This window comes from Ammospiza caudacuta, chromosome 1 (assembly GCF_027887145.1).
Source record: "Ammospiza caudacuta isolate bAmmCau1 chromosome 1, bAmmCau1.pri, whole genome shotgun sequence".
Taxonomy (NCBI): domain Eukaryota; kingdom Metazoa; phylum Chordata; class Aves; order Passeriformes; family Passerellidae; genus Ammospiza; species Ammospiza caudacuta.
The window spans coordinates 24,796,575-24,940,753 of NC_080593.1; the positions used below are offsets into that span (position 1 = coordinate 24,796,575).

At 39.8% G+C, this 144,179-nt stretch overlaps 4 protein-coding genes across 7 annotated transcripts; 2 read left to right on the top strand and 2 right to left on the bottom strand.

Annotated features, from left to right (window-relative positions):
• Window positions 1–18,271: 18,271 nt before the first annotated feature.
• Window positions 18,272–24,324, bottom strand: TFPI2 (tissue factor pathway inhibitor 2). 2 transcript variants are annotated; one of them, XM_058821007.1, is made up of 5 exons: window positions 24,093–24,324; window positions 23,832–24,011; window positions 23,195–23,374; window positions 21,814–21,987; window positions 18,272–19,415 (listed from the first exon to the last, which is right to left on the bottom strand). In XM_058821007.1, the coding sequence occupies exons 1-5, from the start codon at window positions 24,169–24,171 to the stop codon at window positions 19,315–19,317; spliced, it is 714 nt and encodes a 237-aa protein (XP_058676990.1). In that variant the 5' UTR covers window positions 24,172–24,324; the 3' UTR covers window positions 18,272–19,314. The 2 variants fall into 2 exon arrangements, with proteins under 2 accessions (XP_058676990.1, XP_058676980.1); XM_058820997.1 differs by having other exon boundaries at window positions 18,274–19,418.
• Window positions 24,325–27,516: 3,192 nt separating this feature from the next.
• LOC131568882 (guanine nucleotide-binding protein G(I)/G(S)/G(O) subunit gamma-11) lies at window positions 27,517–31,116 on the top strand. 2 transcript variants are annotated; one of them, XM_058821041.1, is made up of 3 exons: window positions 27,517–27,625; window positions 27,752–27,855; window positions 30,678–31,116. In XM_058821041.1, exons 2-3 carry the CDS (start codon window positions 27,760–27,762, stop codon window positions 30,801–30,803), a joined length of 222 nt encoding a protein of 73 aa, XP_058677024.1. In that variant the 5' UTR covers window positions 27,517–27,625; window positions 27,752–27,759; the 3' UTR covers window positions 30,804–31,116. The 2 variants fall into 2 exon arrangements, with proteins under 2 accessions (XP_058677024.1, XP_058677014.1); XM_058821031.1 differs by lacking the exon at window positions 27,517–27,625 and having other exon boundaries at window positions 27,630–27,855.
• Window positions 31,117–31,203: 87 nt separating this feature from the next.
• On the top strand, window positions 31,204–106,520 carry LOC131568849 (probable acyl-CoA dehydrogenase 6). Of its 2 annotated transcripts, XR_009275750.1 has the most exons (10): window positions 31,204–31,401; window positions 43,385–43,505; window positions 76,831–76,960; window positions 80,915–81,021; window positions 86,893–87,060; window positions 92,261–92,434; window positions 98,403–98,564; window positions 98,688–98,838; window positions 105,697–105,852; window positions 106,371–106,520. XR_009275750.1 is itself a non-coding variant. In XM_058820982.1 (9 exons), the coding sequence occupies exons 1-9, from the start codon at window positions 31,255–31,257 to the stop codon at window positions 105,785–105,787; spliced, it is 1,251 nt and encodes a 416-aa protein (XP_058676965.1). In that variant the 5' UTR covers window positions 31,204–31,254; the 3' UTR covers window positions 105,788–106,500. The 2 variants fall into 2 exon arrangements, 1 of the variants encoding a protein (XP_058676965.1); XM_058820982.1 differs by having other exon boundaries at window positions 105,697–106,500.
• Window positions 106,521–106,662: 142 nt separating this feature from the next.
• Window positions 106,663–111,992, bottom strand: BET1 (Bet1 golgi vesicular membrane trafficking protein). The gene is made up of 4 exons (XM_058821018.1): window positions 111,800–111,992; window positions 110,419–110,534; window positions 108,463–108,519; window positions 106,663–107,918 (listed from the first exon to the last, which is right to left on the bottom strand). The coding sequence occupies exons 1-4, from the start codon at window positions 111,816–111,818 to the stop codon at window positions 107,763–107,765; spliced, it is 348 nt and encodes a 115-aa protein (XP_058677001.1). The 5' UTR covers window positions 111,819–111,992; the 3' UTR covers window positions 106,663–107,762.
• Window positions 111,993–144,179: the final 32,187 nt, after the last annotated feature.

The following is a 144,179-nucleotide window of genomic DNA, read 5'->3' on the forward strand; positions in this document are numbered from 1 at the left end:
AGGGGTTCCAGGTGAGGTACAATGCTGGGCATTTAAAGAGGTTGGTCTGGTTTGCAGTGGATTACAGCTTATTCCCTTGAGACCCAGAGCTAGAAGTGGGTGCTTAGACCTATCTTGTCCAGCAAATGGGAAGTTCCTCTTGATTTAGAGGAAGTTTTTGGTAGAAACAGACTCTTTTTAGCCTTTTTTCCTCTTTTTTTTTTTCTGATCCTCTTTGTGTACCTGAGAATGCTGTACTCAAACTGGCTTTTTCCTGTTAAAAAGAAGAGATGAGAAAGGTTTTCTACATGCACAAGTCTATTAGTGGCTGAGTGCAAATTTCCTTGGAGGAGAAAAGTTCACAAAACATTTGGATCCACAGGTTAACTCTCATTGGCTGTTAAAGCCTGACCAGTTGATAGACACAAATCAAGAATTTAAGCCATTTCCTCTTCTATTTTTTTATCCTCAGATGACCCACAGATTACCCAACTGGAGTAAAAACATAATAGCATAAATGTTCCTTGAAAAATGAATAAGCGGTAAAGAATATTATTTCCTTCACACCTCCAGGGCAGTCCATAATGGTACACAGAGCAATGACACTGCACAGTCCTGTTCACAATCTGTTTCAGGCAACTTGTGGGGCTTGAAGCATGGAGCAAAACAGAGACTAGTTTGGAGGTGCAAAAAGGCCTCTAGCAAGATATTTCAGTTTCTGACATTCTTCATCTTCTGAGATAAGCACTGAACCACTTTTTGTCTATCAAATGCTGACCATTTTACACATAGTCACTATCAATCAGTAGGAATCAATCAGTATTTTATTGCAGATCAATCAACACTAGAGATTTTATTAATTAGGTGTTCAGTTAATCATGAAAATTGATTTTGTTTACAAGAGGATACCTGGAGCCTACTTGGTAGGTGAGGTGATCAACTTTTCAAGAAGCAGGGAAAAATGAAGGGAAACCCTAGAATCAGTTTGGGTAGATTATATTAATCCTCTGACTCTAGTAAGAACATCATTTCATCCATGATCTGATTTCTGTATCAATAAATACATTCATTATTTTACTAAATTTTATTTTTAAAAAATCATTTGTGAAAAAATATAGGACATTATTTGTGCTATTTTTTTCAAGTTACTTGGGAATTAACTTATCATGGCAGTATTTAATTTGCCAGAATTCTTTTCTTTGGTATTTTACAATTGATCTGCCTGATTGTTCAGGGAATACAGCTCAGACTTAAGTACAAGTAAGAAATCACTGAGAAAGCAGAATTTTAAATGCAACCAGGTTCTTCTAGCCCACAAAATCAAGAAAATTTTACATAGAATTTTTTTTCATCAGTTAAAATAATTATCTCCACAAAGTGATCTGGACTCGTAACCTAGTCTTCTAAACGGATTCATTTAAACCTCCCCTATTTCTCACAGCTGACAGAGATTCAGCCTAAAGGTGCTGAATGTGGCAGGGTAAGGTAGTTAAAACCACAACACAAAATGACACCTTTCTTTCCATGGAATCGATCTAGCAATTGCTCTGGGTGTATTGCTGTAAAAACTGATTTTTTGGCTGAATGACTTTGGCTACTTCTCTGCATTATGCAACACCCAGTAAGAGCAGATAAACTAAGATTACGTAGCAGTTGAAATTATTTAACCTATGGGATTTATTGCATCTGAAAAATGAAGTCAGTTCTCTGGAGAAAACACGCAGTTACTTAGAAATACATGTGAAATATTTGGCGTGAAGTAATTCATCTGGAATGGTGAACATTTAATTTCTGTAATTTAGCCCTAGATCTGTAACTGTACTTTGTTTCACAGGAAATTTCAGGAATTATTTTATTTGACTAGCAGTATGGAATCAAAACCTGAGAATGCTGAAAAGAGGCTGGTGCTGGAAAGAGTCTGGTGCTAAAGCACAACTGAAGCAGCCGTGACCTACCCCACCAGCAGAGCATGCTGGTGGAACAGCCCTGCTCCAGAGGAGTAACGCTGGAGAACCAGCCCAGGGAATTGTTATGAAGAGCAAAATTAAAGGGCACATACAAAATATTTTGTTCATTTGTGCTCCACAACTTTCTGCATTAAAAATTTTGGTCCTCAGATTTCCAGCTAACCTAGGAGATTCTAAGTACTGTAGATAACTACATTTTTTCCTCTTAAGTCCTAAGCGAATAAAGATCTTTCAAATATGGTCAGAAGCAAACAAACATCTCTCTTATAGCCACTCTGGTGAGATTTACCAAGTTGTCATTCTTTCATGTCTCATAATCATCTAGACATTGGCATTCTTAGAGCACATAAATGAGGAAGGCTTGCACACAAAGGGGCTATGGGAGATGGGTGATGAATCAGATGCTGGAATCTCACTGTAAAGCTGGTTTCTTTTCTTTTGAAAAAGCAGAAATTCAGACGGCAAATACTTAAAATTTTTGCACAAAATGTTCTCTACTTCAAGTTTCTGGAATCCAGCTCTCTCTCTTTATTTTTTTGCATTCCATTGGGATATAATTCTGTTTAATAACATCTTTCTCTTTCAATGAATACTGAATTATTGAATAATTTCAGCAGGAAAGATTGGAAGAGATAGGCTGTATTGTGAGACTAGAGTGTTTAAGAGGAATGTGTGGGTTTATAATATCTTAGCAGAGGGAAGAACTGACGCTGGGTCTTAACATCTATGCAAGGGCTGTAACCATTGAGCTTATGGCTGAAACAGTAGGAACAATATTATTTAGCACAAACTTCCCTGCAAGGAAGAGCCTAGTGGGGGATTCCTTGCAGAATGACAGGCCAGTGCTCTGCTGAGACTGAATTGTGTCCCACTGGCCCACTTGAAGACTGCTTTTTACTGGCTACCTTAAGTGTTAGCTGTGATAGATACTACTTGTTTGTCTCTCCCAAGTACAATTTAGGGCCCTCAAGAATGCCATTGAAGGTTATGGGTTTCTGCATTTCAACTGTGATGAGGCTGAATAAGTATGCTTGAATTTATTTTTTCTTTTGGTGAATCATCTTCAGCTAATAATGAGGACTTTGAACATAGCTGAATCTTTCCTGTACACTTCCAAGCTCCTGCTGGCACCCAGACAAGCACACATCATGGTATTGGCACCCTGCTCCTGGCAGGAGGCTGGGACATGTAGACTCCCACAACAGCAACAACCAAGAGTGCTCCAACACTTGCTTAGCCCATAGCCACAGTGTGTTTTTGCCATCTCTCTAGAAGCCATCGAAATCAGCTTCTAAATGTTCCCAGATTCTTTCCTCTGGGGAGAAGAAATCTGATGGTGACATTGAAAGGCAAGAATCCCACAGGATTCTGTATGTCAGCCTGTCACAAGCCCCTTCAGCCAGAAATATTGCTTTTTTGTCTTAATCTTTTATGTGGCCTTTTTACAGCTTGAAATAATGTTTTCTATCAGTTACAGAAAATATTATAGTATCCTTATAAATGTTTATTTATCTGTTCAGTAAGACAATGAGATCTGGGGCTAAATGCTACAGACAAAAAGGAGATTGAAGTAGCATGCACAGAGATGCAGCTAATACCTCTAAGCAAATGTCATGTTCACAGTACTAATGGTGAAATGGCATTAGCCAGAGCAGTCTTTTCTCTCATGTCTTCCCAATAATCACTGTTCCTTTCTAATCTGAAATTCTTCCTATCCTCTCATTCTATTAGTGATTCTGTGGCTAGGCAGACTTTTCATTAAATAGGCACACACTTGGCAGAATATCTTCAGGTGGGATATTTACAGATAAAATTAGTTTAAAAAATTTAGCTTACTCTAATGAAACATTTTGTTCTTTTTCCTTTTACTTCACTCAAGACAAGCATTGAAGAGGTTGAAGTGAAGAAGTCACAAGGAAACACCCTGTTACCTATCCATCTTTGGAGGATTCCTTGAGATACTCGGTGTAGTTACTCAAAAAGTCAATGGGTCATGAAACAAAAATGTAGCTTATGTCTAGGAAAACATTTGGGCGGAAACTCCGCTCATATTGCAGGTATTTATCCAATTTGAAAGAAAATTGTTCCAAACAGTTCCTTGCACTTCAAGCCACTGAGTCACTAATTTCTCCATCAGCAGAAAAGCAGCTCCTATGTAACATACAGTAAGGAAATAAGAAAATTTGCTAAAAAAGGGGTCACTACTACTATTTCACGAAGGATATGGTGCAGGTTTTCAGGTGGCCCATCCATCAGACCAGTGCTGATCTGTAGCTAGTAAGGACCTTTTCACAGCAATATTGTGACAGCAGCAGATGTGAGCTGTCACGGACACTGAGCTGGGATTTTTGAGCAAAAAAGCCTTGTTGGGTGCATGCATTACAGCCTAACAATGCTGTACCTTGCTAAATGATGGGCAAAATTAGTCACTTGCTATATGGCATTAACAGGTCATGCTCAAGGCTCTTGATATATTTTCATGGTCATGAAAGATTTATTTCTCAGATTACCTGCATATAAGACAAATATCCATCACTTGAAAAGAGGAATTTAATTTGTCTGGACAAAAATAACCTCAAAGGCTCTGGGATCTCTGAAGATAAACTCCTTGGTATTTCTAACAGGCTAGAAAAAGAAGAGGAAAAATTTCTGCCTTGGTCTAATTAGAATCTTGCCTTTTTGATCCCCATTTTCAAGCTGCTGTTTTTCAGGACCCAGTGAATTTGGGCTTTGGTCACATGGCATGCATGCCTGTGTGCAGGCAGGGAGCTGTGGATGTTGCAGTGAAGGGATCTTCCTCACCAGGTTTTGGAGAGTGCAAAGCAGAGTCGGGAGCAGGGATGCTGCAGCATACTGATACACCAGTGCTTATCCAAGTGGGAAACAGCACATTTCAGAGCTCCTGCTCTGGAAAGGAAGAATACAGCCCAGCCCAGCACTCTGGAACGTTTCCAAGTCCTTGCAGGCTGATAGGGAGGCACAACACATACAGTATGTGTCTAGCTCAGGAACAGGAGGTTCTTGCTGTGCTGTAATGTGCAGGTTGGGTCTCACAGAAAACTGGCTTTTCTGAAAGATGAGTCAATTTGTACTTGGAAGCAGTTCAGCATTTATGAAGGATCATCTCTGATTGTAATGAGCAATGATATAAAGCTACTTTTTTATTGCTTTTCTGTGGGAACTCAGCACATCACTCTGGATGTCTAGAGTTGCTGAGGTAACCCTTGGGGGGGCTCGGAAATCCTGGAATGTTGCCAGAAGTGCTTAGTGGTTGGATTTTGACCCTGCGCGGGATGTGCCACCTGTTTGAGGACGAGAGGATCACTTGGGGATAAGTGATGTAAGAATTAATTATTCACAGGGTGAAAATACAGGTTTTAGGATTTTGGTACAGGGGGGTTATGGAGACAAGATGGAGGAATCAGGGCGTGTCTTGTCCTTCTTCTTTCTTCTTTCTTGTCATCCATTTTCTGTGGTGATGCTGGCACTTTGGGATTGGTTCATGGTGAATGTGCACTTGTTAATATGGGTGAAAGGTATTGGGAAATAAAGGTAAATATGATGTACGTAGTTTTTAGTATAAAAATAGACGACCGCCCAGCGGGAGGTCAGAGTGCCCTTGGCTGCCTTGCTGGTCAGACCTCTGTCAGGCTGGAAGAAAATTTTGTAGATAAGAAATAATAAACAATACTGAAGACTGAAAATCTGAAGAGTGCAGACTCGTCCTTTGGAGCGCGGGCTGTCCCAAGGCCATCCTACGCGCGACCGGGCAGAGACAGAAGCCGGAAAATATAACTTTTCAAATTGAGTTATATTTTGTATTTTTAAAAACTTCTTAGTTGATCTTATTGAGTATAATTTCCCATTCTGTTTTCCAGTAATTACTGAAAGGAATCGGACTTCATTGTGGGGTATGGCAGCTCTGTGTGGCCTGGAACCAAATTGGAATAAAAAGAGGAATTATACGGGGGACAGGGTAATGTCTGCTCTATAGTGGAAATTCAGATTGTGTAGTTTTCCTGCAATGCCACATGATTTCTCTGTCCAAATCCACCCCAGCATGATCCAAACCTTGTTTATAATAACACATAAGGTGATTACTTGCTCAGCCCGGTCTGCTGCCAAACCCCTGTGAAAGAAATGGTACCACGAGGGCTGAGCTTCACACCACTGTGGCAGCAGGGGCTGGCAAATCTGATGGACATCAATTGTCTAAAGTGAGTTTATCCCCCTTCTGAGCCATGAAGAGGTTTTCTCAAAAACTATTCCAGGCAATAATGATTTTAGAGACAGAAATGTTGTGTTTCTTGAGACTGTACATTGTACCTTTTTGAGGGAAAAAATAAAGAAAATGGACAGTCCTCAAGACAATTCAAAGGACTTTTTGAACTTGGAAAGAAATCCTTGTTATGGTAACAAAAGAGTTACTTTATCATTTTTCCTGGGTGTTATGTTTTAAGACAAATAAACTTCCTGATTTAATTGTCATTGCTAACTGGTTTTCATTTTTTTTACCAAACATGTGGGAAGAATTATAAAGTACTCTCTATCAATAGTAAAAGGCAGTAAAAAAGAGCTGAGTTACAAGGTACAAGAGTGCAAAGCAAAATTTTAGGGAAGCAAACTAGTGGAGCAAAGCTAGTACAATTTTCTGAGAGATGCTGTCATTGCATTTGGTTGCAACAGGGCATCCCTGGAATTAAAACTGATGAAACAAATGAAAATATCAAATTAACTAAGAATGTTTGAAACACAAATTCTATAGCATTCCAAGAACTTCAGTATGAGTATTGCCTCAAAAAAGATTGGAAAGTTAGAATTTTGGCTAATAAGAACATGTGGGATGCTTCTGGGTTAGTTTTACAGAACATCATAAAACAGTGGGCTATAAAACCAGCAGTGCATACATAATAACAGCTAACTGCAAACACTCGGTAATGTTTTAAGTTTAGAGGAAAATTTGATTTCAGAAGTAAAAGAAACATCTGTGTTTCTTCCAAATACCCCTAACTAGACAGTATTTTATGTAGTAAACAAAATGGGAGACAATAGCTTCTTTCTGACTACAGTGTGATAGTAAACCTGAGTTTGAAAAAATAAATGTTTCGTCCTAAAAGATTATGACTTAGCAGGAATAGCCAATTACACACATTTAGCTTTCTAGAACCACTTTATGTGATTAGAGAAATGAATACAAGGGAATTAATGCATATGCTCCTACATTCCTCAGTGTAATTTGTGCTCTATACATCTGTCTTTTAGATGACAAATTTTAGGGACCAGGGCTTTTACAAAACATCAAATAAGCTGTTCATCTAAGTATAAAAGAACAGTACTGTGTGACAAGAAAAACTGCTGATCAGATTTAACTTAGGAAAATGCATGGCTGTTCATGCAGCTTGTAAAAAAGTTGATGAGAATTAATTTTTTGAAAGAGTTTTGAGATACAGGAATGGCTCAATGTGTGAGAAGAATCCCCCTGGTGTCTGCCTATGTCGAATATGGCTGCCATGACTTTGCTTTCCATTTTGCTAGATTTCAAACCTTTGTGTTTAAAGAGAAAGAATCCAAATATTTAATGTGGAACAGAAAAATTGTATGTAAGAAGAAAACAAAATATAAAATAAATTTGCATTGATATATAAAATATTTGGCTAACCAGACTAAAAGTATGCCCATCTTTATTTTTGCAGATTGCCCAGCCTTTGTTTGCTCCTGCTGTGGTCTTGCTGTACATGACTCCATTAGTGCTAAAACCAGCTGCCTATTTGAGAGCTGATTTTATTGACATTAGGTACCAGGATTACACAAACTGAAATTTGCCTGCTATCCCAGTCCTTCTGTTCTGTTTTAGGGAGATCAGTTAGGTCCTTTATGATCCAACTTGCAAGCAATTTCCACTAACTTTGTGAAATGTGATCATGAAAGCTCTGTTGTTCACAGGGCATGGTGAGTAGAGCCGACAACTTCTGACTTTGGAGACCATGCCTTGAGGCTTAGCCACATGCTGGGTGTGAGATGCCTCTGGTTTTCCTGTTCATTTCCTAGCTTATGTGCAGGGTCAAGAAAATGCAGCTTCACGATGTTTTCAAAGTCCGGCAGGCCAGCAGCAGGCTTGGTGCTTTCATGCAAGGCTGGAACAGTATCTCCAGGCTGAAAGCCCTGGGGGTACAACACAGAGATGGATGATGTGGCTCTGCAGGGACCTGGGCAGCTTCAGGAGCTGAAACACTTAATGTGAACACTTTATGTGAACCCTTCTTGTTCACTTATCTACTCAACTTTAGCCCCAGTGCCTCAGGTAAAGGGCACATCTCTGTAGATTAAGCACCTCTGATAAATGTTCATGGTGGACTACAAGCACCCTGAAAGGACTCCCAGGCCTTGCACTTCTTCAAAAGATGTAACACTGGGGTTTGTCTGCATTTCTTTGTGACTTCTCAGTCAAATAACAAATCAACTTTTCATCTACCAGGCTTCCAAAACTTCTCATGGATATGGAAATTATATATGTGCAAGGTATATATGAAATCTCTGACTTGGATTTGTCAAAGCATTACAAAAGAAACAAACTTTGTGTTAAGAAATATCAGTCTGTGTGAGGCTGGCTGTTTAGTGAGAACATACTACTCCACACATTTTTACGGGCAGAAAGAAACAAAGCATTTTGCTTCTTTACGTGAAGGATGTTTGGTTAGACTTGATACTCTTGTTCTTCTTTTACTAAAAATGATACATTTGAGAGGAAATTCAATCTTATAACAACAATATTTTGTTAAAACCCAGTATTTATACTTTTATTTTTCTTCCAGGCCAGTAATAAAAGAAAATATTTGAAACTTGGAGATTACCCAAAGGACAGAAATTTGAGGTTATAAGAAGCAGCACTGCTTTTCCAGGCCTGAATTTCACTCATATTGAGTGCTTTGCTTGCTTCCAAACCGGTTCCTTACTGTGTGGCCTCTGTAGAAAAAAATCCATCAGTTCACCATTTACTCATATGTTGGTCATTCTCAACCATCAATGCATTTGTGAACCTCCCTGCTGTTTTACTGGCATGACTGGATCCACATGAACCCAAATCTCTGGCCTTTCCCACAATCTGCTACCCGGCCATCCCATCAGAGCTTTCTGATTCAGCCGGTGCAGGGAACCAACGCAAGAACCATTTCACAACACAGAAGGTGTATGTGTATTTTCCCACATTACTCCTCACCCATCCCAGCCACTATCCAAACATGAGGTGTGACAGAAGACATATTGTCAAACATAGGTAAATGTAATAGATCATTCATCCTTCTTGTCTTTGCTGTAGGATTAGAGCTGTCCTGTTTCTTCAGCAGTCAATGAGATAAGCCTCAGAAGCTGATTGTATCCCTTACAGATTTCCAAAATAAACAAAAACTTGAGCAACATATCTAGAAACTTGATTCTCTCTTTTGTGTTGAACACCAAAAAAAATATACGTATTTCCAGTTATATGGCAGTCTATGCCAAAAATATTAGGAAAAGGTCAAGAAGTCAGTACAAGAAGTTGTGTTGGATGATGACAGGGACTAATTCAGTGCCACAGTACCTCCATTAGCTGAAAGGACTGACCTTGTAGGTGAAATGGCAGAGACCTTGAGGGTTACCACGTGCTCCTCTCAGTCCCATTTCTGAGATTTAGTGCCATAGTAACAGAGTCAGATATAAGCACAGAGAAAGTAAAGATAACCACTACCTAAGGACAAAAAATAAGAGATTAAAACCAGCCTGTTTATGCTGGTTGACCTTACAGAAATATTTAATGTAATTGTATCATTATGAAGAGAACAGTAATGGTTTTATTCAGCAGGTTTTCTGGATTGCCTTTTAAGTGGATGAGAGGCACATATGAAATTCAGCTTCAGTCCCACCTTCCCACTGAAACCATCACCCTTACTTTATACAGCACAGTAAAGTCTCTTGATGCGGTATTGCTCCCTTAACTGAGCTGACAGACCCATCTGTCCTTGCAATCTTCATAGTCTGCCTTCATCAATTCTCCTTCTCTTTCATGTATATGCATATCCATATCTATGGCATGAGCCATCCAGCTGAGCTTTAGATCTCATGAAGAGGCCCAATAATAGTGCTCAGATCTTTGAACATCTGCATATTTTTTAGCCAATTCTGTTCATTTCAGGTCTGCCATTAAGACGCACTTGAAATTTCAACTTCCTTCAAAAAATCAGTTCTTTGTGTCCTAGCCTCAGACCACAAGCTCATTCCATACTGTGCATCAAATAAACTTGAATATCAAAAATATTCTGGTCTTGGGTCTAACTGGAACTGGAAGTAGCAAGGTAAAGGCTGTGTATTGCAGGAATCCAAACTATTCAGTATGTCAACACTGTTTGAAGAGCCACGTGTGCGTCATATTCTTGTTTGCAAGCTAATTAGATTGCTTGTTTTGAAAGATGGATTAATGAATTAATCACAGGGTGCGGTAGATGTTTTTTCTTGGCATTCTAAGGCTGATTTAATATAAAGTGTTTTATTTTTTTCCATGTATGATTCACTTCAGAACTCAAAAACACATAAAACAGAAATGTAAAAATGACAGCTGTGTTAAAACACGAATATTATAATCACTTTGGCAAAGCCAGTTTTCATTTAGGCTGTCTGAAACTGTAGATAATACTATCAGCCGTAGAAAGAAGGAATGATATGGGAGCTTTCTTGTTAAGAAATCAAAGCTGAATGGAAAAGGGTGTGGTTTTGATTGCACAAAATGTCAGACGGGTTTCTGGTTTGCAAATCTGGAAACAGGAGTGGTTCACATTTTGATGCTTTCTCATACTGCAGCATTTATGGAATTTATATTTTTTATTTTTTCAAATCAATTAAATTTTGGCAACTCCTAATATTACAAAATTCACATTCAAAAGCAGAAGGCAGCAGAGACTGGGATCTGGCTCAGCCTCTGACCATTTCTGGCCACTCTTTTCTGGCCAATTTACCAAGTCAGGCATTTATATGTGCACTTTTCACTTATTTTCCTGTTTTTCAGCTTTCCCATTCTAAACAACTGCCCACTTAATGGGTAAAATTATGCACATCATTTTCACGGTGATCCAACCCACTGAGCCCTGCATGGAGAGATCCTGGCCCTTGGCACACAAGACAAGGAAGAGCAATGCCAAGTTGTGTGATTCTGAGCAGGACACTTAGCATGAACTATGAACCACCTGGTCTTCAACCACTTTGAAAATGAAAGGTCAAGCCAGATTTTCAAAGGTATTTACCTTAATAAATAAAGATAGATATAAATATCCAACGACAGAGATAAGGTGCCCTAGACACTTTTTTAATATTTCTTGGGAAATTCTTGGGAACTCTATCAGTAGGGTTAGAAAGCTATCCACTTATTAAAATGACACAAATCAAACCTTTGCAAATGCAGTCTTTGTTTCTGATCCCTTCAGTTTTTCACCTTCAGCTATACAAACACTGTGCAGATACAGGACTCTGCAGTTCCTTCACCAAAAACCTCCTTCTCCTTCTTCTTCATTACTAAAGCTGAAGAAATGTAAGAAACCAAAGGACAAACTGCAAAATCTAGTGTTACTAGTAAAGGAGATATTGTACACCCCAAACATACCCCATAAAGTTCTGCACTGAGTCAAGGCAGAGTCCCATATCTGTTGATTATGAAAATAAGCATTTTTCTTGAGTATTGACTAACAGTTAAAAGGAAATTTGGCAGAAATAACACACAGTAAGATTGAGTCCTAATTATGACTATAAAAGTGTCTGAAGGAGACATTATCAAACCATAGTGAGTGAATGCTACCAATAATCCATAATTCTGCTAGGTGTGGATTTAGTTATGCATTGCAATTTCTTTTCACATCTGCTTTGTTTGAAAGCAATAAAATAGAGAAAGCTGTCACCATCATCCACCTGTTCCAAAAGTCTCAAATTCATGCTTTAGAATGTTTTATGGAGCTCTCACTGCTGCTGAGATTTATTGCATCAGCTGGGAAAAAAAATTGTCATTATTTTATGTTTTCAGTTGTCTGACTGAAAATTTCTGGTGAAAACCACTAGGTTTTAGGCTGTTGATTATTACAGTGATGCATTTCAAAACTCTGTTAATACTCTATGCTCCCATCTGAGAGTCCAGACAGCAATTTTAAATTTCTTTTCCTTTTTGTACATTAGCTAGTGTGTGATAGTGCTGCAATATGACCACATGACCAACAAGTTTGCAATGTAGCGCTCAAAGAATATAAATCAACACTGTTCCTTTGAATAAAATATGCAGTTTTTATCACAGACCATACTGTACAGAACAGACAGGGGGATGGATTTCCCAGGAGGGGCAGGGAAGAAGGGCTCTGTCACCAGCCTCAGCACTCCAGCAGGCTGGATGATGTGGTGGGAGCCCCCTGCTCACGCCTGCTCTCCCTCTCCCCACAGCCACTTCCCCATCCCCATCCCGAGTGATGCAGCCAGGGCTGTGTCCCTGCTCAGGCCCTGCTCCTCTTGCTCTGTTCCTCGCAGCTCACCTCCCTGGCAGTGAGCTCCCCGGGCTCTGCACAGCACTGGGACACGTGTCCTCCCCAAATCAAAGTCACACTTCTAGCACAGGCTGTGACTTGCACTGGAAATAGGGATTTCCCCAGGTAATGGCAATCCTAAGTGACCTGGGTGTCCAGAAGTGTGGATGGACTCAGTTGGATCCTTTGTTTTTCTGTGATGTCCTCAGAAAACTTATTTGCATTTCCAGCCTTGTGTTACTCCTGGGAGAGTCACTCACACTCACAGGGAAATTTGGAGTGAAAGGAGCTCAGACCACCTGGCTGATAAGCACAGAGAACATGGCCGGGTCCTGTGGTCTCTGGCGTTTTCAAGAACATGGTGCAGGCAGAGGCTGCTCAGAGGGCAGAGCAGAAGGAAGTGCAGGGAGTCAAAAAGGGCTCTCCCCTCCTCCTTTCAGCCCAGGATTCCTTAGCCAAGGAATGATCATTGCTGTACAACTTGTAAAAATGTCTCTTGTGATTAGGAGGGAGCATGCAAGAGCTGGGACTATTTTATTTTCCTCTGATTTACCTTTCTCAAGTGCTTAAGGTATGTCCTACCTCTTTTCTCTCCAGAAAGCCATTTGAACTGTTTGTCAGTGGCTTCTTCACAGAGCTGAGGGTTTCAGCAATAAATACTTTGAGGCAATTTTGAGGCTCTGAGATCTGAAGCCTCACCCTCTGCAGCTGAGACTCAGCATGCTCCTCCCTAACACTTTATGGGATGAAATCAGAAAGCTATTTTGAGAAATAAGATTTCTCAAAAATAAGAAAAAATAAAACCTCAAACTTCAATGCTACTAAGTCCTCACTGTCAAACTTCAATGCTACTAAGTGCTCACTGTCACACATGTTTCTGTGTGTTTGGGATAGAAAAACTGCAGATATCTGTACAAAAATGAGGCAATGGAGAGTTGGATAATTCTCTGTCAGCTCTATTGCAATAGTTTTACAAAGAGCTTTTTTACTGTGTATCTGGAGGTCAAGAGCAGCTTTCCATCTGCATTACTGTACAGTCTGTAATATTTTTTTCAGTCTCATATTAAATAAAAAAATAGAAAATTGGAAAACAAAAAGGAGGTGAGTGTGACTTCAGTGACCCATTTACTTTTTATTGAAGTTATTTTATTAGAACTTGTGTGATTCATACTGTACAGTTTTGTTTGACTATTGCTTAGGTTAATTCACACTAGAAGGATGCAAAACTGCTCTTATGAAAGCAGTCAAGGAACTCATTTTAATTGCCAGTACCAAAGGGGCACTTAAGTGTCTACTAATGTGCAATCTATTGGAAAGAAGAGTATCCAAACTAAATGATGAATTTAAACCATACGAAATTCATCCCTCAATATAAACTGATCTCTGATTATCTGAATATTGTTTTAGATTTTAAAAGAAGTCTTGACAAAGGTGGAAGGAACAAATCCTTAGAAATTTAATCAAGGAAACACCTTAAATATTAAAACAGATATTTCCCAGTGTTTTTGTAAAATGGGCTTCATAGCAGTTTTAATTCTAATCCTATTTAGAGATGTATTGGAGTAAAGCAATGAGTGAGTTGCCCCACCAGATCCAGCAACTCTGTGGGTGCTGAAATGAAGTTTAGAAACTTTTTGCTTAGCCTTTGTTCATTTGCTTGCACCCACTGATGGACACTGGTGAAGTAGATCTCAGGTAAAGCAGATGCATGTGCTGCTGCAGGGGAATGCTGCTCTGTGCAAGATCATGTTTCTGCACTTAAAAGGAGGTTATTGAAGTCTTTGGATTCACTCCAGCTCTTGTTGAAATCGTGGTAGAGTCCCTCTGGCTGGCACAGTGGAAATTGTACAGGCTCCTTATGCTCCAGTGCAGCAGCCTGCATCCATGAGAGAGCAGTAAATACCATTCATCACTTGTTTCTCATTAGACTTCCCTCCCACTTTTACAGAAACAAAAAAAAAAAAAAAAAAAAAAAAAAAAAAAAAAAAAAAAAAAAAAGGGGGGGAAGACTTGCAAGTTGTGGTTTCTGCTGGAGGCAGGCATTTCTACAAAGTGTTCTTTTTCAACATCACTGAAAATCAAGATTCTCCCTGTTGAAAATTACTGCAATGATGGAAAGCTTCCTTCTAATGTGGTTGTGTGGTGTATTTTTCACCCTATACTCTCTTGACTTTTTAAATAGTTTTATTAGTATAATATAACCTCTTTATCTTGCTTCCCACACAGAGAAAAAAAAAAATCTCACAGACAACAGTTTTCATATGCATTTATTAGACACTGAGTTTTATTACTGCATTTCACTCTAAGCCTTAATATAAACAGTCAGTGCCATCTTAGAAAAGCTGCTGCAAACTTCCTGAGTAGTGCTCTACCTCCAAAAAAGCTCACTGAGCAAAACCATTGTAACTCAGCTGGCAGATAAAGTATTTGACCTGCAGTTAATATATTAAGGCTTTTCACGGGGATCTGGCCTAGGAAACAATAAGGCTTAAGATTCCTGTATGCTCACCAGCTTGAAGTTTAGCCCCACCAAGTCAGACAATGTGATGTGTTCTGAGCAGCAATTGCATTTAAAACCTTTCACTCAGCAGCAGATAAGCACCTAATGTGATCTGTCTGGAAGAGTACCAGTTTTGCCCATATTAATCCTAAATTATGGTCAGCTGCCAGTACAAAGGGAACCTTCATTAAAAGTGACTTCTGTTATTCCCACATAATAGATACAATGCTCTACATTTCATAGATTAGTCTTTAACTTGCCTGAACTATCTCTCTTCTATGAATAGTTCACACACGAGCTAGGAACACTCATTTCTCTGGCATTTATTTGGAAATCACAGCTCCAAATCAAACCAGTGGCTAATGCTTTTGCGCTTCTTGCTTTTTAAATATCACTGCTGTTCATTAGGCTGTATATTCTATAATTAACACCCCTTCTCCTCAGCAATTAATTAATTTATCAGATAACAGACATTACAGTACCGGACCACCAGACTCTGAAAAATGAGGCTTACTTCAACAGAAGCATGTATTTCTGTGCAAATTATTGTGATAGTCTTTCCAACTAGAAAGAAAATGAGGCAGATTTTGCTTTCAATAACACTGCTCTAAATGCATAACAATTCTGGCACATCCACAGCATTGGTTCTTCCAGATTCACACAGTCATAGCTGGACTATGTTTCTCTAGTAGAACAAAATTCTCATCCCTCTTTGAGTCAGAACAGCTGCCCTCAGCCATACAGCTGATTGCAAGCTTCAGGATAAAATCTCTCACCTCTGACTGGGAACATAAGCTTAGAAATTTTATTTTTTTTTAACATGGCTCATTGTTTCTAAAAATTGCTTCTTTCTAAATAAAAGTTCCATGGTTTCTACCTCCTCAACTGACGAGAAGTGACAGAGAAACAGGAATGCTTTTGGTAATCAGAAATCTGACTCCAGGCATACAAGCCGAACTCATTGTCAGTTCACTGCTAAAGTATGGAATTGTGAGAAAGCCATTTATTGGGGCAAATCACTGTTAAAATTATATGTGCTTGCCATTATGTAGCTTATCAATAAAAAAATATTAAGTGCTTCCACATGGATTTCTTTTCTCTTTTTGACATTTGAAGTTCCATTGAAATATAATCTCCTACTCTGGAAATAATTTACAAAGCAAATCCTTGAGTATTGTCATATGATGAAGAATCAGTGCAGATTTTCATTTTTGTAATTTTTATACAGTTCTTTGCAAGATATCACTAAGAAATGATGGAATTATGGGTCACAATGAAAGTTAAAGAGCAGGGATGTTGCAATGCAGTTTATTAAAATCTGCTTATTCCAGCAACTACTTTTCAGTGGCAGGTATGACTGTCCTGTGCAAATCACTAGTCAGGAGTTTCAGTGGCAGCTTGCCTATGCAAACCCAACTGGTTATAATCACTGCTTCCCTCCTCTGCTGTAGAAATTTGCACTGTGACACACAACACCAGATGCTGGACACTGGCTACTATAATAAAAGTTAATTTGCAGGATGGTATGGGCTGCATTAATTTTCAACGTGGCCAAACACTAACAGCTGGCCCAACCTTGGGCCAGTGTTGTTTCATCAGCAAACTGAAAAAGGAAGTAAGTAATGAATCATATAAAGGGCTTTAGATGGCAAGTGTTTAGATTAGTCAAAGTCACAGTAGGCTGAAGGGATGTAAGAGTAACCTAAGAGCACAAAGCAGAGCAGCACAGTGACAGCTGAAATTTTTTGTAGCTAAAAAAAAATAAAAATCAAGATGAAGGCATTTACCTGGAAATATGGTAAAATTTATGTAATAGCTTCTGTGAGGAACTGAAAAAATCTTCCATGAGCACTTCCTTTCCCTGCCCCACCTCCTCCAGAATACTCTAGAGCCTGCTCACTATGAAACCCTGTGAAAAACATGGTTTATGTTAAATTTCTATATGATACCAGGTAGATAAGGGATTAAAACCCAAGCCTGTGATATTTCACCATGTACTTTAGCAGCAAGCCCTTAGGCTTTAAATTATATTTTTATGCAAGTAAACAAAGTGCCCATGGAGCAGCTGCATTGCACAGGGTGTTGCAGTGGTCACTGCAGCATCCTGGTCCCTCAAGACAGCTCCTGCTGAGCCCCTGAGTTGGCATGAACAGATGAGTGCCAAACTCCTGGGTCCTTTCCAGGACATGAGCAGGGTATTGCATTACTCAAGGCACCCAATTCTGGATCAAAACCAAGAGTGGAGCTGCTCTCAGATTTGAGGCTCCCTTTAAATTCTAGGTCCAGTTTTGTATCCCATCCAAAGATACTCCTGTGAAATTCAAAGACACAGAGAGATAAGGAGTAATAGTAATTTCTCAAACACAATTCCAAGATGATACATATTATATACCCCATGGTGTTGCTGTTAAAAGACAGCCATGCTTTACAGCTATAAACTGTGTTTAAATTGAACTTCACCTTCCTGAACAGGCTGATGGTTCTAAAAGCCATGGTCTGAACATGAAACAAAAACAGCCCTAAATGTTTGTGTTTGGTACGAAAAGATATTCAGAGGACACTCTGGGCTGCTGCTCTAAACAGCACAGCCAAAGTTCACAGCCAGCAGGAAGGGATATGGGCAATGCCCACAGACACTGCGCCCTGGCTCCCCCAGGGAGTTTATGCCGGCCCCTTTCTGTTTGAAGGCTGGCAACCAAGAGGTTTGGCATGGGACTCAAAACTGTGTCACAAGTTACTTGCCATTGTCTGCCACAGCGTCCTCATTCATCTGCACTAAGCAAGGGATGATTAAAATAAAAAGGGGTTTTGAGACTGAAAACCAGACATGGAGTATAGAAAGACAATGGCAAGCACAGACAACTGTTTTAATCAAAAATCTGGCAGTGAGAGAAACATCAGTAAGAAAATCAGATCTTGACTAGTTCACCCATCATGTTCCCTCTCTGAAATAGGTTTAAAGCACACACCTGAATTATTCTAACTGAAAGCCAATGTAATTTCAAACAAATAGCTTGTTACCCACACAAAAGCTATTCAGATAGTGCAACATCAAACGAGAGCAGCAGCAGACAATAAGCTAAACTAAGCAGCCCTTTGAGAGCACCTCATTGAGAAAGCCAGCTGAGCTACAAAACTGCTGGGGATGATTAACATCAATGCAATTTATTGCCTTTCTTCAAATAAAGACCTCAGTGTAAGGAAATGATTGAAGAGACAACTAAACTGTTAGAGTCATAATTAACAAATTATAGGTTCCATTACACATATTGGTCTATACAACTCATTCAGGATAATGACAGAACAAGCTTATTTTTTTTCCACAAAAAACATTTTATTAACATTACTTATGAATTTTTATTTAGAAAATATTGACAGTGAAATTAACTGAAATTCAGACATTATTAAAATACAAAATATAAAAGAATGTGCAAAAGTATCACCATAGGCATAACCTACCATAAGAAATATAAAAGTGCCTCAAAAGAGGGATTACTCTTTTGTAGATGAAATTTGCAGAAACTTCTGCTGCTCTGCTTCAACAGCTACTGGATTATCACAAATATCAAAATCCTCTGCAGATGTAATCAGCATAGCTCCATTAAATCAGTAAAACTATGCTGATTAATGCCATATGAGGATCTGGGGTAACTTAGCCAAAATTTCAAATGTCATGAAAAAGTAATGGCTACAGTTTAATTTTAATGCTCAACTAGCTTATTCATTGCCTTTGTCAGAGTGTTTATCAGGGCATCTCTATTCCAAATTCTCTCCTGTGGGATAAGCTGCATTTAAATTTATACTTCTTGTACTGTTATGAAGACTTCTGAAAGCCTTTCCTATGAACATTGACTGTAAATGACCATCTATTTAAACGACAGGGCCAAACTATGTAAATGGCAGGGCAATAAACCTCTGAACACACTTGTGAAAAGTTCCTCTTCTTTAGCAAGCAGAGGATGAAAAAAAAAATTAAAAATCCATGGTAGATTTTCAGTGTTGGACTCTCCTTAGTTATAATAACAGACATTTGATTTTTCAAATTTTAACTGATTTGCAACAGCTGAAATATTCTCCCAAGGCAGTAGTAACATTTCCCCCATAAAAACATGGAAATCTAAACAAGTCTTTCCAAAATATTATTGCAAAGACAACACAGCAGAAGAACCAAACTTAGGTTCGTTATTCTATTAAATGCAGTTTCTTATAAAAAAGTAAATTGCATATAAAGCAGCTCTGAAAGACAGAACTATGTCAGTATAAAACTTTGTGAAAAATATCTTACAAAAGAAGAAAGTGGAATCAACAAAAAGTGTATCAAACATCCAAGTGCACATCAGCTTTAAGACTTCAGGTTATACATCTGAGATTTTTTCTTCAGTTTTCTCACTATTTTTCTGCGGGATAAATTTGCTGGCTTGTTGATACCAGGTTTCTGATTTCCTGCTAACAAAACAAAGGAAGCAGTTAGAGAAACTGAAGGACAAAACTGTTACTACTTGTTATTGTCTGAGTTTGGTTCATGTTACACTGTTCACTGTCCAATAATAACAAACAGCAGAAACTGTAACATGTGTTCTGCATTCTCTATTCTCACACTGTAAGGTTGCCAGTGTGTTTACCTTTGGCACTGGAATCCTACTTTGCTGCTCTTTTCCTGAGCAGGCATCAAAGCCTTATCCAAGTGTCCTGCAGTGACAGCAGAATGGAACTAAATACTGCCCTCTATTAAAAAAAAAGAAAAAAAAACCCAAAAAACCCAAAACCCAAACAAAAAACCCCAACCTATTCTTACATTTCTCTAAACAGTGGGACAAAGGTTAAAATACAGCCAGTGCTTGTGGGAGATATAAAGAGAAAATTACTTGAGTTTCTGCACAAAACTCACAGAAGCTGCAGAGTGGCCCAAGACAGTCAGAGCTAACACCAGACATGCTTCCAAAGGCATGAATTGTGTGAGAGCAATTCAGAAAACAAGTATTCAGCAATCTTGACTAAAAATCTTTGTCTTTATGCTACCTGTTTACCAGCACCCAGAGCCACTGTGGCCAATTCCCAATTATTTTGCTGTCAGCCCAATGCATTTGCTTTCTTTTCCAATATAAACTTTTAAAGATTAAATGAATCACAAACCTTTTCACTCAAAACACTATAGATCAATTTAACAAACAAAGTTGTATATTTGCAGAGGGAAGGTCAACTGAATTCAACCTGAGACTCCAAGAGGTAACATGAAAGCTGCTGAGGAGGAAATAATGGAAGCAGGAGAGGAGGAGTGGGAGAGGCTTAAGTTGCCTGAATTATTTGCTTAAAGTTGCTGTGCACTCCCAAGCTCTAGAAATGAATATGCATAGCACAACATTAATCAGCACTAATTATGCCCTTAACTTTGGTCTTCAGCTGCACCAAGCCTTACTGAACTGTGAAATCCCAGAGTTGATGAAAAAGCTTGTAACTGGTACTTTGCATGTGGCTATCTGGTGCTCTAGTTACAAGACGGACAGCATCTCCTTACCTCTTTCTTCCACACACACAAAAGGGGAAAAAAAAAAGAAAAGAAAAGAAGAAGTGAGTTAGAGAGAACCCCCAGGTGAATCTGGCTGGGTGTGGGCAGGGGCAGTGTGCAGGTGAGATGCTGAAGAAGCAGCTTCCTTCCTCCTCTCTCTGAACTCTCCACACTGGAGCCTGGCCCAACCACTTCACAGGTAGCAATGGATGCAAATTAGATAATCACAAGCATCTCAGATAAACTTAACATACTATTAGAGACTCTCTCATAATAAAATGGCAGAGACACACTCAGACTTGTCAGCCACAGAAATATTACTGTCATGACTAACTGGCAGGCAATATTTGTATTTCTGAGGACGGTGCTCAGGGTACAATCCTTGCCCCAGACCTGGATTTCCAGCCCAGAACTGAAGAATCATCTCCCAGCATAAGGCTTCTGACTATACAACTTCAATACTGAGGTACTCAGATCTTGTGCTTATTATGTTTAAAATAGAGTTTTTTAGTTTTAGTGCTTTCCAGTTTTTCCTTTTTCCCAAAGGCAATGTATATGCTTGATACAGCCTTAAATATATCTCCCATTGGTATCCATTTTTAAAATACTGCACTGTGTCTGCTTCCCAAGTTTTCTGGGCAACAACATACAATTTTCTATCTCGTTTATTTTCCTATCAAATTAATTAAATTAGAGTATTAAAACTTGCAATAGCTGTAATATGACTGCAAATCAAAGCACAACTGTTTTGATTTACAAGCACAGCCACAAGCTGGTTTCAATAAAAGCATTAGGAAAATCTATTATCATTCCAAGCTTTCCCCCCACAGCCTGAGAAACAGCTGACACAGCACTACTGATGAGGCAGAATCTTTAGTAATGGGAACAGGAAATGTCAGTAGGCAACAGGGAATTGAGGAAGGATGGTAACTTCTGAAAATGCAAAGGAAAAAAGTAAATTGATTTCACAACAGACTTTAATCCTATTTAAAACTATCCAGAATAAAAGGATATCTTAGTTTGTGGTCGTGGAGATACTGAACAGTTTAAAGACTGATTCCTTGTAGGCTCTAGGAAGTAAGCTTAGTCTTTTTGTGTGCCCTCCCCTACACTTCATTCAAATATGGTGTAACCACTTCACATCACACTGATCTTGCCAGAAGGATTTAGCATTGCCTTTCAATTTTCCCAGCCCTTAAAAACACAAGAGTCCAAAATGCAAAAAGCATACCCCTGTAGCTGGCCAAGGTGAGTAAAAGAACACTATGAATATTTGATACTGTTATATGGATGAAAAACAAATAAAAAAAAAGAAACAAACAAAAAAACTCTCACCATTTCTGCAGACATTGTAGCAATCCTTTTCAGTGACAAAGTTGTTGGCATTTCCACCACAGCCAGTATATCTGAACTCTTTACATGATTTAGTCTTGGTGTCATAGTAATAGCGAGGCACAGAAGAGGAACACAACCCTTCATCCTTTGGGCTATAGCATAGCAAGGGGCCAGCTTGGGAAAAAAGGAGAAAGGAAAAAAAGAAGAGAGAGAGCAAGAAAAATTACATAAATGTGATCACTGTACATGGCTTCTTAAAATTGATCCTGAAATAAGTTTTGTGTCTAAACAGCTCTTTTTCCCCTTGAATTGACACTATTACTGATGACTTCAGAGACTTTCTACATCTAATTCCTGGGAGCTGTGAATTTGAGAAAGCAAGAGACCATCCTAGAAAGCAGGATTAGATCCCATAAGTGAAATTCATCAGCTATCCCCATTTGTGATGCTATACATATGACAGCAAAGATTTTTACATATTATTCTATATATAGGAATATAGCAATAATTTCAGTGGAACAACCTCCACTGAAGGCACAACTTTGCTATGATTTTCCCAGCAAATTCTGCTCGCAGCAAAAAGTACAAATCCAACAAATTTGCTCAAGAGCATGTTTCTTTTTGCCTCAACAAAACTTTATTTTTTCTGCTGTACCCCCTTTATCAACTCATTGTATGTGCAACAGAAACAATTCAGCTTTCACCTAAGAAAATGCTGATGATCTGTCATCAGCTACAAATAAATGTCATCAAGCACTAATAACACTTAGGGAGGGCAGTGACAGCTTTTACACATTCTGGTAGATCTTCAAAGAGCCTATCTTGAACTAGATATTAATCTGGTGTTCATGTCAAAACTTAGTTATAGTTACCTGCTCATAACTGCCACCAATCTTATTTAAAGCTCAAATGGAGACACAGTGAAGAACCACATCAGGCATCTCACTTTTGTGAGAAGCTGAGTTGTTGAGTGCCAAAAACCTGAGCTGCCTACCACCATCTCCTAGGCCTGAATTTTAAAAAGGTGTTTCTGCTTTACATAACACTTCCCTGAATGTGACTGCAACAATCTCTGACACATCATCCTCAACACACATCCTCAAACTTATTATTTCTCTTCAGATACACCTGTACAGCTCTCTAGAAGTCAAGAAATTGATTTGGTACAGCTGTGGGTGTATTTAAGATCTCAGCATTTTTGTTCTTCCAGTAACAGCTAAGACAACATACTAAAATTAAAGTCAACAACATAAACATCTGCTTTACACAAGTCTTCAAAAATACCACTGTATGGGTATTCAGAGGAAAATATCAAATGAAGTATCATCTTCATATTACTTTCAAACCATCTATTTTATTAAAAATTTGGAACAACCATTACTTTTTTCTGGCAGACAGTGGTCCACACAAGACTGCAAATCTCTGAAGTTGTTTCCATTTCCATAACAGCCACCATAGATGAATTCCTCACACCTCATCGAGCTCAAGTTAAAGGCATATCTTCTTAGATAGCTCCTGCAAGGTCCTCCATCAGCCTCCATCCGGCATAATTTGGGCACTTCTGCAGAAACAAACAAAAAAAAAAAAATTCAACCTCTGTAAAACCAGCCCTTCATGCTTTGCATACAGAACAACATGGTAGTGCAGATAAAACTGTATTACTTCAGTTGCAGGCAAGTCCCACTTTGTCCCACTTGCTTTTCTTCTGGAGGAATCCAATGCATTAATTAGCAAGTAAGTGCAATATCAAATCACATTTAAAATCCTAATAGATAAATTCCACACATCATCTCTGGATCAACTGACTCTGCATTTTCTGCCCAAAACTGCCATCAGCAAGAAGCTGCAACAAGCAGGAGGGTCATCAGTTGGACTCGATCATCTTAAAGGTCTTTTCCAACCTAAATAACACTATGATTCTAAGACTTTGTGATATATCGGGGTGGTGCAAAGCGTCCCGCAAAGCCAAGCAGCCTCCCCGGTGTGTCCCCTCCAGCCCCTGCCACCCCGGGACTCACTCTTGATGGTCCAGCAGCTCTTCTCGCAGTCGTCGAAGGTGAGGAAGTTGTTGGCGTTGCCGTAGCATCCCCCGTAGGTGAACTCCTGGCAGCTCTGCGTGTGCCGGTCGTAGTACCAGCGCGGCACCAGGGCGCGGCAGGGCCCCTCGTCGGGGGGCAGCAGGCAGGCGCGCTGCTTCTCTGCGGAGACACCGGGACTGAGCCCACCGCGCCGGGAGGCGGCCCCGGCCCCGCGGGCTCCCCCCGAGGGCCCGTTCCTACCTGTGAGGGGGCGCTGGGCCAGCGCGGCGCAGGCCAGCAGCACTGGCAGCAGCGCGGGCAGGCGGCGGCCGGCGGCCATGGCAGCAGCGGGGTCCGGGCAGCGAGCGGCGCTTCCCCTCCGACGGCAGCGCTTTATATGCACCGAGGCGGCTTCCCCGGGCCGCCTCCTTGCGCAGGTGGTGGGAGGGGAAGCTCTGATTCAGCGGGGCAGGAGGTCGCCGCTGACCCGGCCGCCGGCGGGGCGCGGAGGGCTGCGCGATGCGGGATCCGGGGGCGCGGGCGGCCCCCGCCCCGTTCCGCCCCGCTCCGCCGGGGGAGCAGCGGGGGCCGGGCGGGGCTGCCTCCCCGCAGGGTGCGCCGCCCATAGCCCAGGGGCCCCCGCCCGGGGCTGCGGCGCCCTGGCTGGGGGCCACCCCCCGCCCCGCTCACGTTACGGGATGATGCTCAAAGAGCGTTTCCTGTAAATCACGGCGAAATCCGGGACAGGTCACTCAGCGAAAGCCCCCCTCTCTCATCACTGCGCGTCCCACCCTCGTCATCCTCGCCTTCTTCCCCCCGAGGCCTCTCCCTATTCGGAAGCTCCGGGTAGATGACGGTGGGACACCGAAAATCAAACGCTGGTCCTGCTGCAGGTCCCCATCCAGCCGGATGGAGAAGAGGCTGCTTAGCGAGTGCCGCCGAGACAGACGCGCGGCGTTAGTTTACCTCCCTAGTATAAAACGCTGATGAACTTGAGAAAATGAGGCTTGGACTCTGAGGAAACCCGAGGGGCCGAATGGATAACAACTCTGGCAGCGCAAAGAGGGATGGACTTCAGGAAATACCATAACCTGGTTTATTCTACAGATTGTAGCCCCACCAGGCAATGAGGTGTGATCTGTAGGAGGAGGGGGTGAGCACCAAACAGCATACTTTCCCTCTCTAATCTGTTAGACACATTGCATTAATTAGTGCTTAGCCCAGATGGAATATAGTAAGACAGATAAGAGGGGCTGCAAATTAGGTGTGCTCTCCATAGATAAGGACAAACTAATCTGATCTCCTATTGTTCTTCTCTGCTCCCTTTACAGCGACATTGGGCCATAGTCCTGCAGGCAGGCACTGCCCTGGATAAGTTGCAATACAGGGCCCTGGAAATCTGTGGCCTGCAGGAAAGAAGATACAGTCTGTAAGCAGGAGGCACTTCAGGGCACCCTGACTGCTTGAACTGACTTTCTCTCCATGGCTTCTGTGCTTTACTTATGTCGGACTACAACCTAGCTTCCTGACGTATTTTTCATAAAGGCAAGAAAGGAGCAAGTCTAATTCCTACTCCACCTACGTGACTTCTGAAAGGGAATGAATGGCACCTCTTTCCTTCATTTTTCAGAACTGCTTCCTTTTTCAGAATCTCCAGTAGCTAAAGCATAAGTGGTGCTTTACTGACAAGAAAATAAATCGTGGTGCAGCTTGAGTCATCACGATGGGATATATCTGCCATGCTTTAGATTCTTATAACTACAATGGTTACTAATGGGTGTCCTCATTTTTAGGGATTTTGTTCAGCATATTAGGCAGAGCAGCTATATCAAAGCTTATGTCCCTCCCGAAAAAAAGAACCAACAAACAAAAAAACCCACATTCTTTTTCTATTTCCAAAAGAAAGCAAAAGGTCATTGGGAAACTAAAGTGGTTTTAATATGATATTCTTTAATATGTTGTCCTAGACTGATGCCCTTTAGTTTTCATGACATTTTTTGGAATTGCAAAGAAAGAAATTTAAATACCACTTTAAAAAATAGCAGCAAAGTGAATGCAAACACCATTTTCAATATTTTCAATTTCCTCTGTGCACAGACATATAGAAATCAAAGTCTGATTTAAAGCCACCTATCCATCAGTGCTGCTATTCAGCTTCTCCTTTGCTTTCACTTAGATCAAGTAAATATCTGTAAAAATATATGAACCACAATAAAAGTTAACACAGCGAGTGGTAGAAAGTCCATCACTCACTGCCATCTGCAGAGCCTGTCACATCAGCAGGCAGGTCAGGGAAAGTTTTCCATTACAGAGCTATGGATACCAAATTCTTCCCACCCCAACCGTGTCAGTGGTGTGCCAGAGCCCACCTTCAGCTCACTCCTGCACCCTACCCCTGCCTCCACCGCATCACATGCTCTCTGCCTCTGCACACCACAATGTTTCTGCTCCCACCAACAGCCCAGGCTGTTCTGGGGCACTGGACAGCCAGCTCCTTACACCTGTTTTGGCTGGCCCAGGACCAGCAGCTGGTGGGGTTTGGGAATGCAGCTGTCAGTGTAGGTTATGGGCGTGTAGAAAGCGCATGCCACAGCTGGGGAGGGGAAGATAGTAGCCATAGGGAGAGGAAGAGAAACTGATTTCAGTGAACTGGCTGAAGTAAAACGAATACAAACCCCAAGGGCACTATAGGAGCAGTGCTGGAGATGTAAATCTTACATGCTGCTGACAGCTGCTTACATCTGGTGAGTAGGAAGAGGTTGGAGAAAGGAGTGTGTTTAATGGGAAAAAACAGAGGAGGAAAGAGGGAGGGTTAATTGCCTATAAAGATCTTTGAAGTGGCAGATAACAGAAGGACTGCAAGCCCATTTTAATGGCCTGTAGCTATGTTCAGTCTCACGGGCCCTGAATTGTGCTTCCATTGCTATTGTAGGAAAACAGCTACTAGGATGACAGATGCTAGGTGTTGTGCAAGCATGCATGGAGGGACCACTCCGTTTCTAAAAGCATAGAAACCTATTTGGGATCTAGACCTCAAAACCATATGCAACCACAGGAGAAGAATTTCCTAACTCCTTCTTGCATTTTCTGAATGCATCACTTCCCTTATGTTGAGTACTCCACCCCAACACCTGTCATAACTCCATGTGTTCAGAGACCCTTGTGCAAACCAGGCACAATAGCCTTCTTATGCAGTTGCAAGTCTGCTTTGCAGACATACCTACCAAAAAGTTGCAATGTCTGGCACTGATGGGCTGGCCACCTGTTGAGGCACTTTATGTGGGAGCAGTTTCTTCCCCTCTCTACCTTAGTCAGTTCATCTGTAGTGGTAATGCACAAGTATTGAGGAAGGTACCCGTGCACGCCACCTGCTTCTGCCTTAGCAGAGGGGGAGAAGAACACAGAGCCCAAGGATGCAGGTGACACAGAGTCTGAGTCATTTCTATGGCCGGGAGGTGCATGGGGAGAAGATGGTGGGGAGAAAGATCTCATGCTGGGCCAAAAGCTCCAGCCGACCTCGCTGCTCTTGCCCCGCACTGGAGTTGCGGAGGGTGAAGCCAGGGAGGTCAGCACAGGAGGGTCTTCCAGCTCCCGGCTCCTGCTGGGACGGCCGGACCTCCCTGCGCTGGCAGGGCCGGTGTCAACGCCCCGGCAGCGGGGCCGGGCCGGGCTCTAATCCGGTTAGGGGGGATTAGCGCGCAGGTTTAAAGGCCGGAGCGGCGCGGGGAAGGGGTGCGGGGCGCCGGAGAGGAAGCGGCCGGGGCTGAGCAGCGGGGCAGCCCGGCCGGCAGCGTGTGAGTGAGCCGGGGGCGGGCCGGGGGCGGCCGTCCCGCAGCTCCGCCACCGCCCGGGGGCTCCGGGCCCGGCGCCCTCGCTGCCCAGACGTAACCTTTTGTCCTCACTCCTTGCGCGCCCCGTAGTGTAGACGATGCCAGCCATCAACATCGAGGACCTGAGCGAGAAGGACAAACTGAAAATGGAAGTGGAGCAGCTCCGGAAAGAAGTGAAGCTGGAAAGGCAGCCGGTGAGCGGGCGCGGAGAGGGGGCCGGAGCTGCCCGGGGCCGGCTGTGGAGCGGGGGGCGAGCCCGTTCCTCCGGGGGCGGCGGGGCCGGGCGGGGCTGTGGGAGCCGCTCGTCCGCAGAGCCCCGGCTGTTTTGGGACGGCCGCGCTTTGCACCGACGGTCCTGCCGCCACTTTGGGTGAGGGGCCGGGGACGGCGCTGTTGGCACAGCGCTGCTAACACCGCGTAGGAGCGCCGGTCCTTGCCGGGGGTGGCTGTGGAGCCCGGGGGAAGGAGCGCATCATCGCTTGGATAAAGCGCCCCGAGGGGCTGGCGCGGGCCGGCCCGCCGCGGCAGGATTTGGCACCCCTTAACTTAATCCCGGTGGATTTGGCACCCCTTAACTTCCCCTCCCCTCGAGTCCCTGGCGCCCAAGGCCGGCACAAGACCGCCTTGCCGGGCGAGGGAGGAGCGCGTCGCGCTGTTCCCCCCTTCTGTAGCAGAACGCCCAGGGACGTGCTGGTGCTAGGGGAGGATGGCCCTCCCCGGGCAGCCAGGGCAGCCCCATCGCGGCACTGCGCCCTGCCTGGCCCCTAGCCGGGTCTCGGCTGCCCGCGTCCCCGCCCCGCTTCCCGTGCCGCGCAGCGCCCGGGCAGGAGCCAGAGCACCGCCCGTGCCGAGCCGTGACCCACCCAGCCTTGTTTCATAGACATCTAGACATTCACACTGATTGTTCCTTCCCACAAGTACTTTCCCCTTAAAGGTTTATGGTTTTGTACATTTTCTATAGACGAAAGATGTGCAGAACTGATCATACTCTATGATGAAACTAATTTTTTTTTAAAAATTCTGCATGCCAGCAGAGGCAAATTACACCTAAATAAACCCTTCAAGTTAGGACCAAAAATACATTTGTATGTGGGAATCAGTAGCATTAGTCATGTTGATTACACTGAAGGTCTAGGTTTTACCCCAAGAATAAAAATGCCAATGCTGAAGTTATGTTTTAGCTGTGAGTTGGCTATCAGTGATTGTAGATATTACAGTATAGTCTAAAGCTCTAGCAGTATTGACGGCTCAACATCCAACTAGTGTTGATACCTATGTCATCTCTCAAAGATAATTCCTAGACAACTGAAATACACTCCGCAGGACATAAAGTTTTGGAAATAATAATAATTCTAAATACTTGTCTACATTTTTGGAATAAACCAAAACCCTGATCGCTTTAGGAAAATGGGTATTTTTCAATTTTCCTGTAGTGAAGCATGTTTAATTCTACCAGTGCATTGTAACAGAAGTTTTGCTGTGAGAATGAAATTGTTGTTATTGTCACAGTCCCCTGGTACCTGTGTGGGTGTTACAGGGACTGGGAAATGCAGAAACCACATTACTCTTGGTACCAAAAGCAAAACGTCAGACAAATTTTTTTTTACCCCCACTAACAACTTTACAAAATAAAAAGGAAATGGCCTTTGGAATGAATAAAAATTTCTAAATGTATATTTAAGCAGACTTTTTTACTTGTAAGTTAAAGTGATCCTGGCAGTGCTGACTGAAGTAAAACCCTGGTCCTTCATATACTTTGGCATGCAACTGTGCTATAGTGTTGTTAGGTGCTCCAGTTTAGATGAACAAAGTTGGCAAGGCACAGAAGAACAAGACACGTATAATGGGATTTCTAGGTGCAGCTCCTTCTTTGCTCTAAGGCAGCTAGATCTTATTTTATGCACTGTTTAATTGGGAATTAACTCTCTTCCTTCTGATGACTTAAAGACTAATTTTGCACAGGCCATGCTCTGTTGTTTGTGATGCAGTAAGTAAATTCATTGGTTCTCTTGTTGTAGTTTTACCTTTGAAATAAAATGTAATTAACAGAGGAGGCAAGGGGCCTTAAATTAGAAATACTAATCATCTAGTGGCCTGGCCAGCAGCTGGGCCTGCTGCTGACTCTGCACAGCAGTACCACTGCAGGGCCTGCGGGTACGAAGGGAGGAGGTAGGGACAGAGCAGGAGTGTGTCCTCAGGCATGTCAGGTATTTGAGCATCTAGGGACAGTTTCTGCTGGCACAGAGAGCAAGAGATGTGTGTGCACAAGGAACCTCAGGAGCCCCAGACATTCACTTGTGCACTCTCAGACTCCACAGACACCATTACCACATGTGCTGCATGTGTCAGTGAACAAAACTAAACACCCTTCTTCCTCCTCGCTGGGTTCTGTGCAGGCTTGCCTACATCAGTGCTAGTTTGATATAAATGCTATGGGAACTATTATGGTCTCAGAACACAATAGGCTCTTATATTAACCATTGTTTGAAATAACCCCAGGTAACCAGTAAATAAGTTGTCTTTCCTAGTTAGACCCTCATTCAAGGTGCATCATTGCTATAGTAGAACTGCAAAGTAAGAATTGGTATTACCACTGAAAAATCATTGCTGAATGTTTTGTTTGTGAAAAAACACATAAAGCCATAACTACTTTGAAACTGAATTGAAAGTTACTGACCCTGAAACTATTGACCATAAGTCATGCTGGTGCTGAGGGAGAGTGTGATCCCCAGCTTAATGAAACTAGATCGGCTAATTATGAACACAAGTTTAACTATGCAGCAATGGCTGTTCGGAGTTGCATTTACATTCCCAGAGACACTCACATGCTCTGTCAATATCAGGCTGTGAAAAGAGAGGAAGGAAGCTGAGTATGCACGTGCTTAGTGCTCTGTGGCCAGATATTTTATGCTTGGTGGGAAGGTGAATGAGAGAGAATATAAATTCATGGGTTTCCTCCACTGATGAACATTTCCCACGGCCGTAACGCAGCCACTCTTCTGTCCTTTCCCTCGAGGTGTCCAAGTGCTCCGAAGAGATCAAGAACTACATCGAGGAGCGGTCGGGAGAGGACCCGCTGGTGAAGGGGGTCCCCGAAGACAAAAACCCCTTCAAGGAGAAGGGAGGCTGTGTCATCGCTTAGGAGAAGGAGCCCCCGCCTGCCCCTGCAGCAGACATTCCTCCCGTACCCGTAGGGAGCGACTAGCGCGTCCCCTCCGCCGCCGGTCTGTGTCGAACGAGCACAGGAGCGGATTTATTTTCATTTTCTATTTCTCCTTACAAAAATACAGTAACCCTCGCGAAAGCAGCCGAGCCCCGCGCCGGCCGCTGGCCAGGGCCGGCTGTTCCCCGCTCCCCGCCGTGGCCGGCCTGTGTCGCTGCGCGGGGCCCGCTCGCCACCCGCTTGTCGGTCGCTTCATGGCTGTTCGTTGGCATTAAAGAGAACCTGCCCGTAACCCGAGAGCTGCCGTGACTTGCTGCCGGGGCGAGAGGAGTGGGAGGAGGGGCGGGGCGGGGCGGGGGCTGCCGGCGGCCCGGGCTGGCTTTCGGGACACGGCGGCTGTAGCGGCCTTTGCCCGGCACCGGCGGCGGCCATGGCGCTGCGCGGCGGCGGGCGCTGGGCCCGGCGCCTGGGCTGGGCGCTGCGGGGCCGCACCTCGGGGCCGCGGTACGCCGGGGACGCCCCGCGGTTCGCCGGGGACACCCCGCAGCACCGCGACCTGCGGGAGGCCCTCCGCAAGGTACCGAGGAGCGACCGGGCAGCGGCGGGACCGCGGGACACCCGGCCTGACCGCCCCGTGCGGGGAACGAACCAGGGCAAGGGCAGCGAGCCGAGAGAACGGCTCGGGATGTGCTTAAATGAGTAAACTTCCCTGTGCCAAGGGAAGAAACGGAACCGTGTGTGCCCTGCCTGCGGGTGACCCGCCGGGTGGCTGAGCCTTGCCCGGCGTGTGCTGCCCGGGCCGGAGCGGGGGCTCGGTCCCCGTTCTAGAGGAGCACGACGGACACATAATGGGAGTGTCCTGCAAGACTCAGTCATAAATCAAGAGGAAACGGAGCGCTTCTGGTAACGTAGCATGTAGATTGAGTGCCAAATGGCAACCTGCAGGAACAGTAGTGCTGGCGAGCTCTGTGTATTCCATGTCAGTGAGGTCAGTGTCACCTGTAGATCTCATCTCCGTGGTACTGTTCAGGGCGCCTGCCAAAGCCAGAGAATCAGCAGGTTCGGCTGTAGGGAGCCCTGGTGTGGTGCCCACTGCTGGGCTGAGCATCAATGGGAAAGAGAAATCCACCTTTAACCTAGGAACCGCTGAGAAAAGTGCTGGAGTTCAGTACCTGCTGCAAGGGCCAAACACCATTATTGTGGCCACCACATAAGAACGTACAATGGGTTCAGGTGAAGGGAATGTAAGGACTTATCTCAGATTGCAGGCAGGTTTCCAAATTCTAGCTGGCGTGCAGTGCTCTGCTGTAGTTTTTTAAAAACAGTATGCTCTGGATTGCCAGATACTTTCATGTGAGTATGCTCTGGATTGCCAGATATTTTCATGTGAGAATGTCCTATCTTTCATGGACGCTTTTAAAAATTACTTGCAGAATCTTGTATTTCCCTGAATACGCTTTATTATTTCCAAACTTCACCTCCAGTCCACTGTGGACAAAAGATAGTGGAGTTACTTCTGAAGGTAAGATTTTTTTAAACTTTCACACTTCCAGTGTTAAAATATCCCAAACCCAGTGTTTGGGTCAGATTTCTGTCACTGAGATCTGTTATCATCGAGCTTTGGGAGAACGGGATGTATCTTCTGTGTTATATAAAAGAAATCCAAATAAGGAGGAAAAGAGACCCATGACTTGTCACTTTCTTAGCAAATTACTTTCATTACTCTACATTCCTGGACTCTTTGCAAAGCAGAAATAAGATGATACAGAAAGAACCAGAAGCTGGAAATGAATCCTCACCTGGATTAATAGTGTAGAATTTTGTAGTTAATACCACTGTGTAAAATTTGTGCTGATTCTTTCTGGAGAGAGCCTCCATATATCTGTGTATCTTCAGAGCTATCTGCCAAATGAACTTGTTCCCTGGCATGCTGCCCTTCATTACCTGCCCAGGGACAACAACTGCATTAGTAAAAAATTCATGTCATGAAACTCAGAGGACAAGGACAGAGCTTGTAAAGGAGGTAATCTGGTTCTTTGTCATGGATAGGCTAAGGCACATATTGTTTTGTATCTCAAGTATTTGCAGCTGTGTATTTATTGAGGACAGGGGAAGTAGCTATATTAGTGTCTGCTAGTGCAGTGTTTGCTTCTCTGTTGTGTGACACACTGCTTTTTTAAATAAAACTTTCCCCTCCTTTTCCCCTTGTTTTTATGCCCTCCATGCCTTCTGAAGTGCAGATAACAGAATGCTCTACCTTGCTGAGTTCAGGGCAGATAATTAAATCATGGGCTAAGAGAGAATGTGATGCTACATTTATCACATAAAGCCCTGTGATGAATATATTGTAGAATAAATCACAGTAGACAATATAAACCAGCTTATTGAATCGCCCTGCATTAAAAAAAAATGCTTATATAGCACTTATTTTAGATTTCCTCTGATCATATTGGAAAAAAATAAAAATCACTATTTATGTCAAATCCAGTCGGATGTTCACACAAAGCTTCTAGCAATCAATGTTCGATTTGTCTTAAGTTAAGCCTTTCTCTAGTGATTTTAGGATAAATTGAAAAGTGTCCCCAAAGTCTTTGGGAGAGAATGGCCATTCAGTATCCACAACACATTTTAAGTATACCTGTTATATATTCTGGGGCACCCTTCCAGTAGCTAAATGCAGATGCGAGTACCAGAGAAATCAGAGAAATGAGCAGTGCAATTCCATGAGTGAGAGCTGGGGGTTTTGTTTGTTTGTTTGCATTAATTTTATTTTTTAGTGTATTAACGTACTTTAAATGATCTATAATTTCCCAATTGTTCTGAGCAGGATGAGGAAGAGACTCTTATAATTCCAGGGGGCTGTTTTTAGCAAGGGTATTGAAATAATTCTGTGAGTGGTTTCCTTTACAGCTTTATAGGTCACCACCCTTCCTCTTGGAAATTGAAAACGTAACTTTTCCTTAACTTCTTGAACAATGCTTGCAGTACACTGGTATCCTACAGCTTGCTTCAGTAATTACTACAGCTGGTTTGAAGAAAAAAGTTTAACTTACTCTGTGTATATGTGTCTAACAGTATTCATATACATACAACATGTATGTGGGCTGCTTATTTGTCTTTTTCTCTGGCATTAGTAGTAAGAAACTTTGGAAATGCTGAAATTTGACATACATTTTGCTAGAGCTGCATGTAGTGTAAAAATGACATTTCATTTTGTGCCCAGTGGTGATTGAGTATAGTTACACTGTGTTGTGTGTCTGTAGGATGAGCATTTCCCCCATGACAATGAGACTCCACCAAGGGACACTGCTTCATTGTTTGCCATTCTTGGCTTGTATGTCATGAGTTTCTGTTTATTAATATATATCAATAGATTTTTGCAGCAGTTAACGTCTCTTTGTATTAGAGCATGCAGGATCTGAATTTAATATTCACATTTCCTATAACTTTCTGGTAAAATTTCTGTAATTTTTCCATCAAAATAATATGGCTCTTTCTGACTACCTGCAAAATAATGAAGGGTGACAACTATTATCATTGGGGCACCTTGGATGGAGTTGGTTTATTTATCATTTTAAGAAATCATAAAACCCTGCCACACAATGGTGTTGGTATTAGAAAGAATACTTTAAATGCCAGTTTCTCACTAAGTTGGAAGAGAGAAAACATGCAGCTGAATCTGAACAATTACATGACTGGCACCTGCAATTTTAAAACCTAGCTTATCATACACCCAAGTTAAAGGCTTCTGCAAGAGAGCAGTATGGCAAGGCTCACAGATTCTGCGCTGACTGCCCTTCTGTCTAAGGGAAGCAAAATGTATTCCCAGGTTCTGGGGTATTGCAGTCTTTTTCATCTTGTGTCTGCCAGAAACATCACACGAACATTTAGGGGCTAATTCTCGTGCTGGTACGAAGAATTTTTGGTAGCAATTTATCAGAGAAGAAATCTTCATCATTGAATTTTGTTGTTATTGGAAGAGGCAGCTGGGATACACCACTGTAATGTGAGAGACCACCAAGTACACCTAGTAGTGCCCTACCAAGAAGTGCTTTTAAATCAGTGTAGGAGAACAGGAGTGGAAAAAAAAATGAGGTACAGTTTATTTAAGCAAGCTCTGTAAAAAGCTTTTTCTCATAATAAGAAAAATGTCACTTTCTGTACAAATGCTTCAGTGTGTAGCAAAAGTGCAATTAAGGCAATTTTGTAATCAGTGCTCCTATTTGTTACTTGGTGTCAGAGTAGAGCTGACATTGAGTTGTTATGTCCTAACACTGGATTTTTTTTTCCTACCTCATATCAGTGTTAGAACAAATTTCCACTGTATCTAGTTAGACTTTTCAGTGAACAGTTTTTAGTACAACTATGCCTCGTGGATATTTTTGTGCCTCAGATCTAGCTATTATATTGCTTTATCATTGCCACATTTGATTAGGCAATACAGTTATGCATTTATGAGAACTAAAATTGTGTCTTAATAAGCACTTTATGCCTGAGGAAAAAACTGGGGTTGATACTGGTTTAGCCTGACAGTTCAAATGTGATGGTGTGGGCTGCAGTGAAAGAACTTGTTTTGTTCCTCCAGGGATGTAGATTCAGAAGGAGAACCCAAACCCCAGCATGCCAGCCTCTGGTGGACATTACACTCTATCTAATCAGCACCTGGGTGCTGGAAAGTAAGATTTGCAGGTGCAAGAAAATCTCTGTGGTCATTTTCTCAGTCTTGTATCTCTTTCATAACTCAATACAAGTAGCCTGGACACCATTCCAGTGGCCAGAGCTCCCTGTTGCCGAAAATGCTTGTCCCAGCTCAGTGCCTAGATTAGCACAGCACACATTTTTGGTCTTGTAGGACTACCCTAGTTTAAAAGCCTCTGCTGTCAGATCCCAGGAATAGCTGTGCCCTCAGCACTCGGTTTTTTACAAATGTTGGGATCCTCCCTTTTCTGCCATACTCTTGGATAGGGCAGTTGAAAGGGATGTATTTGTGAGTGTGCAGGGACTGCCAAGACACTCAGGTCTGCACAGGAGGGATTCATCTTTGCAACTGTCTTTGGAAAAATGACATAAGGTCGTGGTGTTGGCTGGGATCGTGTGTGTTCCTTCCCAGCTGGAGCTGCCTTCTAGCCTCTCATTCCTCAGGAAATGGTTGAGCAGGGCTCAGCTCCAGGCTAGGGGGCTGAACCTTTCATTTTCTTAGCATGGTAATAATGTGTGCCCCCTGCTTCAGCAATGGGGCCCCCAGATGTGCCAGCAGCTGCATGGGGGGGAGGGCAGGACATGCTTCTGCACTCCTTGGTGAACTTTTAGCATTTTAGTATTTCAGTAAGTGTTGGCAAAAACTTTTTAGTTGATTCAGGGTTTGGATTTTTTGGTTTCCTGAAGTTAAAACTGTAGTCAGATGTATGGGACCAAAAGATAATCAGTATTCAAATTTCTGAACCAGTACTCAGCCTTGCTTTACCTATTAGGTTTATTGCAAGGAGCTGCGTTGCAGTGAAAAGGAAGAAACACAATGATTTAAACAGAAACATGTCTAGGTACTGACAAATGAATAGACCAGGCACAATTGCAGAATACTTATAAAGTGCGTGCTTTTTTCCCATGGAAAATCAGATTTTGTAAAAATAGATGAGGGCAGGTATGCTTTATTATACAATGAGAAACTGCCAGCTCTTACATTGTAGGGTTTTTCCCTCCACTAATTTTTCCCTCTGAGAAAGGGAAAATTTCCTTTAGTAACTGTTGCCGTATTTGGTGATCACAGCTGTCTTTGGTACCCAGTGCAGTAGCAGATTGCAGAATACTTTGTTGCCTGTGGCACAGCTTAATTGAAGGTACAAAAATGAATCGTTGTGCTCTGATTAATCAGTTTTAACTGCATGTATTTCCAATTTAAGCCTTATATTTTCAAGCTACTAGGAAAATCTTCTGAGTTTTTTCTTTATATAAGCTTACTCAATATTGGTTTAAAACCTGTTGGAATCTTCTCTGGAAGGTCAGTTCTGGCCACAGCTCTGTGCAGCAGCATTGGAGAAACCCACTTTTTTTGTCTTCTCAGTGATATATTCAGTAGGTTCTTTTCTCTCTGTGGGCTACACCTTGTCCTGCAGGCACCAAGTACAACCATTAGCTTCTGCATATAACATGTATGAAAAGAGAGGGAAATAAAATGTTTGAAAAACTTTAGTCAAAATTACTTTGGTTTTGTTCTTTATTTTAATTATGAGGAAATTCTACATCTAGGATGTTTTTTCACTTTTTCACAGAGTCACAAAATGGATGTCTACTTTTAAACTGAACTTTTCAGTTCAACCCCATATCATCATGGAAAATGTTTTCTTGGCTTGTTTCCAGAAACAGTCTGATGACAGCTCAGGGTACAAAAGTTTCCATATCATGATTGAGGCACAGCCTCAAATCCCATATGCAAATAGGGCAAATTTTTCAATGACAATTCTTGTAGCTGATCATTTGCCCAGGTGTGTCACATGATATATTTGGCTGGGTAGCCAGCTGGGAATATTGAGTAAGAGATGCATATTGTATGCAAATGCCAAATCTTCTATATTGTGGGCAAGAGGAGACTTGTCTGTGAGGCAGAGAAGTGTTTCAGCAGCATCTGGGACATTTTCTATCTGGACATGACCCCTTCATAGCAATGAGTTATATTTTACATAGATCTCCTAGGTGAGCTCCTAACTAATAATAACAACTCATGTTTTTATAGGAGGATTGAGGGCTATCCCCCTTGTTTCAGTTAGTATTTAAAAATCCCCAAAAACAACAACAAAAAAACCAACACCCCAAACAATCCCCCAAAATAACCCAACCACAAAGAAAACAATCCCCAGAAAACAGTCCTGCAAAACTTCCTGAAGACCTTTGCCCTGTGCTGGTGGTGCATCCTGAAAGAGGAAGCAGTAGGCTGCAGCTTTGCTCTCTAGATTGCCGCAGACCATAGGCAAGCCTGTAATGAAGGATTTTGCTTGCCAGAAGAAAGTGCACTAAATAACTTTGTGTGAGCAGGCAAGGTTAGCACTGCAGGGAACATTTTCTGGCTGCTGTGTGGTTAAATCATATTTGTTTAATGGGGTTATTTTTAGCCTGTTGTGGTGTTTTAAGTCACATACTGCCTCTGCTTCTGCACCTGATGTCATGGCAGACTGAATGATTGCCTCTTCTGCCGCAGCGCTGAGCCTGTCAGGCCAGGCTCTCCACCACCACGCTGGGTGATCCAGGCACAGGGGCAGCTCCTGGCTTCTGCCAGGGTCTCCTAGCATGTGTCATGGGGGCTGGAAGCACAGCACTGCCATCCATCCCGCCAGCGCTGCAGGGACATCACAAATGCAGGACGTGGATTGGCCTACTGTGTGGCATAGACATTCTCATCGGTGAGCTGCCGTGGCAGAAGCTCAGTCTCTCCACAGCCTCTCTAGTAGGGAGCAGATACAAGGAGCTGACCTGCTTCTCTCACACGCCTATATTCTCCCTGGTTCTGTCCTTAATATGTTTCCACACCTCAGTCTCCTTCCCTGTGGCCTTTCCCTACCTTTCTGAAGAGTATTCCTGGGAAAGGATTGTCCATCAAACTTTATTTAGGACGTTGGAAGAGTCTTGAAAGAGTCCAGGAGGGCTATGACCTCCAAGCCCTTGAGTGAGAAGAAATGAGTAATATATTCTGAGAAACTCATTCAGATGTGCTTGGGATGCATGCCTTGGGGGAACCAAGATGGAGATCAACGTGTGGGAAGTGGGCAGCTGCTCTTTGAACTGGGGACTTTTTTTCCCCACATGTTTTTCACAGGGTCATGAAATGGATGTCTAGTTTTAAATTGAACTTTTTCATTTCAACCCCATATCATCATGGAAAACCTTCCCTTGGTCTTCCTGTGCAGCAGCTGAGAAGACCTGCACAGGCTGCACGTGTGGCCAGTCAGGAGCTCACCAGTGGGGTCCTGGCTGCCTTGCACCCTGGGGCTGGGTTTTGGAGTCCAGCTTTGGTAGCACCAATGTGTGGCCCACGGGTTTGCCCACCTCAGCTTTGGGTTTATTTTTTATTTTTTTTTTTTTTTTTTGCCTTAGCATCTTTCTAAAGTACTACCTTGACCTCAACACAGTGTTGCTACAATGCTGAGTTGTCTCACATTGCAGTCATTACTCCTTGTGGTTTTGATTAAAACTGAAGGGAAAATGTAGTTTTGAAGGCTATTAATTATTTGCTTTATTTATTGGTGATATAGAAAGCAAAGAAATCTCTGGTCTATTACCTCTTGTTTGAGTCATTGTTGCACTAATATCTACGTATAACCACTCAAGAACTGTCATTAGTGGTTTGTTGTTTATTTATTTGCTTTTTATATTAAGATTCTATTAACTGTGTCTTGTTTGGTTATTCTAGCAATAGAGGTAAGTTCAATTACTGTAACTTGATTTAAATGGGAAAAAATTCTGCTCCTAACATAATACGGAACAGTTATGTCATAAAATCATAGAATCATAGAATGGTTTGGATTGGATAGGACCTTAAAAATCATCTACTTGCAGGCCCCCTACTCTGGGCAGGGATGTTGGACACCAGATCAGCTTTCTCAAGGCCCCTTTCTACCTGACCTTGAACTCTTCCAGGGACAAGGCATCCACAACTTCTCTGGGCAATCTGTTCCAGTGTTTTACCACCCTCTGAGTAAAGAATTTCTTTCTAACATCTAATCTAATCCTGGCTCCACAAACTCCATTTAATATTCTTAATCCAAAATACCTTTTTCTTAGACATTTTCTTTTGCTTCTCTAATAAATTAGTCTAATCTCAGCTGAGGTGTAACTCACAGGGAGCTGTAGTAAAAATTTGTGTAATTTTTTAAGAATTCAGTTTCTTGTTTCAAAATTCATCATCTTGCTAATAGTGTGCTGAAACTGTACACTGTGCAGTCTTACAAGGGGCACTTAGAAGAGGTATTTTGTGTAGAACTGGTGTGGTCTTTAATTTCTGAATTGTATGATAGGAGGTAAACATGCTGGTGAATAATGAAAAATAATCTTTAATTGCTGTAAAAGTCATCTGTACATTCTCTCAGTACCCAAATTAATTAAGGTACAGTTTCTACTGTTGTAGAATGCATTTCTTTTAGAATTCAAAATTAAATGGCATTGCTAATGTTTCTGTGTAGTTGCTGATACAACTACAGTATTGGCAAAAATACTGAACATCAGCATCATATATTTTTGTTACTTTTCTCATTTAAATAACATACCAAGTTTCAGTGGAAAAACTGTGGCAGTGATTTGGGGAGATATTTTAATTGCTTTTTTCTGAAGAAAAACTAAAATTACCTGTTTCTAACAAAATCTGAATTTATGTCTCTGTCCCCTCACCAACCCTGCCATGGCATTTCCCCAGACCTGGTCAGGAAGCTACAGGTGCTGTTTTCACAAAACTTTGTCAAGACAGTTTCTAATGAAAACACTTATTTTTCATACCATCATTCAACATGAAGTAAATTTGTTGGCTTGATCCATTTCCACTCTGGCAAGTATCCAGAGTGTTTTTAATAATTCACAGCTGATAAGAGCCCTGAGGGCATTTTTGGAGGCTCCCCAGAGAGCAGCCTGAGCTCATGCTGGGATGCAGGCTAAGCCAAGGCTGCCTCCAGAACCTGGTCCTTTAGGTTTGCATCTTTATTGCTCGGATGAAGTAGCCTGAGAAAAACACCAGTTCCATACAGACTGTTCAAACATACAGTTCAGATAAATAAGATTTACTGTGTTCTTGCTGTCAGGAAAAGAACGCTTTTTGTTGTGGTGTACTGGTACTTCAACAAGTAGGAAGGTTATATGGCTCCTTAATCAACTTTACACCCCAAATGCCATTGAGATTTGGCCAGCTAGATCAGGTGGAAAGATTTCTTTTGTGGCTGGGAATATCTGTCAGATGACATCTGTAGTATGGTGTGCTAAATATTTCTACTGTTAGAAGTTTTAGATCTTGTTATAGTTGGTATCCTGGTGATGGAAGTCTAAATGCTGGCACTCATGATTTCCATGTTTCTCATGATTTCCATGTTTCTCATGATAAAGCACATATAAATAAGCAGACCAGATGCTCACATACTGCTGAAAGCTTGCTTCTGTGCAATTGCCAAACACTGCACGGATACCTTAGGGTTTAAGTTAAGATCCCTACATAATATTTGCCTGAAGTTCATGTGTAAAGTACTTTTCTGAGGGTACAAATGTGAGGAAATAGCTAAAGCCAAGGGAGGGGACAAATCAGATGGTTAAAGTACAAAGCGTTATTTGACCTGTCTGCAGCAAGGTTTTAAACATTTAATTTTGTGATCATTCTGTCACTGCTGGCTTGGCTCTTTAAAAATACCTCTCCTTGTTTCAATTAGCTTTTCTAGGAAGGGATGACAATACCCAGTAATCAGTGCTGAAGCACCAGCCAGTTGAGGAGTACTGTAGTTCTTCAGGAATTTGGCTTATGTTTTTATGAGGTTGTACAAGGAAAGGTGTTCCATAAAACCACAGTGAATGGTCCAGTAGCTAAGAAGAAACTGTGGCTATCAATATCTGGACTTTGATTTAAAAAAAAAATTAAGGCCATACACAATTTATGGTTAATGCAATGAGGTTGTCTTTGGGGGTTTAATTGTATCATGCAAGGAAGATCTTGTTTTACTCAATGTGGCAAACTCACCTGGTAATAAATCAGTTCTGTTAAGCAATTTGAATTTTGCTCAAAGGCACAGGAACAAACCTGTAGAAATCATGGCTTAGTCATTGCGAATGTGCTTAACTTCAAAGGTAGCTTTGTATGTAGGCTACAAAAATACTTGGCCCAGTACCAGCTACAACAAACAAAACTATGGTAGCATATTCGCCACATATTTTTGCCAAGATCCATCAAAATACTTGAATAACTTTTTGTATGCTCTTTCCCTGGGTGTTTCAGTCCAATGAGCATTACCAGACAACAGCCAAAAAGGTGTAACCACCTTCAACACTGAGGGTCAGCATCTTAGGGTCTGAGCATATGGGACATGGTAATACTGAAGAGAAATGCGAGCTCTCCTAAATAGGGTTCTGCCAAGTATTTTTTTTACTACTGATCATTAGGCCTGTGTTAATCAATATAACAGTGAGAGAGAGATGATAATTACTGAATGAGTTGAACATTCAGTATACGAATTTCTCAGAATTTGGTGAGAGAAGTGAAAAAGTGATTTTCCTGTTACCAGCATTCAAGTATGCTTATTTCTGTGGCCAGCTGGAAGACAGAAAACAGCCATATATGGGTTGAAATTCTCCAAAGAATGTGCAATAAATACACAGTTTGGAAGAAGGTTTCGCAGGGTCTCAAGAACACAGCAGTCATGGAGGGAGAGGATTCTATTTCCAGCTCAAGAAATAGTTAGCACCACAGGACTTGTTTATTTAGTGGGGAAAGAAGACTAAGAGGAGTAAATTCTTGAAATAACAAATTCTCTCTTCATGAAACAGCATAGTAGTTAAATCATGGTCCAGGTTAAAGGCATTACCTTTCTCTTGGGACCTGGTGTTTGTTTTGGTAGGGTTTAGTTTGGGGGGAGGATGTTCATATTCGGACCCCCTTGTGAGGCTGACCGAGGTGTGTGATGCCCTTGGCTGCATGGCAGGAGCAGCCTGTGCCAAGGCCTGCTCTGGGCTGCAGAGCTGGGTGGAGGTGGGCACAACCCAGCTGCCTCATGATGGGCAGCAAGAGCACACCTGCAGGCCGCCCACTTTGCTGCTTTCCCATGGCCATGGAAATCTGGGACTTTGTGGAGTGAAACATCCAGCTCTTGTGCCCTGAAACCTGAAGGTGTTGCTGAACTGCAGATGTACTTTGCTTGCAAAGGGAAGGGAAGGGAGCACTGCAGCCTGAACGGTGTAAGGACTGTAGTCAGGCAGCTCAGGACACTGACTTTTGGAAGGTAGCACAGACAAGAGCTGCTCAGGGACTAGATTTGGAATATTATCAATTCTGGAAGAAGGTCATACTTTTCCAGTACTTATTTTGTCAGACTTGTGGGGAAGTCTAAATACAGACATGCTCCAAACAGCACCAACTTCCTGGAGAGTGTTTCAGGCAAAGGGAGAGGAAATTATTCTCTTCTACTTGGCTTTCTTGGAAATGTGTATGGTCATCAAGAACAGATCAACCTTTTTTTCCAAAGTTATTTTGAGGATAATCCAGATTTCCTTTCCACTTTCTAGAAACTATACCCAAACAGGTAACAAATGATGAGGGAAAGAGCCATTTTCATAGACATTGAAGAGGCTTAAATTTGCCCTGATGGCCTGTTCTAGTAGTAATTGTTAAAATAATTATTTACATTTGCCTGATTACATTTGTTGCAGTAGTTGTGGCTGAGTGGAAAATAAGGATATCCATCAGGAAGTAAGAAAATTAGTGGGCTTTTCTCAATATATATTTTCTTTTTCTTTTTGAATTGCAGTTTTTAGGTGAAAGTAGTCAAAAGTTGTTGTGCAGGATGCCTGTGTTTATAACTTGTGCAAATTTTTTTTTCCAAATCTAGATCATTGACAAGGAGATTAATCCCTTTGTGGATAAGTGGGAAGAAGAAGGACAGTTCCCAGCACATAAAGTGTTTAAAATCCTGGGACAGGCTGGATTCCTTGGTGTGGATAAGCCAACAGGTAAGTGAGTATGTAACTCCTGACTATTAATAATGATAGACTCAAAAGATTAATTCACTTTTGCCCCAGGTCAAAACATGGGTTGGAATTCAGTGCAAAGTTTGCTTATGTTCCTCAGTCACATACAGAGTTACTAACTCTGCAAATACACAAAATAACATTGTTGCATACTTAAATTGATATTCTTCTAAATGCAAATGTTAAAACCTATATGACTATTATTTTAAAATTAGGGAAATGAGCATCACTTCAATTTTCAACATAAAATCTGTATAAGAACTTTTCTTCTGCATCCAGATAGGTATGAAATAATCCAGATCTTCATTAAAGAAACCACAATTTGTAGGCATTGGAAGCATTTTAAGATCTGGCTTATTGTACTGCCTTAACATGCAACCTCTCCATCACTTCAAAGGATGAGGATAGCGTGGCCTTTTGGCCATTATCCCCTAGAATGTCTTTAAAATGCATTATTCCATCCCACAGAAGCCTGAACAGAAAAGGAGGCTGAAGATACAGAGAGCAGGTTTTTGTGTGTGTGTTTATATATGTCGGTGACCCAAAAAGTCCAGAGGAATAGGAGGTATTTCTGCTCTTCAGCTAAAATAGATATTCTGCTATCTATTTCTTTAATATGTGATATAATATATACTTGTTTTCTTTTCAAATGCTTCTGTTACATGTTCAAGTCACAATTCTTGGTGATTTTCTTTACCCCATTTTCCTACATTCGGAGCAGCCCAAAGTGTTTAACAGTTAACTGCAGATAATTTTCTCTATGGGGTAGCTCACATCATCTCGGCTATGCTACACCACATCATGATATTGCTAAGGCACAGGGTTCTGTGCAACAAATTATGTCTTTTTATCACTTAATTTCAGAGGAAATATTCCCTCTTGAAATGAACTCAAATTCTTATGTTATAATGTGGAAGCTTTTCCCAAAGCTGTTCAGCTGTTAGATCTCAGAGAGCTGTTGGACTGTGATTGTCTGACAAATCCAATTAGGTCTGAGCTGGTATTTCTTTACAGAAATGCTGACAGTTCAAGATTATGCTTAAGATCGATTTAAAGGACAAATAGGATTACTGGGGGAGAGAGAAAACTGCTTCTACTTTCTGCCATAATTGTTTGATAGGCAGATTTGAATTGCATCTCAGTGGGTCTCCTTTGCATTGCTGATATTCATGTTGGGTGTAATAATGGTGCATTGCATGGCTGGCAGATTTCAGTTCTGCCTTCTTATATTCATCTCAGGGCATGCAGAGGCTTCAGCTGGGTTTAGGAACCTCAGTGCTGAAGGTGCTGCACATACAACAATACAGAGGTGGGAACTTTGTATAACACTCACAAAATACCTGGACAAGAAATAACTAGAGTAAAATCCAGTGAAGAAGGGACTCGTGGAGGTACAGGTGGCACAGAGAGTCGCATGCACTTATTACACTTGTCATACTCATGTTTAAGACTATTTTAACTTTGGCTTTAATGTTTGCATCTAGCTGTTAATATAATTTATTTGACCTCTGCAGCTGTGTTTTAAAAAAAGGTATAAAAAATTGATAGAATCCTCAGCAACCTGTAATCCATCTCAGTTCAGTATTGTTGGGCACAGAAAGTGCACAAACTCCTTGGAAGCTGCTGTCTTTGCAGCATTCAGTTGTGCAACAGGATGTCATCAGATCCAGCTTTGCTCTGTAATAGTGTAATGCTACCAGGTACATCTTGAAAGTCCTGAAACTTTCTCCTGATGGTAAGTCAAAGTAAGGTGTGTAACAGCACAGTGTATGTAACTGCACAAATTTGGCAAAGCCTGAAATTCTTTGTCTTCTACAGTTCTACACAGTCCTTAGACTTGCTGTATGATTAGTGTATACTGTAAAATAGAATTAAAAGATCCACTTTTATACTCTGCTCAGCCATTTCTGTTATTTAGTTGCTGTTTGCAGAGGAAGAGAAGTCTTAAGAAACTTGAAGAAACCAAGAGCAGGCAGGAGCTTTGGAGGGCTGTTGCAGGAGAAGAAGGGAAAGTAAATTGATTTGAGGAGAGCAATTGCAATGCAGAGCACTTGTGAATTAACAGTCTGCCCTACTTTCTCTTTCACAAACCAAAATTATCATGTTGTATGTCTTCAAATCCAGATCATAAGACATTCTCTTTAAAGAGCACTGATTATTTTTTTAAAGTTAATTCAATTTAGTAATAGTTGCTATTTTGAAATACAAGTTTTATTGAATTTGTTTTCCAAGATCATTCTGTCAAATATGGAGCCTTTTTTTTCCTGCAGAAATAATTTTGAAATTTTCTGATTGGGCAGAAATGGGTCACAAACTTGTTTTGCTTAGATGGAAGGAAACATCTGTTGGATTTTAGATTTGTTGAAAGTAGACTTTTTCCTGTGTAAACACCATTCCCTTTATGAACAATGACCCGCTTCATGGGAGTCAGGTTTTTAAAAGAACGTGCCTTACATGTGTCCCTTATCACTGGAAACTTTCTCTGTGTGGAGAACTGATTTGGGGCACTATTTGTATTGCAAAAGCTCTATCAATTCCCACTGTATGCAGTTGCAGGCTACAAACTTGAAAAAGCTTTTCCTGTATATTTTTTTCACAGTTGTTTATGCAGTAGTTGGTTCTAGTGAATATTGGCTGTAGTTCAGGATGTTCATTGGAGGTCATGTAAACACTGTGGGCAAAGCTCAGACATGCACCCATAATTGGAGAATTTTTAAGAACATCAGTAGATTTAATTTACTGTCTGGTCAGTTCTCTGCCAGAGAAAGAGTCTTCTCTTTGAACAATTTCTCTGGTATTCTTTACATGACTCAAAAATAGTGCATATGTTAGTTTTCCTAAGGAAAGAGTTTGTTTTCTGTTACATTGCAAGATTCTTCCTACTAGCAAAATACATGGTGAAAAGTGAGTATCATTTATGCATAAAAAGTGTATTTTTGCTGTATGCAAAATGTGCATAAATTTACTTCACTCAGGATTTAGAAGAAAAAAACAGCATCCCTATATATTTATTATTCTTCATTTATATTTACTGTGTATTTCTTCATAAATGATAAAATTATGGGTTTTTGAGCTACTGCCAGTCCCAAAACTAAGGGTAGAGAATGTTAGGGCAGGCAGCAGAAATATTTAACCAGTCTTAGTAGTTTGCCATTGTCTGTTTTGCTAAGGGAAGTGGGCAAGACATATTCTTTGAACTGTTCTATGTGCAGATTAGATGTGATACTGGATTAAAAGTGGAAAGCAACTCTGTGGTTATTTGTGATCTTATGGCTTATGAATCAAAGCCTTGGCTGTTGCTAAATTTTAGGATGTATTGCCAAAAGTGCAGGCTCAAAATGTACTGTGTGCCTGCGTATGCCAATGCAGATGATTAAAAGTTGTTTTATCAGCTGATGTAAAAGCACAGGAATCCTGTAAAGGATGGGAGAGAAGGGTTTGTGGGAGGGCAATGTTTGCTCTCCTGCATATTCACATGGCATCACTGTGAAACATGAGTGATAATGATGCCTGCCCTGGGTGTTTCATTAGTGTTTACACTGGCAGTACTGTAGGAATATTTAGTGGAATGCGTTAGCATCTAGAAATAATTATGACAAGTTTGTCCAAATAGTAGCCTGCATTTATTACTGTCAGACACCTATCAGTGAACGTAGAAAATATGTTCTTGTATATTTCAGGCAAATTAAGTAACTGTGGTAGGATTTGCACATGGATGGGAAAGTGTAGTTCTACACTGCCGGTCCCCTTTCTCTGGTGCTGGGACAAACGCCAGATTTGGGACTGGAGAAAGTAATAATCATTACCTTCTTGTCACATCAGACAGAGAAGCATCTAATAAAACAAAAATAATGTTTCAAGTGTATGATTGCACTGGAATTGGAAAATGATAACTTTCCTTAAGAAAGTCTGTTTATTACAAGTGTCTCTGTGTTGTATGTGGGGAGGGATTATAGATCTATACTATCCTGTAAGGTTAATTCTGTTGTTTTCTTTGCAAGTATACATTTATCTGGTAAAATGAGACCTTGTGAGAGTTTGGACATGGAGAATCACTTGGAAAAAATGTATGGGGTTATTTTTTCTCCTTTCTGTAATACTAAGCCTTGTTGTTACACAGAATGAGCATAGAAGGACCTGGGAAGAACAATAACTAGAAAGGGATTTAGTAGTTCAGGTGATACTGGATTCGATGGTAACCTAGAAAGAAAATGGAAGGTGTTCAGGTACTTCTGTGGATAAAATTAGGAGCGATAGATTTGTCAGAAGTGAATTAATTTACCCCAAACTGTTCCTGCATGGCAGTAGTGGACCAGCTGCAGTGCTTGTTCTTGATTTAGTAGATTTAAGTATAGTCAGCTGAATCGACTGCTTGATCTTTTTCCCACTTACAAAAGAGTGCAATAATCATCAATAAATAGTAGTTGCACTCTAAAGGTTTGCAAGAGAAGCCTTTGGGCCATGCTTTCAGACACCAATGAACCACTCTCAAGTGTTTACCAGCTATAATCTATACCTGTTTTGCAATCAAGAAATAATTTTGATAGGCCATCAAAAAGCAGTAGACCAAATCAGCCACTGCTTTGTTTGAGTCAATTTGATGACAAAAATTGTGATGTGTGGCAGGGGTTTGGAGACCTTTATCAGATATGTATAAGAAATTTCAGATGCTTATTGGACCTTCTAATTCAGTGGATTGGATTGAAATCTCAGGAAAACAGGGATTTGTATGTGTATATACACCTGAGTTTTGTGTAGTTGAGAATTTTTTCGCCTCCTCCACTGCTGTGAAATGTTGAATAGTCAAGTCCCATCTAGTATCTTGCAAGTGCATGATGAAATTCAGTTGAAAATGGTAAGGTGGGGACAGTTTGCTACATTTCAGAGATCATCAGGTATTTCTGATCAGACAGAGAAATGAGCACTTGAGTTCACCTTTGGTTTTTCTTTAACTGGGAACCTGACTTGGGAAATGGTTGTGTTTCTTTTCTTCATGGCTGGTTGGGAAATGCAGTGTTACCTCTGGGAATAGCTTGTTCAGCTATCAATAGCAGCCAGCAGAGAACTGACTTACTCAAGGACACCCAGTCTTTGCAGAAGAGATAATCTTCCTTTAAATGTGTTGTTGATAGAGGGATCAGATTAGTTCCTGGGATTCTGCTTTTGTGCTTCAGATAAGGCAAATCCTCACACTTGTGGCTTGTAATGCAGAACACAGCAGTACTTCATGCTGTTCAGGTGTGCTAATAACAATGCCTTAGGGGTCAGATGTAGGAGTTTCTGAAATCTGGTATGTGTACAGGCTATGTCAAAATTATATTCAGAAGGCAATTTAAAATGTCTCTTTCCTGGAGAAAGTTAGAAGCATCTTACTGGTAGCAAATGCTCAGTTATGTATGTGCAATTAATGCTTGAGCTCTTGACACACATTTCTCTCACAGCAGACCTGCCATGCCAAATTCCCTTCTGTGAATCACAGGCTTTGCACAAACTGTCAGACCCATGTGGTGTCTTGAATCTGACTTGGAGCACTTAGAATCTGAGATGAAACTGTTACAAGCAGCTGCCACTGTTCTGTCCCTGTTCTGTCCCTGTTCTACTCTGGGTTGTGCAGGAGAGTCTGTCCTCTGTTGTGCTTGACTTCCCTCTAGTTTTGTAGGAAATTGTTGGGCTTGGGGATTTTCAAAGAGATTTATCTGATAAAAATCTGATATTCTTGATTTTATAGTTGTGAATAAGAGAAGAATGTACACTAAAGAGAACAGTTGAATATATTAAAGAAATATGAAATAATATAATGCCTGAAAAGAATATAGGGATTGAGACATTATCAAGTAAGACAGGAACTCTAATAAAGACTTCAGGAAGTTTTTATTAGAGGCGTCTTGCTTATTCTTTATTTCTGTAACTCAAATAGCAAGACTGTCTCTTGAACAAAGCTTGGCCAATGAATGAGGTTATACTGAAACAACCTGGGTATTACAAATATGTCTAATTTACACATAACTGTCTTTTCCCAGCCTCAAGATTCTTGACATCTGTCATATACATAAATGGCATAATTTAATAGCTTTCTGAAAGTATAAATGCATCTCTTATGCTTACATGTCAGTACACATATGAAGTGTGGACTAACTGTGAGAGACAGTGTTCTTCCAGTCACCAGAGTTGTACCTACACTGAAATTTAATTTAATTTTTCTGTTTTATAGAAAAAGTCTTGAAGTAAGATCTCAGTGTCAGGGTTTTTTTCTGGTTTTTTTCCCTTTGTTTTTTTTCTTAAGCATAGGCATGGGAGGCCATTTGTGATAAACAAAGTACTTCTTGCAGGACAGTGTATTTCCTGAAGAATGTGTCTGTTTGTTCTCTTTGTGCCTTTCCTGGGTGGCCTAGAATTGCTGATTCCTGTTATCTCTAGTGCGGTAGCTATAATTTTCCATAAGGCTACTAAGCTGCTCTGTGGTCTTGCCTGCCCTGGGAGATACCTTCAGTGCTGGGCAGCAGGAGCCAGGAATGTGGCATGACTCTGGAGGAGGGCAGGAACTTCTCGCGTGGGACCTTTGTAACAGCACGCCCTCTGTACTCCCCTTGAGCCTGAGAACTGGCAGAAAATGGGTGGAAAATGCTCAACCATTTACAAATCAGCTTCACTTGTACACCTGCAAGGAGGAGCAAAGATAGGATTAATGAAAAATTTCCATGGATGTGTACCACAGGAGAAAGTATTGGAGTTTTTTGTGGCATCATTGAATGCTTTAAAATTCTTTGAAGGTGACTTTAGGCAGCATTTCTTCTGCTTCCTATACTGTGTGTCAGAGGAAATGAATGGGACTGTTCTCACAGTTGCTTTATTATTCAAGAACAGGGGTCTCTCAGCAGAGCAGAAGATCTGTGAGTAATAATCCTTCTGAAAGGATTTTTTTTTTCCTTTTTACATTATGTATAACCGGTGAAACTCATTTCATGGAAAACACAAGGAGCAAAGTTTAACAGGAATCCAGAGAATGTTAAATAAATATACAGATGGTGGCACCATCTACAGTTACTGCAGGGAGAGTAATTGTATTTCTGATCCTCAGCTGCTCACTTAGCAGGTGAATACACCATTTCACAGCTTCTTGTACCCTTTGGCCTCACCAACTCCCCCCTGAATAACACATCTAGCACTGCTCCGTGTGCTGGAGTCTGAGCCTGGCAAAAACATTCACAATACATATTTCAACTTGTTCAGGATCCATACACAGCCCAAGAAAGGAAGCCTTTAATTAGTCACAGAATCATAAAGTTTGGAAAAGACCTCTTAGATCATCAAGTCCAACCATTAACCCAGCACTGCCAAGTTAATTTTTGTATTTTTCTCCATCTTTGTATGTTGGAATGGTTGTGAACGTGTTTTTTACTACTATCCATATTTATTTTCTAAATCTTACCAATTGTTTTCAACCACCTCTATCTACTTGTGTTTCCCACTGAGCCTCATCTCTTTCTTCTTGTTTTTTTTCCCTCTTGAGAGGATTCTGGTGGGTCCTTGTGTAACTTCCCAAACAAACTCTATTTGCTACTTCTTCTATTTTAACTGACTTTGAAAGGACTGAAGGCAATAAAAATATTTTGCGAAAAAGTAATGAAAAAGGCCTCTGAATCTATTTTACTGGCTTTTTGGTCTTTGATTGTTTGCTTATTTTAGGTAGAATAATGAGGGGCTCTTTCCCCTCCCATCCTCCCCACTTTTATTTTTTTTTTCCCCAAGAGCGATAGCATGGGAGCAACTTGCTCTTCTGTAGCTGGTGTAAAAGAGCTGTTAGTTGAGTTTGTCACTCAGAGCTGGTCAGGAAATTCTTTCCAGCATGTCCAGATGCTTCCTGTGGACAAGGCTGCTGTCATACTTGGCACATGATTAAAAAAAATCACACTGAAGCTATTTTTTATTTTGGTTTTAACCAGGTCCTTTTACACCATTGAGGGAGGACAGTTTTGCTGGGGGTAGAGTGACACTGTGCTTGGGGTTGTTTGGAAGAACAAAAAGGAACCATGTAAAATTTCTATTTATTTGTTTCTAAAGCCTTACACTAATTCATATTCTGCACGTTGGATTCTGCATTATTAAAGGAAAATAATTATAGCAGCTGATACTTGTAGCAGTGCTGCATTTAAGAAGAGATTTTGGCATCTTTGTATTCTGGGGGGTGTTTGAGCCGATCATGATGCATCCTCTGACCTCTTTGTGGATTGTATTATTCTTTTACATGCTTCTGCATAGGAAAGGTTGTGTAAGCTGTACCTTCTGGTTGTTCCTGTAAAACCTGTGAGCTACTGGACCTATAAAGGAAACAATTATGCACTTGTTACCTTTGGACAGGTCTCACTTGGACTCCCTGGCACCACACTAATGAGATGCCCAGATAAACTCGATTCTCTCAAGAATAAAGGGAGTTTCCTACATTTTAAACCCATGTCCTTCCCAACACAATGTTGGGAATCCCATCCTCTGTCTCTACCCAGGTTGAAACTGTGTGTCATCAGATCCCATAGCCCCAAAAGAGGATGTGGAAAGAGGAGAATACAAGAGGAAACAAACACCAGGAGTAAAATTCTTTACACACAACTCATTTTGACAGGAAATGTTTTGCTCCTTCCGGTAGAATTTTGTAACTATTTTCAGGGCACTAATTTCACTTTATTCCATTTTTGCATTTATTTCTTTCTACAGAGAATCCAGTTTCTTCTTTCCTAGAAGATGGATGAGTATTTTGGTCTTTGAAAAGTTTGCTTCATCATCAGTTTAAAGTCTCCAGCAGATTTTTAATGCACATGAAAGATGCTGTAAGTTCTGCTGGATGGTACATTTAAAACTGAAGGAATCCTGAGTTTTGGAGGTGCCCACTGAACATGCTTCTGCAAACTGATTGTGCAAGAATTGGCCTGTCCTGTAAAGCCACTGTATTGTGTAACCCATAAGCAGCTCCAGGGATTTCAGAGTATCATCGTAGAGATGGATCAGAATCTGGCTATTGCACAGATTCTCTGGTGCTGCCTGCTAAATTAGGGAAGGGAGGGAAAATATCCATTTTCTGTTTGGAAACTGGAAAAACAGCAGAAGATAATGAACTGGACTTTCCCTAAAGATATTTTTCAAGCAGTTTAGTTAGGTGTCTGAAACATAAAACATATAAATGCTGAGGATTAGAAAAATCTTCCAACTTTGATCTTGTTAAGGGTTTGACAGGTTTTAATTGCTCCCAGGTTTCAGACTTTGAAACAATTTATGATGAAAAAATTAAAGTGATGAGATTATAGGAGATTTTTACCTTTGCAGCAACCACTATCTAGATCTATAGCGTAGTGTGGTTTCTGCAAGGAAAAATGCACAGCAGAGTGTGGAAGGTGGAGAGAGGGGCCCATTCCATGTTGTACATTGTGCCTGCATGATAATTATTCAGGAGGCATCCTCAGGTCTTCTGCCACAGTTTGAAGCTGTCTGGGGTTCGTGCTGAGTTCTGTGGATAGGCTCTCCAGCATGACTTTGAAATATTTTGCCTGGATTTGGGTAGATATGTGTTTGTGGTGTGCACAGTCTTCCACTGATGGATTTAGTCAGGAGAAGCTGAACAGAGAGTGGGTACAAGAGATCTGGGGCTTGAACCTGCTCCCTTCTCCCACCACTCCAGCGAGCTCTGTAATTAGCTTGTCTGTAATGAAAGGTGGAAAAAGCCTCCAGCAGAGACTTTCCATGTCCTGATGAGAGATGAAGCAGCACATGTGAAGGGTGGTGGTCTCTCACAGTGCTACCATCATCTCCTTTCCTGTCATTTGAATGAAGATACTGGTAGTGCTTGAAAGAAAAAAACAGCTGATGTTTTAACATAATTTTCCCTTCATTTCACTATTTTGTATATTCAATGGGTAGTTGTGAGCTGTATTCTGTAAATGCCTCCACATGCTGAATGATCTAATTTTCCATGTGGGAGTACAGAATAAACTTTAGAACACAAAAGGTTGCACAGAAAGGTGGCATTAATTATACAAAATTACCATCAGAAGGCAGATTATTATACAGAACATTCTTTTTAACATTATGAAACAGCTTTTAATTTAATACTAAGTTTGAACTGACAACATTCAAAAAACAATCACAAAGCTTTGGAGTTTAATTTCTTGTAAGGGAGTATCCTTAGAGGTAGTTGTTGAAGCATATTAAGTAAGTTTAAGAAGAAAGGAAATTTAAATATAAGTTCTGCTGAATAATAATAAAGGGATTAATTGAAATCATTAATTTCTGGTCATAACAGAGCTTGGTCAGAAAAGGTGAAATGGAACAATACCTGAGTTCTTCTCTGAGTCTCAAATATCCATGAGCTGTAAATATGAGAGTAATCTTGCAGAGAACAACACTGCAGCTGGGGGTACTGGTGGATGAAGAGTTGGACATGACCTGGTAGATGTGCACTCATAGCCCAGAAAACCAAAAGTATCCTGGTCTGCATAGAAAGCAATGTGGCCAGCAGGTCAAGGGAGGTGATTGTCCCCCTCTCCTCTGCCCTTGTGAGACCCCACCTGCCGTGCTGCATCCAGCTCTGGGTCCTCAGCACAGGAAAGATTTGAGTCTGTTGGAGCAAGTCCAGAGGAGGGTCATAACGATGATCAGAAGGACAGAGCACCTCTCCTGTGAGGAAAGACCAAGAGGGATGGTGTTGTTCAGCCTGGAGAAGAGAAGACTCCAGAGAGACCTTGTTGCAGTCTTTCAGTACCTTAAGGGAGTTTATAAGAAAGATGGGAACAAGCTCTTTAGCAAGGCCTGCAGTGATATTGAGTAATTGTTCTAAATTAAAAGAGGGTAGATTCAGATTAGATGCAAGGAAAACATCTTTGACAATCAAGGTGCTGAATCTCTGGAGCAGGTTGCTCAGAGAGGTGATAGATGTCCCTCCTGTGGAACATTCAAGGTCAGGTTAGACAGAGGTCTGATGTAGCTGAAGGAGTCCCTGCTCAGCACAGGAGTGCTTGAACTAGATGACATTTAAAGGTCAAGCCAAAACATTCTATGATTCTACACAGTTAATTTCACAGGCATACATAAACAAAAGCTTGCAAAGAAAAGGATTGTCATTTGTTTGAGGTATTGTTTAAAAAGAAATAAGAAAATTAGGCAACAAATAAGAGAAAAAATCAAAACATAACATGGCCACTGATTTGTCTATGGCTAAAGTTGCAAAATGTGAAATAGACAGTGATGAGGTAAGACTTGTGTTTTGTAATTGTCCCTGGCTTTGGAGCGGTACAAGCTCTTACATGTTTCCTTTTTATCTCTAATTATGCCAACTTATTAAAAAAAAAAAACCAACACAAAAAAAAAAAAAAAAAAAAAAAAAAAACCAAAAAACCAAAAGCAAATAAACCACCGACCTGCTCCCAGAGCTACACTTCTGGGATTATTAGAGGCCACCAGTGTAACGAGGTCCATGATGCTGGTGGATGGTGGGTGCCCGCCTAGAGCCAGGCTTCAGAGCTGGGAGCTGAAATGCAGAAATGGCAAAGTCTGGAGCAGAGCCAGAAAATGAACCCTAAATTTGGGAGTCTCGGTAGCTGTGCTGAATGTGGGAGACAGGAGATTTCTGATCAGGATGGTTTGTGCTTGCTCTTGGACAGTCCTGAGGGAGTTACTGTAGTCCAAGGCTTGAAAGATCCCAACAGATGAACCTTGTGGAGAAGTGTTTACCTCCAGCATCTCCCAACATCCCTGCTCAGCTTTCCACCACCCTTCTCACTCTTGTCTGTGATGTTTTTGAGTCAAGATTGTTTGGGGGTTTTTTGTTGTGAGAGTGGTAAGTTTCAGAAAAAAAAGGTGAATGTTTTAAGAACATAGTAGAAAATGTTCTTGTTGTTCAGGTATCATGCTGAGAAACCACTTGGCAGGGGTGATTTTATTTCAGCTGACTCTGGAGAATCTGAGGAATGCCACAAATGCATTTTTAATGGTCAGCTGCAATTTTAATAAGTAACAAATTACACCAATCAGGGCATAATTTAGAGTGAAAAATATCTCAATGATATGAAGTCATTCTAAAGCACAGGGCCAGATGAAAACACCCATGTTCAACACAGGCTTTGAACTCACTATATTTGTGGAGCTAAAAGCGCAATCAAAACATTGCTCTTCTTTTTGGTGTATGAGATGTGTGTCATTTACAAAGAATGAAACTGGAGGGATTATAGTTAAGATTGGTTTTAAGTTGATCCTCTGTTAAAACCGTATGTCAACATACATCTTCTTCATGCAACAATATTTTCAACACTCAGGCTGCTGGCTGAGATTTGGATAATTGCATATAGCATCCCTGTTGCTTGCCTATGTCTTTTTAGCTGCTATAGGTCAAATATCACCTTTCTTTAAATAACCTCTGTGCAATAAAAGGCCTGAGTGCTAATTATTGGGTTTTGGCTCCATTGAACTACAATGAGAATTGGGGACATACATGCAACTTTAGTTCTTTGAAAACTGAGATTGTAATGAGAGAAAGGAAATTATGTGATAAATAGCTTTCTCTTTGTTTGCCTCCTTAGAACATCTTTCCTTGCTGGTTTCTACTAAAGCCTTCAAGCCACCTGGAAGCATGTAACCAGATCAGTCAGCCTGTCCTGGTGTGTGTCTGCTGCCGAGCTCCCCTGTCTCCCAGAACGATTTCAGTGTTGCAAAGCCCAGCAAGGGAATGGTGGGCAGGTGGCAATCACTGCTTGCAGCGATTTTAAAGGCAACATCCTCACTGACTTTAATAAACTCTGGATTAAAGGGCAGGAGACATCTTATGCAACTTCTCTGTAATAAAGGAAAGCTCCCTGAGCCACTCATGGAGATGTCACACAGGGGATGGGCAGATGTCACCATGCCCCCTTTCTAAGTTTTTTAAATTTGGGCAGAGGGATACCTGTGATGAAATAACACCAATGCTACCTGGTCTGCAGCAGTGGCCTTTGGAAGCAAGGGGGGGACACTGAAAGCTGCTTTTATATGAAGCTGTGATGTGGTTAGAGTTTGTTTCTGAAAAAAACTCTTACTTTATTAAGTGCTCAGTTTCCTTTAATGCTTTGGGATATTATGAAGCTCAGCCAGATTAATTTGAGGTCCCAAAGATAAGCAGTTCCTGAGTGTCTGAGAAAGTCCTTAATGGGTGAGAGGAGAGAGACAAGAGTGTGTGCCACCAAGAAAAGAAATGGGGTGTGAGCTGAAGCTGCCCACTGCCCAGCTGGGGCAGCTGCATTTAGAGCTGTTACCCCACACAGCCCAGCCTCTCTCCTGGCTGCAGCCCCAGAGCCTGGAGTGGGGAGCTGGTGGTGCAAAGCCTGAGCACAGAACAGGGGGAGCAGAGCACCTGGAGCTCAGACAGGATTTCCCTCTATATGATGGCAAAAAACACCACAGTCTAATTATTTTTTGTTTGCTGGGTCACCAGGCAGAGTAGTGATCATCACTGATGCCATAAATATTTATAGAAAACAATTCCATTCCATCTTCCACTTTCACTGAGGTATTTATCCTCACTGTTTCTCTGTTTGTTGTCAGGTCACCCACCTGATTCGTTTTTCATCACTCTACACTTGTGGGCTAATGCATGTTGCATATATTCAGATATCTGTGAGAAGAATGACTATACTGTTTTTGCAGGAGTGCTTTTTTACTATATATTTTGCATGCTGGTAATAGAATGTTTCTGTATTGCTTTGAGGTGCTAAATTATTATTGTGGAGTGTATTTTTTTCTTCTTTTAGATATATTATCAAAGCCTTCACTGGTTTGTTTATTCTAAGAAAATCTTTATAAATCCATTTTCAAAGCTGTGCCTTGCATTTATACATATTTTACACAGCCTTAATATGTTGAAGAAAAATCAGAGGTCAAGCAGAAGCTCATAGATCCAATTAATGAGTTCCAGTAAATACCTTTAAATCCTTTATGCATTGGGAGTAGAGCACAGGGACACCTCTCCTGATGCTTATTTTCACTTATTCCTTCAATATTTAATTAGCATGGCTTACTCACTAATTCTCAGTGTGTTTTGAAAATATTTAATTTGAAACTAATTAGACCAATTCCCTGACTATTAATTACCCAAACCTGCAGATGTAGGAATGGTAGCAGATCAGTCCATGTGAAGACACTGGGTGCAGCTTTATGTCAAGGCTGAATCTCAGGTGTGGCTGAACAGGCTTAGGCAAATCTCTCCAAATCTTTCTCTGTACCCCTTGTCCTTTGAAAGAGGGAAGAGGGGAGTGGCATAACAACCTCAATGTTGTGCTTGGCCTGTGTCCTGCAGAGAGAGCCAGGTCAGCCCCAAGCAGTGGTGTTCAGTCATGTCTGAAACATGAGTCAGAGTGGCAGGACATGTTGCTGGTGCAGAGATGTGTACACAGGTGTGTGTCTTATGGTACATGCATGTTTGTGTGTGCATATGCACATCATGACACATCACAGAGTCACAGAATATCTTGAGTCAGAAGGGACCCCCAAGACCACAGGGTTCAGATCCCTGCCCCTCTCAGGACTATCTAAAACTAAACCATATGACTAAGGGAATCATCCAGACAAATGCATTTTCCAGTCTTTAAATTAATGAACAATTTTTATTTTCCCATAATTTTAAATGGTGAAATAATTGTATTGCTTGTGGAACATTGTATTTTTCTGAGGCTCTTTCCTGACTGGATTTGAAGATAAGGGAGTCTGTAGAGGAGGTCTTGTTTTTCAGAGGTTCAGTGTCCTGAAGTAGACATACTGCTAGTTGGAGATGCTCATTTGGTAATCAGCAAGTGAAATTTCAGTGAAGCATTACAAACTCTTAAGTTTTCCATTCCTGCTTTTGGGCAGATGGGCATTACTGTAATCTTGCAATAAATGTGTCGTGAAATGTGTTACTGAGATTTGTAAACTTGCCAGTTTGATTGAAGTGAGGAAGGTTGCTCATGCTTCATTACTCTTGTGGTTTTGTATAAACATTTCTTAAGCAGTCTCAAGTTGTCATAAGGAGCATATACCTGAGTCTCTTTGTTACATCAGTAAAGACACAGAGGCTTAGATCTCACTCTTAGAAGAATAAAAAAGGAAAATTATGCTTTTTTTTACATTTTCCATTTTTTCCTGCTGGTACATTGGTTCTCACCTTAGACTTTGGTCTTGCATCTTGCTGAGTGTTTCGATGTGACTTTTAGCAGTGGACTTGCAAGGCATGGAAGCATTGCTGCAGTGTGCTCTGCAAATCTTGCCCAGCTAGTTGTTTTCCCATAGGCCTGCAACCCTGCCAGGCAGCAAAAGGTGTGGTTGGCAGAGCAGAAAGCCTGTCTGAGAAACCACCATGCAGCTGTGGGGTCTGGCCATGCAGCCAAGTGGGAATTAGATTTTCTGTCCATCATTTGTTCAAATGGCAGCATGAACCCTTCTTCTGCCTGATTAAAGTCAGTGCAGCAGTGAATACTGCAGTAAATAATAGGAAAATACTAGCAAGATTTATTTCTCTGTGTTTGCAACACAATAGGGGTTTCAAATGAGCTGCTGCAGGTGCCCTGCATTTTCAGAGACCCTCAGCTGCTGTTAAATCACAGTCGTGCGCTGGGACTTTCAGTGTTTGTTCTTCACACTGACATCAAAACTGTGCCTGCTTTCATGCTTGTCTGCCAACCTCCCATTGCAGGAGGGAATGAAAGAAGCAGGGCTGTCTCCTGAAACACATAGATGAAGTGTATCTTATTTTCATGAGAATATTAATGAGGAGCTGCAGACTGAACAACTTGAGCGTGTAGTAGTGAGGGTGCCTGCAGTTTCTGTCACCCTTCATATCTGATGACAGTAAGATGACTTACTGGGGTTAAAATTGGATCTTCATGCACTTGGTTTCTCTAAATCCTAAGTAGCAATTGAGAATATTCTTAAGTAAGGTGTCTTTTAGTCTGTTATCTAGACTTAATGCAGTGTGCATTATTGGCTAGGAAAGCTGTGGTTAATTTATTTAAAACTGTAGAAACAACAGAGCCCTTTCCCTGGCACATGCCATGTCTAGTGGCAATATTAATAAAAAACAAACTTAGATCTGTTTTAAATTTTTTTAACTCACCTTAGTTTCCTATGATTCTTTTGTTTTTCCTAAATACAAAATACTGAAAAATTACCATTTTGTATGCTGCTAGAGACAATTAAACTGCTATCTAGTTTAATTTGGTCTGTGATCTTGATTTATTTCTCTACCCATCTGTTAATCAGCCAGAAAGACATTTTTGGGAGGTCTTTTTGTTTGGCTGTTGGAATAACTTCACTCTGGTGCTGGACTGCTTCTGCCAGTGAAAGACCTAAGTTTAGTAAGTAGCACTGAACCATGTTCTGCTGTAAGAGTTTTGCAGTTATCCTTTATGCTTGAGCAGAATTTATCCCATTCTTTATTTTAAATATTTGTTTTCTTCTTTCTCTTTGCTACAAGGCTGCTTTTCTTTCTGCATCTGTTTACCACTTGTGTTGCAGAGGTCATCACTGTAATTACCAGTAAAAGCTCAAAAAAGAGCAAATCAATCTTTTCTGTATTTCAGGGAATTTTCATCTACAGCTCTTAGGACAACAACTAAATTAACTGCATATTTTACTAGCATTGAGGACAGATTTGGAATGGAAGCTATTAGCTGGGCATGTCTTGGCCTGAAAGTTTTTGGCAAACTAATGAGGTCAAGGAAGAAATTAAGAAAGCTCAAAGGATTGATCTGTAGGAACAATTTAGGAGCTCTCTAGCTGAGCTATGGAGTGATTACAGTCATGTGATTACAATATAAGTGTCTGGCATAAACAAGGAAATGAGGTCCTGTTTAGGACAGTGGAAGAAAATGAGAAATATAGACTGAAAAACTGCCAGCAAATGAAATACTGAGATTATCACTTCTCACCAAAAGTTGGAAACTTTGCTGGTGAAGACATACCGGTTGTATTCATGAAGAAGATATGCAGCTGGGACAATCTTCTGGGACCTTCTGTAGAGGTTCTTGGCTTGCTTTCTCATGTCCTCACATCTTTAATCATCACTAAGAGCATCTTCATAGATAAGACAGATATAAAAAAGTCTCTTTTCAGTGAACAGTGCAAGAGTATGAATAATGGAAGAAAATCAGGTTGGTATTGCTAATAGGCAGCTTGTCTTCAGAATCTCCATACATTTGTTCAGAAAAAGTGTTTATTAAACAATTTCAAGCACATTTATAAGTTTGTTGTCTATTGGCAAACAGGCAAAAAGACAACTTCTGACTGCAAATTATTTGCTACACACACTTCAATCACATATATATTTATTTTATAAAAAAGTTTTGCTCTGTTTCTTTGTAAAATAAACCTGGCTTATGTCATCATTGAAAGTAGTGAAAAATGTTAAGTCATTTATCATGCTAATGAGAAAATAATCTCAACTGTAAACAGAAAAAGATAAGTAAGGAAACCATCAGTCTTCAGTTTTCATGCTGCTTTCTCTAGACAGCTTGTTAAGTCACATTGAAGTTAGAGAGTGGATGCCATGGAAAGACTTCTAAAGCAAATTTTGGGGAAGAAACCATCAAAATTGCTGTGGTTTTGTTCATGTCTTTTGTTATTCTGTAATGTGAAAGCCCCAGATAGAGTATTAAACAGACAAATATGAAACTTCTGTATAGAGTTTGGGTATGGGACAGAACACATGGGACTTAGGTTTTTCATACATTTCTAGTTTGGTTTTATGTTATTCCGACAGCCGTGTTGGGATTGGTGACACTCATTAAAGAGTGTGTAGGGTGGCCATTAGAATTAGAAAAAAGGGAGCTTTAAAATGGAGCTGGTGTAAATTTTGCAAATTGATTTTAAAAAGTATTCTTCTAATAGTTAAAAAGTGTTGTGCAGGGAGATAGCATAACAAGTGAAGTACACTGTGGTATAATTTAAAACAATCTGCCACTTTTTAGCACTGGTTATTTCATAACTCTTCTGTTGCTCCAGGCAGTTGGGATTGTGTGGCTGAGGGATGGGGAAGCCAACAGCCAGAGACAAATTATGTTCAGGCTGGAATAACAGCAGAGCTGCTGGCAGCACCACAGTGTGACAGCTGTGGCTGCTCCAGGAGTCAGAAACCCTTCTCCTGCTGATTTCTGCTTGCAGATGGGGCAGTGGTTCACACTTAGGGATGGTCTGTTGTCTTCAAACCAGTCCTCACCGTGGAATAAGGAAAATGAGAGTCCCAGCTGGTGAAAGTCCCAAGCCTTTACCTTTACCTGTTTTGGGCTACAGTCTCTGTAGAGCTGTGAGCCCTCACCCATTGTTAGGTTTGTCCTGTACATGCCCATTTTCATGGGGGCCATTCTTATACCAGACAAGATTACGGGATGGCAATAAAAAATCTTGGTCTGTTAAAGCTGAGTGGTGGAGCTGGGTTGTTTCTCCAGTCTCTACCTGCCCCCAAAGAAGCTTTTTCCTACTGTTTGCTTTTTCCAGGAGGAAACTTCAGTTAAAGCACATACCAAGTTGGTTGTGAGGATTCATATTTCCTTCCACCCCTTGCTTCATTAAATTAGGTTTTAAACAAAGTACTTTTATTCTTAAACTTCTTTCTCCTTTGTTTTTTGCAATGGTGAGCATCACTCCTTCCTTTCCATGAGCTTTCCTGAAATTATTCCTCTGTTGTGTTCCTTGTTAATTAATTATACTACTCTCTGCTTCAGGGTTTCTTTTTTTTTTCTCCTTTGGCTTCTTTGAGACTGTGATAAAATATCTTAACTTGTGTATCAAGAGACTTACTCTTTATACTCATATTAGTTATCTTGCAGCATCTACTTTGTCATAGAGACCAAAAACATGACAATAGTGAATTGTAGGTAATGTACTATCTCTAAATTACTTTGTCCTTCCTCACCATCCTCTTCCATGTCTTTTACTAGTGTTGTAAATCCTGCTGTCATCATTAAGGGGAAAAAAAATTCATCTTTTCAGTAAGTTATAAGGCATTTTAAAAGAAATTTCGTAGTACAATACGAGGGCTGTATTGCCTCACTAGCCATTTATTTTGAAGAGATATAAAATGCTTCCATGCTTATGCAAGGAGATAAGAAAATGAAGGTAGCTGAATGGGTAAATGAAAGATAAGAAATACAACTGTTTGGCCCCTCTCTTCCTTAGCAGGAAAGACCTGATAGCAGGTAGTGCCTTGTATCTCTAAGTGGAATCTGACTGTCCAGACATGGGGAGGCAGCAAGGCAGTGTGGGGAGCTGAGGGCTTTTTGCTTAGCAACGCTGTGGCGTTGTTTACAGCAGTTGAGAAACTTAGCTAGAGGTCAGATTAAAAAAAAATTAAAATTGAGTCAACAGGGAAACATTTGGAATAATTAAATTCCAATATGATTAGTTTTTATATAACCCTGTTGCAGCACATTCTCCATTGCTGGCAGGCTAAACAGAGGTCTTCTGATCCTGCTGTAAAACCTAGATGAATTTGGGTTGGATTCTTCCACCTTTTCTGTGTTTGTAATCAACAAAACAATCAGATCAACGAGGGCCATTCATCTTGCTAAGATATTCCAAAAACATCCTGAATGTAGGATGAAGAAGATAAATCTTCATTAGCATAAGAAACAGGACAGAAGCACAGTGCCCAAAGCTGCATTTACACTGATAAAGACTTTTCATTGAGGAAGAAATTAGGGAGCACTTTCACCCCAGGTTAGAATGGAAAACACAAACCAGAGAATGGGATTTGTCTGAAGACACATCTTAGCTCTGGAAAGCTGGCATGGAAGGATACACTGAGAGATGAAAAACAAAACAAACAAAAAATCATATCAAAATTTGTTGCTTGATTACTCAAGCATATTCATCTTCAAATAAGAGTAACAGTTTCTTATACCTCTTTGTTCCAACACAGTTAAACTTGCTAGTTCTTCTCTTTTGCTTAAAGTTTTAGCCTAAAGTTTTCTGGAAGCTGACAGGTTGCACACATCATCTCAACTGCAGGGCAAGATTAAACAGAACTCCAACAGCACTAACTACTCTAACACAAAGTCAGAAGCAAGCCAAATCTCACAGAGTGAATTGCAATTAAATTGCAAGTGGAAGACATTTGCCAGTGGTAAAACATTAGTGTGGGTGACCTCAGTCTGCAGCAGCAAAGCTTCCAAACAGCAATTTCCCTAAAACGGTAAAAGGTTGGGGTTTCTTTTGTGGGATTTTCTATTTCTTTCCATGGCAATACTTCTAACACATAAGAAAAATCTGTGCAACAGGAATATGTGTCTAGTATTTCATGTGAGCCTCCTTAAAATGCAGAGAATAGTCACATGGTTTGGTTTGAAAATGTAATTGCTAAGGTCTGTCTTTTAGCATGCTCTTTAGGCGAATTTGTATTTGCTGAATTTTTCATGTTCTTGCTTTAGTTAATTGCTCTCGGTTCATACTTTATCAATGCTACTCCAAGATTTAGAAAACAGGATTAACCACAGTTTGAGAGAGATTTCAAACAAGAAACAATTCTTTATTGGGGCTTTGTAATGTAAGGAAAACAGAAGCTCAGTCATTACAGTTATACCATATTTGCATAAATGAAGGTAAAATAAATAAGCTTTTCCTTTGCTTCTGTGTTGGAGATTTTTGAGATAGAAGATGTGCATTCATTCATGTCTTATTTTTAATTATTTTATGCCACCTGACTTGAAGTGATGAGGCTGTAGCCCAGAAGATGCTGTGATCTTTTCCAGATGGAAAAACTCATCTCACTTCCCCCTCCCTTTGTTGTTGTTGTTGTTGTTGTAGTTGTTGCTTTTTGGTTGGTTGGTTTGGTTTGTTTTCTTTTTTAATGGAAAGAGAATTGCAGCTTTACAAGTGAGGAATTGTTCATGTAAGTTTTCATTGTTTCAACAATGTATAGCATGGTCTTAAAGCTTACTGCTAATTTTTAGTGCTCACTATTCAATGAACAATGTATTTGTCCTTTCCTCAACTATTTTAAACATAGAGTGAGAGTTGAGCATAAATTGATGTCTTTGGTGTAGACTTTCTCATTCTTTGTGGTTCTGTACAATGATGTAGTTGGGAAAAAGGAGGCACAGTCACTGCTGCTTTGCTCACCATTAATTTGCTGTTGCCAGAATCACTCAGTTTGGGCCTACCTCATGCTGAGAGATGCTATGCACTGGATTAATCATAATGAGTTAGCAAATTGTTCTTAAGGAGGAAAAGGATTATAATAATGCAGCACTGAAAGGATGTGCAGTATGCTCAGGATCATGAAGCTTGTAAATTGTAATACATTTATTATAGTTTTGTCTGAGACATTGCAGAAGCTTCAGAATGTGTCACGTTACAGATGCTTATATAGGACTTTGTTTCTTCAGCATCTCACTCTGCACTTTGACCTTGCTAACAATGATGAAAAAGCTGCTTTGCACCCTTGAACAGCTGCCCTGGCTCTTGGGCAGTTTATAAAGACAGTCTGAGTCAGTGTGGGCTCAGTGTCTCCACTGAGAGATGTTGACCGTGCTGTATTTTTGCATGACTGTGAGATACAAGATATGTGCTGGAAATGCATTTTAAGCCAGAACCATTCTAGGACAGACATCTGCACATCTGCTGCCTCTGCTGTGCAGCATGGAAAGCCCACAGTGTCTCAGCTGCAGGGGAGCTGCAAGGGTCCAGCAGCAATGGGCTCTTTGTGTGTCATCAGGATGATCTCTGCAGTCTCAGCCACCTCCCATGTCATGTGCTGCCCATAAATGAGGAAACTAATTTAGCCCAGCACCTCCTTAGGGTGCCTCTGAAATACTGGAAAGCTTATCAGCAAGCTCTTTGGAGGTGTTGTTTAAGAGTAACTAGGAGATGGTGGAAAATATTTCTCTCTCTGAACAGAAATGTCCAGGAGACTGCATGAAACAAAGCATTCATCAGCAATCTTACATACAGTGGCTGCACAGTGAGATGGCTAACTGTGATAAAAGGTGCCTATGGTAATAAAATCCTGTTCAGTTCCCTTTCTTACAGGCCTGTGCTGCCCACTGGGGTCTCGTGACCACAGAAGCCTGCAGTGATAGATGGATGGATGTGAAAATTAGGCAAATAGTTTGTGACTAGTGAGTGTCCTCCTAAAATAGTGCTTCTTATGAGATGTTAAGTCATGTAACTCAAAACCATGACAAGGAGCCTTAGTATATTAAAATAATTTTCTAAATGTGTGTTTTGTTTCTGGAGATTCTTATACTACTTGTCAATAAATTGCATGGTATTTATTTTTTATTTCAGATGATTCAGTTACTCATTTAGAAACACATAACACTATATAAACACCAGGTGTCTGATGGATGGTTGCAAGTGCTTTAAAAATTCTTTGCAATTAGATGGATCTAATAGAAAGTCCTTCATACAAGACCAATTAAAAATTAGTGGTAATGTATAGTTTTGACAAAAGCTTTTTTCTGCATGAAAGGCTACTTTTTCCTCTCCCATTATTCCCACTTTTTGTCTACATGTAGATGTGTGGGAGAGATAGGAAAATCATGGTGACTGGAAAATCTATGTCCTTGGGAGGTGCAAGGTGGAGTGGACTCCAGCCTCCTTCATTTGTTGTTGTTTTCCTGTTTGTTTATTTGTTTAATTTGAAAGGAAGGTGTGTTATTGGCTAGATTATTGAGCCATGAAGATAATTATTCAGGTATTTGCCAATACTTTTAAGATTATTTTTTAAATATCTCCTGGAATAATTTCTGAATTTCTATGAAGAAGGTGGGGTTTTTTTTTCCCTCAAAAAAAATTGTTTTGCTTCTCTTATTTTAAAATATAAATATTTTAAATTCAATTTCAGGAACATCCCATAACAATACAATGCATGTGTTGATTTAATGTAATTTGCCTTTCAGAATTTCATGGAGAAAGCAATGAAATTTAATTCCTTTACAAACTTACTATGTGACCACATATTCAGTGTGTTGAATAAAAATACACATTTATTGCTATGTAACTCTAGAATGATATTTTGGGAACAAGAATTTGAAATAAAATTTGTTGTATAGCTACTTACAAAAGTAAATTACTGAGATGAGTAGTGAACCCTTCTTGGGTTCCTGGATGGTCTGTAAATATTCCTAACTGAGAGAGGTCTGATTTTAGTCTTAAGTGTTTAAATAGCAAATGATGCAAATGCATCCTTACTGCAGACTTTAATTTGCTATGGCTAAATCTATATTCTATTTCTGTGGTAAAAAATTGCAGCTAAACTAGTAAAAGGGCATTTAACTACTGGTCCATGAATTCTTAGGATCATTAATTATAATTCAGGTAGGATTGAGAATCAAGGCAGGGATATTCTGGGGAGGAGGTTTTGTTGGTTCTCTGAACTCATCTCAGTCTTCTACAGATACCTTTAGCCATGTCATTGTTCCCTTTTGCCCTAGATTAATCTCTAGGTATGTTATGGACCCCAGTGTGTCACACTGGTAACTGTGTAATAGGCAGCTTGATGTGATTTTAATTGCAAACTGTATTATCATTTTATCTGGTCTGCAGCAGGGTGCTGTTATTCTCTCTTGGAACAACCTGCTTTTCATTGCTTTGCAAGCTGATTTGGTACTGATTTCAGAACTAAATCTATAAGAAGAAAAAATATAGTCCTGATCAAAAATAATTTCTTGGAGGAGACAACATTGTGTGATGAAATTCTTATAGAAATAATATAACACTCTGAGTAGGAGGTTCTTTTGAAGAAAATAATCTTGAACGGGGAATTTTATTTGGTGGTATGCTTGCACTATACTGAAAATCCTTTCATTTTTGGCCAGTAACACACACAAAGCACACCCTACAACGTCAGCATAAATAAAAATAGTAGATAGCATACTTCACACTGGAGATAGCAGTTCAGATCAGAATCCTGTTGTGTCAGCTCTTCTACAAACAGAGAGGAATAATCTGTTTCAGTATATGGTCTGGTTGACAAATCTTTAAGACAAGGATGCACACAGAATCCTAGGCAAAAATGAGAACTGAGCCAGATATTTGCAGCTCTAGAATATGGCTTAAAACATTTATCCACATTCCTTAAACCAAATAAAAGTTGTCAATGAAATTTTTTCTACATTAAAATTATCAAGAATCGAGAAAGCATGGAAACATATCAGTTTTACTGAAATATTGACTTTATTGGAGAAAATGAAGGGAAAGGCATTGTTCTGACATTGCAAAAGTGCTTTCATTTTTACCCCAGAAATGTTTTTTATTGTGGTCTTTCCTTTGTGTGTCTGTAAAAAAAACCTAAGGTCACCTGACAGAGGCATACAATTTACTGTTATAAGAATTGGATTGTTTAATTTTTCGTTGACTTTTGTTCCCCTTTTGAGATCAAACCCATTGCCTTTCCTGGAAAACTGCAAATTTGGGTTTTGTCTTGAAGAGCTCACCACAATCCATTGCTCAGAGCTAGAAATACTCTTTTATTGCTTTGCTTTTGCTAGCAGAAAGCAGTTTCAAAAGCAGCCAGGTTTCTCAAAAATCACAAATACAGGAGGTGGTCTCCTTTGGTTTCTGCTGTCCTTGGGAACTGGGACCTGTGGAGGTTCCAGCACGATGGATGGGCTGTCCACAGGGTGAGTGAGGGTTGGGAGCTGCCAGAGACAAGGAGCTGTGGGACTGGCGGCCCCAGCCCTGCCCACGCTGAAGGCTGTGTCAGCATGCAGAGGCAGATGTTGCCAGCTGAAGAGAATTTATAAACAAGGAAATTATCTAATGACAGAGGGTGTGCTTCTGGCTCCAGCATTACTTGATGGATGTCTCTTTAATAATCTGTTGGCTGTGGCTGTGCTGGGACTGTGCTGACCTGCAATGTGGCAAGGCTGTTAGCTAGGATGGCATTTTACCTTTTTCTCAGCATCTGACCCAACATCTCAAGGACTTAGGAAGTCAGCCATGAATGGAAATTCTAATGGAAATTCATTTAGTCCTTTAAGTCTGTGCTGATCAGGAATTCCTGTGGAAACTTCCTGCAGTGCACTCCTGTTCCGAGTTTGCTGCTACTGAACTAAAACCTCTGTGCTGGCCAGGCTAGCTCTAGAGCATGTCCGAAGTTTATTTCATTATTCACTGCACACATGATGAAATCTTTTTTTTTTTTTAAGTTATTGCAAATTGTTGTAGATTGCAATTTTTGCAAAGTGTGAGCTAGTAAAATTTATGTCTTCGGGTGTGACATATTAAGTGTCTAAAGTTTTCATATCAGACAAATGTGAATTTCCAACAAGCTATTTATTATCTTGGATTGGAATAAAAGATCTTGTAGGGAAGAAAATTAAACATAGCTTTCAACTGATAAATATTTAGTCTATATATTAAATCTTAGCATAGAATTTTTAGTAAGTAGCAAATGTAATAAGTCTGTAATCCTTAAATCACTTAGTATTGCTTCTTATTTAATTGATTTATTTATTTGGAACTCAGAAGAAACAGAATGATGTTTTTAATATTGACTGTATATCCTGATACCTTAAAGGAATGAAAGTAATTGGATGCCTGAAAGAAATGAAGCAGTAAGTCTGCTTTTTTGTTTATAGAGAGCTACAAAACCAAGTACAGTGACTCCTTTTCATCCAGCTTTTAAAAATTCCTTACAAATGTACATACTTGTATTCAGTCCTGTTACTCATCTCTCTGTTGTGCTTTAACTGGGGTATGTTCTTTGGGGTATCTCTGTCGGTTACCCATTGATAACTCAATTCCCATTTTCTTTCCCTGTTGACCTATGGATGGTTGAATGTCTGTGCATTACTGTATGTTCCTTATACTATCTATTTGTGCATTCACACTCAAGATCCTAGTGGCAGAAAATTTGCAGAGTAGCATAAGCTTTTTGTAGGAATTTGTGGCCGTCCATGTGAGAGGATGAGTCCTGAACAGAAGCACCAGCAACACATAAATGTGACGTACCTGCTTCATCCTTGTGCAGGTGTGGGACTGATTATTACCTGTTCAACGTGAACAAATATGTTTAAGACAGCTGAGCAGCTGTTCAGACATTTTCTTGGGAGGAAGAACACATTTTACATGGGGCTAACAGATGCTGATGACAGATTTGGGTGCCTCCAAGGGCTGACTTATGGTTGTGTCAGGAGGACTGCAGTGGACAGTTGTTGGAGGATTTGGTGCAGTGGTGGCCTGATCATCAGAAGGGTGCCCACCTTCAAGCTGGAGAGAAGCATTCACTGCTGGATATGCCTGACTCAGAGAATTTACTTGAGCATCTACAAGCAAACTTTAGAGCAGGCTGGTAGCAACGTGTGTGCTCGATGTACATAGGGAGTCTGGGAGCTGTTGCTGGTTGACTGATCTCAAGCAGCAGGCAGGTTGCAAAGGTGATATCCTTGAAATGCATTCTGTGATTTGTTTATGAGCTTGCCCAAAGAGAATCCCCATGAGAAGTAACATGGCTTTTCCCCTGGAACTCAGGAAGGGTGATAGCCAGCCTTTATACTTCTTGACTTCATTTTTCTGTGTGTTTGGTGTTTATTTCATTTTCTTTAAGCTGTGACATTTAGTTTGACTGACACTTTCATATGTACAATAATTGAGATCTGTGCTCTTTAACCTTAAAGTAAAAGCTGTAAGCTATTTCGATTAAACTCCAATTCTTTGGAACAGGTGTTGGATCAGGCCTGGGGTGGGGGGGTAAATAAGCTCCATTTAAAACTCCAGGCAAAAGACAACTGAGGAGTCTGTGACCAGGGGTTGCTTAAAGTTTTTGTCTGGCTTGGAGCTGATGCAATAGCTGGTTCCTGTGGCTGTGTGCACTTTGGATCTTTGTCCTCTTTTCTCTTTTGGCTACTACATCTTTTACATTGTTGATGTTTCTTATAATGTCATGTGTACATTTTACTCTATTGTACCGGGCAGCTTAGCTTTTCCTCCCCCATAACATTGTTTGTACACATTTTTGGGGGTTTGAGTGATATTGTTTTTAAGAGCTCTGATAACCTTCTGAGTTCAAAGTTTTATGCAAATGTGATTGCTAACTCAATGTCACTGGGTGATTCTGCATAACCACTTAGAAAATGAAGAAAACTTACAAATTTTTGAGGGATGTTTTAGAGAGTAGCAAGTGCAGGTGTTGGCAGCTTGGTGATTTAGAATATACTGCTCTAGCTTTTTCAAGTGTCCTATACAGATTTGAACCCTTTTTAAATGTGTCCATGCTATCCCTGGCTGGGGCCAGGTCTCTGTGGTGCATTTATCTTTATCTATTCAGTGGCAGTATTTATCTGCTCAGTGGCAGGCACTGCCAAGTTCCTCTGTGGTATTTTGTGGTGGTGTTATAGAAGAGTTTTTATCCTTACACTGTGTGAGAAGTTTCTCCTTTATTTTATAGTGTAGATCTGTCTTAATTTAAAACAGTCCTATACAGACCCAATCACCTTATTTGTCTCAGTAAATTTAGTTTCTGTGGTGGCAGCTGTGATGACGTCTGTAGAAAGAAGGAACATAATACAGAATACAGTACAGAATAATACAGAATACAGAAGGAGTTTGGCAGGAACACGCATTTTGCATTATTAATTGCTCTTGGGATTGTACTTGTGGTGCCAGCCATGAGTGCTTGAAAAGTAATGAGAAGCCAATCCATATTTTTCCTTTTCCAAGGGCTACTGGGTGATGAGTGATACTAAAAGTTTGGTTAGCAGAGTAAGTCCTTATCTGTCTTGAAATTTTTGCTCTGTGAGAGAGCAAGTACTGAAGGTGACTGTGATCTTTCTAGGATCAACCAAATAAAATCATGAAGCACTATAATTTTTCCTGGTTTGGGACAAAATCATTCAAACTGGGGGTGTTTGGTCTCTCTTAATAAGGTAATCTGTTAAAAGGAACTTTCCACCAGTTACAATGGTTTATTTGCGTCTAGAGGTTTTTTCTTTGTTGGTTTTTTTGGTTTGTTGTTTTGTTTTGATTTTTTTTTTGTGAATTGATCTGGGGAAAAAGGATAGCCCAAAAATACATATTCTTAATCTCAACAAGACTAAAATGGACTCACAATTTTCTGTTACTTTTAATGAGAGGTTTTTTCCTCTACACCCAGCCAGATGCAAATAACCAAGAAGGCAGGGGGCGTTTTCTGAACTTCATCAGTCTCAACTTTTCAGAATGGATTTATGGGAAATTCCACAAGACAGAGAGTACACCCTTTAAATCCCTTCAATATAAAGCAGAGGAAAAGAATTATGATATGGATTTCTGTACTGTCCTACCTGATGACATTTGCAGTTGTATAGATTCAAGGCTCTTTGTACTTCTCTGGAGTTGAAATTCTTGAACCATATTTATGACAGGTGAACAAGGTTTGAGCACTTAAATTTTGCTTCTGTTGATTTAAAATTGTAGACTGTGATGAAAAATAGCAATTAGCTTTGTCATCCTAATGTCAGATATAGAAGTCTCTCAGACCTGTTTCCAAACTGGGATTCGATTCATGCTTTGTCTTTTACAAATATGAGAGCACATATTTGGGGTTTTTTTGCACTGAGGTAGATGCCTAGAGTAGAAATAATACTGAGTGATTTTCTTTGGTGTAGGTAGACATCACTGAAACTTTGGAAAGTATGTAAACAAACAAGATAAATTATATAAGTTTAAGCATTTAACATGGAGTTCTGGATACAGCTGCATTATATTATCACCATCCCTTTATCCAGGCTCACTTATATTCTTAAAATAATGTGAGGACCACCTGTTTCACCTTGCTTCAATTCGCTTACAGACTGTTTTCACTACAGATATTGTCATTCCCACTAACAGCTACTAGATGGGGTTCAGAAGCAAATTCCAAATAGAGACACTTGTAAACTCTTACAAATTTTTGACTAGAGACTTCAAGCCTATCTCATCATGGAACAGTCATATTTGAACAGTCCTCTTGAATAAGTGGCAAGAAATGCTCTGGTCTTCACAAAGGTGAAACGATTATATGAGAGACTTCAGCTTCTCATTTGCCTTTATGACTCCTTTTTCATAGACTTTCTGTGCCTTTGTTTTTCCAACTGGTCTTGTCACCAGTGCTTCCATTTTGACCTGTTGCAACTAGACACCATGTCTTGCTCTTTCATTTGTAGTTTTGAGCATCATTTGTGCCGTCTACCCTAAATTCATGTAAGACTCCTGATACCCTAAATTGTCAGATTTTGTAGAATTTACACTTGCATCTTTTAAAACCAATGTTTTTTTAAGATTCACTGTGTTCTTTTGGATTCTCCACTGCCAGGATCTACAAACATGACATGTAAAAGTTTGCTGGTCTGTATGAAATAAGGAGCTTTTGTGGGTTGGGGAGTGGTGAAATAATGTGATGGTGGTGGTTAGTAGAAAAGCAGAGATCCAATTTAAAGGAATAGTTTAATATACTGACCATGGTGTGGTAGGTTCATCTTGGCCAACCACTAACTCAGTCCTCCTCTTCAACAGGACAGGGCAGAAAATACAGTGCCAAGGCCTGGCTGTCGAGGAATGTCAGGGAGACTGGCCACCAGTTACCATCACAGTAAAAACCAGACTTGGCAGGGGGAAAATTATTTTAATTTCCTGCCAGTTAAAGTAGATTTGTGTGGTGAGAAGCAAAGGCAAATTAAAACAAGATGTTCCACCATCCTCTTCCCAGGTTCATCTTCCATCCTTCCTTCCTGATTGATCTACCTCACTCCCCATCCCGAGCAGCACAGCAGGATGGGGATGGGAGGTTGTGGTCAGTCCATAGCACATCCTCTCTGCTCTTCCTTCCTCCTCACACTTTTTCCTTCCTGCAGCTTGGGTCCTGCCCATGGCCAGCAGTGCAGAATCTTTATTTATTTGTGTGTTTCTGTGCTCTCTGCTTTGGGCCTTATATTTCACTTGCTTCATAAAAGAACCTGATATCCAGCAATGGATGAGATATTATATTAGGCCATTTAACAGCTGGAAGTTGTGCTTTTATCATCAAAACTGTAACAATTTGAACATAGCTGAGTTGCCTCTTTCTACCTGTTTTCAGCTATAAAGCCAATAGTACATTCCACTTTCTGCCTAGTTTAGTCTACTTTGCTCTTTGTTATTTTAATTTTCTTGCAAATTAAAATTGGTAATATAGCCAAACAATTCTCTAAAGGTCCCTCATCTCATTTTAAAGTAAAATGAAGTATTTACCCCAGAAATGTTTAACATGTGAATATTTAAATATAATTTGTTATTGATGTCGAGTTTTTTTGGTGTGGGTTTTTTGCTGTTTATTTTTTGAAATTGTGTTTGTGTGTGTGTGTGTTTCTGTTGGTTTGTATGTTTGTAAAGTGATCAGGTCTGGAATTGATTTGGTTTCTTTCACTATGGATTTTTCACCAAAAATATCACCAAAATTTTTCACTTCTGTGTTGGGCATGGTGTTTGCTCTTCTGAATTAAAATTTAATTGACCTATTACAATTACATCATAGTACAGCTACTTCCAGGAAATGGTGTTTGTTGATGAGACTGGTGAATACAAGCCTACCACCACTAGCATATTGCCTTTTTTTGCAAATAAGTTATTCCAAAAAAGAGTAAATTCTGTGCCAAATAAAAATGTAACACTATTTCATCAAGATTTACCATCATCACTGGAGGAGATGGAAATAAGAATGGCTTGGTGGTTTTGTCTGAGAGCTGAGTGCCATGACGTGGTGGGAAATGTGCTCACACCAGCCCCAAAATCTCTGTCTGAAGTGCTGGCAGTGGGTCTGCAAGCACCAGGCTGCTACTAGGACCTGAGAAAAAAAGGAAATTTCTTTGATGCTTGTAGCCAGCACTACCTGCTAATGCTGTGTGTGACAGCACTGGCAGCCTGGCTCGGTGTGGAGGGCTGGTTCTCCAAAGAGATGGGACACAACTGTGGTTAGCCACAGCCTAAGTTACCTGGATTACCAGGGTAATAATGGCACAGACTGCACTGACAAATCAGTCTCCACCTTGATCAAGTATGTGGGGCTCAAAAATACATTCCCTATCATTGTTTATCAAATCACTCACAGTTCTCCATGAAACTTTAACTTCTTGGCTCCTGGAGCAGAAGTGATGAAAGCTTAGGTGTGGTCTGATTAATGGTTTTACCATTTGCTTCTGCCCTTCCTGCCTGCATCTGTGGTTGTCTCTTGTGTTATCTATCCCGAGATTATAAAATCTTGGGATTTTATAATCTCTTTGCCCAGCAGGACTTCCTTCTCCACCTTCAGCTCCCAAAGCTTCATTCTGCTCCTTTACTCCCTTTGGTCAGAAATTCTTTCATTCTTATCCTTTTAAAAGTTGGCCTTTTGCAGTATTTTGTTTTTAAAGTGTACTGCTTCGTAATTTATCTAAAATGAGAGCTAGAAGAGTCTGTTATGTGGTAATATACAATGGATTGTAGTATGGACAAAGAATGTCTCTAAGCTGGATACTAGGATAAAGTAGCCTAAGTTGGGTCAGTTTTGTGCATAACATTCCTCCTGGGAAGTTACTTTGGATAAATCAAAAGAAACTAAGGTTTTGATCTGTGAAATTTAAAGGAAAGATGGGAATATAACTGCCTGGTAGACAAAACTAAAGATAAAATCAGTAATAACAATAGTCTGACAATAAAATCATTGACTGATTTAAAATAAAATTTTAAAAATGTAATGAAAAGGATTTGTGAGGTGCCAGAACTGAGGTTATCTGTTATAATTCTGTTATAATTCTGTTATAATTCTGTTATAATTCTGCTATAGATCCATTCCAGATTAGCAAAATCTCTCTCATGCCAGATATATTTAAATAGTCTTGCCTTTACAGGCACATCCATTACTGCTCCTCAGAGCATTTATTTATTGATGGGGGCTGTGTAAAGGCAAGAAAATTACATTATCTGTTATGTTAAACACATTTCCATATTGCTGATGTTTCATTGTACTGCTTAAGCTCCCAGTAGGAACTTTATTTTGTATTTTTAAGAAACATTATTTTCAAGCAAAAGGTTGGAAAAGTAGAAGTTTTTTAATTCTGACAGTCTAGACTATTCATTATGACCTAAGGACAAACGTTTTTTGGAAACCAAACGTTTTGCTTTGCCTTTCCTATTGTGTTTTTCCTTTCAGCAAAGAAAGGATGCACAAAGATAGGTTTTGTGGGTTTAGGAAACAGATGATAGCATACAAAGCCCCATGTTTATATGCACTGTGGTGTTTTGACCTTTATTTAATGGTGTTTTTTGAAAACTTCAGAACAGGTCGGTGAAGGGTGTGCTCAGTGTTTGAGGTCAGCAAGTGAAAACAGGCGAGGGTCATCTGCCCCTTATTGTGTGTGTGAGGGGTGAGGGTTTGTATCTATTTATTTGAATTTTTCTTAGCCAGTCTTCAAAGGAGCTAAAAGAAAAAAGAAAAAAAAAAGAGGCAGCATTATCTAATCAAAGCTGCTCAGTCAACTAATGACGTCAGGTAGTAACCTTAACCTTCACTTTCTCACCGTGTTTCCTTTGGACTATAAGCTATTTAACACAGCTAAAAATTACCTCATCCATCATAGCAATGTAGCCTTTTTCTGTGCTTCACTATGTAGTGGGTTTATGAGCACTGGGCATGGGAATGAGGTGAAGAATAATTTCTTCTTTAATTGAATTTGCAGATTGGAATGCTGCGGGGAGAGGGGCAGCAACAGGCTGTGCTGGCACCAGGCTGGCACCCCAGCTTGTCAGCTCCCTGTGAACAAGAGTGCTTTAATCACTGCACAGACTGGCTGCAGGGTGTGGAATGAATGCATTCAGTGCTGCTGTTGTGTCTAACATGAATTTTGAGCTACAGCAGTAATTCAGAATAGAAACACAACCTGTGTGTGGTCGCGCTCCGTGCTGACTTGGCTGCTGTGTCTGAGAAAGAGGATTGCACTGGGTGATGAGAGCAGGTGTCAGGTGTTATAATGGAGAAATAAAAGCACTTATTACCTTGTGGTAATATGACCTTGCTATGGGAAGAATAATTTTGCTTTCTGGTATCATTTAGACAGCATGTCACTTCTTCCTGCTGTTTCCAGTAAAAGTAATGAGGCTACGTAGGATACTGAGGTGACCTGATGTGCACAGAGATAATTAGAGCAGGCGTCATTCTCAATTCAGTTATCAATATTGTAGAGAATAATGTGGTATTGCTTTTGTGAAAGGGAAGCTGGTAATTGTCAAATACTTAAAAATTAGCAGTTAAATGTCAGTTGGCAAATCCTTGCAGTAGCAACATCTTTTTTTGCTGTTTTTCTTGTTGCTTATGCCAGTCTAGAATATGAGAATCACAGATTTTTTTTTTCCTCAGAATATGGCGGCATGGGTTTGGACTTCTCCTATAATATTGCAGTGGCAGAAGAGCTGGGAAATATCCGTTGTGGAGGTATTCCCATGGCCATTGGAGTGCAAACGGGCATGGCTACCCCTGCCCTTACAAGGTAATTTTCAGAAACTTTGGTTTAGCCTAAAACTCAGTTGTCATGAGTAGAAAAAAAAACCAATACTGTGTAGATTTACTGCCTAGTTGCTACCCAGTAATGCCTGAGGAAAGAACCTACTCTCTGCTTCTCTCAGTTTGCTTTAGGGGAGAAAACACATTCTCTCTTTTTTTTGATGCTAGAGTTATATTGATTATATGTTAAAACATAAACCTTGCTGAGCGGTAGATGATATGTTTAAAAACATGAAATATTGGTACCACAATCAATGAAAAAGTTTTAATTCCAGAATCCAGTTTGTTGATGTTTGTCTTTTTTCTTATATCCCACTGCAGTAATACTAAGGATGCATTTAGTTGTAAGGATTAGGATCAGTCTAATTCTGTTTTATAATTTACTTGCTCTTTTTCCAGCTTTGCAAGGTGTTGGTCCTAAAATTGTAGCACATATATCATGCTTCCTAAATATGCCCATTCTAGGCTATTAATAGTTTTTCTTTTTCTCATCATCTATGTCAGAGTTCCCATTTTAATCACTTACTATCATTTAGGTTTCTGCATTTTCTTAATCTGATTTGTTGTGGTTTTTTCCTCCCCCAGTAAAAGTTACCAACTTCTTCATGAAGAAGTTTTGCACATATTCTGTGTTAGAACAGAAATTCTTAAAATTAGAGTGGGGCAAATGGCTGATCCAGCAGTTTGTCCCTGGAATATGGATACACCTAAAATTCTGGAAGATGAGGGTGGGAATTAAATTCTAATAATTATGTTGAAATTGGAAATTTCTCTGCGCTAAACAGATATACAAGAAGGGTAGTGGTACTCAAAAGAATATTTTAGGGATTTTTTGATAATTTTTAGGGGGTGTTGACTTTTTTTTCCCATTCTGAATGGAAATATCTGTAAATCTACTGAAGAATCTGGAATATCAGCTCTATTCCCTTGACATTTGCTTATCCTGCTGTATGTGTGACTTTGGAGGTCTCATCTACAACAAATTTTTCTTAAAGTTTTCTTCTCCTTTGTGTAATGCAACAAAAGCTTGCTAAATGCATGGAGTTCAGTGTGTCTCTTGCAAAAGTGCCTTAGCTATAGTCCAACTGAGTATAAAAATAGTATTTTAAAAGACTTCAGACAGTACTACCTTGACCCCATGACAGCCTTTTATTCAGGGGTTTTAAGAAAATCTATGGGTAAAAGAAAATGAGACTTTGTTCCATTTCAGTTTTTTGGCCTTCTGTTACTCTGTTCTGCTGTAGTAAAACAGTGAAATTATGCATATTTGTGCTAGTGAAATCTTACAGTGGAAGTTCTTGGAAAATAACAGTGAAATTGTTGTTAACTTGACGAAATCTTTAATTGAGTTGGTATCTGCATTATTGAATTTTTCCCCCACTGCTGAGCCAATTCCACTGGCTATTTATACAGTCCAATGCCCCCCACACACATGTAAAAGTGAAACTTGGTAATGAAAAGAGAAAGCTGGTTGCTACAGGAAATTTTGCCTGTGTGCCTCTTTACCTCATACTGTGTAGTGGGACGACCAACTGCTTGTCCTGGGCCATGGATTCAAATGGCACCCATGTCCTGGGTGGTTTCTTTAAAAGTATCTGTGTACCATGGGGATCCTAAACACGTTCATAGAGATATGTCAGATTTTGCATCTTGGCTGTGCGTTGTTGCACACATCAAACAATGATGTGGGAATCAACCATCAACCCCTAAAAAAGCCTCTTTGTTGGCTTTCATAACCTTGGGCTTTGTTCATCATTCATCCAGCACATAGTGAGTGTACCTACAAACTAATTCCATGAATGTGATTCCTGTAATTCCCAGAATCCCCTAAGTGAAGCAGGGGATTCTGGGAATTACAGAAGTTTCTAAATCTTTCTGCAGGATATAGATATATAATATATAACACAGGAATCTTTCTAAATTTAAGAACTAAATAGAAAATGCTTTGTCCGCAGTGATCTGACCTTTGATGGTTTGGAACATCACTTTCTGCCAGTCTTTCAAATGCATTCAGATATAATATTGCCCTTCTTGCCCACAAATAGAGTGGAGAAAGCAGCTCCTAGCTGAGGCAGTGAATGATAGGCATTTCCCAGTTTATAGACATGCCTGTAGGGTGTCACATCTGTAGTCATACCAAATCAGTGTAGAGCTGCTTATTTCAGCAGTAGGCAGTGAACTTTACTTTTTTTTTTTTCCTTGTGTTGTTTATAGGCAAATAGTAAGCAAATTTAAGATGAGTAGAATTTTGCAAAAGTGGCATATTTTTAACACAAAAGCTAGCAGCTGAGCAAGGAGCTAGCTGTCTCCTGCAAGGCATAGAGACCCACCATCTTCTGAATATAGTGTTGCCCAACTTTTTTTTTTTTTTTGATTGCAAAATAACATCTTCTATAACCACATTTTTGGAAGGAACTTAACTGTTTTCTGGAACTCAAAACAAAGAAAGACATCAAACCAAAAATATTATTCTAAGCAAAGTCTTGCTGTGAAAATCCTCTGTTGAAATGCTAAAGGTTAGCAAAGTTTCAAGCATTAGAAAGCCTTGCCAAAAATCACCACTATCTGCTCTCATAATCTGATTTTCCATTTTGTTGGTTGGGCTGTTTGGGTTTTTTTTTTTTGACTGATGAATATGCAGCTATGGGTAAATCAAAATCAAAATCTAAATCATACTTGATCAGGCCCCATGGAAAATTAACAAACAAAGTTTTCTGCCTAACAGACATGGGTACTTTGTTCCAGTATGCTAGAGGAAAGAGTAGGCACTCTGAACTTGCTTCTTGTATTTATTTGGGATTGCTGCTGTGATTTTCAGCAGGGACAGGACTAGGAATTAAGCTGCTTGTGTGCACCAAATGGAAGTGTCTGCCAGATCCCAGTCTGTTCCCTGGCTGTCCCACGTCCTTTGTGCCAGGGTTGGTTGGAGGGGATGACTTAATCTTAGTTTGAATGGCACCATTCCTTTGGGAATACTGGGACAATGTTTTAGAAGGAGGCCCCAGGAGCCTAAGGAGATGAGTGGTGATGATGAGCTGAGAAGCCTCACAACAAAGAGGAGGCTGAGGAGGAACTTGAATTTATGGATTCCTGGACACATAAGACATTTCATGACCCAAGGAATTTTTCAGTCACACAAGAAAGGTCTGAGAACTAGACCATGAACTCACCATTCACACTGCAAGAAGAAATCAGTGAATCTTAATTAAAGCATGACAAGAAATTAAAGCTTGACAAAATCAAGCATGAAATAGATGTAGCATATCTTGGATGGATACAGTCTTCTAAACAGCAGTAAAACAATGTGTGGCTCTTAACTGAATTTAAATAAAGCCAAGTGAAATTTTTGTGTTAAAATACCATCCAGAGTTTGCTGTTTCCCTTTTTATTTTTGTGGAGATAAAAGAATAGCTGGAAGAAGCATTAATGGATTTTACTGAGTGATTTAAATGTAGATGTGAAGTACAAATAATTGAAATACAGGTCTTTGCAGATGGTGGCCATCACATGTCAAAAGTTTTCAGTCACCACTAAAACCTGGCAAAGAGATGGTGCAAGAAAACAGACCAGGTCCTCCATCCTGGTGGTTGCAGAGTAGTGCAGGAGCCTTGAGAGGAATCCTCAGGGGTTATGTTTATTTAGATTTGGAGCTTTTAAAGCAACAGTCATGTAAATTTTGGCCATCTAGACCACACGTTTCTGTGGGAATAAGACGCCTGAATACTTTTTAAAACTTCTTTTAAATGATTGTGACTGCACTTGTGGTGAAGACTCTGAATCACAGCTTTGGAGGGTATTTATTCTATCTTTTGGCTCTGGGACAGCTTTTACCCAGTCATAGAAAAATTTGTGGGTAGAACAAAATTTGTAACTAACTTCTAATAAAATTTACCTTCATAGGGTTTTAATATCGTATCTTTTTTTTGTTATATTATTGCAGGTTTGGTTCTGATGAGTTGAAAAAGCAGTTCCTCGTACCAACTATAGCTGGTGATTTTGTGGCTTGCTTGGGAATCAGTGAAGCTGGAGCTGGGTCAGATGTTGCAAGTAAGTTAACCTAGCAAACAGTCAGTTTTAGACAGCCTGATGTTTTAATGGAAATAATCTGTTTTCCCTGACCCTTCCCTTTGCCCCATCCTTAGTAAGAAACAAAAGGAAGTAAAGTCTGGTGTGGTGAGTGCAAAAAGTAACATTCCAGGAATACAGCACATCCTTCTCATGCATCCAAAAGCAATCAATTTTAATGTATTTGTCAGGTGAATCAATGCAGTAACCCTGTATAGGCTGAGCACAACAGATTTTGTGCTGGCCCCAGTTTTCTTCTAGTGCTGTCCGGCTCTGTGCAGGCTCACAGCTGGCAGGAGCACTCCAGCCCCTCATCATCTGCACAGCCACATTCAGTCATGCAACTCTGGATGTACTGACAGGAACAGAACCCCTTCAGCTGGACCAGAACTGGGCTGCCCTGACAAAGACCTCTCCACTGAATGGGGGAAAACTACAGAGCCTCTCTGATCTGAAAATGATGGCATCACTTTCAGAATGATTTCCTCTTGTTCATCCTTACTTCACCTCGGCCCCCCTTCTGTCATTCCTGTGAAGCAAAAATATCTCTCAATTGATGATTGCTTTATTTAGAGCTAATGAAGAGTTTGGAATGTCAAATCTATTATCTTTATGATTTAGTTACTTTACATGCAACTGGGGTTTTTTTTGTTTAGTGCAAGAATATGTTTAGAAACCAGGACAAATGAAACTATAATTCTGAGGCATCCGAGGCAGTAAAAAATTTGAAAAATTAAATCAAAACAGATACAGTAGAAAAAGAAAATATGTCTCCTCTGATGATGAACCATGGACTTCACGGAAAAGGGAATGATAAGTGACCACTTTTAGAGGTTTGCTTGTTGGACGGAGCATGGCCAAGTTGACCATATTGTGTTCTTACAAGCTTGCCAATGTATGGCAGACATTTTTTATCCGAGGAATCCTATATCCATCTCCATGAGCAAACTCCTGTTGTTTTTTCAAGGCAAACAGATAAACATCCAGTGCTCAAGCAAGGTTGCAGCAGGTAGATTTAAAGAATGTTAATGTGGATAATGAAATAATGGCACTAAATCTTCCTGCATATTTATTGCTGTTTTTCCTTTCTGAGTTAATTGAATTTATTCATAAGAAGAATTCCATAAATTTAATAGACATGTTTATTAAATATTACTTATTAATAATACTTAATAATTATAAAAAATAAATTCAAAATATTAAATTTCAATATTATTTAAACTGCATTATTGCTTATTACAATTTAAATATTATTAGGATTTAAATAATAAATCTTATAATAGCACCTAATAATTTGTATATTAAAGTAATTATAAATTTGAATTTTGCTAATATAAGAAATATAACATCATTTATTTTAATAAACGCCTCTCTAGTTTAATTAGATGATCATCAGAAAATTCTAAATAGGAATTTAATTTTTTTGATGCAGTGTTCCAGATAATAAATAACATAAATATTCCTTGAACAGCATCTTGTTTATCATCTAGTTAAAGTGGTATGATACACTTAGATGAATGCAGTTAAAAACCAATTTGGAATCAAAGAGGATTATCTACTGAATCTATGCTGCAGCTTGGAGACACACTGCAGGATGAAATGAAAATACTTTTTCCCCTGTCCTGGACGATTTGATCCCTGATACAAATGCCAAATCCAGTTTACAGTGCTTCTGAAGGACAATTAAAGGGACAATTTAGGTATGAGCAACAATAGTTTGCGTTCTGAGTTGCACCATTCTGCACCATCTCCAGATGGCCCAGCTGTAAAGCAGACTGAGGTGTGTGAAACTGCACTTGGTGCTTGCTTTTGTTGCTCATGCTATTGGGATGTTTGTGTCCCTAGGAGAAGTGAAGGGACATGGCAGCTGTTCACATGTGAAAGTCAGGGATGTGCTTCTGCCATGTGAGCCAGTGTATTTTAACCCAAAGAATGACACAGAGTAAAGTATCTCTAACATTTTTTCCTGCAGTTCCAAAATTACTGAAGGTGATATGAACTCAGACAACAAAAACAATGTTTACATGAGAACTTAAATGTGCCTCAAACTAATTTATTCAGAATTCAACAGAACAAAAAGGACTGTGTATATTAGTCTAATACAAAATTCATGTAAATTTGAAGGAACACCAGTCTGCTTTCAAGTGTAGTAATTTTATATTGTCCATAGTAGTGACCGTGTGCACCAAAACTAGCACAGAGCTGGCTTGAGAAGAAAAACAGAACAGTACAGAAAGTGTCTTTAATTTCAGGATTCTGGTACTACAAAGCATAAGCATTTATGTCAGTTTGAATGATATTGTCTCATTCTATCTCACTCCAATTCCACAATTTATAGAATGTAATCTGTGGGTATATATAAAACCACATCATGGAAAACACTTTTTTCACACACATCCTCTGTCTTCAGGTTATGTTCAGGTGTCTGCAGCTAGCAACACTGTTCATGTCTACCTCTTCTACATAAATATCCTGCTCCATTTTGTCTCAGTGGAATCCAGCCTTTCTGCTTTTCTGGATTGAGTTTGTCTTTTCTGAGCATAAAACCCCAGAATTCTGCATGGTGTCTATAATGGCACAAATACATTTTCAACCCTGGCAGAAGTATTACTCTCCAATACATGATGTTACACAACAGCTTGCAGACTTGTGAATCCTGTGATTAACTGTGGATCATCCTCATTACCAGTTTGCTATTGAAACACTGCAGGATTTAGCAATCACTTTTACTGCTTCATGTCTGAGTACTTGTACTTGCCATGTTGAATTTGAAAACTCAAGATCATTCCTTTCTTGCTGGGCCGTACTTCAGTTGTCTGTGTTGGTGATGTCTCCCAAGTTTGTGCCACAGACAAATTTAATTAGTGTATTCCTGTCCTTTTAAAGATCATTAATGCAAATATTCAGTAGGTTTTGTCCAGAGGCTGATATCCAGGGAGGGGCTTAACTAGTACTCTCCCTGCACATCAGAACTTCTTTTAATGTAACCTGATGCAATTTCTGCTTTGCCAAGTTCCTTATGCGCATTTCCACTTTTGTCCTAAGTCTTATATTTTCAAATTTTAACTCATAGTTACCTAGTAGTTTCAATTTCACTTACTTGGATCCAATAGGATTTTTCTCTAGATAATCCTATTTAGTAATAAACCAGGTTGGGTTTAAATAAGATACCATGGGTAAATTGAATTCTCTTTTATTTCCAAATGTATTTTGAGGCTGTGCAGATTGCCAAAACCAATAACCTCTGTTTTCACTAATTTCAGTCTTTCTTGTAGGTGTTTAGCTTTGTCAACCATATTTGAATCTGTCTCCTGTGAAATATTTCTTCTTTTTAAGTATCCTCTATGTGCCTCCTTTTTTTTCCCATTCTCTTTTCATTTCTATGGCTGAAACAGTTTTGTTTGCCACCACAGTCTTCTTTGATTTTGTTGGTTTTCATCTGCAAGATTTAACCTAGTTCGACCTATTTTAATACTTGTATTCCAAACTCCAAATTGTAGCTTACTTTCATCATTAATCTTGTTCATTTCCTGCAAGTCATTTCCTGGTTTTTGATGTGATTATTCATTCAGTCAGACTTGAAGGTATTTCTTTGAAGTTTTTCCTATGCTGATGAAAATTTAAGATATGTGTTCTTCATATTTTACTTTAAGGATGTGTGTTGCTTATCTTTGACTGTAATATTGACCTTAAAAGTTGAAGCCAACCTTACCTTTAGTCAGATCTATTTGAGTGCATGGCTGGACTCGAGTGCAGTAGAGAAGAAAATTGAGGCTTGAGTTAGTGTGATTTGAACAGTGATGTGACCAGCCCTCATTGCTTATAGGGCACCAGCTGTATCATTCACCTCTCGTGATGCCTTGTGCTTTCCTAGAAGGGCTCCTCAGAGAATGCTGTGCAAGAGGTTGTGAGAGTCAGTGGTGTGTGCCTGCAAAAATGAGTTATGGAGCACCCACTGAAGTAGCCTTTTACCAGAGATATTCCAAATTATCTTCATAGCCATATTCCTGAGTCCATTTGACCATAGTAAATTGCTAAGTAGGTTTTCAAAGCCTGCTATATTTTAAACATAAAACTTATGTATTGATTTGATCATCTTTCTTAATCATCTCTAATTAAAGAGAATTAATTCTTCACAAGATCGTTTGAAATAGTTGTTTCTCACGTGTTTGAAGCAAACTGTGAACAATTGAATCTGGAGTACTTGAACTTTCTCATTAGTAAGGCATTTGTTCTTTAATCTGTGTTTGGGTGGTTAGGCCCCTGTGACGCCATGCCCACAAGAACTATTTACATTTGTGGTAACATCACAGTGCTCATTGTTGCTTTGCAGGCCTTCTATGGGACTTCTATCTAATCTCTTCAGTAGCTGTTCCACAGCAAAGGGATGCATGATGTAAATCACTGTGTATGCTCCCGTCCTTGTCACACCATTTCAGTACAGTCATATTCCTTATTCCAGCTCTTGTGTGTCCTTCCATTATTATTTAGTCTCCATGTATGTGAGTGTCCAATGTCTGTGTCTGTGTATTATGAGTGCCAGTACTTTAGATTACTTAAGTGTCTTGGCATTCATTTTTATACAGATTTCATATCAAGTCCCTTGGACAGATTTGCCACAGTCTTTTTATGTGTCTGCTGGTTTTATCCACATGATTAACAACTCTTTCCCTTGCTTATGTTCCTTTAGCCATAGCTAAATTCCATACTTCCTTATTTAATACCTTATTTAATTTTCTCCCATTATTTTTCTCCTGTGCCTTCATTAACAAGAAAAATTTTCAGCTGTGCTGACCTCAGTCCCAGTTTACCTCCTAAATGAAGATCAGATACTTGGGTTTGCTTTTGGTTTATGTTTAGAGCCCCAGGGAAGAATGTGCATGTGCAGACTGAGGTGATTGTGTGTGAAAGTGTAACCAGATGATTTAAACATGCCTGCCCACTCCACTTGGTGTCTGACTCCTACCCTCCAAGTCTATGATCCCCCTTCAGTGGATGTTCTCTCATGAATTTCATAGTCTTGTTAGATTCACAGGTGCTGTTAGGAGTGTGGCTAGGTTCTTTTATACCATCCCCTACTTACAGCTGGATATCTGTTGGAGAGTCTTCATCAACTGGGGCTCTTGTCAAAGTTCAATTGCAGGGAAAAGAAGGGAGCCCTTTGGAAACTCTGCTGGAGGATAAATAATAACTAATGATTCTCTCTGGCTCTCTGTTGCAGGTAGGGCTGCTTGCAGCATGATGTGAACCATTGCAGATGAAAATAAGATTCTTTTTTTCCAGGGTGTATAAATAGCATTTATAGGTATTTAGAAGTCCTTCATGTCCACACACTCATTGCATTCAGACTTGGCCTTCAGTAGCTTTCCAGCTTTGAAGGTATTGCAGAACTGTGACCAAGAGCATGCAGGAAATGCATGTTGATTTATGTTTATGCATTAACAGGTACCGAGGCTTGTGTTTGTTTAAGTCATGACTCTGGAATTAATGGACTCCTCAGGACTAAAGCACACAGTAAGAGAAACTGTAACAGATCACCTCACAGTGAAATGCTTCTCTCCCAAGTTTTTGACCACCACATTTACTTAGGAAGTTTTGTGCTCTCATCCACTGGGATGAAGACTCCACCTAAAGGAAGGTGGAAGAAGTGGTCCTGTTTCCCTGGCTTGCCTTCCAAGAGTTTTCTAGACAGCTTTGCCTTATGGCCTGGAAGGGTTATAGGACAGGGGAGTATGAGGGAGAACCGAATAGTTTTCTGTCTCAAGAGCAAGGGAATGACCCTGCCAGTCATAACTGGATCGATATACCCCTCCTTCACAGTAATAACCATTCATTTCCTGTGTTTTGAAATAGATATCAAGACAACAGCCGTGAAAAAGGGCGATGAGTATGTCATAAATGGTGGTAAGATGTGGATTACGTCCGGGAGCCAGGCAGACTGGATGTGCCTCCTGGCAAACACCAGCGAAGGACCTCCCCATCAAAATAAATCTCTCATATGTCTGCCAATGAATCTACCTGGTAATAACACAGAACTCTTTGTCTTCTCATTTGATTTTATTGGTGTTCTTTGTATGCCTAATACAAGAAGGAAAGGTGTTTAACCAAAAATATATTTAGAGAAGTTGGTCAGATACATTTTCATGGCAATGATTCATATGCATATGAAAATAAAAGAATAAAGAGTTTAGAGATGTCAAACTTGGGAAATACCTCTCAGGCCTGGTGGGCTTGCTGAAGAGAATTGCAGGCATATTTAGAGTGTTTCATGGCTGTGCTGTGCAAAGGGATCCCTTCACCAGGGCACTATTACCAGTTAAATTAAAAAAATAGTATAAGAGTTAAATGTGGGCTGGAGTGAAAGATTCAAATATCCTGGAAGTAAGGACTTGTTTTTGAATAAGACAAGCAATTCTGCTAAAGACATGGAAGAAATACTTCCTGAGCTAAGACTACCAGTTTCAGTGGTACATGCACACAGTGTCTGTTCCTGGGTAACCTGCAGACCTCACAGAATGCACGAGTGCTGTATGCATAGGGAACATCATCCAGACAGGATGCAGTTAAGATTGTGCTGGTGGGGATCTTTTGAAGTTTTGATGCCTGTTCAAAAATTTTTAAACCTTTTCAGTTTTAACTCATTTTAATATTTAAAAATATAGAATATATAAATTTATGCTCTATATAATATATAGTATATTTAATGCTTAATTTTTAAAGTTAATGTTCATTTCATGCAAACAGTTTAATACAATTTAATAGTTTTTAAATATAGACTAATGTCTATTAATGTATTTATATATAATATATTTATACTCAGGGCTCTTTTGTTCATTCAATTCAGAGTATTTTGCATACAAAATATGCCATTATTGGCATTTCACATGTAGGAACACCACTATAACAGTGAAGGGAATGAATCTGTGTTCACTTAATGGATTAGACCGAGAACAAAACCCAGTTCTTCAGTGTTGCAAAAGAGGATGATGAGAGCTTCTTAAGGGAATGTCTTTTAAATGAATTTAAGCATGGAGTAAGTCAAGCAAGTGAATTGCCTTGGGAATCAAGCAGGTTCTGAGTGAGCTTCTACTACTTCTGCTCATGCAAGACAGGCTTTGAATGGGTGCTCATGGAAGACAGACCTGAGCTGCTTCACTACTTGTGAACTTCATCCTTATTGAGAAGTGATGAGCAAACATGTAACTTACAGCCAGAATTGCTCTGAATTTCCAGGTAAATTCACTATTCAGCCATCTGCTGATAAAAGAATGAAGTCCTTCTTGTGATTTTTCATGGACAGGTCAGAATGCAAATGCAGTGCTTCTTCTCTGAGATCAATCTTCCTAAAACAACAAAGCAGCTGACCCACAGTTGGTGTCAGATAAAATACACAGAAATTTACTTAAAGGTTTTCAGCTATTTGGCTTATTCCAAAAAGACACGAGTTGTCATAGCTCTAGGAGTGGGGAGATGTTAGATCTCACAGCCTACATGCAGACCTTCTTTACCTGCATTAAATAGATTTAGAGTAGAAAAATTGTCTGAGACACCTTATTCTGATCTGCAGAAGTGTAGAAGTCTTCCTAGGAACAAAATTTGTGCCCCTCAAAATGCATGTGTTCTAATTCTTCTGTGATGAACACATATTTATCTCCAAAGGGGTCACAGTACCAAGATTGGTGACCTTTTGAAATGAAGTATTAAGGCTGTTGATTGTGCTCTATGGGTGAGTCATATCAGAAGTGAGATTTTCAGGAAACTCCATCTGGTTTGATACATCCTAAGGATGTCTGTCTGCTAAAGATTATACTCCGTGGAGGGCAGCAGAGCAAGGCTGTACGGGAAGTGTCTGGAGGACATCACGGAATGATGCACTCTCAAACGTCCGGGGATGTATGTGTGTCAAAGCTCAAAAACAGCTGCAACAGAGAGCAAATGTGCTGTGTCTGACTCACCTCTGCAGGCACCAGCCTATAAGTCTGGGGAAGGAAGGATCTGTGGTGTATTGTTGCTAAAAATCTAAGTTGTTTTGTATTTATATCGCGTGGTGGAGGAAAAAAAGAGGGAGAGAAAAAAATTCCAAGTTTGAAAATGAATTACTGATTTCAACAATTGATAATTTATTGGATAGACAAAGTAGGATTTGCTTCTACTAATTTTAGGTATATATACTCTCTAATCTAGGCTGAAGCAAATCCTGGTCTAGATTTGACAGACATTGCTGAATACATTTCTTATAAAGGAAGTTTGGATAACAGCACCATGGATCCACAATAAATATCCAAATTAGGTGAATACTCCTCATGCAATAACAATGTCTTTAAAAAGCAGCTGAATTTTTCATATAATGAAAGAGAATCTAGCACATTGCAAAATGTCTGTGTGTAAAGTATATAGACAAATGGCTTGCAGCCCTGATATGGTAACTGTTTTGTCCTCTGGTTTGTCCTCTGAGTCCTCAGATAGCTCTAGGGGAGATTGCAAGGAGGAGTTAATAAGGAGAAGAGCAACCATGAAAAGAGAAAGGGTGTGTTTCTTGGATTGCAATTTAAAATGTGTCTGTTTCCATTTGTAATGGCAGTAAATGGTGTCAGGAGAGAGCAACTGCCTTTTTCTTAAGATAGAATACAGGAAATAAAAGAGATTGTCAGAAGGCTGAAGGAATGGGAGAAAATGAAAAATCAAAGATGCTTGGGAAGAACTGCCCAGGCAGAGAAATAGCAATCCATCTCAATGATACTGGTGCAAGTAGCTTAAATGGCTCTGTTACAGTGATTCTAGTAAGTCATGTGCTTGGCCTTGTTAAGTTCAGATTTGTGAGTTATTGCGTGTAATTTATTTAATACAGATGAACTCCAGGACTTACCTGGGCCAGTAATTTCTACTGCTGCTGGTAATTTCTCATTTGTAGTACCCCTTAGGAAGAGAAGGAAGATAATTACATGAAGGGAGGCTTTGATGCCCCCATAGTGGCCAAAGAGATGATTATGTATGATTGTCTTCCACAATGTAAAGCATAGCCTCAGAAGGGGCATCCCATGGGACTGATGCAGCTTGGTCTCCTTGTGGGTGAGAACCATGAATTAAGAGCAAGTGAAACTGGTAGGGCATGACAAAGGGGGATGCTGCTGGACCCAGGAAAATTGAACCACAACCCAGTCTGGAAGAATTGCAGACAGAAGTCATCAGCACATTTAGCTCACTAACCAAGCCTGTAAGAGCTTTCTTCAGTGGTATTTGCTGTATGTGGATCTGGGAAGTAAACAACGGGATTAATTTAGCAATGTAATAATGAACTGGCAGCAGTTTTGCTTTCTTGAGGAGAGTCCTTTTAAACCACCCACTAACAAGAGCAGTAAGTGCATCTTCATGTGGCTGAGGAGCAGTGATTACATAAAGCCAGTTGGCTTTAGACCATACCTGATATCTGCAATTCTCACAGAAACCAAATAACAGTATTCCAATGGGAAACAATGTTCCTGATTTCATCTGGGCTTCTAAATTGCTCAGTGTGTGGTTATTTAGCTATGTTTTTAATATGGAAACAAACCACAAATGATTTTTTGGCTGACTGAGTACAAATTACTGGATAATTTTCAATTCAAAAGTCAAGAATTCTTATACGGCTGTCCTGATTTTGCTCTTGCATTGATCATATATCAAAGCAAGTCTTCCTAATACATAACCTGTTTACAGCTTGGTTGGTGGAGAAAAAATCTTGAGTGGAACTTGTGGAAGTCTATGTGAACATTGTTCTCAGAGAAGTCTTGGCATTTGTAAATAATGTCAGTATTTCATCTCTGTGAAGAGATGAAAATTTCCATAACCTTATTTAGTGCAGCCAGAGAGAGTAAATTTGAAGGAAATTACTGCCAACTTCTTCTGCCTACAAAACCAAAGTAATTTTCATACGTCTGAAGGCTTCCTTTGAGTAAAGGATGAGATGTCTGTATTAGTTCAGAAAGAGATATTTTCTGAAAGTTGTGAAGAATAGCAAGATATGAACAAGTACAGAAGAGCAAGAACAGTCTGTGTGGTGACCAACCAGGTTCTACTGAGCCATGCCAGAGAGCAGTAGAGGACTGAAAACGAATAAAGAGGAAAATAACAACAGAATACCTTCTCATCACAAAGCTGGTTGGAATAACATGGATATGAGTAGTAAAAAGCTTTGGTTATCTGACAAAGATACATATGCTGAGTTGGAGGACTGTTTTGCTACACATACAGACTTGTCAGATGTAATTAATGTATTATGCACAAATCCTTATGCCTGGTTGTTGTCCTCCTTTTGCTTTTGAAACATTCTTGACTTTCACCCGGAATATTTGAATTAGCTCCAGATCAACAGGGAGACAAAAGCTGAAGACAGGAGAAATGCCAGGGGAAAACAGTGGGTGCCTGTTAAACTCTCGCGGCACAGGGGTGAGCCATGTTTGCACCTGAACAACAGCAGGAAAGAACTTGTAGCTATGAGAAAACAAACAGTGGGAAGGAGTCCTGCCCAGGGTGATGAGGTAGCTGAACCCTCATGTGGCCAGGCCTAAATGAACCAGGTTCATCTTCAACAGACCAATGCATGCAGGGTCAGAGTCAGTGCTGTGTAGAGAGAGTCTGTGGGGACCCAAACTCTCCTCACAAACATACACACGTGAAAACTGAGTGATCGCTGTACCAGAAAAAATCAGCATAGGCTAGGAAAGGGAGGATAAATTAAGAAGAGAGGGAAGGAACAGGATTTCCAGGAGGAGAAATACTCTAGCTGCAGCTTAAAATTTAGCTCTGTTTTTTTCCTTACTGAATATTTGTGTACTGTTTCATAGCAGTGCAGGCACTCAGCAAATATTGCCAAATTGAATTTCAGCACTTTATTGTAATGCTAGATAAAAATCAAACACAAACAAATAAAATTGCATTGTTTGAGGACCTGTGTGGAGTAAGATTATTATGATTAGTAAATATTATTATTTGGGGATATAATGAAAAGCAGGACTTTTACATTTAAAGTTTCTGATTTGCTGGTTTAATGAAGTGGAAAAACCTTTTAAAACAGGATCTGGGCCATTTCATTCCAGAATACTGTTATGTTTTTCCTGAAGGTAGATTGCACTGTTGTCTTGGAATGTACATTCACATCTGCAGACTTTTCCTTCTGAAAACATTGTATTTGTTCATAGTGCTTCTATTTTTTGTGGTCTTTCTCATGCACCTTTCTCTTCAGGCATTCATGTTGCTAAAAAGATAGACAAACTGGGTATGAGGTCATCGGACACAGCTCAGATCTTTTTTGAAGATGTAAGGGTCCCCTGCAAGAACCTCATCGGTGAGGAAGGAAACGGTTTTACATACCAGATGTTGCAATTTCAAGAAGAGCGGCTGTGGGGAGTAGCCAGTGGTAAGTCATCATTTGTGCTTCTGCAGGGACACAGGGGTCACTCTTTGCATGACTAACAGCACTTTTCTTTTCTTGTAAGTTGCAATGATCTTTTAGGATCTGTTTTCGAAATCCGTCATAGCCTGGATACAGAGGACATTCCCTTTCTGTAGAAAAATTCCTTTTTCTCTAAAAAAAACTGAAGCAGAATATATTTTGTGAGCCATTGCAGACGCTCTTTTTTGCCTTGTTTATTTTTCTTGTTGCTACTCTGGAAAGAAATTATGGCATCATGTTATGTCTATTACAAATATAGTGCAAAGGCTATCAAAATATCAGCATGAAATAGAAAGATGGTGACTTTTCCTGTAGTACAGTGCATTATGATGCTGATCATGGATTTTAGAAAGGTAACTTATTGGCTGTGTAAAGTTAAGTGGCTCTTGCAGGGTGTCAGAGCTTTGTTTTGCAAATCTGTTTTACCTCTGTACACTTTGGACATAAGTGGTACATTCCTTTTGCTGAAGTTATATTGTCACAGAGTTTATGTTACTCAGAACTCAGGCTGTACTCAAATCTAGGTATTTGGGTTATATGGATTCTGGATATTCCAGGAAACCAGATCCAAGTCTGGATTCTCTACTTTCAGCCTGCAAACTTTTTCCCTACCCCTCAGTGTCTGGTTCTTTAAGTTAAATAGAATGTAGTTCACAGTAAGAAGATTGGTCCTCTTTAGATTCCAAGGTTGTTTAAATAATCTCACTGTATTCATGCTGCTGTGCATGTCCCAGTCTGTGTGTGGCTGGGGAATTAATCATTCTAAGTGGTGTTTTGATTAAGTGAACAAATAAAATCACTCATTGTTTTGGGTTCATCACAGACCAAATATTTTGGAGTTCAAATGCCTTTAAAAAAAAGCTTGTTTATTGAACTAAAGTTCTTAGTTCAGCCTGAGATAAATAGTACATGTGAGAGTAGTTTTAACAAAGGACAGGAGGTTACACTTGCCAAGGACGTCACTGCAGACTCAGGCAAGCAGGAGTTGTGATACTACCACTGCTTCTGCTTTAATTGAGATGTATACAGACTGCAAGGATGTGCATTGTGCATTTCTATGCTCAGTTTGAAGCCAAAATTAAACAAACCATGAGAAGCTCTGGGCTGCAGTGAGACTCCTCAGGCAGCATTACTCATGGCCCAGGCAAAAGTGACGCGCACTGACAGCATCAATGCACAAAGCCTGGCAGGTTAGATCACTCCTGCTAAAACCACGGGCAGCTTGGTACTGTCCAGTCTTGCACAACTGCCTGGCTCTCACTGTGCTCTGCCAGGAACTGGAACACCAGGTTTCAATTCCTTTTTTTGTCCACAACGACTCAGCAGGAGCAGGTGAACCCTTGCCCTGGATGAGCAGCCTGGGAAGGGCCTCTCTCCTTGCCTGCTGTGGCCAGGCAGCGGCCAGCAGGGAGGAAGAGTCTGGGAGCTCACCAACGAGAGGGAGCTGCTTTCTGCAGTGGCTACTGTGTAAACCTTGCTGGACCCCTTGGGTTTGCTTTTTTCCAACTACCTGATATAAAATACATAAAAGCACTGGCAGCAGGGACAAGACCCATGGTTTGGGCCAAGCTGCAAACTTCAGAGATCACCAATTGTGGTGAACAAGAAAAAGAGTAACCAGTGTTCAGAAGGGAGCCCAGTACTCAGTGGGTGCAGTGTGCTGTATCACAGCATCTAGAGGTGTTAACTTCCCGTCCTGAAAATAGTTTCACATAACTTCAACCATGACTGCTCAGGTGAAGGCTCAGATGTGTGAAACCATTTAAGTGCCTTTAAGTGCCTTAGGTCTGCATGTTTAATCCTGGTCTTCACTTCTGCCCCTCAGTAGGACATTTCTGTTCCTTCCCAGTTCATGACCATGACATTGAAAATCATCAGTTGCTTTTAAATGCTTTAGGGACCAGTCCTGGGATCCTCACTTTCGCTGCTTCCTTTAACTTGGAAAAGGCAGTTGACTAGTCTGTTTTTCCTTTCTGGGAGTTGTTTTGTTGTGTTTGGGGTTATTTGTTCTGTTTATCTTTGTTTGGTGGGGGGTTTATGTATTTCTAGTTTCAAGTATCACATGCTCTAAACTTCTTTTTTGTTTATTAATTATCTTCTTGGTGGCCAGTATCTTTCTTCACTTGTCTTTTTTTCTTTTAAAATCCATCTTCAGTCAAACAGGTTTAAAATACAAATGGAAAACTAGCTTCCTGGAATTGCAAAATTTGCTCCCAGGTGTGGTCTCTTCTTCTGAGTGACATATTATCAAAGGCATTGGTCAAAGTCACTGTGTTTCTTGCTTCACTGAAAGAAAAAAGGTGCCACGAGTCTTCTGTGTTGTGACACTTGGTAAACACTGTCCATTTTAAGGGCCTGTTGCACTGATCACAGGAAAAGAATGTTGCTATGGCAAAAAAAGCAAACAGTTGTCCTGTGAATTGCTTAACTCAGAGACAAAGAGGGAGTTCAGCATACATATGTGAGCAGAATGGCACTTTTCTAATGAATTCTATTTGCTCCTGCAACTTCAGTTTTATGAACACCATTGAGTCATGGCCAGTAAGCAAGATGACAGATCATTTTGCATGGGCAACACACGTCCTTAAGAATCAGATTGCTCAGCTTAGAGCTCATGTACATTTCATTAGAGAATGATCAGTCACAGCTTAGGAAAAACATAATAATTTCATTTTCTTTTGAGAGGAAACACAGCAATAAGACAAAGTGTCTTTACAGTGAGCAGAAATTTTAAGTGGAATTATATAAGTTGGATGGAGATACGAAGAAAAGATTATTCTGCACTGGCAACTTCAAGTGCTTTCACAATTCTCAGCTGTGTGGTAGGCCACGCATTCCTTAGGCTGCCCTAGTGACATTTCCTGCATGTGCTGTCAGTTGAAACCCATGGGGCTAAGTTTGTCTGAGGATGTGGAGAACATTGTATAAAAAAAGGAAACAAATACACATAAAAAGAGGGGGGTTCCTTATTATGAATGGCATTTCTCTGAATCGGTATGACTGGGAAAGTGTTGTGCGCTGTTATCAACCTGGCTGTTGGCTGTCATGGTATTCATGGTGTGCTGCATTTTGGTGCTGTTTGCTACACAGCCAGGCTTTGCCACGTTAGAGCTGTGCTCAGAGCTCTGAGTACCTGTCGTCAGCATCGCAGAATGGTTTGGGAAGAGACCTTTAAAGTTTATCACGTCCAACCCCTCCACCATGGGCAGAGACACCTTTCATTAAACCAGGTTGCTCAAAGCCCATCCATCCTGGCCTTGAACATGTCCAGGGAATGGATGTGTCTTGGGGCACCCACACCTTCTCTGTTCCAACAACAACATGTTCCAGTGTCTCACCACTCTCATAAGACATTTCTTACAATCATGAAATGACAGAATGGTTTGGGTTGGAAGGGACCCTAAAGATCATGTAGTTCCAGTTCCAAAACATTCTTCCACAGCCATTTTGTTCAATCTAAATCTACATTCTTTTGATTTAAAACCAGTCCCCCTTGTCCTGATACTACAGGGTGTGGTAAAAACTCTGTCCCCATCTTTCTTATAAGCTCCCTTTATATATCAAAAGGCTGCAATAAGGCCTCGCCAGAGCCTGCACTGCTCCATGCTGAACAACTCCAACACTCAGCCTGTCCTCATGGGAGAGGTGCTCCAGCCCTTTAATCTTCCTCAGGACCCTTCTCTGGACCTGCTGCAACAGATCAATGGCTGTTCTGTATTGTGGGCTCCAGAGCTGGATGCAGTACTCCAGGTGGGGTCTCAGGAGAGCAGAGCAGAGGGAGATAATCATGACCCTTGACCTGATGGCCTCTTTTGAAGCAGCCCAGGACAGTCAGATTTCGCAAATGAGAGTTCCTGAAATAAGAAGGAGGGCAGTAATGGCAGCAAAGGAAACAGGAGAAAGGATCAGCAGGGGCAGGAAGGAGGCAGTGAATTGGAAAGGTGGACACTATAAGAGCAGTTTTCCCAGAACCCCAGTCTGAGCCATTATGTTTGGTGGCTGCCTGAGTGGAGTTTGATCAAAGTGCCTTCATGATCTTTAGATCTTTAGATCTTTAGACCTTTTGCAAGCAGGACCTGAACAGTTTCTGTCATGTTTCTTCCCACCTGATCTTGCTCCTGCCTCCTCTTTGCTCTTATTTCCTGTCCCTCTTTCCCCGGTGCTGGCTGCTGGGAACCACACAAGCTGTGCTGGAGCTTGTTGCGCTGACAGACCAACACAAGATGAATGCCTTGTCTTTATCCCTTCCACCTCCCTTCTGCTCTCCTAGCACAAGCATTTACTGTTTAGTTTCCCACCCAGCAGCTCAGACTGCACTGTATTCTTCCCAGATTTCAGTCGGAGGGAAAGGGACAAGTGGTGCCTGGATACTCCTTGCTCTTTCCTTACATTTCTCAAGCTGGAGACCATTGACATACAAGTAAAAAAGCTGTTGGTGTTACACATGCTACAGTGTTGTGTGATATTGTCCTTTGGAAGGAGAGTATTTCTAATCAAGAGATGTTCCTGAAAACAGAAATTTATTTTCCTTTCCAGAAAGCCAGAATTTGGGTGACAACGTAGTGTGTTAACACAGAAGAAATGAGGACATTACTGTATATACTCTTCTGAAAAATAAGCATTGCAGTTAGTTGTATGATAAAGGAGGGGAAAATATTTAGATAATGAGAAAAGCTGATCACCCTATGGAATGTGGAGACATCATGTGAAAAATGGTGCTCTGTGGAAGTGATGGTGAATGATCATGGCAGGGAGAATTGGTGGGATGCATAGTCTACACAGGACAGCAGTACAGAGATGAAATTTAAATAGCAGTGATCTTGAAAACAAAGTAAAAAGGTACATGGAACCACACCAGGCTCCTGCAAGGGACTATCATGTGAGTAACTCACAGGTAGGAAAAGGGATTTCATACTAGTTTGGCTTGGGTTTATTTTGCATTTCACATTCAGAGTTTTGTGGTTTAGACTTTAAATGCAAATGGATGTGGATACGCATATTTTGAAAAGAGAAAATTTGACCCTGCTCATACAGATAGTTTTGTGAAATCATGCCTTGCTGCTTGTCATAGTAACATGAGTCCATATTTGCCAAACAAAATGCTCCACACATTCTGTATCTGCTGTTATCCCAGCTACACTGGGACTGATAGCTTAGTCATTCACTTCAAGGCCTTGGAAGAGAAACTTTTCCCTTTTTTTCTTGTTTAAAATGAGATTGCACAAAAAGCAGCAGCAAACTAGCTCTGCTTTAAAGCATTGTCTGCTGCCTCTCTCACCTGTTTTACAGCAGTACCCTATTTTCATGCTGTTTCCATTAGAATTATTTAATGTTTTTTTTAAAGTGGGTATGAATTTTTTTTCTCTACGCTGGGATCACAGAACACAGATGTAATAAGCAGTCTATTTGTGTTCCTTGATCTCAGAACAGGTTTCTGCCTTTTCCCTGAAGGCTTCCTTCAATTTGCATTTCTACAGTCTTCCTCACCAAGCACACTACACTGTCTGCCTTCAGATTTTGTTTCCAGGATTTAACAAACCTTCAGCACACAGGTAGCATGGGAAGTAGGAGTTGACACAAGCTTTTGCTAGGGCCCTAAATGAGACACTAAGCATAAAGTTTACCTCTTCATGTTGGTACTGCTTTTTATGAGTCTCCCTCTTTCCTACCCACTTCTCTTCCCTTTCTTCCAGGTTTTGGCAGTTTAGGGCTCAAATAAGATAGATGTCTTCAAGGAACAAGGAAGTACCAGACTCTTCTCAGAACTGAAACTTCACCCCAAACTGAGTGTACAGAACAATTTCCTTTAAAAAACCTAACATGTTGCTTGACTGTTTGATGCTTGTACAATGTGAAAAAACCTTCTTTTTCAACAAGAAGCTAAACAGATCTGGCTAAAATGATGTTTTGTTCTGTGCTTTGTTTCTTCCAGCCCTGACACCACTGGAAACTATTATACAAGAAACTATTGACTACACACGGCAGCGGAAGGTGTTTGGCCGGCCTGTCCTGCACAACCAAACCGTGCACTTCCGCCTGGCCGAGCTGGCAGCCGAAGTGGAGCTCCTGCGCTCGCTGCTGCACCGCGCCGTGGGTGAGCTCCCACATCTGCTTCCCAGACGTGCTTCTCTTTGAGCAAAGAACCTTCTCAGGCTAAAGGAACATGAGGAGGTGACTTCCAGAGTGACTGACTTTTTATGTCTTCTTTTTTTATTAGCTCTCTATGTAGAAGGCAATGATGTGACAAAATTTGCCTCCATGGCTAAGCTAAAGGCAGGTCGTCTGACCCGTGAAGTGACTGATAGCTGTCTCCAGTTTTGGGGAGGAATGGGATTCACCAATGAAGTTCTCGTGAGCAGGCTTTACAGGTAAGAGAGTGATGAAAATACAAAGTGTCTTTAACTGAAATTTAGCCTCTTAAGTGTCCTGTTAAACAATCACCTACTTGAAAAGAACAGCAGCTTCTCACTAGTGTGAATGGTCTTGTTCCACTTCATAGCATGTCTCTGAAGTGGATTGTGGATGCAAGGACACCCAGTGCAATTAACTTTGAGTAGACAGGTGTCAGAACTTAACTATTCTGTTGCCAAATCTTGGCTTTGCATTAAAGTTGTGAAGTTTGAACTGCCCACAGGTTAGCTTAAATGTCAAATGGAAGAGGAAAACTCAGTATTTTGCCTGATGGTCCTCTGGTATCTGTCACAGAGTAGAAAAAAAGGTGGGAAAATTGGGAGCTACCAACCAGTGACTTTTTTCTCTTTGCTTTTTGTTTGAATGTAATCTTGATTACAAGAATAGAAATAAACCCAGAAACTTTCTTCTAAAATGAATGAAAATCAGCTTTATCTTTTTCCCCGGATATGTGTGAAGCTGGAGTTCCCCACTTGGCTTCTGCAGTAGCCTGTTGTGATAGCAGTCTCCATCCTTTTAGTCACTAGATACCATGTGAGACGTACAAGAGATGTAATTGCTTCCAGAAAGTTGTTAGATCATTAAACTGGTCCAGAGGCCTTTTTGCACATTAATTGAGGTCCCTTCAGATTTTAGTCTCTATCTACTTAAAACAAAATTCTCCTTAAGGAAACAGTTTTTTAGGTATCTGGCCTCAGTGTCTTCTATTCTGTAGAACGATCAAAATTGACCTTAGATTCTCTTGCAGTAACAGCTTTCTGTTCAGCCCTTACATAGACAACACCTAATCCAAAGTTAGAGAAATCAGTCGTTCAGTTAGTTGAAAGCTTTGGTAAATGTGTCTGTGTAAAGTGAGAGCAGAACACTTGAGAAAATCTGAAGAAACACTTGAGAAAATTTCTTCTTAGGTAGGTTGAGTTCCTTTTTCTATTTTTAACAGCATTTTATGAACAATAATGTCATTGCAGTAAGTCAACAGATCCTCAATAGTTTTTACAACTGGACTCCTGAAATTTTCTTACAAAGGTACAGACTGCTTTATGATGGTGTTTTTACGCTAGCTGTCAATATGATGGTTTTCCTTGGTTTTTTTCACAGCCTTATTTTAACAAGTAATGGTCATTGGTGATAGAGATGTTAAGAACTACTGCAGTAGGCAATCTAAATAAAATTAATCCCTGTCCTTACAGCACTTACTGTAAATTATGTAGTCTGGACAGATTAATGTGTACATGCTTTTACATAGTTTTGTTTAAGATTTCCTAGCCCAGTATATTGCTAACTGTGAGCAGGGCTTTTCTGTGTGGATTCCAGAGTGATTTCCAAGTATAACAGCACAGTCACATTTTTCCTTAGAAGAAATCCAGACTGTTTCCTGTTAGTGGACGCAGTCAGCTGGCTAAAGAAATGTATCTTTCTACCTCTAAAACAAATGCTCTTATAAATGAGGCTAAGGACAGTGTGATATTTATACTCTGAAATTTTCTATGAATCAGTAAAATTCCACCATTGAGTAACCAAAGGTCCAAGAAGGGACAAGGAGAATTTTACCTAAATAAACAATTACACGTTCAAGATAGAATCTTGTTAATCTGTGACAACAAGCAAAGCAGCAACTTCCCTAAAGCCCTTCTTTTACTACAGCAGTCTGAGTAACTATTCACGTCACTGTGATGTTTGTCCAGTAGCAGCAGTATCATTGCACAGCAGGACATCTAGTCCTAATGTTCAAACATTTTTGTAGCATAATCTTTATGAAGTTCCCAAAGAGATGTAGGTTAATCTTCAACACTTCTGGCTGTTACTCACTCCTTAAAGAACATACAGTACAATGCATAGTTAGTGAATGAAGTCTCTGAATTTTAGTTATTAGGGTCAGTTAGAGATCATAAGCAGAAACAGCACAAAACTGCCAACTTATTTTATTGATATCTGTCATTTAATCAGTAACATTTTAAACTTTGTAGAACAACTGGCACATCTTAATTCCTATTCTCTAGAAAGCATGAAGAGAGCTGCTTCACTGTGTAGGTGTCTATACTGGGTTAATTTTAGATATGTAAATATCTCACTTGTACAGATTCTAATAAGAAGAATAGGTAAAAAAAAAAAAAAAAAAGAAAAGCTTAGAGCTCAAATATCAAAAGGCTTCATAGAAAAATACAAGACAATATAAACCCATAAAGAATATGACTGTATTTCCCAACTGTACCCTAGTAGCAGGATTCTGGAGAAGGAAAGCACTAGGCTGGAGTCATGCTTGTTTATTTTTCTCTCCTCTGTCTGAAAGGCCTTAAAGACATCGTGACTTGGCAAAAATCTATTATTGAACAAAGCCATCATTTATATGAAAAACCTCTCAAGGTTATGAGAGACTGAGGAAAGAAACCTTCTTGAATCAAGTTTATTGCAATTTTTCAGACTTCCTGAGTTTTAAAAAAATTCAGGTAGTGATCTATATATTTTAATAGTAATTATGTGTGCTTCAATTGTAATAGGAAGAACTTATATGGTCTTCTTAAAGCAGTTTGATTTGTTTGGTTTATTTTAAATTCAGATTGTTATTAACTGCTAAACATCATGTCTAACTGCTTCCAGTTCTCAAAAGTTTTTCTCCTATGGGCTGTGATGGGGAGAATGCTATCATTTCTTTACTTGCTACATTGTAAAAGACTTAAGAAAGCAGTAGTGAAAAATATTGACCACTCATGTGAAATAGAAGTGTAAGTAACATTGCAAATGCATAGCTGCAGAAGAAACACATTTTCATTTTACTCCTCAACAGTCATGTAGTTATTGCAATATGAAGGTCTATTTGTAATTGAGGATAGTTAAAAACCTAAATTCTGTATAATTTTAAGTGGATTTTTTTAATAAGTAATGTATTTCCATCTAGATTTTTTTTCCTTCCCATATTTCAAAAGTTAGTTCAAATACTTCATTCACTTTCATTTTCTATTTCATTGTTTATTGTCTTTCATTCTTTATAAAACATGTCTAAATTTGAGTGAGTCCAGACAAATGGAGGTTTTAATCAGCTTTTTTCATTATAGTAATTTATAGTCGTACCAAACAAAATGAAACCTATCCATTTCTGCTGACAATTTGCTTTGATGTCTGTACCTAACTGCTGAGACAAAACTTAATACCAATTGCTGTCATCTGTGAAACAAAATCTGCAGTTTCCACCTTTTTCTGCAGAGGCTTTGAGACAGATGCCTGTCTACCACTTTCTTTGACTTTTATGAGTACCTTGAGAAGGAATTTAGGAGATGAAGCACATGACATTTACCTTTAAGATAGCAAATCAAGGCAGTGATGACTTTAAAGCAGAGCTATGTTCAACTCTGCTTTATGCTCAGAGCAGGCAAGGTGATGCCCATTCCCTCCTCTTGGCCTTCAGAATGTCCCTGAGAGGGAAGGAACAGGGTCATGGGAACTGGCAGGCACGGCTGTGGGCTGTGCCAGCCCGGTCAGAGGTCTGCTGCATTGAGTGGCACCAGCACAAATTCTTCTCTCTAGAACAAAGCCTCCTTCAGATTCTGCTTAATTTGGACAGCCTATAGGTAATCTAGCTGGGTTTGAACATGAAAAGTCACAAAATATTAGGCTTGAGGGTTCATCAGTACCTTTTTTGGAGAAAATTCTTGCCAGTAGTAAAACCTTAAAATAGTTAAAACCTTAAATAGTGAGTTATGAGAAAAAAAGGGTAAATCAAGTGCAGTTTGTGCTGAAAAGAAGCAGTGTATAAATGGCCAGGGAAGCAGTGATACTCTGAGCCAGGCAAACCTTGGTAAGGTTTTTTACCAATGGCCTTCTAATCAGGGAAGTGGAGAGCAGCATCTCTGAGGGACTGCTGCCATAATGCCAGGCTGTTAGGGGAACCCAGGGCTTATTGCCAAAACTCAGTTTCTGCCCCCTGACTGGCACTGATCACTGCCAGAAAAGAGAAAAAAATTTCTTAGTTTATTTTGGCAGGAAATTTGAAGTTTCATGAAGACACCTGCATCACAGATAGTGCAGCAGGCTCCTCTCAGCTTGTTTGGGAACAGAAACAGCTTCAGTCCAATTCCATATGGTTTCCCAGAGGAAAATGTAGCGTAGAGCAGCTCCCACAGCAGGCTCAGCTTCTCAGCTGTAGGTAATAAATGGTACTGGAAGGCACAACTGCAAGCATGATCACATTTTACCAGCTTGAAGCTACAGACAGATGTAGTGTGCCATGAGCTGCATACAGCACATTACAGGATCTAACAGTTTGCTTGTGCTGTGAATGTCCCTGCTTTATGGCTGGGGAAATCGCACACAAGGAGAGCTCGGACTGGGATAAGGACCGGCCCTGATTTTCAAGAAAACTGGGACCAAAGTTTTAGGGGCAGGGTAGTAGACATGGCTTAGCTTGTGCAAAACAAGGTCCAATGTCACTCAGGGTGCAGAGGGGTCAGCACCAGCCAACAGAGGAATGTTTAACTGCAGACTATTTTGGATTACACTATTCAGAAACACATTTTCAGGCTGTGAATTACAGGGTTCCTAATCACTAGAACAACTTTGTTATCTCATAACCTTCAAATTAGGGTAGTCCAAGATTAAAGGGAGCTTGCTTTTTTTCCTTCAAGCAGTGCTTGACACATTTCTGAAGGCTGTATGACATGGCCTCTATGGAGACGGGAAACATGATTTGACAATGTGGAGGGCCTTTTTTTTTCCAGTTGCTACCTAACTATAAGTTATTAATCACCTGGATTGAGTTTGGTGGGTGGGAATGGTGCCTCACCCTCCCTCTTAAGTGCTGTTTTTTAACTTGACATTGAAGATTTTTTTGCTTTTATTCATTAAAATGTGGATTTTTACCATTTATCTCTCTTGATTTGGTTGAGTGAAGTCTTATAATCTACAGTGAGTATTTCAGACACATGGGATTTCCTGAATGTAACAAAACACTTCACAGGGAATATTTTAGAGGGATAGAACACAGTTGGATTCTCTCCTTCCTCAGGTTAACTCCCACTCTCTAAAGAAAACAGCATTCAATGACATTCAACAAGTAGCTAGAGGTTTGGTCCCTCAAAATGACACCTTTACAAACTGCCTGGTGTGCTGCAGGCTGGTTCCTCATGGTCCTTGGTCAGGGGGAAGCCACCCCACACTGGTGCTCACCTCAGGAGGGCTGCAGGTAGTTTAGGATGTGCTGCTCTGTCATGTGGCAACAAAATGGTGATGCAGAAATCAAAAGCAAAATGTTATTGTGCCAGATCAAAAGTCATAACAGCAGTAGCCTAACAGTCTCTCTTACAAAAGCAATCGAATTCCAATATGCATATATGTTGAAATACTCATGTGCTGTATTAATAATGCATTCTTGATATAAGATAAACTATCAAGCCATAAGAATACATTAAATAACTGATATAGAAGCTGACTTCACTATGTGCTCTTTCCCAGCTTCCTTACAGAGTTTCTGGCAGGATAGTTAATCCCATGGTTTCAGCTTCTTATGATGAAAGCAAGTTTCTTTCCCAGAAGACAGCTGCTGGATTAAAATCATTTGTGTCTTTTGTCATCTTAATCCACTTAAATTAGGGGGAAACCTTCTGTCCTGGCTCCCCAGAGGAGAGATCAGCATTAGTCACCTGGCTGTAGATTCTGTAAGAAATATTCCTTATCTCACCCACAGAGACAAAAATATAATGATCAGCAAATTTTTAAAGATATAGACAAGCACTAAACATATGAAAGCTGTTCTGGTTTCTTGAGATGTGTCTTTATACATGACAGCCTGACTTGTCTGTCACACACACCACCAAAGCCAGATCTTACCATTATAATTTCATATAAATGAGCCCCATGTGTCCAGGATTCCTGCTGCAGATTTCTGTGGACATCACAGAGGAGTTCTGAGGATTAGTTACTTGCTGTTGCTACGATGAAGATGCCAAATGCTGAGCATTGGCAGGGACTTTCTTCAGCTTGACAAAGCAGACAGCACCGCAGCATTAAGAATAAGCAACCTACCACTGTTCCAGCTCTGCTGCCTTCAGCAAGGCCCATAGGAAGGTCGGGAATGTTAAGGTTACTAAGCAGAGGTAGTTTAAAATTGTTCTGGTAGTTTTATTGGTGGTGTTTTTTCCTTCTCCCCTGAGGTAAAATATTTGTGAGTAAAACTGCTTGAGGCTGCAGTAGTGAGCACTCTGGCTAGCACATAGAACCTAGGCAGTACTGTTAGGGTTGACTTGGGATGGTTATGGCAGGTTTTAAATGAGTGATATTCAAAATATCAAATAAAGAGTAAATATTCCTGAAGCATTAATTTTTAAAGCACAAAAGCTCTATTTACACTAGAATACTATACAGAACTACTTGTAATATTATACAATGTAACACTGAAGAACCATATAATATTAATAAGGCTTTTACCAGATCTTACATAGTCATTAAGAAAACCTGGATTGGTTATAAATCTTAAATGGAAATTATACCCTTTCTGTGCAATTCTCCAATACCTTATGTACTTGACTCTTTTACCCCAGGTAAGCCAATTTAGGAGCTGCAATGCTTTTTGCTGCTGCCCCTGGAAAAGCTCCCTCCCCTCCTACAGTTCAACTGCAGGCTTAGGCACCGACAGGTTTGGGACAGGCCCAGCAGGGTTCTCGTGGGCAGCATCACAGCCCACCTGCCCAGGAGCCAGTGGATGAGGTGTTCTGCAGGCATGTAGCATTTGTAACCAATGTGTAAGTAATTCTGGGCAAGCTGTCCAGCACAGCACCATCAGAACAGCATGCAAATGTTTAAATCTACTCTTTATGTTTCTGCAGGGACTTGAGATTGATGTCAATAGGAGGTGGCTCAGATGAAACCATGCTTTCCATCATATGCAAATACATGGACATACTTCCAAGAAAGTGATGCATCTGCACTCTTCCTTGAAAATGAAGAAAGCAAGAGCATGACTTGTGCTGCACACTGAAGGGGTACAGATCAGTAATTTTGCCATCAGAAAGCACATCGAAGCCTTTCACCATTACCACTCTGTGTTTTCCAATGTCAAATTCTTGTTGAAATGAAGCACTCTGAAAGCTTGCAGCCTCCTGCATTCCATTTTTTCAGTGAGTGACCTAAGTTTTCCAATGACCCTTGCTAAGCACACAGAAAATAATATGTTCTTTAATCAAGCTTTATCTACACTTCAGAGCATCTAAGCTGATAATTACGCAACAGAACTTCCATATGAATGGAAGCTATGTAGCTTAATCTCATTTCAGTAAAGCTCTGCTTTCAAGATGAACAATCATGGCACAAATTATTCCCTGCCATAATGAAACCCCAGAACAGTGCCTTTCCTCTCAATTAACAGGCACCTTCCCTATCTTTCACTTTTAGCAAGCAATCATTAAAATGAGCTGTCATCTTTGCCAAATCCGTATCAATTTGTACTCCGCTCTGTCACGGACTTTTGGTGATGGGAGTAATGTTAAATTTTTATTTGCAGAATTCTACAAACAACTGTTTAAGTGTATCTGAAGCTTGCAGAGACTGAACTTCAGCAGCAATGTACCATGTTGTATGCATAATTATTAAGAAAAATATTAAAAAATAAACACATTAATATGAAAACTGTGCATAATTACTGAAAATCTCCCTAAAACAGCATTTAAGCTGGAAGAGGCAGCCTGTATTATTGATTAAAAAAATAAAAATTGCCCCTTAAATACAGCACCGTTTCAAAAAAATACACTGATATTCTACAGTAGAAAAAAATGTATATAAACAACACTAGCTAGGATAATACTACAGGACACTTTATTTGTAAGTTCATAGTTGCTTATTAATGGTAACATATCATACAGTATTTTTAAAAAAGTTTTTCAAAAATTGTAGATGCGATTTCAATATCTAGCAAACTTCAATTTTTTTTGAATGGTAAATTCAGCAACACAATAGCCTCAATGATTAGAAACTACTTGGTGAGCCAAAACTAAGTTCTCAAACCCTAATGTGACTGCATCTCCAATAAATACATCATAATGTACTTTAATATAAAATTCAAAAGATCTGCCATTGTATTTCAGACATCATGCACTGTAGATTCAGGGACTATCACTAATTGGAAAGTAAGCATACTAATGGTAAAAGTTCAAGTGATTCAATTGAATCATTTCAGTTTTAAATACTTTAAATATAAAGAAAACATTTGTACTGTGTCCATATTGGTTGGTCCCAACGATGAAAGGCATTTGCTTAAAAGTGTAGATGTGTAAACATGATCTGTCACATTTAAACTAAAAAAAACAAAAAATCCATTTTTTTGACAAGTAACTTCTTGTCAAAACATGCAGTTAAAGTTACTTACACATTAACAGATCTAAACACAAAAGTAATTTTTGGGAATACCAGTATTACATTTGCTAGCTTCAGGCCAGCCTTTAAAACTCCACAGGTAAGATCTATTTAGAAAGATCTACATATTCTTTGTGCTCTTGCAACTGAAATGACTATATGCCTGAAACTGGAGCTCTAATTTAGAGCATGGCCCAGAATGAAAAGCAGAATGAAAAAGAAAGCCTTGAAATTCTGCAAGTACTTCATTTTCAAATAACCACTCTTTGAATTTTTTTAATCAATTCTAAAAACTATTTCCCCTAAAAAAATCCATCCCGCTATGCTAGCTGTTTCTGCATATTTACAAATAATCCCCCCAAAACAGGGGATGATGGAAAAACTCTGATACATTAAGAAAACTATATATAACTTCGCATTAATTGTTAATGCAATTTACAACAATTTCACTGTTTTATCCATAAAATGTGCCACTTTAAATCAATGTCTTCATTAACTAAGACTACAGTTGAAATTATACAATGTAAACCAGAGGTAACATGCATCACCTCAGTTTAATAATCCAGTATATCACAAAAAAAACAAATAATGAAAAGAGCATCATGTAGCATAATAGCTTTGTCTGGCTTCCTCTGGAGAGTGTTCTCAGTCTGCCCATAGTTGCACCTAGAAGTCCACCCGTAGAGTCAAAATCATTCTCCTATATTTAAAAAAGATACAACCAAGCAAACAAAAGAGAAAAAAACATGTAACTCTGAGAGAAAAGTACCCTTACAGCTCACTCAATATAGTTTTCCCTGTTTTTTCAAAGTTTCCAAAACTAAAATTATTTTAGAGGCAAAACTATCACCCATTTATCCAGTGCTATTATTACCCCAAGCCAAAGCAAAGTGTAAGCAAAAAAGGCATTTCTGACTCTCTTGTTTTTCGCTTCCTTCTTCTATTCTTGAATACAATTAAATATAGAAGTGCCTTTTTAATGATACTTGACATTTGCTGATTAAAAACCTATACTGATATCCGAAGCATAAAGATCTAAGTTGTGCCTTAGGAGTAATGTATTTGCACATCTTATCTTTTTGAACAGAAATACTGATACTGCTGGCAGATCAGTCACATGTTGCAGTCAACAATAAGCTGTCAAAATTTTAATACCAATGTTTATACTAAAAGACAGGATGCTTTACATTATTAACTTTTAATCCTGACCCATATTTAAAGAAAGGCAGTTATTCAATACTTACCATTTCTGATAACATTTTATTCTGGTTTTTAACTTCTGTTCCAATTTCAATGGAAAGCTACAAAAACAAAACAAAAAAAACCCAAAAAGTATTAAATATGAAGAATCAGTTAATACACAGATTGGAGAATCCACTCAAAAAATACATGACATGACTAACATTTTCCCCAGTGAAAGCAATACCTGGTATTTTCAAAAAACAAAATAACATGCACAGTATTCTATCAATAACCCTTAGGGAAATAAAAGATTTTCCATTTGACTAGATGAGTCTAAAGAGTCACTGGAAGTACTCAATGTCTCACTTCCCCTTTTCCAGATAATGTCTTACATGAATTATTGGACAGACTTAAAAAAACTCAAAATCTAGTCAAGTCTCAAGCAGCAATTACCCATTCCTGGAACAACTGTTAAAACTGCTGGCACACAGCAGAGAGAACCATGAGCATTGGTTTGACTCCAGGTGCTGCTGGAGCTGACACTCATAACCTGCAAACACATCTCTTTGACAAGCTGCTGTGCTATAAACAGGAGGACTTTCCTCAGTGAACTTGTGTAGCCCTTCTCTGCTTTATGTCACAGAACAGGAGGAGGAAAGCTGCACTAGAGCCAGTCCTGAGACAGTGACCAGCGCCAGCAACAGCCTGGGCAAAAGCCTGAGACAGGTCCCAGGCCAAGCCAGAACGTGAAGTGAGGGAGGAATGGGTTAGGGTTGGAATCAGGGGGGAATGAGACCAGGCACAGCTGGAGCTGCAACATCACAAAGGTGAGAGCCAGCCAGAAGAGCCTTGGCTTAAAGCAGCTCTGGAGGTAAACAGGGGAGAACTGACACTGAGCCTGACTCTGTTACCAGCACACTGGCCTTGAACAACTGCTCAGTTCCTGGGGTGGAGGGAAATGCACTCCAGGCCCCCATGCTTTGGATTAGCCAAAACCCATTTGTTTTCACATGTCAGAACTTGAGTCTCATTATCTCGTACTGATGCATTTCAAACAAGAGTGACACTGATTTTACATGAGGCTTCTTGGATTATGTGAAGGCTATTCCATATGCCAAAATTATCCCATTGCATTAAAAGACAGAACTACAGAAAGATCTCCTTGGGAAACCATGAACTGCTCTTTTGACATACATGGATTTTGAAATGTGACATACCACAGCAGGAGACAAGAAATGAAATTTGATAACAAAGGTCAAAGCTTTTTTTTTTACCCTTTAACTTGCTCCAAATTCTTATTCTAAACCTGTTTAATTTCTCTTTGAGACAAAACCAATTTAAAGCAACAGTATTAGCAGTAAAACTTCGAGTGAGTTCAGGCCTAAAAAATTCACTGGAATGTTGTTTATAAAACTTAAAGCTTTTAAGAACAAGAAATCCACAGAACTTTAATCTCAGAGCTGTCTTTCAGTTAGACTTGTTTGAAAGAAGTCCTCAATCTGTGAAAGGAATCAGAATCATTGGAACACCAAACTTCTCCTTCAGAGGATATTAGCAGGCTATTTCTAAGAGCTGTTTTCACATTACATATTTTTTTACTGCAACTCCCATTCCCCGTTCCTCTGTACCACTGAGATTTAAGAAACAGAGAAAATTGGGAGTGAAGCTGAGCCCAAGAAAAAAGGAAAGGTAGTGGCAAGCCTTTTTAAGTCTTTTATTTCTCACTACTCTACTGATTTGATTGTCAATAAATTCATTTCCCCAAGTCAAGTCTGTTTTGCTTATTATGGTAGTTGGTGAGTGATCTCTCCCTGCCCTTATGTTGATGCATGAACTTTTCATTGTGCTTCTTCCTCCCTTGTCCATCCACCTGAGGAGCAACTTTGGTAGGCACCTGACATCCAGCCAGGTTAACACATCACAGTTTTAAATTTCTGTTGTAAACTAAGTCTGCTGCTTCCCTGATGGATATACCTGAATTTCCTGCTGTGGTGACACCACTGCAGTTAAATACGTACCGATTTAATGGCACTGACTTTTGAACGCAGACTTTCTGTTAACCTGTCGTTCTCCTCTTCATAAACACTGTAGCCACTGTTGGTATAGCCATAGCTCCCTGCAGCTGCTCCATCACCTGCAAACACAACAGTCAGCAGGCAGGCTTCCTTCAGAACTCCCTGCTGAAACACCCATCCCCTCTCCAGAAACAGCACGCAGCTGGGTGGCCTCCCCATCAGTCTGACAAAGGAAAGGACTGAACACTAAGCACCATCAAATACCCACTTCTTAATGATACACTGCCTAACACCTCTCCTGATTCCCTAAGAAGTGTTCCCAAGACTTGTTTGATTTCATGAAAATACCACTGCACAATACAAATCTGAAGTGTAGGAGTAAATCTAAGGTAGTGTCAGACACACCTGGTTCAGCCCCAAATACTTTCTAGGAGGAAGTCCTAGGACTCAGTCATACACTTCAGAGGTGTGAACATCTCCTCAGCTTTACAGAGCCGTCACAGCACCCACGGGGTTGCAGAACATGACGTGGGAGTTCAAAGTTTCCTTCTAGTCATCAACATGACTGCTGGCTGAAAAATGAGGCCTAAGCTGCCCAAAACACTCAGCAGGAATTCTGCAAGGATTTCTCAACTTGCACCAGATTATATCTGCAATAAATTTATAACAGTGGATATTCTTGGTTTTTTTACTCCCTGAACATGGCAGGGAAACACAGAAGCACTTAAAAAAAACCCCAAATGAACAATTTCTGAATTTGGGAAGGACTTGACAGAAGAGCAATAAATCTGTCTATTCATGGGAACACAGCTCAAACTAATATGGTGTTAGAACAACTGAACAACAGCACAACTAAATGGGGCAAGACTATTTACAAGAGCATGTAGTGACAGGACAAGGGCAATGGGTTTAAATTGAAAGACAGTACGTTTAAATTCAATACTAGAAAAGAATGCTTTACTGCGAGGGTGGTGGGGCACCGGAACAGGCTGCCCAAAGAAGTTGTGGATGCCCCCCCATCCCTGGAAGTGTTAGTTCAAAGCCAGGTTGGATGGGCCTCTGAGCAACCTGGTCTAGAGGAAGGTGTCACGGCATGGGGGGTGGACCTAGATGGTCTCTGAAGTCACTTCCAAACCAAATCCTATGACAAACACAAACCTGTCGCTGCTCGGTAAATCCAGCCGGGCCAGAAGGAGAGGCAGAGGCAGGGCTGACGGCCCTTCCCCTCCAAGCTCCCGAGCCCTGCCAGCACCCTGCCCCCAGGGCAGAGCCAGCACCCTGTCCCCAGGGCACAGCTCCCCTCACGCCTCCCGCGCCCCCAGCCCTGACAGGGGCCGGGCCCTGCCCGTGTCGAAGCCCGGCCCGGCCCCGCCGCCGCGCTTACCCAGCCCCGCGCGCCTCATGGCTCTGCCCTAAGCTGCCGCGGGAGGAGCGGGATGACGAGCAGGAGGAGGAAGAGGAGGATGAGGAGGAAGAGGAGGATGAGGAGGATGAGGAGGAGGCCGGAGCGCCGCCGGGACGCGGCGGGGTTGGCGCGGCGGCCGCGGACCCTTCACCCGCGAGCGCCACGACAGCGCTGCGCGCGCGGACCGCTGGGTGCGCGCCCGGGGCGCGACGGGGCCGCGCGGGGGCTGCTGGGGGCTGTAGTCCTGGCCTAGGGCCGCAACAGAATGCCAAGAAAATTAAAATTAAGTGCTGAGAGGAGCTTTTAATTTCTTTTTTTTCCTCTGTGAAAAACGCCAATCACTTGTTTTTAAAATTTTAAAAGTTTAATAGGAATAAAATGGTTATAAAAGTAGTAATACAATTAGAGTAATAATAATTTGGACAATTTGAAATAGGACAATATAATACTACAGAGACAAAGAGTTACGGACGTCCGGGTACCTTTTTCTAGGCAGTACGAGCCCGAAAAAGGACGCACGTTAACAGAGGATTAAGCCTTAAAAACAAGAACTTGTTGCATATTCATATACCTCATACATGATGCATAAATTCCATTCAAGTAAAGGATACTATCTGGTCATTGTCAACTTCTTCCTCTGAATCCTAACAGCACCTTCGAGGCAGGAAGAAGTTCTCTTCTTCTGATAAGAGAGCAGTAAATTCTTTTTCTCTGAAAGATTTAGGTGTCCTGTGGCTGCTATTTCGCTGCAAGTCCTTTCTTTTAAAAAGTATCTTACACAGCATAGTTTCTATTCCAACTTTCTTTTATAACCCCAAACTATATTTAACACACTACTCAAGAGAATCAATACAGCATTACTTTCTAACACAACACATATAATATTTTTAATATTTGCGAGAAGCCAATCATAAAATACACATTTTTCACATTCTCCCTCCACTGTTTATTTAGAAGTAAAAAGTGTGCCACTGCAGCATACAGACACTTAGACTGGAAACTTGAAGAATACAGTCACTTGTATTATTGAATGTGATTTAAATTTTGTTTTCAAAGATAATTTCTCCTTCATTCATTCATTCACCTCTTGCAATGCATTAGCACATAGGGGTTTTTTCTGCTTATATGAAGGATGTGATTGACTGAATTTAATTTATTTGCCAGGATGATACCAGAAGGATTTATCAGAACTCCAGTGTAAAGCAAACACCACTGAGTCCATTCAGAATTTGCTATTTCAGGGGTAGTGTCCACTGGATTAAAGAAGCTGAACTGCCTTTCCAGATACAACAGGCTGCCTTCTCATTAATTGTTCTGGTGTTTGTCTTCTGGTACAAACTGGGACCCTCAATATTGGACCAGCACCTACTTGCATTGTACAAAGTATTTAAACACAGACCACAGCTCCTTTTTCAGGAAGCTTGCAGTACACCAGGAGCCTTCACCTAGGCAGACAGAGTTGTAGAAGGAAGAGTAAAATAGTTCTGGTCAATAAGAAGGCCCATGGCATCCTGCTGACCTCCTGTGTAATTGCTGTAAGACACCCCAAGTCTCCAGTGAATAAACCCACAAATACTGCAGCATGTCTTCTCTCTCCCTTTGTGGAAGTGCATTTGAGACCTTAGTCTTGTATCTGTCCAAATTCTGGACAGATGTTAAGAAGCTGATTTATTTCTTTCTCTGTCACCTCTAGATGCCTGTGTCTCAAAGAACATTGCAAAGAGTAAAGTTAGTTAATGCAGAAAACAAATATTTATTTCATTATTGATAATTTAAGCAGTTTATCCAAAATTTCAAGTGCAGCATCATTTGCTCATCTAAAACAGAAGAGAAGGCCAAGGAGAAGAAATGAGCTGCAGAGCTGTCTCCTGTCATGGGATTCCGTCTGGAGCTCAGCAATTCTTACTGGAATTTGCTAGCTGCCATTATTGATAACCTGAGACTTGATTTACAGCAGTTCAGGCAAATGCATCAGTTGTTTCAAAGATGGCAAAAGTGCTATCACCAGATTGAAGCTCAAAGATGGAGCCCTTTGAGGTAAAACCATCTGAAGTTCACAGACAGGCCCACTTTTTACCTTGCTGGGGCAAAGAGGTCTCTTGAAGGATTTCATGCTTAGAGCAGCAAAATCTAGATGTTGAAAATGCAAAGAAAATTAACAGATTCTGAGTAAACCTTCTTCCTGAGTGCTTCAGATTTGAGCTAGGGCTCTGTTAGGAGCAATGTCCTCATCAGAATTTTTGAAGAAGGGCTAGTGTGACAGTCTATACAACAAGTAATCAGAGAGTTAAAACTGAAGGTTTAGGAGGCAGTAGGAAATGTTTTTGTAACAACTGGCCCGACACTCTCTCTCTTTATTAGGTGTAATTTTATTTACATTTTTGTCTTCATACACCATCCAAGAAAATTATTGCATTTGGTGACATTGCTGTATGAAAATATTTGTCTTTACAGTATTTGCATATTATATGTCATCTTTTTCTTTCCCACATGACTCATCTTCCATTTTTCAGTAAACATGGGTTTATATGTAACTAGGTAAAATGTATATCTCTTAACAAGAATTGTAGTTATTCATATTAAGGAGCTCATTTTTCATTTTCACTTACATTTTCTGCAAAATAAAATCCCAATTAACCACAGGTAGTGTGTTCGGAACTCATAGTGTATGGATATATAATCTCCTTATGATGTTGTGAAATAACATCTTGAGTCTATATGCAATTTACAAATACCACATTTATTCTACAGTTTCTTACAGCAAAGCATGAAAATGATACTGACATGATTAATGTTTCAAACCTATTTTAGTCATACTGAATTTATGGTTTTTCATATACTGGAAGTACCTCATAGGAAAGTTAGTTAATTCTGCAGATCTCCTGACATTACAATAAGGAAATCAGGATTACATTCTGCAGCAGAGGCTGCACGCAGAGGTCAACTCTGGGTGTCATTAATATGTTTATGTTACATTTCCATGGAACAGCCTGTACTCACGTTAATGACTTCACAGAACACATCTGTGACATAAATACAGTTTTTCTGTCGATGTGATTAACTGTGCTGCTGCTGCCTTTCTCCCTGGCAGCTCCCTGCATGGGGATGTGCCCTGAGCTCCTCAGCCATCAGCCCAGCTGTGCATGGGCAGCTGGCAGCTGTGGCTGCAGCTGTTCCGTGGCATCTGCAGCTCTTCCTGCCAGGAAGCCTAAGTGAGTAGTCAGCAAGTGGTTTTCAATGAGTCACTCATCAATGTTTGATTTGCCAGTGACAACATACAGGAAGAAAAATCACATTTTAAAAAATAAATGAAGTCCGCAAGCTTACCTATTTTGTCAATGCTTTTACAATCTTTTAACGATAGCCTGCTACAGGTGTGTCATGGTCAGAGACCCTGCTGAGGCAATGTGCATGTCATTCTCCTTTCCCCAAAATATTAGTGAACAATTTACTCTTTAAAAAAACAAAAATCATGTCTTTTGTAAGAGAAGCATTCCACATGTCCTACCAGCTGTCCTGTCACTGCTACAGTTTTTACTGACTCTTTACTGACTTCTACTGGTTCTCTTTACTGACTCAAATTATACTAGATTAATACATTTATATGGCAAACACCCAACAGATGATATTAGATTATAATTGATTATATTAGTGGATTACTCCATGACCACTGCAAAAGCAGTAAAAATTATATTAGTGGATTACTCCATAACTTCACTGCAAAAGCAATAAAAAGGAAGAAAAACCCCAAAACCACAGGGAATCTGATTCAAACATCCTGTAAAATCAGTCTTCCAATACACAGCTGACTTTTACTAACGTGATACAATAATGACATTATTTTGATCAAATTATTATGTCTTTATGGTTTTATGTCTTTAAAAACAGATTTTTACAGTCTTCATTATTAACTTGCTACTTTCAACAATTATAGATTGTGAAAACAGCCTGACTAGTCACAGGCATCATTAGCAAGTTGAAAAGCAGATGTCACACAATATAATGTTTAGTATCAAATATTTCAATCAATGTTTTGTAAAGCAGTTATCTTCAATTATTAAAAAAAAACACTTGCTAGTTAAATCTTGATCCATTGTGCAATTAAGTAACAGCTGACATTTCTAAATAAAACTAAAACATTATTTACAAAGAAGCAGCACAAAACAACAGACTATTTTAGTTACCCTCAGTATTTTCAAAAAGGAGTAATGTCAGCATTTTTCATCAGTAACCTTGTCAATTAACATCTTAGTTTGTTCTAAGACTGTTTAGCAAAAGGGAACTCTGAAAATGCTTCTGTTCTAACAAACCCAGTGAAACCATTGAGGACTTTGTTCCCATGTTGCAAAGCTGACAAAACTGATAGTGGGCTTAGTATGTCATGAGCCTTGTTCTTCCTGGTTGTATTCTCCAAATGATGCTGTCAAGAAAACCAAAAACCGTGTAAAAACACACCTTCTGTAAGACTTTAAATGGCTGAAGGGGTCTGATGCTCATTGCCACCCAGGTTGTCAAGCGAAGAATTAACATCCAAGTCACCGGAGGAATAGTACATGCAGTCATCACAAATTCTTTAATCATGAGACCATATGTAAACCACTGCAAGTACCAACAAACCTGCTGGTGTCACCCATCATGATGATTCAAATCTTTATTAAATAATGCCAAAGAGAACAATGGCTGTTTCTGGTCTAAAAGCAATTCCATCATAGCTAGTGCCTTCCTTCTGGAATAAGGTTTAGACTCATTTAATCTCATTTTGTATTCTAACAATTTTTTTATGATGTTATTTTAATAGGACAGTTATCAAGTATCTGCCTAAATAGCCTTTTTTGTCTTTAGAAGATAATCAAGAAGATATCTACCTGGACAAGAACATTCTGAGAACTCCTGTAATTTTTTATAAAACTATGTTGCTGGGAATCAGAAGAGCTTCCTTGAATATATGTAATTGTGTTTATCCCTGCCTAGTCATCCTAAGCCTTTCCATACACAAGGTCAAATGATCATTAACACTTTGTAGCTATAAAGACTTCCTATCTCATAGCTTTGCATATGAGTACGATTACAGGTTGAAAAATCACATAAATCTATCACAGCATTTTTCAACTCAGTAAATATGCTTAGAGCAAAATTTCTGGTTTGTATTTATATAAAGTTGTGATGGAATACTTTCCACACTATTTTCTTGTTCCTGATTTCAGTATCATCTCTATTTTACATTCATAGTAGAGGTCCCTCAGGGAGCTTGGTTTTTCAGATACACATCAGCAGCCAAGAACCACCGGGGGGAAAGAGAAACAATATCTGTAGTTGCATCAGCAGAAAGTGTCTAGTGAGAAAATATGGTCTTTTTCACCTTTACAACACTTCTAGAATTTGTTAGCAGTGAAGGCATCTTTCTTCTCACTTTGATATAAGTTGTATTAGGGAAGTATTGAGCTTTATATTACCTCATGCACCATATAATTTAATTATTACCTGGTTGCAAAATACTGTGATTATTCTTATTTTCTCCTTCAGTTGCTTTTTAGTATCATAAACTGCTCTGGCTCCTGTTTGATTCTGCAGGGAACCCACCCAGAAATCTCTGGCGTATTTTTATAAATTTCTTGTCAGTGCTGTTAAATTACATCAAAATAAAGAAGAGAGGTTATGGACACAACTGCTGTCTCCCTCCTAAATTTCATTAAGTAAGGCTAGAATCAAAATTTACTGAAGTCATGGAGAATTTTTGTATTGACTTTGGATCAGGCTATAAATTTTTATTATAAAAACACCTCTGCTGATTATTTATCTCCCAAGTAGTGTATGCTGTGTAATCTATGAATAATTCCAGTCATGGTTTCTTTCTCTAATATTAAGGTACCATTTCTGGTGTCAGCTTTGACTGGGTAATAATATCAGCTGAGTGAGTGATAAGAATTCAGAGCCATGGCAGAAGCCTGAGCATTAATAACTGTAATGTCTAAAGAGGAGGACTAATACATTTAAAATAAAAAGTGGAAGTCAAAGTAATTTTTCATTTCAGTAGAAAAAATGAATGGAGCACACAGTCCCAATCCTCCATAAGATGCAATTAAATAGTAATTTGATGATTTGTGTTATGTTTATTTTGACCTTTCAAATATGTGGGAAAGGCTTTCACCAGTTAAAGCAGAGAATTCAATAAAAACAGGGACTTTGAGCACAATGAGTTTCAGTGAAGGGAGTGCTCTTTTGCAGACTTGCAGAGCATTTTCCTACAGAATATTTTTCAAGACAAATGGAGCAGACATCATGCTTGTTTGTTTGTCCAGCAAGGCAGAACTGAGAACGTGAATCAAGATTCCTGGATATTGGAGCTAGCTTTGTTCTACCTTTGTGCTTGGCCACGGAAGAATTACTTAAGAAGGAAAAAACAAACCATCATGTACTTCCTCCCTAAGAGAACTCTCTTTAGTCTTCTCATGAGTCAACAAAGCATGCAGAAACCAATTTATTTGATGATTAATTAGAGAAGCTAGTGCCTGAACATAAGTCTGCAAAAGCTCTTGCAAGCCACCTGTTTTCCAGAAAGACCATTATAAGCAAATTGCCCATTCAAAGCAGTTTTATAAAGATCATTTTCTTAGACTGCTGCATGGACTGCAGCAGCTGGGTTAATTACCTGGACAGAGCACAGTGCTAATGGGATGATGTGACTTCCTGTCCCACGATGGCTCATTCTGAGTTTTCTTGTGTGTTTCTGCATAGCTCTACACTGGGCCACAAGAATACATATTTAATTTCTGTATTTATATTGTTTGCTTGATGCAGTGTAGGAATCATGGAAGAAAGTGTGACATTGTTCTCCACAAAGATGTGTCAATGCACTTGTAAGAAAAAGCTATTTTAACTTACTGAAAATCTGAGCAAAATATCTAACTTATAATGAAACTTAAAAAAAATTACATCATTTTTACAGCAAGGGGGTCAAAGACTGAAGTAATTATAGTGCAGAAAGAATCACTATGTTTCAGAATTAAAAGTCTCTTTATGGTTTTCTGTAAATGTAGCTAAAATCAAACTTAGGTTATATTTTATGCTACACCCATGAAGAAAGATTCCATCTCCTGCAGACCATTCACCTACAGAAGTAATATTTACTTGAAAATAACTTGAAAAGTCATTGTCACTTGTCAAAAGTATGGTCAAAAGGGACATGATTTATGAGTTCAAATTAAATTATATTATACACATCTATGCCATGACATGCAAACCCTCTACATTGACACCAGTGCTCAGAAACCCGTACTTGGACAATAACCACTACCCTCTGTCACTTTAGGGACCACATTAGGCAAAAGGTCTGGATGTAGGGTAAAAGGTTTCTACCCCATTTACTGCCAGTTCAAGTGCACAAAACCTACATGCTATTGTGAATGGCTTCAGGTTCACCAGCTTGTGCTTTGCTGGTGGACCAGGAAATCCAGTGGTGGGTTGCTCCTTGGTTCAAGGTCCACCAGCTGGTCCTTTGTTATGGATTGGATCTTGGCTTACAGCTCAAAGTCTGCTGGACTCCTCTTTTGTCTTTTACTCTCAGTGCTGTCCTTTTCCTGCTGGAACTCCATTCCCCGCTGTTTGACGTGTGACAAATTAAGCTTGACTCTTAAATACTTTTTCCTTCCCTTTTATCCTTTGCTAAGGAGACCTTATTCAGTTTGTCCATCCTAGTCAACACCATTTGATATCCCTGCTGCTCAGAAAATCCTTGAGTAATGTGTATTTCTTCATAGCTGAGTAAATATGAGTTGGTATTTTTGAATCCTTTTACCAAGAATCCAACTATTTAACTGGAGCCTTTTATCTAAATCTCTTTCCTGAAATTCTGAATCAGGGCAAAGGATCAGGCTGGTGGTTTCTGGAGAATATATTTTCCTGGAAGGGTTCAGGAAGGATGGAGAGGACACGACACAACAAACTCTACTCAGAGTGATGTTTCTGAGTTGACTCCAAATGCTAATTACTTGTACTTCTGTTGGAAATTCACGGAGTTAAAATACAAATGTTAGTTTACTGGAGCAATGCTGAATGTCTATATACTCCAGTGGTGTAAAAGAAAATGTAGAAAGCATATCTGAATTTCATACTCATGAATCTTTAGTTATAAAGATAATTTTTCTTTAAATGAAATTACTAGGATAACCTCATTCATTAAAATAAAAGTTGTTATTCAATATTACTGTCTTTTAAGTTGTGTATTCCATATATGTGTAAAACTATGCTTCAGGAATTACTAAATGAGGTATACTAGTACTCCTGTTAGAATCCCTATTTCCTGACAGGATACATAGCCATGGATCTGGCTTCAAAAGTTTCTCTGATGGCTTCCTTCTCACTGGTGTCAGCAGTATAAACTTTAGACCACATTTCTCTTTCACAGGTCAGCACAGATCACAGACCACAGCAAAAGTAGGGATGATTCCGGCCACACGATCATGTTTCACAAGATGCAGTTCTGTATCTTGACAGATCATGACCAACTACAATGTGACTGACTGTATATTAATCACAGAATATCCTGAGTTAAAAGGGTCAGGTCCCACAGGGACAAGGATTCCCAAGAATTGCACCACATGCCTGAGAACATTGTCCAAACGCATTGTCCAAATTGCTTCAGGCATTTTCCAGAGATGACAGATCTTAAGAAATTAGTAACACAAAGAAGCCTAGCAAAACTAGACAGCAAAAAAGACAGCTCTGAGGCACCTGGCTCTTGCACCTAGCATTTTCTTGGCACATACAGGCCAGCTCATCCTGTGCCAGATGTCAGGCTGGAGGGCTGGAGCCAGTGCTGGTGTGCAGTTTGATGTAAGTGTGACATATCCAGCATGTGTCATGTGTGTGCAAGGCAATGTGCGTGTGCACATGGCACAGAATGCACCTCTCTTGGATATGACTCATGCTCTTCGTTAATCACAGGAAACACAAAATATCCTGGTGACCTGCCAGGAGAGCAGGTCTGGCTCTAATTCTGGGTTTGTGCCTCCTAACATGGTGGTGTGTGGGATCTCAGCACCTCAGGATGGAGGTGCAGAGTGGCCGAGAACACCCTTGGGGGGCTCGGGAGTCCTGGAATGTTGCCAGAAGTGTCTGGTGGCAGGGCTTTGATCCTACACAGGAAATGACACCTGTATGAGGACTGGGAGGAATTCACTGGGTGAATGGTGAAGGGATAAGTTAATTAGAGTGTGAAACACAGGGTTTAGGATTTTGGTACAGGGGGGTCTAAAGAAGTAAGATGGAGGAATTGGGGCGTGTCCTGTCCTTCTTCTTCTTCTTCTTGGCCTCCATCTTCTGTGGTGATGGTGGCACTTTGGGATTGGTTATTACTAAAAGTGCACCGGTTAATAAGGGTAGAAGATATTGGGGAAAAATTATAAATATTGTACACGTAACTTCGGGTATAAAGATAAGTGACCGCCCCGGGGGCTTCGGGAGTGTGCCCATGGCTGACTTGCTGTGCAGACCTCTGTCGGGCTGAAAGAAAATCTTTTAGATAAACAATTAATAAACACCGAGACCGAGACAAGATCAGAAGTCTCTCCTCGTCCTTTGAAGCGCTGGGCTCTTCAAGGCCATCCCTGGGCCTTTCCAGGCCACCTAGACAGCTCACAGAAAACTTACAAGTGGCGTCTCTGAGCTATCTCCGGTCATAAATCAGCAAAGAGAAACAGTGAAAACGTACAGTGGTGCATGAGAAGTCAGACTCAGTGTGTGCTCCCATGCTGCTGCTGGGAAAGGGGCAGTATTTCCTCATTTCTCTTGCAGCACAAAGTGCAAATGGCAGCTCAGAAAATGTTCCTAGAAAGTGATATGCAGGATGGAGAGAGAGGATGATTGGATTCTAAGCTTGGAAAATAAATTCTGGGATGGAGCCAAAAACATCTCTGTTCCTCTTTTTCCCTGTCACTAGAATGTTAATTTCTTGCCAACGATGTTAAGGGGTTTGTTTAATCATTTTTACTAATATGTTCTAATGTCTTGAAATGGGGCTTAGGAAAGAAAAAAGTGTTATTCATTATCAGTAAAAGAATAATGTCCACTATTTGTGCTGCAGTAGAAACAATTACCTGATCTATCACGGAGATTACATAGGGAGACATAATTCCTTCCTCAGAGTCAGTGGGAGAGGAATGACCCTTTTTTGCATTACAATAGAGTAAGATTATATGGTTCATCTTGTAGGTTTTATAGAAAGGCACGACAGTTCTCCTAGATGCCTTATAACTCTTATGGTCCCTGGAGTATTTTATCCTACTGTGAGCATTAAATTTATGCCTCATTTTAGCAACAAGGAACCCATTTGAAAGAAAAACATCTAGGAGTGCAAACTGAATAGAAATATATCAATATAACATAGTATATAAAATATATATTTTATATATGTCTTTGTAATAAAGTAGATTTTATTTTTGCTAGAAATAATGTACATTTGATAAAAGAAGCTATATGATCTATTTTAATGTTGTTGCACTGTAATTTCCAGTTTTATGAAAAAGACACAGAATGTGCAGACAAGTTTGCAAAATCATGTTCATGCACATCACCAAACAGCCATATACAAAGAGCTTTTGCATGAGGCTCTTCAAGGTCATGTTTATTATGGAATAGATACAAATTCTGTGTGTGCACTTACTGGTAATAAGAATCTATTCTTAGGAATCACATAATTCATGGAGCAAAAGTTCATTTTAGAAATTATAAAGAAATATTTGATATCAACCTTTAATAAATTCATAAGGATTTTTGAAAATTTAGATGAAGACAGTTAAAAATAAGCAGATTTGTTCTGTTGTATACTATGAATTGTTTTTTTCAAAGCTTTTTTCTGAGCTTCCCTGCATCGCCCACCCAGTGATTGTCACAAAGAGGAAATTCATCTCTCCCTTATGGCACTGCCAGCAGGGAGGGAAGCAGCCAGCAGCATTCAGAGGGATGCCTGCACCCTGATGTGCTGACAGGTGCAGGGGTTTCTACAGGAGGAGAACTGAAGACAGAAGAACTGCACATTTCTCTGCTGTTTCAGGTTGAGCATCAGATGCTCAGGTGCCCATGGCGAGGGTGCTGGGATGAGCACACCTGTTTGTGTCCACTTTTGGCCATGTCAGGCAGCAGCCTTGGTGCTGTTCCCAAGGAACAGAAAGAGAAGAAAGGGGCAAGAGAGGGACCTTGGGAGCTGCCTGGTGTGTAGTCTATTCCAAGCTTTCCTGTGAGCAATGAAGGCAATGAAATCTTTCTCTTGGTTTGGTTGTCATAAAGTTTAAGAACTTGCAAAACACCTTTCCCTCTACTGGTGTGTTATTAGGGTCTTGTTCACTGATCAGGTGTCTGCAGGACACTTGTGGGAATTCAACACCAATAAGGCCAGAAGCCTGTTAAAATTCGACAGCAATTACCTAGGGCTCGTGCTCAAATGGATTCAGGGACAGAATGCAGTGTCACTGGGGGACTCCTGGGATAAGACTCCTCTCCTGGAGGAGTGATGAGGAAGAAGGGAGCGAGACCTTCTTAGACTAGAAGAAAATATGTGGGGGGGTAGAAATTAAAATTGTGCATGGTTAGTACAAATACAAAAGCAAGGAAGTTATGCTGTGTAGGAGATGTTCTGAGGGAGCTGAAATATCCAACTCTTCCTACCCAGCAGAATTCTCAAAAGATGTTGAATCCTGCTGGACACTCACATGTAAAGGATGTGAATATTGTAGGCAGCTGAAAATGAGAGTATGTTTCTTTAGGGGTGACTTTTGCTAAGAGTTTAATTAGATAAGTTTTTACATCTTAGCTTTGATGATGTTCTTCGATGAACTGTTTTGTACAAAACTGGTTTTCAGGCATCTCTTATATGGACTTTGATAGAAACCAATTCTAGCCAAGGCTTTTAAAATAGTCCAACTCACTGCCTTCAATTATTTAAGAGCTCTTTTTTTTCCTTAAGACTCTGGAGAATATTACCTTGAAGTCAAATAAAACTGTTTACACATACTGTGAACCATCAGCAAAACAATTAAACCTCTTTCTAGGAGACCATAATGCACTGACAGTTAAGATTTTATTTAATGGAATACTAACGAGGATTTTAAATGACATTTAATGGATTTGAAAAGATTATTTTCTTTCCACAGCTGAATTATTAGTAGGTTTGTACTGAGTTGCAGGGTATCATTATTATTTTTACATCAGTAATGCCTTTCTAACCTCAATTAGCAGGAGAACAGAAGCCACGCTCTGAATGTTTCACTGAAATGCAGTTGTCAGCTATGTAAATGACTTTATAAATATGTCCCAAAAATGGAAATAGTTTATGCAAATTAACCTGAACCACACTGTACAGGATTGGAAGTACAAGAAATAACTCAGTGGTTTTGGGAAGCATTGAAAAGCATGACTTGGAGAATCGGCTGAGTTCCACCAGAGGCAGGAAAGGAGACCTCACTAACCTTTTCAGGAGTGCCAAGGATGGAAAAGGATATCTCTTCTGCTCACCCTCTTTTCTTGTAAAGTATTTTTTTTCATTCTCAGAACATTTCCTCTCATGTAAAAAGAATCATACTTTTAAATATATCCTCAACGATTGGAAAAAACCTACTACAAAGGGAAATAGATTTAAAATTACTACCATTAATGTTTCATGCTCCTTAGTGGTAGCTGGTTCTTACAAAGATTTGGAAAGAAATATAAAAATCCTTGAAGCCTTTCACTTTGAATTATTTGAAAGCTGGTAGACTGGCAAAAAGAAATGTAAATTTTTTCCTTCCTTCAAAACTCCTGAACATTTGCTAATATTTGCTATTTTATCCATTTTATTAAAGGCTTCTCATGAGCATCTGCTCTGAATTTGCTTTAGTCATTGATTATTAATTTCTCACATAGTGTCATGTGAGATGTTATTACTCAATGTCTTTCAGTAGGTTTAACTCAGTAAAATCTGCAATTGCTGCTCCTTGAACAGTTTTTATTTAGACTGTGTTTATACAGCTTGGGTAGAATTTCTCATCCAAAAGGTATTAAGACCTTAAAGAGGACAGAATTTTGGTACTGAAATGAAAAAATATAGCTGAAAGAAGATCCAAAAGAGGATCAGAAAGATGTCTAATGTGAAGCAAATTCAGGTGTTAGGTTTTAGCTTGTACATATGTAATAGCAGAGATGAAAAGATACACCTTCCCCAATTCCAGCAGACACGTTTCTCTTCTATGAGGAATAGAGGACTCTGTCCTAGATGCTTTCTTCAAAGATTTACTCATTCTTTTAAACTATTGATTCAAAAATGCTGAGAACTTTGGTAAATGAGTTACAGTTTCTGTCAAGGTACATAAAAATAGCAAACGATAGCTAGTTTAGAAGTTGGCAATTACAGTAGCCTTGTTAGGCCAGTGCTGCTTAATAGTTATTATTTCATAAGATGTTTATCTTCTAACCTTTTTGTGAGCATTTTAAAGAAGTTGTCAGTTCACTATTAACATGTCATGTTGATACATTCCTTATCTTCAATATGAAAAGTTTCCAGATAAGCTGAGATATTGCATCAATTACTACAAACTATTTGTAATATTAAATTTGCCTGAGTATCGAAAATTGGAAGGGACCTCTGGAGGTGAACTGGTCCAACCCCATGCTCACACAGACTCATGGCCAGAAAGCTGCCAGGACAATGTCCAGAAGGGTTTTGAATGTCTCCAAGGATGGGGATAATGTATTGATTATCTTATGCCTCTTAATGACTCTTACAAGCACTCTGAAAGCAGGTTTAGCATTTTTGAGAAAGCCTCAAGGACACTTTTGCCTACTCAAGAGCTGTGAAATACACAGTGATTACACTGCTGTGCAGAGGGCTTACCTGAGAGTCTGGGCTGAGATTCCTGGAATCTCAAATGGACACACTGGAATGGCTCAGTTATGACTGAAGTTTAATATTTGCCTCCTGCTGTGTTTCATATGTTTCACTGGGAGAAATCTGCTGAGGATTTCATAAGCAGTTCAATTTTTATTTGAGTTTTCAATTGTATTTCCAGTCCAGCCTTTTTATCAAACACAGAACAGTTTGCTGACAGAATTCACTGCTTCATTTCAAATGCTCCACTTATCACCTGGTTTCTGCTGGATGCTTTATCTATTTTTTAGAAAACACTTAATCTGAGATACCAAACAGCTATCTTAATACTGAGTATGTATTAGTCAATATAGCAACAAATAGAAAGCTTGCACACAGCTATTACAGACAAATATGGCAATCAAAAACTTATTTAGCAGCAATTTCTGATAGCATCAAGAAATAACACTGATTGTAGGGCAGAGGATTTCTCCAATGTGAAGAAATAAATAGCCCTTAATATACAGTTCTTTTGTATGTGTTTATTTTCTGCTTTTCATAAACTATGTCAGTTGAGTTTGTCCTTTAATAATGGCAAATGGAGAGGGGAAGCCAAGCTGTTAGGCTGTTTGTTTCTTAGCACAGAATTAGAGCACCTTTTCTTACATTTGACAGATCTGGACCTTTTATACTGTATAGTATCCTAGCAGGGGTGTCTGTGTGTGTCTGTTACATCTCCCATAAACAATTATTTTATTGCCATCTGCTAACTCACAAAGATCCATGGACCACAAAGGTCCACATGGTCAGTGGAAGTGTTAGAAGTAAAAAACATGCTGAAAACTTACAATCACATTTTTTCACATGCCTCTATGAAATAAACTGGCAGAACTGGTGCAGTACCCTCCAGTCCAAAGATCAGGGGGTGAGGGGGAGTATCCTGTGGTTGGGTCAGCACTGATCATCAAATTTAACTAATTAAGGGCTAATTTAACTCATTAAGGACTATGGTCTCAGTTAGTTATGACTAGACTGGTCTTTGGATTTGCACAAGTGTAATCTCTTGAGCTCTCACACACAAAGATTTTTTTACCGCTACTAGGTTAAAAAGGAAATACATTGTTTTCTCTGTTGATATTTAATATCTCACTATTTTACACATCAGAGATATGCATAGATATGTTGTTAGAGTCCACTAAATATTGGAGGTTTGTGTTCATTTACATTGCATGCCTTTTCAGTGTCTGTTTAACATTCATCCAGTAAATTCAGGAATCATAGCTGATTTATTATTTGTGTCTGCTCAGGCTGCAAATCTCTGTTCTGTGGTTTACAGAACTATTGCAGTATTGTGTCTTGGTGTCAGACTTCCACATTCAATGGCAATTAATCTGTGCTGAAACAATCTCAGAACATATTAAGAATGTTGAAGGACATAAGTATTTCATATATGAGTATCTAATTAAATGTTTATAAATATTTTGTCAGAAAGACCACTGCTTTTCTCAACTGTAAATGTAAATTATACCTTATTTATCCAGGATTCACTACTTTTGAGGCCTTTTTCAAATATTTTTTGGAGTGTTAAATGTCTGTTCAGAGTGACCATCACATTTTCTGCACACTTACAGAATTGCACATTGAAGGGAGTGCCTGAGCCTGCAGGTGCTCGCAAGGCTGGAGCTGCTCTGGGGTGAATTGGCTCATCTTCATTCCTTACACAGGGCAGGCTGCAGCTGTGTCTGAAACTTCTTGCAGCCCTAATAATTGTCTTGCTATTGTGTGAATAATGCAGGAAACTCTGGTATTTCTGCATTGTGGTGGAAAATAAAAAAAAAACATGAGTCTAATAAGGGATATTTTTTAAAAAGTGTGTATCTGAAAGAGGGATTTAGCCAATATTTAGCTCTCAAATCTCAAGCTGCAATTTCAAGAACCTCTCCACACCTTCTGTCTCATAATGCATATACTTAAACTCCTAAGCCCCCCAGTCCTCTAGACTTTTAAGTTCTTCTACTCAGACTCAGAAGCACTTCTGCTTGGATAAGGCTGACCACCTCAGGATTTTTCAATTTAAAGATCAGATACATAGGAATTTTGGTGACTAGCAGCCAATCAATACCCTGATGTGGCTACTTCTTTTGACTGCTATATGGAATACTTAATCTCATATTACCACTCCTAGGTTTTATAGTGAATCTAATGTAATTACATTTTCCCCCCCTGCCTTTGTGTGTTTTTATCCATGGAATAATTTCTGGACATGTTTACCCATAAGTGTGATTGATTTTTTTTTACTGAAATACTCATTTCTTCTTCAGTAGTTTGAAAATATTAGCTAATATATGAGTCACAAAAAGGTTCTTTCCTCCCACATTTTTCTTAGCAATTCTTGTTGATATTGACAAAGTTTTTGCTCATGAACTGCAAGTATCATTTTTGGTACTCTGACTTTTAATAAACTGAATCAAACATAGGGAGTAATCATTATGAAGACAGCAGATTTCAGTTATGAAAAACTGAATTGCTGGAAGGGTGAAACCTTAGTCACACAGAAGAAACCCTCTAGATGCAGAAGTCCCCTTGTACATAGTCTTCATTCCAATTTGGGGTATATAGCTCTTGAATGCTTCAAGGCTTGAGATCTCATTAAAAAAAAAAAACCAACAGATGCTTTGAAGAATATACATAACAATACTTCAAAGTTTGAATGAAAAAAAAATATCCTAATTAGGATCAAGAACACTGTATCTTCTCACAAAGCCAGAAATATACTCCACAAAAACAATGCATATTTCTGTCAGCCACTGAAAGGGATTAACATTTACTAATTTGGTTGAATCCACCACTTTTTTCCATTTTCTTCTAACCAAATACTATATTTCAAATTTGACAGCTCTCTATATTATGATCTTGAACACCTTCCAAAATCTGTGGGCATATAATAAATTTCAAGTGAAGTCTGAATCAGAAGGTTTTTTTCTCTTACAAATGTTTGTACCTTTGGGTAAGAGAAGTTCTAAAGGGATGACACTTGTGAAGAAAAATGTGAAAATAGCTATTAAAAATCATTCTTCATGTAACTATGTTTAAAAAATCTATTTTAGGCTACCATATGAGGAGCTTTCATTCTCAAAAAGAGATATCTTATTTTCAGAAACAGAAAACCTTATAGAGCTTTTGTTTTCTGTCATGTGACTGACTCTAAGTGGATAGTACTATTAAAGAAATATCCTCCTGTAGATTTAAAATATGGTAGAAATACCAGATGATAATGGGAGATGATTTTTATTTTTAAAGAAAAATAAATTGTTGTTATTTAATTCAAATGCGAAACCATTAAAATATGGTTATTAAAATAAAAGGAAAAACAATAAACCAATAAAGTCCAGCTTTTGGGAGTTTGGGATTTTGTCTATGTTTTATGAATCCATAAAATAGCCTGTGCTTTTCCTTGGAGTATTATGGTGCATGTTTGTGATTACTGAGCTTATTTACTTTCTCATCAATGTGCTTATGATTTGCAAGGTGGGGCTCTTAGCAACTCGTCAGGAGCTAACAGCAGGTAAATTAAATGCATGTAAAGAACCACATGGTTCTGCATTTACTTGGAACAGTTGCTCTAGAGAGGAAAAACACAAGGCTTGAAGAACTGGCAAGAGGTAACACTGTGTAAGTCCAGAAGTGCCAAGTTTACTGTGTTACCAAACCCATGCTGGGGCTCCTCACCAGCTCTGTGCCTTGGTCCCTTCCAGCCTTCCCTGCTGGGTGATCAGAGGCAGCAAGGCTGCGGTTACCTGGGGCTGTGATATCAGCGCTCCTCTTTTGCCACAGGAGGGTGTGAGAAGTGGTTGGTCTCCTCACTCTTTCCCGGTGCCTAAAACTGAGACCGCTGGTTGGGGGTGGGAGTTTCCAGGGCTGAAGGTGAAGGCTTAACCCTGTTTGATTTTGGTTTTCTTTCTATTTTTTTTTTTTCCTCCTGGGTGTACTGTTCCCTCTCTATTAGCAGAAAACAGTATGGAATATAGAACAAATTAATTGTTGCCAAATTTCACAACTTGCGGTCAGGACTAGATTCAGCTGATTACTAGCTGATGTCAATTCTGACTCTAGAGTCAGTTGTAAACAAAAATCATACAAAATCTGGACTCACACTTTCAGTGTTCATGATGTTCTGGTGTAGCTTGAGCTGAAGAGTGGTTTCCAGCTTTATAACCTGATTAATGTCTCCAGTATGTCCAAGCAGTGTGCTGGTGGAATATTACTGACAGTATTTGGTACAAGTTCTATGGCTGCAGTAAGTTAAGGCACATAATGTACAAACCACTTGTTCAGGCCTATTTAAAATGTCACAAGGAATAAATAGAATAAAATTCAGAAGCAGAGAGTTCCCATCCTTTAACACATAAGCTGAATAATCTATGATTCAGGAAAAAAGACTACCCTCAAACCAGATATTTTTTCTGCGCTGCTTAAGCATAATTTGTGCATTCTCTAATAAAACTGAAAAATGTTACTTTTTATGCTTTCATGTCTTAAGTTTTTTAGTAAAAACAGTAAAGGTGAAAACTGAATATAGGGTGAAGAGTTCAACTGCAGCTTGCTAATGAGGCTTAATTTAGGACATTCTGTTTGCTGCTTTTTCATAAAGTCTTTCTCTGTTCTTTTTAGGTGAAAATTGTCCTTTGTTAACCACAACTAGATACTAATAAAAAATAAAACGTGGCTTAGAATTGTACGCCCCATGATAATTCAGGCATGCAGAGGTGTGCCTGCAGTGAGACATACGTGCCCTCAGCAAGCAAAGAAAAGCTCTGATTTCATTTGCTCTGATCAACAATGGCTGTGAATCCACTGTGGTTTGGGGCCTAATTAGATGATTGTTAATTGCTTAATGTGTGAAGGAAAAGTTCATGATACATAAGAGAATCTTCTGTTGCTGATTTCAAAACCCATGAGTAATCCTCAAGATTGGCAGTGGGACCATGGCTGACTCAGCTCCATGTAGTGTCTATAAACACATTAGCAAAGCAAGAAGCTGATGAATTATTCTGGGGAGAACTCAAGGGGAAAGTTATTTCCTCTGTTGTCAGTCAAGGCAGAGCAATAAATGTGGCCTTGCTTTGACTTGGTGTTCCTGGTATACTGCAGGTTTTCACTGTCCTCTATCATCTTCTCCTTCAACATCTGCTTTGCGCTTACCCTGCCAGCCATCAGCTAGAAAACATGTAGACTGGCTCTTCTTAAACTTGAGCATAATTATGAAGTCCTGGATACTTTGTAAGCCAGAAGTAACTAAATCAAAGGTAAATTAAGGCCATAGGAAATCCAGGAGTTGTGGCAGAAGCTTGTATTGACCAGGCACCTGGATAGAGGAAGGGATAAATTAGAGCAGCTGGTGCAAGTAGAAAATGGTTCTTAAGGCACCCCTGGATACAGACTGAGGAAGGGTAAGCATTTTCACGGTGGCATTTAAGGAAGCAGAACAGACCTCCTCTTAAAGAGGGAAATTTGCTTTTTTTATTCCTTTTCTCATTTTGGAGGCAGAGATGCATAAGGGTTTCCAGAACTGAGAGGCAGGAAAAAAATGAGTTGGGAGTCAAAAGCTGGTTGCCTTATGTAATGCTTGACCTTTTTCCATTGTTCCTAAGTAAGTTATAATTATAGTCTGACTTATAGAAGAAACAACTGTTTGAAACATAAAATAGCTGAATTCTGGTTTACAGAAATGTCAGAAATTATATATTTGATGACCTTAAAACATCTCTTTCAATGTTTTATTATTTTACTAGAATTAAATACTTTTAGCAAAGTGCATCAACTTTAATGGGTGCAGTTTTCATTTTAAAAATACTTAGAGTTGAAAATAAATAGGTTGCTTTTTTTAAGATCCCTAAGTGTGTTGGAGTGTGTTCTACATGTGAAAGACCATGTGTGTTCTTTTGCTACAGAGTTCATAACAAAACCCCACTTTGCTATCTTCAAATCCAGAGGGTCACAGTGGGTAATGTTCAGATTGGAATATTTGAAATCAGCTTGTACTTAGATCAGCTCATTTATGTACTGTGCTGAAAATTAATAGTTGTAGGTTTTGTGCCAGTGTTGGACAGTATGGCCTGTTGGTGACCTTGCAGAGCTGATAAATGGAATGTTTTCATTTTTCTGAAGAATGGTCTGTATTATGGCCTACTCAGCTCATATGAAGGAAGCGATGTTTTGCATCTCCATAGTAATCTTTAGTAGTACTTAACTCTTTGTGTAAACAATTTTGCTGTTTCTTCTGCTGTAATTTCTTCTCAGCACACATCAATGTAAAACTGTAATTTAAGAGTTCCTACTTCAAAAGATACAAGTTTTCGTAATATTTGGTGATCTGTCAAGTATGGAAAAGTCTCACCATGAAGAGCTTTACAGTTAACACAGTTACGGCTGCAATTCCCAATTCAGTGCAGTCAGTATCAGAAATTACAAATCCAAACTGAAGACTTCTCAAAGGCTCCTCTGAGAACACAACTTCATCATCTTGTACTTACCTACTTCTCACTAACACTCTTGTAGACAACCCTCTACTTGAGCAAATCCCTTCTTGCTTGTTTATCAGCATGGGCTGTGATACAGCGTGGTTTTTTTCAGTGCTTCCCTCTTCTGTGCTGAAGCACGGATTCCTGCAAGTCATCATCTGGCTTTTCTAGCTTTCTAAAGGCGCCTTGCTTGAAACCTATATGAAGAAATGATTTTTCATTGTGCTCACCACTCTGTAACAAATGCAACCTTGACTGAAAGCATTAGGTTGATTGTGCTCTCAGCAGCTGTTTCACCTGAACTGCGCTTTCCCAGAGGTCACTCTCAGGTTCATTCTATCACCTGTGAGACAAAGAAGAGAGAAGTTCAAGCAATGAAGCAGTTCAAATGTCAAAACATATTTTGGCAAGGCAATTGTAGCTGACTATTTGCAGAGTTCCTGATCACACTGTAGCCAGCAGCAGAAGAAAGCTACTGAGAATAATAGTTTCCTCAGAACTGTTTAAGATAAACAATTATAAAGATAAACAATTATAATGACTGGGAAACAGTCCCCTGTGGCTGTCTGTTCCCATAAGCTTTCAAAAAAATGGCTCAAGTCTATTTCACCAGAAAGTCCTCAATTTTCCTGCCAATTGAGAAAAATCCAATAACATCAGGATAAAGCACCCTTGAGATTCATTCAGCTGGCAAAGCTGTGTCTGTCTATTTAGAGTAGAAACACCTGGTCTATTTTGGTTTTTATATGCAAAGCACTGAAAGCATAGCTAACAGATTAAGGCACTCAGCATCTGGGCAAGGCAGGCCCATAGTGCAGAATCACTGATGGCTTACTTTGCATCAGGAAGCACCATTTTATGGTAAAATTACTTTTTTCAGTCAACATTATTTAGATATGTGTTCTATTGGTTGCAAAGTATGGGACTTAAAGAGAAGGTCTTGGTAGTCACAAAACTTGATGCTCCAAAATAGTTTAAGATATATCTAATAGATCAATCAAAAGACAAAAAGGGGATGAGAAACAGAGCTGATCAGTGCAATCATGCAGCAAAATTATTACCCCATAAAGAAAAGATACTCCAGACCTGTAAGAAGAAAGCAGTGCTCTGTTTCCTCATCAAATTCTTAAACCTTAGGTGCTCACTGCTCATGAAAGTCATTACAGTATTTCTAATTCTAGAACTGCTTTATATAGATACTAATGTTGTAAGCAAGGCTAGCAGAGGCCACTTAAGGAGCAGAATATGTTCCTTAGCTGCTCTAAACAAAAATACCAATTTCCATTGTCAGGTGGCTAAGAGCAGCATAAGGTGTGGACTTTTTGCAAGTGCAGCGGGTTCGCATGGGGAAGTTTTGATCCCATCAGGAACCAGAAGGGTATTGAGTGTCACTCTGCTAGTGACTAAAATGATGTCTAACTTGCCTTGCTTTACTGGTTCAACTCTTTCTTTAAATAGTTGTTTTCTTCCTAGCTGCACTGTAGAACAACAAAATAGTTGTGATGCCAAATTTAAAGACTAACTGATGTAGTTTTTATACTGGAGCACTATTGTGCAGAACTTGGCAGAACGTATTAATTAGACAGCTGTAGTCCAAAATTCCATATACTCTACTTCAGTCACATATTGGAGAAATTTGTTTCTTAATTTTCATAGAATGGTGAGCATTTCACATTTCATTAGACCAGGTTGCTCAAAGCCCCATTGAAATATCCTTGAATACTTCCAGCGATTTAGGATCCAAAACTTCCCTGGACAACCTGTTCCATGATCTTACCACCCTCCGTGTGAAGAATTTCTTAGTAATATCTTTTCTAAATCTACCTTCTCTCAGTTTAAAGTCATTCCTCCTTGTGAATTACCACTACATGCTCTTGTAATAATTTCCTGATCAGTCAATAATGTCATGATCCTTCATCCCTTCAGTTATGTGCTACAGGTGACAGAATCGGGGGAAGGGGTTATTTTGTTTTGTTTTGTGTTTTTTTTAATGCTTTCTGACATGTATCAGCTGAGGCATCTTAGAAATTATAAGCCATTCAAAATCTTAAGGGAAATAATTCAAAAGAAAATCGGTATTTTAATCTTATGCTTCTTACAAAATAGTGAATGCTTGTTTAGGATTCCTCACAGAAATTTAGGCAATTAAATATCTTAAATGCTCCACAAATAAGAGCAAAGATAACAGGATTTCAGTTGCATGTAGGCAAATTATTTCTGTGTGTGTAATGACTGCCTAAAGAAATAGGCACTTGAACATGCAAGTGATAATTATTTATGGTAATGTTGTCTACCAAACCACGCATCTTGCATGAGTGTTTTTTGTGTAGGAGCATATTTGTGTAACCTCTGCAAAGGGCCTTTCCTCACTCTTCTCAGCTCATGTTATTGAGTTCTCAGTACTCTGCAACTTTTGCCTATCCGATTCAATTTGCCTGGTTTTGATAATGAAGTTCCCATTTTTCAATACTTTCTGTAGCAGCTTTTCTAAAGAAGTTTTTTCAGTTTTTATTAGGAAGTAGAGGAAAGGCAAAAGGAAGAATCAGAGATGCAGGTTCTACAAAGCCCTGGGGAGTCACTGTAAGACCTTCTGTCTGCACGTAGGACAGCATTACCCTTCTGGATCTGCATCTATATTGTTGTCCTGCTTTAATAAATGCTCTACTCCCACCTACTATTGCTTGCGACCAATGAGAGCTTCAATGCATATTTTGCTTGAAGAGCTCTTGCTGTAGCATTCCATTACACATGGATTGCCTAGATGCTCTGGAATCATACTAGTCTACTACTACATACTAGAATGTATCCCTTGCACCCAATAATGTACATGTTCTTAGTCATGAAACTGATCCAAAGTTGATCTGTACTGAAGTTCTCTCATTTGAAGAAAAAACTTAATTAATGTTAACATTATTAATATTAATTTTAATGTTTCTCAGCACGTAGCTTCAAATGAAATCAGGTAAAATAACAAGCCCTCAAAAAGTCATAACACACAGAGAGCAGGAGAAAAGTGGGGAGTGGGCAGGTATGGTGACCACCATACCTTAAAGGAACAGGTGATTCTCCTGTTGCATAAAGGAAACATCTGATGGTGAGCAGTAGCTGCTAACTCCCATGCTTTTAAACCTCTTCTCTCATAATAGGCCAAATCTACTTTAGTCAAAGAGTATAATTACCTGAATTACATTGTCGTACTTCAGCTCTGTGGAGAAGCACCTGGGAGTCCTGGTGAACAAGAAACTGTCCATGATCCAGCAGCACCCTTGTGGCCAAGGAGGCCAATGGTATCCTGCTGTTCACTAGGAAAAGCATCAACAACAGGTCAAGGAAGGTGATCCACACCCCCTGCTCAGCCCTAGTGTGGCCACACCTGGAGTGCTGTGTCCTGTTCTGGGCTCCTCAGTAGAGAGGGAACATTGAGCTGCTGGGGGTAATTGAGCAACAAAGATGATTAAGGGACAGGAGCCTTCTCTTATGAGGAGAGGCTGAGAGAACTGAGTCTGTTCAGCCTCGACAAGAGACAGCTGAGACCTCATCCATGTCTATCAGTATTGGAAGGGAGGGTGTCAAGAGGATGGACCAGGCTCTCTTCTGCTGCCAGGCAAGAGGACAAGAGGCAACGGGCAGAAACTGATGCACAGGAAGTTCCACCTGAACACAAGGAAGAACTTTACTGCACAGATGACCACACACTGGAATAGGTTGTCCAGAAATGTTGTGGAGACTCCCTTGCTGGAGATATTCAAGAACCAGCTGTACACAATCCTGTGCCTTGTAAGAGATTGAGCTGTATACCCACTGTGTTCAACCCACTGTGGTCAACTTCCAGCCTTACCCATGCCAACCCTGATCCTGCGGTTCTGTGATGAGTAATGAACTCCCCTGTCCTTAAAGGAAAGTCTGCTGTAGTTGGAAAACTGCATCTCACATTAAATTATTACAGATTAATGAAGTGTCTAACTTTAGACTCAAACAAGCCAGATAGGCCCTGAAAGTGTTCAGTCATCTCTGTTGAGAGCTGCCTATACAGGTCTATCTCCCTCTCCTTGCCTCTCTCTCATCTTCGTGATAAATCCTGTGCATGTGAGCCTTCTGAGAAAGCTCTGGGCCCAGTGTGCCTTCTGGTGGTGTATTGCTCTGTTCTCACAACACTTCCTGTGATTCAGTATAAGATTCTCTAAGAAGAGAACATTACAGAACATGAGCATTTATCCAGAAACTGTACTTGAGTTTTAATGCTTCCACATCAATCTTGAGTTGCAATGTTTCTGTAGAAGTTGAGCTCATGGAAATTAGTAGCAAAAAGCATAAAAGGGATACTTCTTTATTGCAGAGAAATTCTCTTTAATTGGAACGTGGGCTGTGGCTTGGTGCATTGAGCTGTTTTGCACTGCAGTGAAGTATAAAACAGGACCTCAGCTGTATGACATTGCTCTGGCCTCTTCCACTGCATCATTCTGGGAAAACTGAATTTAGAGAGAAATTAATTTGTACAAAGACACTTGGAGGCTGTCTTCTGTCATGTATTAGAACATTTCAAGGTATGTTTCTCCAAGACAGGGACAGCTGTTCTCACTGCAGAGACCACTTCCTTCCAGAAGACATCTGCAGAGAAAAGTAATGCAGGCCTATGAACCTGGTTCTATTTCAGTGTTTCATCTTCCCAGGTGATTCATAGTACGGCCAACAGACTGAATGCCTCAGAATAAAAAAATATTGCAATGCTTATTATTTTACAGCTATCCAAAGAACCCTCCTGGTGATATTAATGTTGGATGTGTTTAACAGGAGCAGTTATCTTTACATTCTCAGGAATATTTTCAAAGATATTTATCTTAAAGAGCTGCTGCATCAAATGATTATGTAATACCTTTAAAGGTAATTGACAGCTATATTATAATTAGGAATCTCTCAACGTCAGGTTTCAAAGTAAGTGTAGTAATCATTACGTTAGAGTTTTTCCCCCTTTCTATAGCCTCTAAGAAGCTTGATCAAAAAACTACTACTTGTAACCACCAACAACTTGACATTTGTTGGAGACACAGGTTTAATTCTGCACCTGAAGGTGTTGGTGTCTTGAATCAGTCCTAGGTAAGAAAACCAATTTCTGGGCTATTTAGGAGGTTCTTGGAAAGTTAGTTCTGGGGGCCTGACACTGAGGAGTGTCTGATGTTGCTTGGGATGGGAGAGAGGAGGAACAGTCTAAAAGGAGCTCCAGTTGCCTCTGAAGCAGGATAACTTCCAGATACTTTTCTGTCTTTGACAGGACAGGTTCTTCTGTTGCCTAATTTATCTAATGATTCTAAAATGCTGGGATCTCTGAAATGCAATTTTTGTCCGTTCGTTACAGTAAGAAACCTATCAGTACACTTGATAGAAGATTTGTTATATGAAGACTTGAAGTATAAGTCTTTGACTTTGAGATACTATTTCTGATAGCTTGAAATAAATTATAGAGAAGTGAATGATTATATTCCTGAAGTGGTCTAATACTATTTATCTTAGGAAGCATGAGTTAGTAATTTTGAACCACATAGCATTTGCTGTATCCATCCAGATTTTGTGCATCTCAAGGGGATACAAAAATACAGGCCTTTCAACGGTGCCAAGATATAAAAGTAGCTAACTGGAAAGCTGAAATAGCATGGATTTAATAGACAGAAACATCTGAATTGAACTTGTTCATATTTTAGACACTACACTTTATTTGTTACTGTGCCTTCTTTTAAACATGCTTCCTAAGTGATGTTTATATTTGCCCCTGAGGTTATTCAACCTCAAGTGAAGTTAACAGCACATAAAGTTCTAAGGATCATTTTTAACCTTTATAAGACTATTTCATTGCTCCCAATGAAGCCTCCATCCAATGGAAAACATTTGCCTTTAACAATTCAAGATCAAATCCTAAATTGTTATAGCAGGCCTATAACAGTGCACAGCTGGAATGTGAACATCACAGAAATGTGTATGCTGAAAGGTCTGGAGGAGGCAGAGGGAGCCAGGAGCCTGCTGCTGGATTCCCAGCAGACCACTCTGTGTCCAGGCATGCCAGAAACCTGGGGACTGCTCTCTGAATTTTCTGCTTGAAAGTACATGAGGACCTGAGACTAGAATTCCTGTCTCTCTCCCAAAAACTTTGTTTTAATGCATCACACTAGTACCACTTGAATACCGGAGACTGGCACTTCATATCCTGCATCCTAGTAAAATGAATTGTTCCTGTGTTTGATTTCATTTCCTTGACTCCTAACCCCCAAGCAGAACAAGTAAAAGTTAATAGTGTTGACTATATAGGCAGAAAAGGGGGATTTGTGTTGGTGGAGAAAGCCTTGAAATGAGCCACTCTTCTGACAGAAAACAAGAAAACACTTTTCAAAAAAGTTCAGTAGTTTAAAAAGTAGTTACATATACTGCAGCAAAATAAGTCTGTACAGTGGTCAAATATATCTTGAATATTAGATTCAATTTCCTGGGATGTTCATTGAGTTGAACTATCCCAAGCAAACCTGTAACAACTTCCCCACTGGAATGTAATTTCCTTCTGCCATGTTACATTCTTAGTTTCATTTTGCAAAAGAAATATCTAGCTGGAGAGTGGGTGGAGGCAGACTGCAATGAATCTTCTAATATTTTGGCCAGTGATACATCTGCTGTGGATATAATTTGAGCACAGTGGAATTTAGAATTATGTCAATACTGGAATTGATTTATTTGTTTTCCTTGACATCAAAACTTGCACTATGTGATAACATATAGAGTATAACTCGGCTGGTTTTCTGGATTTTATCTTGTCCTCCAGTACTTAGTTTCATTTGAAATACAATTCTACTACTGATAATCTCGACTGCAAGAAAAACCTCTCACTTAGGCCTTTGTGAAGTGTGACATCAGCTTTTATTTAAAGTTCAGCTGAGGAGAAAAATCTAGTTTTTAGTGGAAACTGAAGGTAGTGTGTGTTTTTTCCTTGCTATTAATAGCACCACAAACTGTGTTAGTCTGGTCTTTGTATAGCAAAGTTTTGAGATTTCCAGTAGCTGATAGATGATGTTTTCACCACACCTTCAATGCTGAAACAAAAACACGTGCAGCTCATCTGTAAAGTAAAATCAAGGTCAATAACACAGACTGACTTGGTTTAGTGTACAGCTGATTAGAATTTTATGTCTGTTCTATCTGAAAATGGTTAAAGAGTCATTAACAAAGCACTAGGGGGTGGGGAAAAATTCTAGATTTATCATTCTTAAAGCTGAGATGTCATCAGGTCCACAGAGGCAGCAGCCCATGCTCACACATGATGTGAGGAGACCACATCATGCTTTTATCTTCTTTCTCTTATTAGCAAAACACCTATGTATGTTTTCTCCATGTATACAGGCTGCTTGAAAACAGTCCCCCTTGGATCTTGGCCTATCTTGTGAAATATTGCCTTGTGGTGGTATTGCAAATATGGGTGTTGTGAACAGTTATCTGAGATCCATTGGTTTAGCAAGTACCATTGCCTGAAATCTTATTGCATTCACTACCATTGCTATAATCCCTTCCCCATGGTGCAGTTTTCCCTTCCATATTTAAAATGCAATAATTGTATTATAAGTATTGTTTCCAAACTTATTCGGTTTAATTTAGTTAGTTTCTCATTAGCTCTGGATCAGGACCTTGCTGCGGTACTGACTCTGCTATACTTCATTTAATTATATTTAATGCAATCTCTGTTTCCCCAGGGTTTAAACAAACCTGCAGCCAAAGACTGAAAATGAGAACAGAGGGCTGCTTTCTAGAAGAATTAGACTTAAAGCATGCATTGCATCTACTGTTTAGTTCCCTATCTCTCCACAGTACTGCATGACCCCCTAACCTAGCAGCAGGAAGCCAACCCAATTCAATATGAAAAAAAAGCTCTTTCCCTCTGGACAGCTAATAAAGTGGTTTTGTGCTTGTTCTGGGTTTCCTACTTTTCTTTATGCCTGGTCTTTCTACATTCAAATGCTTATTTTAGCTGAAGATTTGGGTTTTGTTTGGAACATCTGGCAAGGAGATGTGGTACTGAGCACATCCACAGAACATGGGGCTATTCAGTTAAATCTCATTTCCACATTTATGTGCTGCAGTTGTTAGTTTTCTGACAATACTTACTGGAAGAGTCCAATTTATCAGTTTTCTTTCCATTTCCCAGCATAAATTGAATTCTGCCTTTCCAATGATTCCTATGTTTACCATTATTACTGTGGCCCCACTTCCCTTACAAAAAAAAAGGTAGTTTTTATGTCCTGGGAGATATCCTGCTGTTTCCTAGGATACTTTTCACAGAAACTGAGAGATGCCTCTTTCTGCAAAAGCAGTATTGCTGATTGCCCACAGGTAGGGTGAAAGGGTAGAGAGCAACTGGCTTGAGCTGAAGACCTAGGGAAAACAGTGTGAGGAGCAAATCTGCAGAATCTGATGCTATGGACATTTGTGCCCATTTCTCTTTCCATACTTGCTTTCTAAAGCATCACCAGGTCCTATTTGCCTATTTTTACTGCACAGGTACACACAGAGATGCACTGCAATAAAAGAGTCCTAAATGGCAAAGTATGTGCTCAAGTTTCGCTGCTGGGCATGTTGCAGCAGGAGATCACTGTGAATGAAGCTCCTCAGGAACAAAGCAATTGTGAAGAGTGAACAAAATTAGCATTTCCTCAAAACCATGGGGTCTCTACAAGCAGAAGAAATGTGAAGGCCAGCCGGGGACACGACTGGAGATAAAGAGAGAATACAGATCTGCTGTTTCTACTGGGCCAAATGCTCAGAGAAGGGTTGAATTCCCTCTGCTTTGAGGAGTACTTGGCTTCCTATTACATCTCACAAGTCACTGTCCTCTATTTTCAGAAGTGGCTTTCATACAGTAGTAAAAGCCAACGCAGGATTAGGTGAGAATCTGGTTAAAACCCTGTTTCATACAGATGAATTACATATTCCTCTGGATGTTTCTGTAGTGTTTCCAGGATCTTTAGCCTAAGCTTCAATTAGTATAGCCTTGTAATAGTACATTTCACCCAGAAATAACAAGGGTTTAATAAAATTAGCTCTATGGTTGTGTTTTAATGTACTCTAGGGATTTGTAATTGAAGCTGATTAAGAACCTTCCAATTAAATTACTTTCTATTGGATTATGCATATTCTGCAGCATTATGATGTTTCCTTTTACTTTTCCCCAGAAGCCCAGGTAGGCTTCAGGGGGCAGGCTGCTATGTGGTGCAGATCCAGCCGTAGCATTCCAGGCAGCCCTTCCCCAAAGCAAGAAGTCTGAGGTGGCAGCCCAAGAGGGTTTGAACAAGGCTGCCAAGGCTGTAAGCGTTCTCGGCTGTATGGGAGGAAACTGAAGGCTGCCTCCAGGAAAGGGAGGTCACTGTCATTTTGAATGGCTGCAATTAATCTTTTCAAGCCTCATTCTGTAATGACAGTTTGCAACAGTCTTTCTGATGAAAAACTCTTGTTTTTTCTTCTAAAATCTCAGACTTGTTTATTCCAGCCAACCCTCCTCTTTTCCTAATGCACAGAGGAGTGGAGGCATTATCAGTGTTTTTTGCTTTTCTAAAATCTCCTGGGAAACATAGAAATAGCCAGCAATAAAGACCAGCAGCTATTATCACTGCTTTCTGTTATGATAGGTGTACAACCCCTGACACTGTCACTTTTAAAAAGCTACCTACCTTTTTCCTATGTGCTCTGAAAACTTCTTTTAACGAATGGGTTAGTCAGTAATGATTCTTGAACTGGGTTGCCTTGGACTAACAAACCACTTACCCTTTTCTACTGGGCTTTCTAGTAGGAATGGGGACTTTTAATTTGCTAATAAGTGACTTAGAAATACAAGAGTCTGAGTGTATGTAATCTCACAATGCTCTTTAAAAGGGACATTGTGTAATCCTTTCTTTCTTCAGCTTCAATGGGGTCACTCCTGACCTTGCATCAGCTCTCAGAGTACACTGTGCTACTCTGCTGTCACTGAGTACTAATTGTGGCAAATAACTCCACAAATTTCTGCCAGAAGCAAGAAACATTCTTGCATTTGAAAGTCACTGTACTTGGATGTACTTTAATTATGCCCTATATTTGCATTTTTCAACATCAGCATCTCACTAACATCTCAGTTTATAAATGTTAATCATCTTTTTTTTTAAGACTGACAGCAAACCAAAGTTACAGCTGACTCTATTCAGGTGTCTGGGAGCAGGTCCAATAATTATAAAGAATCAGAGCAGCAAGCTCTACTTAGAGACATCAATTCAAAATAAATACAGAATATGAAAGAATTATGACTTTGAGAATTGCCGCTTTTAAAACTAGCTAAGGAAGCATAACCTAGTGCTCAAGTGATAAGGCAATTAATGAATAATTGCATGCTAAATGGCTGAGCTGAAGTCAGAACTTGGAAGTAAATTCTACTTTTGAAAAGTAAAAAATTTGCCTAAAAGAAATCTTTAAAACAAGAAACATGGTTTCTTTAATTAATTTTTAATTTAGGAACCAAGATGTTTGTGACTGAATCTTCTTTCTCACTGTCTTTAAAGAAAAGATTTTTATGGCATTATGAGAAAACTTTCACTGTCTTTTATCTGAGAGAAGGTTAAAAAAATAATTGAAAAGGCTTAAAAAGTGTGGGAAGTATTACACAGGTGTACAGAGGCAATAGTCAAATTCATCCCAGTATAGCAATAACGCTTAAAAATATGCTGAATTTTAAGCAGTAATTTAATTGGATCAGGATGAAAACTGGTGTGTGGAGTGAGTTTGTAATGTACAGAAGAATTCCTAACCTCTTCATACTGTTTGTACTGTAAGACAAAATCACAGTGCAATTCTCAAAAAAATAGACATGGAAAAAGAAACACTGCCAGAACTTTCTGCTTTGAGAGTTACAAGGCACAAAATGTTAGAAATCCTTCACCAGTAGGGATTTGGAACACACTTTTGTTTTAGCTTTTCATAAAACTCTGGCAACTGCTTGAGAAGTTGCAGTGGAAGCAAAACATGGTGAGTAAAACAAATCATAAGCCTGCCTAGTAATATAAATCATTTAAAAGATGGTAGATCATTATGTATTTAGGAAATAGGTTTTCTTTTTAAAATATACTTTGCAATAATGACTGCAGCATTGCTACTGGAATATATTAACATTAGACTGATGATTAAATGTAAAATTAACTTTAAAAAATTTGGACTATTAAAGAGCAAGATACATTAGAGGACAGAACAGGAGATTGCCATATTACTGCGCCTGTGTGGGTGCTGCAGATGATAGAGAGACAGTGAATCTTGTATCTTGAATCAGAAGGCTTATTTATTAAGATATTATATATAATACATTATTACTATGCTAATAAGAATATAGAGAGAGGTTTGCAGAGCAGCTAGGCTAGGCTAAGAATAGATAGCAAAGAATCTATAACAAAGTTATCTCCAGGGGCTCAGTCCCCTAGCTTGCACTGGTGATTGGCCCTTAATTATAAACATAGAAAATGAGCCAATCAAGGTGCATCCCATTACATTCCACAGCAGCTGATAATAATTGTTTACCTTGTCTTCTGAGGCCTTTTGCCCTCCAGAAGACACAGAAATCCGAAAGAAAGGATTTCTGTGGAGAAATGTCTGCGACAATTGCTAGAATGACATTCACAGTCATCTTAAATGGCATTTTATGCAAAGAAAAACCTATACAATGTAACAAGGTAAATTGCACGTTATTCACTGACATTCTTCAGCAGGAATTCTTTGAATAAAAGTTTATTCAGCTCAGATGTTTGGAAGACATCTCTTTTTTCAGGCTGTTGGGTCTTTGATATTTTCAATGTGCAGAACTGCATAGTAGTCACGGGTTTGTTCTTACAGCTGAAAGTACCTCCTTGTCCATTTTGATTTTAACATTAACAGCTGTTAGAACCATTCAAGGGTTTTCTCTGCTTCTTGAGACACTGAGATCAGAATTTCCATCCTGTCTTTGTCTTCATTTTTTTTTATT

Coding starts and splice junctions, on each gene's coding strand:
- LOC131568882 (XM_058821041.1), top strand. CDS start 27,760: ATGCCAGCCATCAACATCGAGGACCTGAGCGAGAAGGACAAACTGAAA. Junction 27,856..30,677: donor TGAAGCTGGAAAGGCAGCCG/GTGAGCGGGCGC, acceptor CTTTCCCTCGAG/GTGTCCAAGTGCTCCGAAGA.
- LOC131568849 (XM_058820982.1), top strand. CDS start 31,255: ATGGCGCTGCGCGGCGGCGGGCGCTGGGCCCGGCGCCTGGGCTGGGCG. Junction 76,961..80,914: donor GCTACCCCTGCCCTTACAAG/GTAATTTTCAGA, acceptor ATATTATTGCAG/GTTTGGTTCTGATGAGTTGA. Junction 98,565..98,687: donor GCTGCTGCACCGCGCCGTGG/GTGAGCTCCCAC, acceptor TTTTTTTATTAG/CTCTCTATGTAGAAGGCAAT.
- BET1 (XM_058821018.1), bottom strand. Junction 108,520..110,418: donor AAGTCAGTGCCATTAAATCG/GTACGTATTTAA, acceptor TTGTTTTTGTAG/CTTTCCATTGAAATTGGAAC. Junction 107,919..108,462: donor ATAAAATGTTATCAGAAATG/GTAAGTATTGAA, acceptor TTTTAAATATAG/GAGAATGATTTTGACTCTAC.
- TFPI2 (XM_058820997.1), bottom strand. CDS start 24,171: ATGGCCGCCGGCCGCCGCCTGCCCGCGCTGCTGCCAGTGCTGCTGGCC. Junction 24,012..24,092: donor GGCCCAGCGCCCCCTCACAG/GTAGGAACGGGC, acceptor GTGTCTCCGCAG/AGAAGCAGCGCGCCTGCCTG. Junction 19,419..21,813: donor CTACAATGTCTGCAGAAATG/GTGAGAGTTTTT, acceptor TTGTTTTGTTAG/CAGGAAATCAGAAACCTGGT.